The sequence below is a fragment of the Eschrichtius robustus genome, chromosome 1 (genome assembly GCF_028021215.1).
Source record: "Eschrichtius robustus isolate mEscRob2 chromosome 1, mEscRob2.pri, whole genome shotgun sequence".
NCBI lineage: Eukaryota > Metazoa > Chordata > Mammalia > Artiodactyla > Eschrichtiidae > Eschrichtius > Eschrichtius robustus.
Genome location: NC_090824.1, coordinates 47,478,860 through 47,623,038, shown reverse-complemented (window position 1 = coordinate 47,623,038; position 144,179 = coordinate 47,478,860). Strand labels below are relative to the sequence as shown.

Genomic DNA, 144,179 nt, shown 5'->3' with positions numbered 1-144,179 from the left:
AATGAGCTAGATTTACACAGGAGCTAAGAACTCTTGCAGATGCTGTGACAGATTCATTTTAAAAGTTTGATCCTGTATTATAGAGACTATTAAAATTCTAATACATTTACTCAGGCAACTTTTGCTAATATAAAATTTATCAACTTGATATTTTGCTGAAGACTAAAGATTGCTTGTTAACCTAGGGAAAATGTATAAAAGTATTTCTTTTTACCTCTAGGTGGTGCTGTGTATTGTTTTATGTTAGGCACAACACTGCCTACTTTTGAAATGGAAAGATTCTCAAAGATTATGCATCTTGTTTTACAGATGAACACATGAGACTCATTGAAATTTGGCCTGTTTAAGATAAAAATTCTGGTTTGAGGCAGAGCTAGGACTAAAGCCTCTTTTTTTGCAAAATGTTTTAACGTATGATTTATTTGAGGAAAAATTAGTCATTCCATAATTATTTCATACAGTATTATGTATACTGTTGTGACAGGTTTAAGAGTTTATTTCACTTTATTGATCCATGAAGTTTTCTTTAGGAAGTTCTAAAAGAAAATAAGTTGCCCAATTAATGTGAAAATAGATTGTAAGGAAAGATAATGGGATATTATTTTATATATATATATATATATATATATATATATATATATATAATGTCTAAATTACTTTACCAAAGAAGAACTCTCAATGGTTGAAGGATCCAAAGAGGAATATAGATTGCTAGTAATTATGTGAAAATATATTACAACGCACTAACAATCAAATCAAAACTGAAGAGCAGTGTAGCGCCTCTAAAGTCTGTAACCCTCATCCTCAGAGATACGAAGGCAGTGGTAAGACGGGCACCTCATTGCTGGCAGAGGGAGTGTAAATCGGTACAACTCTTCTGGAAGTTAATTTGACAAATGTTAAAAAGAAACTTAAATTGTTCAAACTGACCTAGTAGTTCAGATTCTAGGCTCCTCTCTGTAGGAGTAATCAGGAATGTGGACAAGGGTTTACGTACAAAGATATTGATAACAGCATTATTTGTAGTATTTATAAATAAGAAAATCATTATATAAATTAGGGTGGGCTTATGATATAAGGCAGCCATTTACAAACTACTTGCAAAATAATTTTAAATGACAAAAGAAAATGTTCATAGTACTTTACTGAATTAAAGAGGTTAAAAATCTATAAACATGGGTTATCTCATATAAAATATTACTGCATTTGGAGAAAAATAATGAAAAACATAGGCAAGCATTAATAGAGGTTACCTGGATGTGCCTGGAGATGAGTGCTTTTCTTTTTATTTTCTCTCTGTTTTTCAAGTTTTCTACAAAGTATACTTTCTACAGAAGTATAAGAAGTATGCTTATAGACAGAAAAAATGTTATTTTTTCAAAGAAAGAAGTAGCATTTTAAATGATTTTGAAACCTGTCACTCTGTGGATCGTCTGAGGCTGGCAGCTTTTCTGCCTTCCTATTTTGTCCCCTTGTACTGATTGTCAGAGGGAGGAAACCCTACTGCATTTTTTCCCAGAGCCAGAATTACTGTGTCTGACTCGCTTTCCCTTTTATCTCTTTGATTAAGAGTGACAGAATTCTAAACCCCAAAGTCTGAAGTTCATTTTGGACAGTGGTAAACAATCACCACGTCTAAACAAACCTCCCTCAAAATATGTTGTCCACTTTTCTTCTTCAAGATTTTCCTTCTCCCTTCTTCATTTTATTCTGTGGTTTTTACTGACTCAATTTTGGGGATCTATTTTTGTGCCTTAAAATGCATGTTAAGTTTTCTAACTAATATAAAGTTCACACATTTAGATATTTTGCTAGCTGTTCCTTAGTTCGTTCTTGAACTGGTTACTGAAAGGTACTCAGTTTAATTGAAACTTAAGCTTGTTAAATTCCCAATCCCCAACTTAAAACCCTTCATTCTTGTCATAGGAGGAAATGTTGGCTCATCTGAACTTTCCTTTTTAAATTCAGATTGTCTCGTAATGATGCAACTCATAAAAAACATATTCAGTGTTATATAGTGAGGAAAGGCTAGAACTGAATTGCAAGAGACCTTGACATTTGTCCCGGGGATTGCTTAGAAGGACAGTGAGGAATGAACAGTTGAGCATATCCATCTGGCACTAATTACTTGTGTGATCTTTGGCAAATTATTTATCCTCAGTTTCTTTGCCTATAAAATTAAGGTGGTGGCCCAGATGACCTATGACTCATGATCTGACAGAGGAGCAGAATATTTGAAATTGTGCTTGCAGTGAAAAATCTGGGTCACAAGTCTCCCATAGGTTTAAGATTCCTTCTGATTCTGAAATGCTTTTCTGGTCACAGTGTCCCTTTGAAACCACACAACTCAGACTGGGACTTGAACCCACTGGTTGGGACTCAAACCCAGCCAAAACTCAGACAGACTTGAACCCACTGTCTTTTCATTGATTGCACACCTGGCCTCAGGACTTGCTGAAGTCTCAGCGCAGAAGGAATTCAGCGAGAGGCATGGTGATAGGTAAGAAGTAAATTTATTGAGAGAGAGACACACTCCGTAGACAAAGTGTGGGCCATCTCAGAAGGCAAAAGGCCCTGAAATACGGGGTGGTTAGTTTTTATGGGCTGGGTAATTTCATAGGCTAATGAGTGGGAAGATTATTCCAGCTATTTCGGGGGAAGGGATGGGGATTTCCAGGAATTGGGCCACTGGCCACTTTTTGGCCTTTTACGGTCAGCCTCTTGGAACTGTCATGGCACCTGTGGGTGTGTCATTTAGCATATGCTAATGTATTACAATGTGCGTATAATGAGGCTCAAGGTCTACTGGAAGTCGAATCTTCCGCCATCTTGGACCTAATTGGTTCTAACCAGTTTATGTTGTATTCTCAACAGCTATTTCATTCTTTTAAAGGTTGTGCCCTGCCCTCTTCCCTCCTGTTTCACCTTCATAACAGTATCTACAGCAGGAGCCTCCTGGGTCCTTGTCTTTCAAGTTTGCTCCCAGATCCCATAGTTTAGAGGCCACTGCTTCTATTTTCTTAGTTATTCAGAGAAGGAAGTACTGCAGCTTTGGAGCCGGTGGCATAGGAGCTGCTACTGAACTCCTAAAATAATGTATCAGCTGCAGCCATGAATACATCTGGAAGGGTACAGCAGCATATGCACGAATGTTCCTTTATTTTTACAGGGATGTGTTAGCAGAAACTCTGACGTGTAACAATTCCCTCATTCTCTCTATCCAGGGCCTGCCTTCAAGTGGACAGAATACATAGCTGGCATGATTTGAGGGGACACCAGACAGGGTGCTTCATTCAGAAATACTCTACTGCCTGTTAGTCCAACATTATTAAATAGATTAACTTTGGCTCTTGAAAGCTACCACAAATGCTTTAAAAACACATCTTTCAAAAACTGGAAAGAAATCTAATCTTAGAAGAACAGGAACATTCATAGAATACAGTAGGTCAAGTTCAAACTAAAACTTTGGTGAGGCTTCAGTGAGACGTTAAGAAAGATATTTCAGTGTATATATCCTCTGACAGGAGGCCAAGGACATCTACTTCTAACCCCACAAACAAGTACATCAGCATCTTCACATCTCACATTTCTCGCTATTCGTCCCGCGGTTATCAAGTGTACCATGCTTTAATGCTAAGTCACAAAGTCTTCTCTCAGGTTGCCTGTTTGTGTGTGAGTTGCTGTTGAAAAATAGATTTCAGGTTAAGACTTACTTTGTGCCTGTTTTTAGAAGTATTTATTTGATCTGAGTCATGTTCCATTTTTGGCCATCAATGTGTTTATAGGCAAACTTCTTACACTTATTTCTGGGTGCTTTGTTTTGACTACCTTTAAAGGCATTGATAATGAAATAAACGTTTAAACAAGAGATTGTGAAAATGTATTAAATATAGGGGAAATTTTTATGCCTTGGCGTTGTAAATTGTAAACAATGAACAGCTTTATTTTCTGTCAAAGTTCTTAGAGTTATTTATAGTTTATAAACATAGTGATGTTATATAAGCTTATAACATAAACTTATACTTTTAAACTTAGCTTATATTAATTAGTGATGAAGACAAAAGTAGATTCTGAGAAAACAGAATTGTGAGCATCCCAGATGAATAGTAGTGTGACCTTGTTTGGCCAGAGCTTGCCTGTGAGATTTATGATGTGCTTGACCCATTTTGTTGATTTTTCTGTGATTCTTCTTCCTCCTGTACATTAAAAATATTCTCTGAAGCTTTAGACACCTATCCATTGGTTCAACAAATTATCTCTTATTCACCCACTGTGTTCTGGGCACTATGCTTGTGCTCCCTGTCAGTGTGAGTGGGTGACAAAGACAATGACAACGTGATGATACACAAACAGAAATAGGTTTGAGGTTCCAAGAGCTCTCCTGGGAAGGAGCTCCTTGTTCCGCTGGAAATGTAAGGGGAGACCTACCTGAGGGAACAGCTACCTGAGGAACACACACCCGCCATCACGAGCTAGAACAGGAGGAGGCAGGTGTATGTGGTGCGCGCTTGGCTGAGGGAGCCCTGGGAGGCTGGCCAGGTGCACCTCGCCCCGCCTGAGAGGTTCTGGGGAGGTGCTTGGAGAAGGACCCACTAAGGGTTGGAGGAAAAATATGGAATAAGGGAGTCTTCCAGTAAGGCAGAGTGGAGGGCCAGGGCATGAAGGTGTTTGCTAACTTATTCAAACAGCTCAGAAAGGCTGGGAGACAGGATTTGTGAGGGGAGTTGATGAGGGAGTGGGTGGTGGCATATAGACCTGGGAAAGATAGCAGTAACTAGTACTTACTGAGTTCTTACCATGTGCCATGCACCATTCTAAACCCTGACGTGTCTTAGCTCATTTAATCCTCATGTAACTTGATGAAGTTACTATTATTATCTCCATTTTGCAGAGGAGGACATTATGATGGTATTAAAATATGTCCACAAATTCTTTGAGAGGCTTCCCTGTAAGTATACCCTAATTCTTCTCCCCTTGGGTGTGAGCTGGCTAATGACCTGCTTCCAACTAATAAAATATAGCAGAAGTGATGATTTGTGGCTTCTGAAACTAGGTCATAAAAGGCATTATGGCCTCCTGCTTGTTTTCTCATTCACTCTGGAGGAAGCCAGCTGCCGTATGATGAGGCCACTTAAGCAGCCTTACGGAGAGGCCCACATGGCAAGAAACAGAGCCCTCCGGCCAAGAGCCTCCTGCCATCTGCCATGTGAGGGAGCTGTTTCGGAAAGAAGATCTAGCCTCAGTCAAGCCTTCAAATGACTGCAGCCCCAGCCTTGACCGCAACCTTATGAGAAAGCATGAGCCAGCACTACCTAGCTCAGCTTCTCCCAAACTCCTGATCCCCCCTCCCCAAAGCCTCTGGGATAATAAGTGTTTGTTGTTTTAAGCTACTAAGTCTTGAGGTAATTTGTTACGCAGCACTAGATAACTAATACAGACACTGAGGCATCACATATTAAGTAACTTTTCCAAGGTCACATAACTCATAAATTATGAACTTGAAATTTGAACTCAGGCATTCAAACTCCAGACTCTATTCACCTCAGCTGTACTGTTCTGCCTTGAAAAGTAGGTGGGGCCTGTCTCTGGAGAGCCAGTGCTTATATTACACTTACACACACACAGACATACACATACACTCTCCCTCTCTCCCTCCCTCTTTATTTTTTTAGGACTTAATCTTGATAGTTGTAGGGAACCACTGAAAGCAGTTACATGTTGGAAAGATCCTTTGGCGTAGAGGCTTGACTGTAAGGGGCTCTAACCAGAATTAGGGAGAACAGTGTCAGGTAATGGAAGTCATCCAGACAGCGAACGTGAGGTCCTGAACTAAGGCATGGCATAGAAAGGATTAGACAGGTTCGAGAAGTATTTAGTGGGTAGACTTGAAGGACCCTTACATGGCTGACTAGGTATTTGTGGTGCTGGGCTGTGAGGGGGCGAGAAGAGTCACTGGGTAGATCTGGTGCCATGGTAGGTGGGTGGGTGGGTGGGAAGGGGATGTTGGCAGCTGGTAGAGGAGTAGGGGAGGGTCGTGATGAGTTCTGCCTTGGCCGTGGTGCATTTGAGACATTTAAGAGATACCTGAGGGACTTCCCTGGTGGTCCAGTGGTTAAGACTCTGCACTCCCAGTGCAGGGGGCACAGGTACAATCCCTGGTTGGGGAACTAAAATCTCCGCATGCCGCATGGTGTGGCCAAAAACTAAATAAATAAAAAAAACCAGTGGCTATGTAAATCAACCATACTTCAATAAAATAAAATTTAAAAAAGGAGAGAGAGAAATACCTGAGAGGTGGGATCCCAGCACCCCTGGACTGGCGTTGCTAAGGAGAGGTCTGAGCTGAGGTGGGGACTTGGAAGTCATCAGCCCGCCTCTAGAGGATGCTGCAGTGATGGCACGGGTGACTGCACCCTGGGAGAATGTGTGGAATGAGAGGAGGAGAGTCTCTACGAGGAGGCCTGGCCTAACCTTGACAGGGGGTGGGCAGAGAGAGGAGCCAGAGAAAAGAGAACCAGGGAAAATGGCATCAGAAAACTTAGGGAGAGAGAATTTTGGAAAAGAGAGTATTTTACAGTGGCAAATGCAGCCTCAGTATCTGACAGGTGCCACTTTCTGAGTCTGTGAAACCTGACCACTGTGACTTCTAGGCCGACCCCTTGAAAGAGCACCCCGCCATGGGGATCTTTCCATTCCACCCTCTGAGGCATCCGTGAAGGTTCCCCGCGGAGCTTCGTATGGTCACCTGGTCTCGGCGGATCTACTTAACTTCATTCATTTCAGTTCAACAAACATTTATGTAAACTTTAGCACCTAGTAGGCACATAATAAATGATTATTGGATGACCAAATACTTATTAAAAATATATGCAAGGCACTGGGTAGGGCAAGGCTTGACTCTCTGCACATGCAAAAGTAATATAAGACTTCTCCATGAGTCCATTGACTTATTAAGTAGCTGCAGATTTTAGTGAGGGTTTGATGTCTCCTATAGAGTCATAAAATTTTGTTTCTGTTGTGGAAGAGCTATTTGTGTTAATAACAACAGAAAAAGGAGTCAAAGGCCACTCTGAAATTTTTCCTGGTATTTTACGACTGCATTTGCGAAGGTATTCTGGAAAGTTAACATGGCTTATTAAGCTGAAATTTTAAAAAGGGTTTCTTTAATGACATAAGCTTCTTTCAACTCCAGCTGTTCTAATGGCAGCTTCCTGTCTGAGAGTCATTATTTTTAAAAGTCGTATTTAAGGTAACTGAAATAAAACTCTTTTAATAATTAGATATAGTGATTAGATTCTCTTTTAAAATTATGCTTGGATTTTCTATTAGGAAAACCATGGCAAAGTCATAAAATAATAGATCCATAATAAAGTTTCAAAGGTCTGAAAACTTTTATGGACTAAAATATACTGAATTTTCAAAATTGAATTCTGTGGTTTTCATATTAAAGGCAAGCAGAATCTTCCCACATCTTTAAATAATTAAGACAATTAGAAAACTGTAAACCAAACTTTGAATTCTATAGCCCTTCAGAGTATGAAAGCTCAGTTGTAAATCTGCTGGATTTATTAACTGGGGGTGCTCATTGAGTAGGGCATAAGCCATATCACATAATGCTACCTACTGAGGGCTTGTTTTGTTCCTTTGTTTAAACACTTCCCCAAAGTAAAAAGACTGGGAAGAGAAAAGAGTTAATTGAGTTCATCTGGAAGAACCTCCCTCCCCATCCCCCAGTCAAAAGCTTCTCACCCTTAAATCCGACCTCCTTTGACTCTGAGCCCTGCCCCTTTCCAGGCTCTTCTCACCTGCTTTGAATCCCTGTACTCTGTACCTTGGCATGGAGCCTTTCATTCTATCACTTTTTAATTATTCTACAGTGATTTCTGGGGTACTTAGTACAGGTTTGTCCCTACAGTTTACTATTCTTAAAGACAGGGTCCACTCTATGCTTTGTCTCCATTTTCCCACAGGAGTTTAACCTGTGCTGATCACTGAACTCTCTGTTTCCAGAACTGTGATGGTTTATTTCATGTCAGCTTGGCTAGGCTGTGGTGGCCAGTCGTTTGGTCAAACACTGGTCAAGATGTTTCTGTGAAGAAATTTTTTTTAGACGTGATTAACTCTTAAATCAGTGGACATTGAGTAAAGCAGATTGCTCTCCACAGTGTGAATGGGCCTCATCTAATTAGTTGAAGGCCTTAAGTGCAAAGACTGAAGCTCCCTGAAATAGAACGCATTCTTCTCAAGACTGCAGCGTAGAAACCCTGCCTGAATTTCCAGCCCACTGCCCTATGGATCACACTCCAGATGCAATATTCGCTCTCCCCTGAATTTAGACTTCACACTTGCCAGCCCCTGCAGTCACATGAGCCAATTCCTTAAAATCTCATTCTCTCCTAGTGGTTCCGCTTCTCCGGAGAACCCTGACTGACACAAGAATTAAAAACCTACATTAAACAGTAGATACAATTATAAGAGATTTCAGTGGGCTGTATCATTTTTATAGTAATCCTCTGAAGAAAGTACCTTCTGGCTATCAGTTTGCAAAAGTGATACGTCTTGAAGGAGCCTTAAAAACTTAGCCAGTCAACATTGTCCCTGTCCCCAGATCATGCTACACTCATGCCTCATTGATGTTTTTTAACTTTTTATTTGGAAATAATTTCAAATTTACAGAAGTGTTGCAAGAGTAGGAGTAGTGCAAAGGAAACTCATATTTACTCTCCCCGACTTCATCTAGTTTACCCATTTACTTTATCACTGTGCATGCACTATCTTTCCCCCATGCGTGTGCACGCACACACATTTGAGTGTAAGTTATATATAACATAACTCTTTACTTCTAAAGGGTTCAGTGTGTGTTTCCTAAGAAGAGGGACACTCTTACTAACCCAGTACAGTTATCAACTAAGAGAAATTTATTACTGATATAATACTTATATCTATTCCATTATCTGTATTCCAGTTGTATCCATTGGTCTGACATTGTCCTTTAAAGCATTTTTAAATTCTTTCCCATTATAGAGTATTACAAGATATTGAATATAATTCCCTGTGCTATACAGTAGGACCTTGTTGTTTATCTATTTTATATACAGTAGCTTGCATCTGCCAATCCCAAACTACTCATTTATCCCTCCTCTCCCCCAACGTTCTGCTTTGGTATCCATAAGTTTGCTTTCTATGTCCGTGAGTCTGTTTTCGTGTTGTAAATAGGTTCATTTGTATCATATTTTAGACTCCACATATAAGTGATGTCGTATGATAGTTGTCTTCCTCTATCTGACTTCATGTAGTATGATAATCTCTAGGTCCGTCCATGTTGCTGCAAATGGCATTATTTCATTCTTTTTATGGCTGAGTAATATTCCATTATATATATATATATATATATATATATATATATACTGCATCTTCTTTATCCATTCATCCGTCGAAGGACACCTAGGTTGCTTTCATGTCTTGGCTATTGTAAATAGCACTGCTGTGAACATTGAGGTGCATGTTTCTTTTCAAATTAGAGTTTCGCCCAGATATATGCCCAGAAGTGGGATTGCTAGATCATATCGTAACTCTAGTTTTTTAAGGAACCTCCATACTGTTTTCCATAGTGGCGGCACCAATTTACATTCCCACTAACAGTGTAGGAGGGTTCCCTTTTCTCCACACCCTCTGCAGCATTTATTATTTGTAGACTTTTTGATAATGGCCATTCTGACTGGTGTGAGGTGGTACTTCATTGTAGTTTTGATTTGCATTTCTCCAATAATTAGCAAAGTTGAGCATCTTTTCATGTGCTTATTGGCCCTCTGTATGTCTTCTTTGGAGAATGTCTATTTAGTTCTTCTGCCCATTTTTGATTGGGTTGTTTTTTTGTTTGTTTGATATTGAGTTGTATGAGCTGTTTGTATATTTTGGAAATGAAGCCCTTGCCAGTTGCATTGTTTGCAAATATTTTCCTCCATTCTGTGGGTTGTCTTTTTGTTTTGTTTATGGTTTCCTTTGCTGTGCAAAAGCTTAAAGCATTTTTTTTCTTTACTATAGGATCGAGTCTCTCTAATCTGGAACATTTCCGCAGCCTTTCTTTGTCTCGTATGACATAGGCGCCATCAATTTTGATGCAAAATTTCCAGGGAAATTGATTGTTTAGCTAATGCTAGTTTTAGCAAAACTCAGAGTCAGAGATAAATGAATTTAAGATGTAATTTTCCTCCTCGGAGTTCATAAGGATCACACAGAATTCTGGATATGAAACACATACCCTAGTAATGCCTGACTAAATCACTTGATGTCCCATTGCTCTCTATTACACTTTCCTAACCTCGGTTTTCCTCTGCCCTGGGCACAGTCAGTGGGTAAGGCAGACTTTGTGTCTGAAGTCCTATGACTAAAAGCTTATTCTAATTAGAGCTGGGTTTGCAAATTAGAACCAGATCTGGTTTTCAGTTAATTAATTCATAAGAGAAAACTAAGGGCTTGAGATAAAAAAAAAAATTAATGAGAAAACATTGAAGTCACCGGGAATAGGCTTTTCCAAAATATGCTCCCTTCAGCTTTATTTAATATATTTTATAAACAAACTAATATAATTAAGCTAGATTTAGCCCATAACAAGCTCTGGCTTCTTTCTTTCTTTCTTTTTAAACAGAGGGGAACATTTGATTAAATTACTATTCATCTGAAAATATTATTCGATGGGAAAAAACCCATTAGATGTATAAAGACAGATAACATTAAACAGTTAATTGTGAATAAAGAATCACATGATGTAACATAATGACTGAGAAAAAAGAGTTCTTGGTTTTGAAATACATTTTTATGCAATGTCATATAGTTAAAATCACTGTCATGCTACCTTCTGGTCCAAAAATGGAAGTCATACAGTACATCTTGTAACATCCTCATTTTGGCTGACTCGCTGTCTTGGCATGGTTTTTGCTGCAGATGAGTATAGAGACGGTTCTTGTCATACTTTAGAAAAATGTCATTGTTTAATAGAGTAGAAACACAAGTGAGTAAACTTCCAAATTATTAGATTTTTTAAAATAGAGAATTTAAAGATATATTCTTATGACCAGTGAGAACTATTGTTTTTAAACAGGAAAAATATTAAATTAGAATTTGATGGGGGGAGTGGGGCAGAGTGGAGAGGGTCGTGCATGTTTAGGTGGTTAACAGCTAGCTGACTATCAGTCAAAAATCCCCCCCCCAGAGTAGATATTACTTTTGTGAAGAAAGCTTTTTTTGTTTGTTTTACTTGTAGAACTTGATGAATAAGATGATGGCCATTAATAAAATACTGAGTACCATTCTCATTTAGAGACCAGCTAATTGTGGGACCTATAACCAAGGTCAGGAAGCTAGTAATAAAGTTTATTAAGACAGATGGCTCAGTTACCTAATTTAGTCAACACCCCTTGCTCTGGAAACCAGAATGGCCTTGGGCCTAAGGAAGATCTTCCCATACTAAGTATAAAGCATCTCTGATGAAGCAAAGGTTTCCAGACGCATTTCTACAACATTTTCCATTATTTACCACACAGGAGGTTAGGTGTGATGCAAATGAAAGGTAGTTATTTTCTGTTTGTGAGAGCCACCCACGCTTCCCTGGGACACCTTGACAAAGGACAAAGACACTGCTTTCTCATCATGTAAAGGGAATAAGTTGTTTTGCTCTGAATGGGTCTGTACCCATCTGGCTCAGTGCAGAAGCAGTCCTGTGCCCAGGGGTGAGTTCTGGCCTTTGCCTTCCAGCTTCTTCAAGTGGTTTTCCACCCCTTAATGTACCTAAATGGAATACAGAGAGGCTACTCCCCACTCCCTCCCAGAGAGACAGGTCCTCCAGTGAGTCATGCAGACAGACACGCTCCGGCATCCTGGGCGTTTTCTCTCTAAGCAGACTGGCTTGCGTCGCATCAGCATCCCGCGTTGCCCACAGCGTCAGCTGTTTCCCAGACAAGACTGCCAACTCTGCCGAATGCCATCACCCTGAGAAACCAAGGCCTGGGTCTAAGGATCCTACAGAGTGGGAGGGAAAGGGGGTAACTGATGCCCATTTCACAGGAGCAGCAAGGGTATGTGTTGGGGGATGGGTAGAAGTGTGCTGGGTCTGGGCTGAGGCGGACTGATGGACACAGTAAATGGGTCCGGACTTTGGAGTGCCTGCAACAGTGTTTCAAGACCTAGACACTGCTCTTTAAATCACCGTGAATAATTTTTTTTCCATTCTCCCAAGAGAGCTCAGATGTGAGCATTAAATTTTCTCACTTTTAGAAGATTATGAACCTCTGCGCTCAACCACTGTTGGGTTTTATTTACCAGAACACAATTAGATGATTGAATAAATTATTCGTTACTTTGCCAGTAACTATGACCCCCATGGGATTATTGCTTTTGAAATGCTAAAATTTTTTTAAACTTCCAAGATTCCTGCTGATATGTGTTAAAGAAAAAATTATTCTGATACTTGTTAAAACAGTAAGGAAAACTTTTCCAGGACTCTTGTAAGTCAGAGCATTGCAGTAGGGGAGAGAGATGAGGCTCAACTCCAAATACAATAGACAGCCGGGGATTGCGGCCAAAGAGCAGAGGGAGCGGGGCCAGTGGATGGAAAACTACCACGAGGATCAAGGGTAGGGAGATTCGCTAAACCTACTTAACAGGATTCTTGCTGAAGGCAGGTCAAGGACACGTACCTCAAATGTGAGGGATGAGGAACTTGATCCCAGCAAGGATGAGGGCCGAGGTCGAGGCCTGGTAGACCGTAGTCTGACTCAAGTTTAGTCAAGGAGAGTGTCTTTGGGATGTGTACTGAATCAGGGTTTCCACTGCAGAGAGGGGAGGAGGGGCTCTGGTGCAGTTGACCTGAGAGGGGAAAGGCCCTTCTCAGACTTGTGCTTGGCAGGTAATACACACAGGGTTGCTCTGCCCAACACTTCCCTTCTGGGCCAGTTGGGCCGATGGTTCTCAGGGCCAGACAGAGCTTCCAGGCCGCTGCCGCCTGTGCCCCATCCCCACCCAGTCCAGCCAAGCAATCTACTGTTAAACTGGGTCCAGGGACACTTGGAAGTTTTTATTGTGCTATGTTCCGCAGTCAAAATGGAAGAATCAGATCACCTTTTATTAAGTTTATGTATTAAAAATATTGGAAACACAATTTTATTTATTTATTTATTTTAAATTTATTTATTTTATTTATTTTTATTTTTGGCTGCATTGGGTCTTCGTTGCTGCACATGGGCTTTCTCTAGTTGTGTCGAGCGGGGCTACTCTTTGTGGCGGTGCATAGGCTTCTCATTGCGGTGGCTTCTCTTGTTGTGGAGCACGGGCTCTAGGCACGCGGGCTTCAGTAGTTGTGGCACACAGGCTCAGTAGTTGTGGCTCGCGGGCTTAGTTGCTCCGCGGCATGTGGGATCTTCCCGGACCAGGGCTCGAACCCATGTCCCCTGCATTGGCAGGCGGATTCTCAACCACTGCACCACCAGGGAAGCTCTGGAAACACAATTTTAGATTATAAACTTGACCTTGTCAAGTACAGTTTATTCAGTTTTTTTAAGTTGGGGTAAAATAGACAGAATAAAATTTACCATTTTAACCCTTTTTAAGTGTACAGTTCAGTGGCATTAAAGTATGTTCACATTCATCGCTATCCATTTCCAGAAGTTTTCCATTATCCCAAACTGAAACTCTATCCCCATTAAACACTAATTCCCCGTCCCCTCCCTCCCCTTAGTCCTGGGCAAACATTGTTCTACTTTTTGTGTCTATGAGTTTCTGTCCTCTGTGAGTGCCTCTAGGTACCTCATGTAAGTGAAATCATACAATATTTGTCCTTTTGTGACTAGCTTATTTCTTATTTCACTTAGCATAATGTCTTCAAGTTTCCTCCATGTTGTAGCATACGTCAGAATTTCCTTCCTTTTTAAGGCTGAATAATATTCCATTGTGTGTATATACCACATTTTGTTTATCCATGTATCTGTCAATGGACACGTGGGTTGCTTCCAACTTTTGGCTACTGTGAGTAATGCTGCTATGAACATGGGTGTACAAATATCTGTCTGAGTCCCTGCTTTCAATTCTTTTGGGTATATGCTAGATCATTTGGTAAATCCATTTTTAATTTTTTGAGGAACCATCATACTGTTTTCCACAGTGGCTATACCATTTTACATTCCCACCAGCAATGCACAAGAATTCTGAATTCTCCATATCCTCGCCAACATTTATCTTCTGTTTTCTTTTATAGTAGCCATCCTAATGGGTATGAAGTGGTATTTCATTGTGGTTTTGATTTGCATTTCCCTCGTAATTGATGATATAAAGCATCTTTTCATGTGACTATGGCCATTTGTTTATCTTCTTTGGAGAAATGTCTATTCAAATCCTTTGCCTATTTTTAAATTGGATCATTTGTTGTTTTGTTGTTGAGTTGTTAAGAGTTCTTTATATATTCTGGATATTAATCGCTTATCAGATATATGATTTGTAAATATTTTCTCCCATTCTGTAGGTTGCCTTTTCACTCTGTTAATAGTGTCCTTTGATACAGAAAAGTTTTGAATTTTGACAAGGTCCAATTTATTTATTTTTCTTCTGTGGTCTGTGTTTTGGTGTCATACCTAAGAATTCATTGCCAAATCCAGTGTCATGAAGCTTTTCTCCTATGTTTTCTTCTAAGAGTTTTATAGTTTTTAGCTCTCACATTTAGGTCTTTGACCCATTTGGAGTTAATTTTTATGTGTGGTGTAAGGCATGGGTCCAGTTTCATTCTTTTGCATGTGGTTATTCAGTTTGCAAGCACCATTTGTTGAAAAGACTGTCCTTTCCCCATTGAATGGTCTTGGCACCCTTGTTGATCATTCACTTTTATTTTACATTGAGAAGAGGAAACTGTTAGAATTACATTTCATCTTTTAGATTTACATTTCACTTTTTGATAGGTTTTCAAAATCTATCCATCTGCCACAGTTTTTTACCAGCCCTTTTCTCGAGAGTCAATGGGGGTAGTGACTTTACCTCTATTAGGGATGACAAAACTCTGCCAGGCTGATGGCACTTGGATGGTTTGGGGAATCCAGACTGCTCCACATTTTCTCTGTTGGGTATCCTACAGATTGAGCTCTCCTCCTAAGGAACATATTAACAAACTTCTGGAATGCCAGTGCACATGGGAGGAATAAAAAAATATTAGTCACTCACATGCAAGTGTGAATTCATTTACATTACTTGCCTCCCAGTTGATTACCGAGAAGAAGGCAATTTTAACTTTAACTTGATTAGAGGGTTGGGGCGAAGTAGAAGGAGAGGGAGAAACACTATTTTAAGGACAAGGCAACATTTCAAGAAGGGCAGGCCCAGGTGTGGTGCTACCCCAGACAACATGAGGCATCGAGCACTGTGGATGGACCCACAGAGAGGACCATGGCCCAGACAGGGAAGTAGGAGAATCTAAAGATAAATTTTGCGTACTCCACAGCTGTGCCAGGGAGGGGCTGTGGCGGTGAGCATGAGTAACCCAGAGATGTGCAGAGCCAAGGCCCGGCCCTTTCATGGTTATTTTAAAGCAGTAGCCCATATTTCTCTAGGCCTGGAGACATTTCTTTTAGGTATTGTCTGTCTAATCCTTCTTTTAAGGGAAAAATGAAAAGAGCGCAGAGCTGAAGAACATCTTACTGGGGGAGTGGGAGCTCTCAGACAGCTAATGTTTCTGTGACCCTCGCCTCCACCTCCAAAACACACATGCACACACACACACACACCCCTCTCGGGAATTTGTCCTCATTTTGTAATGATTTTAATTTGAGTTGATTGCACATATTTACATAACAGATATTTAAAATGTAGACTACATTGTTGATGTTGATGCTGGTGTACCTCTGGTGAGTACTGGGTATTTTAAAAGTTCCATTCATACGTTTCGAGAATTAGGATGATTTGTAAATTATTAAAGATCGACATTTTGTCCTGGAAGCTCCTGTTCCTAGTCAAAATCGTCCCTACTACACAGTAGAGAAAAGTAGTTCTACAATTTGGTTCGGCTATTTTTTTTTTTAATTTTATTTATTTATTTATGGCTGTGTTGGGTCTTCGTTTCTGTGTGAGGGCTTTCTCTAGTTGCGGCAAGCGGGGGCCACTCCTCATCGCGGTGCACGGGCCTCTCACTGTCACGGCCTCTCCCGTTGCGGAGCACAGGCTCCAGGCGCACAGGCTCAGTAGTTGTGGCTCACGGGCCTAGTTGCTCCGCGGCATGTGGGATCTTCCCAGACCAGGGCTCGAACCCGTGTCCCCCGCATTGGCAGGCAGATTCTCAACCACTGTGCCACCAGGGAAGCCCTGGTTCGGTTATCTTTAAAGCATCTTTTATTCACAAAGGGAAAGATGTATCCTAGATCACATTCAAAATTTCACTAATGCCTCATTGATCTAATTAATTTGGCCACATAAGACTTGACCATTGCTGGGTGTTAGTCCCATAGAAAAGTATCACAGAGGCCACACCCTTAGCCGGGAGCTAAGGGTTTTCCCTTTTCTATTACAGAACTACTTATCTCTCACTTCTCGATCTTTGTACTGTTACAAGAGGGTTGACTTGTGACACTAGAGTGCAGGATATCACAAAGCACTCCAGCCAATGCTTTTTCTCTTTAACAAATCACACTTGACCATTAAGTTAACAAGAGAGGCTATCTTATGCTATCATTAGGAAGCTGGGGCTTCCACTTTCCATCATCTTTCCATCAGCATCTACTTCCTTTTTTTTTTTTTTTCTACTTATGTTGTCCAACACTTCAGGCCCTCAAATTGTGTGACTAATTTCCCCTACTTTCAGGTAGACTATGTGACCATCCCCTTAGCTGCAAATATATATATACATCAAACAAACAAAAATATATTTTAACACAGTAGTAGACATCTTGCTTGATTAGCTCTTATATATTTCCTTTATTTACATTTTGGGGGAACACATTTTTTTCCTATTTGGAATTATTACTATTATTTGAGGTAATCTCTGACTAAAATAGCTAGAAAGTTTTTGAATAGGGAAGAATAGAATAGAAAGCACCTTTAACCTTGGAATAAGATTTTTCTGATAACAATTTTTTCTTTTAAAGATTCCAGTGTGGGGACTTCCCTGGTGACGCAGTGGTTAAGAATCCGCCTGCCAATGCAGGGGACACGGGTTTGAGCCCTGGTCCGGGAAGATCCCACGTGCCGCGGAGCAACTAAGCCCGTGTGGCACAACTACTGAGCCTGCACTCTAGAGCACATGAGCCACAACTACTGAGCCTGCGCTCTAGAGCCCAGGAGCCACAACTACTGAGCCTGTGCTCTAGAGCCCAGGAGCCACAACTACTGAGCCCATGTGCCATAACTACTGAAGCCCACGCGCCTAGAGCCCATGCTCCGCAACAAGAGAAGCCACCGCAGTGAGAAGCCCGCGCACTGCAATGAAGAGTAGCCCTCGCTCGCTGCAACTAGAGAAAGCCCGCGTGCAGCAATGAAGACCCAACACAGCCAAAAGTAAATAAATAAACAGCTAGGTAAATAAATAAATATTTTTTAAAATAAATAAATAAAAATAAAGATTCCAATGTGGTATCATGGGTGTATGCATATGTCCAAACTCATCAAATTGCAACATTAAATATGTGCAGGGGTTTTTGTGTATCAGTTATGTCTCAATTAAGCTGCTTTAAAAAAAATAGCTTTGTTTCTGTCAGGTAAATAGAGACTCAGTCTTGCCAAAAAAAAAAAAATTCCAATAAATGGAAAGAGATACCATATTCATTGATTGGAAGACTCAATATTGTTAAAATGTCAGTTCTCTCCAAAGTAGTGTAAAGATTCAATGTAACCTCAGCAGACTTTTTAATGTGTTAGAAATTAAGATAATTGTAAAATCTATATGGAAATGCAAAGGACCTAGACTTGTCAAAACAATCTTTAAGAAGAATAAAGCTAGGAAATAAAGAGGAAAGTATGGGGTAAGGACAGAACAGAAAGTCCAGAAATAGATCCTCACTTACGTGGTCAGCTGATTTTTGTCAAAGGGTCAAGGTAATTCAATCCAGGAAACAATAGTGTTTTCAACAAATGGTGCAGGAATAACTGGACAACCGCATGCATAAAAATGAACCTCAACCAGTACCTCACAGCATATACAAAACTTAAGATGGATCCTAGACATAAATATAAAAGCTAAAACTATAAAGCGCTAGAAAGATAACATAAGAGAAAACATTCATGAAGTGGGGGTAGGCAACTATTCAGACAGGACTCAGAAAGCAATAACCATAAAAGAAAAAATTTATAAATTAGATTTCTTCAAAATTAAGTATTTGTTTATTAGAAACACTATTAAGAAAATAAGCAATCCATGGCCTGGAAGAAGACAGTGGCAAAGGTATATCTAATAAAGGAGTTGTATCCAGAAGATATAAGGAACTCCACAATTCAATAATAAAGACAACCCACTTCTTCTTTTAACCTCATCAACGTTTATTGAATTGTGAACCGTTGCAAATACTGCTGAAATCTCAGACTCACTCACTCCAATCCCTCTCTCAGTTTCCGCTTGAAAAGGAAACCTAGAGAAGGACCACCCCATACACACACACACACAGGCAAAGACCAGGGTAGAAGGGAGCCATGGGGGAATGCAGGGAGATGGGACATAGTGGGAAGAGGAAGGAAGGAGCAGGACCAGCATGCATGGTTAGCCTCATGGGACACACACACACACACACACACACACACACACACACACACACACACACACACACACACAGGCAAAGACCAGGGGTGTCCATCTCTGCCCCACCCGGTGGCCGTGAGGACATCAGGGAAGGACCAGGCATCCATGAGACATTTCAGTCCTTCCTGTCATGAAGCGAAAGCCCACTTTTTAAAAAATGGACAGAAATCTTAAACCCACACTTCACAAAGGAAGATACATGAATGGTCAGCAAACACATGGAAAGATTCTCAACATAATTAGTCATCAGAGAAATGCAAATTCAAACGACAATGAACTAAGACTACACACCCATTAAAATGGCTAAAATTAAAAAGACTGAGAACATCAAATGTTGGTGAGGCTGTAAGCAACTCCTGTACAATGCTAGTAGAAATATAAAAGAGTATATCCACTTTGGGAAAAGGTTTAGCAGTTTCAGATAAAAATCAAACACACACCTACGCTTTGACTTGGAAATTCCACTCCCAGAGAGAAATGAAACACATGTTCACAAAAAGGCTTGTACAAGAATGTTCACAGGCGCTTTATTCATAATAGCTCGAGAATGGGAACATCCCACACGTGCCTCAGTAGGAGAACGGATAGACAAATTTTGGTGTATTCATACAAAGAATGAACTACTGATACATCCAACAACATTGGATAAATCTCAAAAACACATGGAGCAAAGGAAGCCAGACACAAGAGGACATGCTGTGTGATTCCATTTATAGAAATTCTAGGAGAGGCAAACTAAGGTGGGAAAAACAACAACAGCAAAGCAGTGGTTGCCTCTGAGAATGGGGAGGAACTGGGAAGACATAGAGGCACTTTCTGGGGAGACGGAATGTTCTGAATCGAATGAGGAGTGTGGATTACAGGTGTGTATCCTTTTGTCAAGTTGTACAGCTGAGATTTGTGCATGTCAGTGGATGTAATTTTTACCTCAAAAAAACTGCAAAAACATAATAATTGAGTGAGGAGTAGGAAGACATAAAGGTGATGCAAGAATGTCAGGATATTGGTAATTGTTAAACGTGTGTGATGGATACGTGGAGGTTCATTATATAGGTTCATATGAAGGTTCTCTTTATATGTGTTTTAATTTTTCCATAATAAAAAGTTTTGAAAGTGTGTATGAAATTAAAAAGTGAATTGATGGATGGATCATGGGTTGCTCTGGTTGCCATACTTTTCTGGGCAATGTTCAATTATCCATATTAATGGGGGAGAGCAGTGGTTGAAGATTACAAGCTTTGGAACCATTTACTAGCTCCATGGCTTTGAGAAAACGCCTTGATTTCTCCATAGTTCAGGTCCGCCATAGGGCTTTGTGAGGTTTAAATGAGACGAAATACATGTAAAGTGCTTTGCCAAGTTCTTGCTCAATAAATGTTAGCTATTACGATTAGCGGAGGGAAGATGTGGCAGAGATCACTTTAAAAATTTATTTTTACTTGGCTTTGAAAAAATCCTTTTCTGTGTAATTTGAGTGTGACTGTTTCTGATATTTGAGGAGTCAATATGATGGGATCCCACTGGGGAAGGTTTGGCTGAGAAGAAATTAGAAAAGCGCTGCTGCCCTTGCAGTGAACTTGGAAATTAACACCTAAAGTTTATCTCCATGAGGTTGTCTTCAAATTCCTAACATGAAACGATGATGTGGACAATCCCAAAATCTTTTTTTCTTATTTGTTCGCTTTTCGAATTTGAACTTTTTCTTTTCTTTTGATAGCACCTGTCTCTGGGATGTTTTGCTTGGGCCAGTATTTAAATTGGCTGTTTTGTAACTTCAAAACAGCTAGTGGTAGGGAGAGAAGGCTAAGATGTTGGGACCTAAAAATAGCAAAATAAATAATCCCCAGCTGGCTAATGAAAAACCAAGTATATAACCATATTCACTCTCAGGCCTGGAGAACACTTGACTCTGAGCGTCTTTTGTTAGCAGCTTCTAACTCCAAGCCTTCCCATTGTTATAGGAAATCTTTTCCTTTATGGCTGGAATTCGTAACCTCATTCATTCAGGGAAAACGTTTTGAGCACCTTGTTTATCCCGGCCGTCAGGCGCTGGGGAGGCGAGGCCGAGCACGGCCCGCGGCTCTAAGGCTGGGACACACTCAGTAAATAAGGATGATCTCATGGGGACACAGGAAGGGTTGTCAGGGAAGGTCTCTCCGAGATTCATGGGTGCACGTCCTGTCGGATGAGAAGGGCTCCGTTGGTCTCTTTTTCTTGCTTTACATACTGTTGGGTTTTGGTGTCATTTTTCTTTAAAGGACCTAAATGGAATTTGCCAGACAGAGCTGGCTTTGAAGACTGATTTGTGGTGACAGTCTTCCCACTTCCCATTAGTTTCTCTGAGCACCACACATATTTCGTTGTAGAAAAGCAGATTTCGGCCCATCTGCTCAGGGTCAAAGTTCTCCACACACCCTCACGTGTAGCAGAGAGGTTCCCACGCTTGGGCTCTGGGGGCCGGCCTGTGATTCCCTCCTTCCCTCGCCCCTAAGGATGCTCACACGCTCCGATCTGTTTCCGCCCTCTCCCTCCTCATCCTGAAATGTAAGGAGAGTCTTTTCAAATGGAAGTGGCCTTCCCAGGAGTCTTCTCCAGGACATCTTGTTTTGGAAGCTTCAGTGTGTTATCCCCCTTTATCTTGCATTTTTATAAAACCTCTTTTGTTGTTGCTTTTTCATCTTTTTTCCTCCGCTTTTTAAAAATAGAGGCATTTATGCTAATTAAGGTTATAGCTGCTGCTTTACGTGTGTGTATTATTTTCCACGTTTCTTCAGGATGATTTTGAAGGGCTTGTCTCCCTCACATTCTGGTTTCCCCAACTGTACTTCTAAAATAATTGGCTAAATTTAGCTTCATTTGAATAACTCAAACACATATCACATTACTCCACACGATTTCTCTGAGTATTTTAATCAGTTGGGTTTTTTTAAATCCCTCTTTTAGGTTTTCACAAATATTTATTGAGCACCTACCATTTCCTCCTGTCAGGACTGGGATTTTCTCAGTAACCTGGACCCTTGCTTCTCACCCTCCTGCCTTCAGGCACCGCCCCCCCCAGCCCACACACACACACACTTCTCTCCGTGTCCTTCCAGGCCTTGCCGCTCCGGTGTCCCCGTGGTCAGGCGGTGCTCCGGGGCTGCTCTGGCCCACGGCCTTCTCTGCCTCGTGAGCGCTTATCACCTCCACCACTGGCTTGGCAGTTAGTCATAAACAGCCATGTGACATGTACCAAACTTCTCCTGTACTGTCTTCCACGATTACTAGAGTCTTTTCATCTCTGGGCCCTACATCACTCTCTTCCTCCTGAGTGTTCAAAATATTAGATTTTTTTAAAAAAGATTAATAGCTCCTTGCCTTCTACTTCTCCAGCTTTAGCTTCAGGCACCTACTTTGGTTTTCAGATGACCAAGAAAAGTTTCTCCCTTTCTCAAAAGAATAGTCAACCAGGCAGCTTTACCTGCGTCACAGAGGAACTCATCTGAATTTATAGATGTGTTGGAACAAAATGAGCTGACTGGCCTCCAGTGATTTGTGACCTCTTACTTAGAGACAGAACTCAATTAGGTATTACACCACCAACAACCCCCCTTTAAATAGTTGCCTAACAGATTGCAAAAGACTGTGCCCCAGGCTTTTATGGAGCACAGCTTCTTAGTGCAGTTTCTCAGAATATAAATCAAGGGCAAGGTTTATAATCAAATCTCATAGGCTTAAGAATCATTTTTGCTTAGAAATCAACATAATTTGATCTCAAACAGTTCTTGGGACTAGAGGAAATATTTTAAATTCATTTTGTTTGCCTAAAAAACAAAAATCAAAAGACAAAAACCCTCTAGAATTTCTACATTCCACAGATTTGTCTTAACCAGTGAAGATGAAAGAAAACATCTGTCCAGTCCCCTCTTTAAAGATCTTCATAGGAGGAATTCTGGGCATGTGAAAGGAGTCAAGGTCACAGTATAGGCTTCCATCTACAGTACAGCCAGGTCTGGATAGGGCGTTGCAAGGAACTCAGTTCTGGCTTCCTGCTAAGGATAAGTAGAAGGCATTTACTCTTCATTATGTGGTTGCTTTCAACAAAATTTATGAGAAAGCAAAAGGAAGTTTCGAAACTACTGCCATATGGCAAGTACTTGGAGCACTGAAATGAGACTAAAACCCAATCAGAAAGAAGCATAACCTATTTAGGACAAGACATCCAGGCCTCTTTTGAAACTGAAGCATTTCCAGACCTTCTGTAAAGACATATAGGCTGATTTTACAAAGTTATTTCTTGAGTATAACATTTAGAAATAAAAGTCAAACCTGAGTGACAAAGATGACCTCAAAATAGTCTCCTATTTGCTATCTGTTCTTTACTCTTGTTAAGTAAGTTTCTTCCCTGTTAAAGCTACTTTTGAAGCTTCTTTTTCCCCATCTTTTGTACAGAACAACTGGTATCATCACCCCCTGGTACAAATGATGGCTTTTCAAAATATACCCTTGTAAGAACACTTGATATGTATCTTGTTTAGTCCATGATTCTATGTGTCTTTTTCCATTCTCACTGAAGCCATGCTGAACTAGTCTTACTAATCCATTATTTTTAACCTTCTGACAGTTTTACTTACTTGCATCACTCCTTATTCTGGTACTTTCTGTATGAACAGGGACATTTTTAAAACAAACAAATCAAAATAGATTCCAGCTATTTTCAAGATCGCCCTGCTATGTAAGCAGTGGCTTTTATCTATCATTCCTATCCTGTTGACTTTCTGTTCATATATTTATAAAGCACTTTCAAATCATGAAAGCCTAATTTCTTGAGAGTCAACATTTTGTTCAGAATTCCTCTCTTATAAAGTCAGCATCTGTAGAAGGCTGGATCTGAAGGACACATTTTAATACTAAGGTGGGCAGCAAGGGAAGGTGCCAAGTAAGTTCCCTGACTCCTCTGCTATGACCTGGATGGTTTAATAAGATCTGGGTTGACATCCTCACAAAGGCTTATAAGTAACAATGCTGTGATTTGTATATTGACCGGAGCCTTGAGCTTTATTTTTTTTAATTTATTTATTTAATTTATTTATTTTTGTCTGTGTTGGGTCTTCGTTGCTGCACGTGGACTTTCTCAAGTTGTGGTGAGCAGGGGCTACTCTTCGTTGTGCTGGCTTCTCTTGTTGCGGAGCACAGACTCTAGGTGTGCGGGCTCAGTAGTTGTGGCGCACGGGCTTAGTTGCCCCGCGGCATGTGGGATCTTCCCAGACCAGGGCTCAAACCCATGTCCCATGCGTTGGCAGGCGGATTCTTAACCACTGCGCCACCAGGGAAGCCCCGAGCCTTGATTTTTAAGTTGATTTTCTGATTGAGCTTATAGATCTTTTCTTATCCAGTCCCTCATGTGACTAAGCCTGCATGTTCACAGAATGGTGGTGCCGCCCGTGAGCATGAAACAGAGCAAAACCAACTGGACCGCAAGGGGAATGAACCCCTGACCCTGGGCTCATTAGCTCCATTCGTAAACCAGGGCAGCCCAACAGTCAGCCAATTAGTGATTCACTTGGCAGGATGGGCCGGACCCATGTGCTCATCCAGTCCAGATCCAGGAAAGTCTATCAGAAAAATAGAGTGGCAGCTGTCAAGAGCAAGGCTCGCTTACTTCCATTTTTAATGTTGAAAAAATCTTGTACATTTTAAAACTTGAATCATACTATGTGTTCTGCAAGCTAGATTTTTGATTCAACAGTAGGTTGAGATACATCTATGTTGTTTTGGAATTTATTCACTATTTTGATTGCATTTTATGACTATTATATTTGATCCATTCTACCGTGATGAACACTTGATTTCCGGTTTTTTGCTATTATAAGTAGTTCTGCTGTGCATGTTCACGTTTGTGTCTTCTGGATTGCATGTGCAAGAGTTTCTCCAGGTTCTATACATACCTAGGAGTGGAATTGCTGGCCTATAGGATACATCTTTAATTTTACCAGATGATATCAAAGTGTTTGTGCAGGGCTCTGTTCCAGTTTATATTCCCACCAACAAGTATTCCAGTGATTACACATCCTGGCCAATACTTGATATTGTCAGACTTTAAACATTTTACCAATGTGGCATGTGTGAAGCTGTATTTTAATTGTATTTAAAATTCGTTTTTTCCTCCATTTTCTAGAATACTAGTAGAGTTGTACAGTTTTTTGTAGATTTACTGGCCATTCAGCCTTCCTTTTTTGTGAAGTACCCATTCCAGTCTTCTGTCCATTTTTCTTTTGTCTTCATCAGTGAGCATGTGTACTTACATTCCAGATGGTAATGCTCTGTCAATTATGTGTTGCAAATATCTCTCCCAGTTTGATTTGCCTTTTTACACTTTATAATATCTTTATAGTTCTCATTTTGATGTAACTGGTTTGTACTTTTTGTCTTATTAATACACAAGCTCTTTCCCCACTGTCATATAAATGCTCTCTTATGTTATCTTTTAAAAGTTTTATTCTTTCCCTATTTAAGTATTTAATCCATCTGGAGTTGACCTGGACTACTACATTCATAGATGGGGTTAGTGGTCTAAATTCCTTCCATAAAGATAACCACCAGCACCGTTTGGTGGAAGTCCTTGTGTTTCGTGCTGATCTGCAAGGCTGGCTTTTGGAAATCAAGTTTCCCTATGTGGGCATGTTTGCTTCTGGGGTCTGTTTGGGATCTTCGATTATTGTATTTATCTCTGTGCCAACACCACACTTTCCGTCTAGTGTTATACGACTTCTTGCTGTCTGGTAAGGCCTCACCTGTTGTTCTCTAAGAACATCTTAGCTATTCTTGGCCCTCTGTGCTCCTGGAATAGAAGAAATGCTGTTTTCTAAATGTTCCTTCTAAGAGCTAACTGAATTTGCAGTTAGGCAAGGAAGATAGAAACAAGGTTTAGATGTTCTGAACAGTAAATATCAGAGTAAATGTGTTTACTTGAATTTTACTTGGTCATAAAAATTAAGTTCATGAAATTTAGATTTGAGATGAGAATTTATGTTCAGAAAAAGTGTTTTCTTAAAAAAATTGTCCAATATCTACAAACCATATTAATACAGATATGTTAAACCTGTCTGGTTGGTCGTGCTGTTTTTATCACAAATTTAATTAACATTGAACTTGGACCACTTCCCTGAGCAGTAATGTACATAATGCTTGGCCAGTGAAGCCACATGAGACTATAACTAGAGCTCATGAAATAATGGTCTCAAATTATTTTGAGTGCTTGTAATTTTTAGTAATATGCAGGCCCAGGTACAGATATCAAAAGGGAGACTCAACTAGGGGTGTGTGTGTGTGGGTGTGTGTGTGTGTGTGCGCGCTCTGGTAACTGCTCACTAAAGGAATAAACAGAGAATTTTAATGTACACATTCAGCCTGGGAAACTTTGTATTGTTTATTAAATAAAGCAGAGAAAGCAAGAGAGGAGTCAGCACAGCGGGAAATAAGGTCACCAGATAAGGCTTCTTTGCTACCCTGTTTCCTGTTCTGGATGGCTCTGCTGTCCACTCGGAGTTTCATTCCTCTTACCCAGCTTGACAATTTCCCATTTCCTGTCACTCTCTCTGCCACCTCCCCCATTCTTGAGCTGCCAAACCAAAGCAGTTCAAACAGATAAAGACACAGTTAACTTGCTGAAGAGCACAGAGCTTTCAGTAAACACCTTCTTCCTGCATAGTACTGTGTAGAGATGACAGGAGCTTTATCAGCAGAATGAGAACTGGATCAACTTCTTACTGTACATGTCTATTAATTAGGTCTACACCCAGATAGCAAGTCAGCTCACCTCTGCCTTTCTTTGCAACTATATAGCTGCAAAAAGAGGGAATGGCTACAGTAGCCACAAAAACGTTTTGGAAGGGGGTGGCAGGATTTTTTGGAATCAGTGTCTGCATTTTTAGAATAAAGCAGAGCATAGACGACAGCTGTGCAGGGTCATGTGTGGAGGAGAGGCATTCAGGAAGTATCAGTGATGATACTCTGTCACAAAGGGATGTATTTCAGAAAGCCCTGTTCTTATTTTCTGAATTATCAAAGTGGTGAAGACATTACCATGTTTTGATTGATGGTCTAAGAACAGCAGCAGCCCTTGTCAAACTTAATTATAGGGGGTAGAAAGAATTATGAAAGGTACAGGATAACGATGCATTCCAGAGAATCAAAAAAGTTTTGAGTTTAAGACAACCTAACATTTTACTAATAAACTACTACATTCAGTGTAGGTACAGTTAACTCTGTGTGGTCTTTCCTACATAAATTAAGGGTCAGGAACCTAGGTTGGTCTGATCCCACTACATCACTAACTGATAACTAAAGCACCTTAATTAAGACTTTTAACATAAAAAAACAAAACAAAACTATGGAATACAAAATGAAATAAGCACTATCTGCTACACTGTTGCTTTTTGGCCTGTGTAAGAGCAAGTCAAGAACTGCCAATTGGCTTTCCTTCTACAAAGTTCATGTCTCTGGGGTTATAGCTGTGTTAATTAGCTAGGTGGTGGGAATCCTTTCATAGTGTGTACCTCCATCAAATCACAATGTACACTTTAAATATCTTACAGTTTGGTCAATTATACCTCAGTAATACCGGGGAAAAATAAGTTCACATCTCTAGGTACCTGACTTGAAGTTCAAGGTTTTGTAAAAAATAATTTGTACCAAGTGAAGATTACTGATTAACTACATCAGGGGCTTCCAGCTGGTCTCTAACCTCCTGATTTAAGAGAAGGAGTCAGAAGGGTGCTTAGTCTCCCATCCCCCGAGCCTTCCCATACACTTAAAGCTGAGTCACTGAGCAGAAACCAGAAACTATGTTGCTGCAGGCCCTGCCAGTGTTCTTTTCACGGACTGGTATCATCTCTGTAGAGAGATCACCACCAATAGGGTTCCCCAGCATTCTTGAAGGCTTTGTTTTTAATACCACTGGACAGGGAGATGGGAACCAGGGTTCCACTTCTAGCTCTGCCTTGGCACTTGTCAGTTATAGCTGTGTGACTTCAAACAGGTCACTTGGCCTCTCTGAGCTTCACCTATAAAATGAGGTTGAATTGCACGAATCTTTAGATAATGTATGTGAAAGCACTTAGCATGCCTCTTAGTGCACAGTTGGTGTGCCAAAAATGTTTCCTCCGTATTAAACTATGCTGAGGCTGAAAAATTCTAAGTTGTAATAATTCCTTGATTTCCAAGATGGCCATCACTATATTCAATAAACAAACGTATGTTAACTGATCCTAGGTAGAAACCATGAGGCTCAGATCCAGTCCTCAAGGAAGTAATAATTTATTAGGGGCAATAGGATATACTCAATAAAGATGATTGCTCTTAAGTTCCAAAAAGGACCAAATTCAATGGCAGTTCAGAGTAAGAGAAAATTTTTGGCTACAAGGAAACTTGGAAGTATTCATGGAAGAAAGAACACTTGAGCTCTTTCTAAAATTTGTAAAATGCTATAGAAAGTTGAGATTTGGACAGGTGGAGACTAGAAGGTTTGGGGATGAAGACATCGCAGGTTTGGGGAATGACATGGAGATGGGCAAGTGCAAAGTGTGTCTGCAGCCGCCCAGTTTGAGTGAAGTATGCAGAAGACTGTTGGGAGATGAGGGTGAAAAAATGTGACCTGGGAAACAGGCCACAGAAGACCTCTGAGCACTTAACTGGGGACTTTTAGCTTTTATGCTGTAAGCAACCAAGAGTTATTAGAGCATAGCCTGTTGCTGTGCTGGGGCTAAATTAATCTTGAAATCACTGGGAGGGCAATGGGGCAACCAGAGGCAGGGAAGTCAGCACAGAGGCTACTCTCTCCCTTGTGGGGAGGCCATGGGACCATCAACGGCTCGGGCACGCCACAGACTAAATATATTTTAGGGCTTTTAGCAAGTGACTGTACAAGTTGGTGATCTGTACTTAAGGGAACATATTATTACCTTTTTTTTTTTTTTTTTTTTTTAATGGGAAGGAGCTCTTAAATTTATGTTATGACCTGGCCTTAGAGTACAAAGAAAAGCCATGGAGAATGTGACACAGACCAAAGAAACCCCTGAATTCAGGGGATGGTGAGAGCAGTGACAAATGAAAGACACTGGGCTGCATGAGGGAAATATCAACAGGGCTTGGCCTGATTAACTGCAAGGGGTAAAGGAGAAAGTCCAGAACTGAAGTTCTGAGTCTGAATGATGATGGGATAGCAGTAACAATACAGAGGAGTAAATTCATAAAAATTGTGTTTTTTGAAACTGAGTCGGTCGTTTTACTGTTTAAAACCAGTTCTGCCCAAGTCAACCAGTGCGGTTCATCTGTCATATTTCTGTTTATAGCTATATTTCTAACATATAAATATTTTACAGTTCATTCCTAAGTAGCAGGAAAAATGAGGGGTTTCTATTTAAGTGGAAGACTCCATCTTAGAGATTAAGTATGTCTGTCCGGTGACACTCCAGAATACTAAGCAAGCTGTTCTTACAAGCTGCAGGTAAGCGCTTCCAAAAGGCAAAAGATCATTTCTACAAAGTTAATGCCACGTAAACAGTAAAAACAAGAAGTACAAAGAAACGTTAAATAAAAGATTTTGCTTTTATTTAAAATAAAATGCATTTATACAGTCTTTAAACCATGGATTATTGAACAATACTGGTAATCTACCCCTCCCTGGCACCCTTCTGGGCTACGTGAGCTAGGAATTTTCTGACTAGCACCAATGCAGATTGTAACAGTGCAACAGACCAGAACACAGCCAGTCCAGGCATTCGAGTTAAGGACACTGTGGCAAATCATGACTATAATGAAGTCATCCTTAATTTAGCAGATATTAAAACTGCACATTAATTATATTTTAAAGAGCATTTAATTAATGGAAAGAAGCAACATCCAAGCCATTTGCTAGTTGTGAGTAGTTTTTTAAAAAACTGTACAATTTTATAAAATTTGTGTTTGTACATTAGTTACATAAAATGCATACTTCATAGACCTTTACTTCATATTGTAATGCAAAAGTTGCATATTTTAGGCAGACAGTGAATATGCTGGTGAATACTAAAAGTGTTGTAATACAATATGGTGTAAAAATAAAAACACAAGACAACAATATACATACATGCTTATTCAAGGACAAAAACAAACCAGGCATGACGACTAACAGCATTTTCCTTCAAGATCAAACAACAACAGTATTAAATATCAGGCACCTTCTGCAGGCCTGATTTACTTGGGGGGGGGGGGGTTGGGGGCGGACGGATGACAAATGGCGACCAGAAGTAGGCTGTTTGAAAAATACAGGTCAAATTAAACATACATTAAAACACATGCATTAAACATGATAAATAGACTTCATATAGTTTAAGCCCTGGATAGCTTTAAAGTAGATGGCTTGAGTTTCTTACATACAGTTTGGCTAGCTTGAATCAGTGATGTTTTGTTTCTGACTTGCCCACTACTTCAGTTTTCAATTCATGGCCCTAAGGAACGTGTGCCATATTCAAGTCCATATATTGTATCATGATAGCGATTAATAGTCGTGCTTGTTAGTGCACATATTAACTGGTCTGGTAAGGCAAAAATGTTTTCATGATAAAATAATAAATTTCAAGCTTACTTTATTAAGCAGCATATAACAAACAACAGCTTTTAAACTTAAATAACTGTTATGGCCATGGAGCTTCGTTACACAGCGTTTCTGTTCACACCCAACCACTGGTAAGTTTGTAGAACATCTCTTCATCTAAACTCTCATTTTGGTCTTTTGCACGTGTTGAGAGAAATATGTAGCCACCAATGAATTCATGAACCACTTTGCAATCTACTTCAGTACAAATGAAGGACAATCGTACTTCATCTGCAAACTCTACAGTGACCTAGAACAAAGACAGAGAACGATCAGTCCCTGCAAAACTCCAGATGGTTGGGTCCAAGTGAAGCTACTGTGCTTAAGGTCTGTCCTTATCACAAAATACTTGCTGGTCCTCAAATATTTTTTTAGTCCTAAACTAATAATGCCTTTAAGTCCAAAAGCATAAGTAAAGTTTACTAGCCCCTCCCCTCCTCCTTTTTAGTTTTCTTGTTCTGAAAAGGAAGACTGAATGCAAGGGGGCTTTAGGTCATTAGGTTCCCAAATGGTCTCTGGTGATTCAATTAATGAGAATGTCTCTCTTGAAGTCCTGGGAGAAAACCTACTTCCTGTGTTTAATATCTGCTTTAGATATTTAGCCTTTAGGTTTCATGTTTGAACATTTCAGAAATACAAGATTCTATGAAGTAACTGAAATCGATACAACAAACCCAGCGACCCTAAAACAGATGACTTATTAGTAAAACATTCTGTTTATTTTACATGATAATCATGTACTCTAAGGCTAGGGGTAGCATGATGTGCCAGGCTTTAGAGCCCTAAGTATCCCAGTTGGAATCCTGATTCTGTTACTAAGTGTGTGGTCACGGACAGTGACGGCCCTCAGTCCTCTAAATTCTAGTGTCCTCATTTGTAAAGTGGGGATAACCCATCAACCTTACAGGGCTGAGGTGAGGTTTAGAAATACGGTACAAATGTAAAACATCTAGTATCATGCCTGGCACAGGCATTCAATAAAGAGTAGCTGCTATTTGTGAGTGGAAAGGATTTATCCGTTGTAGAAAGATAACCTTAAAGATGAGGCAATATTGTCAAATATTATGTTCTTAGAATTTAATACCTAGGCTAGTTATGAAATAGGCAAGTTTATGGAGGAAATGAATAGAATAACCAACCATGTTTTACACTTTAAGAGGTAATGGTACAAATAATCTGCAGAATTTATAGGCCTTTTTCTTCTGAATTCATTCATTTTTAGCAGACGGACTACATACGCATTTCAAGTAGCATAGTTACAGCTTACCATTTTTATTTCCCAGTTTACATTCCACTGTTTCATGTTACTGAAACGCCAGGTTTTAATTGCATCTCCTGTGCTGGCGTCCATCCTAATCAGTCTGTTGTATGCAATTCCAATAAGTTCTTCTTTTTTGCCCCCTTGGAATCTACAGCATTAAAAACATAAATAAATGTTTTAAAACATGTTGGGGGTGGGAGGGGGACATGTTGGTCTGTTTTTCTTCAAGACACGTGTGTTTTAATTCTAAAAAAAAGTGCTATTCTTGCACAAAACAGAAATGCAATCATTTTGAATTTTTGATGAAACAATTTTAAGTATAGAAAATACCATTCCAACAGTCTTTAAATTTTACTGTGTAACAGGTTAATGGGTCTCAGGAGGTAGCTTTAAATGTTTAATTTCTAATTAGATGAAGTAGATTAAGTAAAAAGGCACAGATTAAGGTTTACACATAGGTGCTTAGTAGAACCACTGACCTTGCAATAAAGTGTGTGATGCCGAATTCTGGTAATGACTGCCAAGCTTGAATAAATCTCATCTTGGCTTCAATAAGACTCATCTGAGCTACATTCTGATGGGCCTCCAAGATTCTTGCTGTTATCTAAACATGATTAAACATCATCTTTACCATTAGATATTATTCTTTCATGGTAGAATCAAGACAAAAAAAGATTAAAACATTGAATTATGTGCCCCACCCAAAACTATGTATTGCAAGAGTTGGAATTAGAAAATATCTGAAGCTACATTTGGGAATTTTAGTAAAATAATGACTTTCCAAAATAAACCTCAATATATATTTTTTCTTAATTTTAGTTTCCATATGTCAAGAAACAGTGAACTATTAGGAGTGCATAACTGCCATTCTTGAGACATATTCAAGCACACATACATATGATACTGCATTATAAAACTGTATTTTGTAATCCTCATATACATGACGGGTTTTAAATTCAGCACCAAGATATATGATCAGAATGAGTACCTGGCATACAAGTTTCTAGCAGGAATAATATATATTTTAGCAGCTTTAAAGTACTTGAAATCACTGTAATAACTTTAAAATGTTTCTAAAGCAATCATTAGAAAGGTTAATTTTTTAATTTAAATTATACTCACTTTGGGATGACTATTCCCTCAAAGAGTAGAAGGAAATTAATCCATGAGGGGAGATTGTAGCTAGGGCTTTAAATATTTTTAATTATTTCTTTTCTTTTTCTTTTTTTTTTTTTTTTTTGTAAATATGGAGAACTTACCAAATCTCTTATATAGCCTGGCTGTAGATGGCAATGCGAGGAAAAGAAAAAGGAAGCAGAAAGAAAAAAAGGCAATCAGAAAAAATGGCAATGAAGCAAAGAAAAAGTTGCGGTAACCTGCAAACCAAAATTCCAGCCAAAAACCATGCAAAAAATTACTTTAGATGGAAACCAAGCAAAGTAAACGCAAGCATGAAAATGAAAATGAGAAAGCAGCAATTACTTTCCATTTAGAATACTGAGAAACACTCCACATTATTTTAGATTGTTAAGTGTTACTAAAATTAAGGGTAGAAATTTGTAGGGAGAAAATTAAGAGCAAATAACCTTTCCCCCCTCATGTACCAGTTCTTACTGGTTAGGGTAAAGCTAATTATTTTAGTAGCAAAATAAAAATTAATATTCAAAAGCCTTTAATGTTGTCTCATATTGAGTCAGATAATATATCCATGCACCGCTTTTCAGAAATAAGTTGAAGGCATAAAATAAGTGCAGTGACCATACTGTTTTTTTTTATTTACACAAGAAAAGCAAACCCCTCAATTACCATCTGTTTTTTGCATCCTTTTTCCTGGAAGGGAAAATAAAAATATGCCATACACTACAGTAGGAGTGGTGGCTATAAACATATTGGTCCATTTCAATTTGGATTAACATGGATAAGAACAATTCTTATCCTTTAAAACGTAGAACAATTCTTTCCTTTAAAATGTTAAAATCCAGTTTGGGAGTCATCTATGTAAAAAATATCCATAGCAAATTTAATTAATATACAGTTTTTGGGAATTAAAGTAGATTAACTATAACAAAGGCTATATTGATGGACCCAAAGACTTTATGCCCTGGTAGGGCTGAATGACCCCATGGCCTGCACATCTTAGACCTACCTGACTCCGGAGTGCCACTGGATCATACAGTTTAACAAACAATTACTGAGCAATATATCCAACGACTACTACAGCACCTGACACAACTAAACTAAACGAAACTCCTGCTTCTCAGCACTTACTAGGTGTCAGGGCAATAATATGACTCAACCTCCGAGTCTAGTTAGGGAAAGAAGAACTCAAAAAGAATGTGCATTTGATAAGATGCCAATGTGGAAGACAGGGCTAGAAAGATCCTTAATCTCAGACCACACACATACTGCCATCCTGCCAGTTAAAGACAGTCACACATTCTCTGTTCTCAAGAGAATTTTTAGCTGACATCTATTCAAGAACTCACCAACAGAAAAGTACCTTTTTAAAGCAAAAACTATCATTTTAAAGGCTTCTGAGAAAACAATACCTGTCTGACAACTAAACCAACATTTGGCAGTCTTAACAATTAATACTTTAAGATCTTTTTTTCCTAATACCTGATAGTGAAATGAGACTGCTAAAGATCTGAAACTATTCATTGACTTTGAAGGCAAATGAATCCACTTTTAGAAACAAGTCTCTTTATAAATAATTTTTAAATGAATTAACTAAGAATAAAAAATGAAATTAGAACTCGATTCACTTTCCCTTTTTAACTTACAATCTACATTCCACAAAGCTCCCCAGGGCAGCATTTCCTCCATTCCTCACTACACTCCCACATCATATGACCGTGGGATAGACCATTTCCATACAGTTTACACAACCTCTGCAACTTAAAGACAAATACTTGGTGATTAAAACTTCTGAACATTTCTAGCTAAGTGATTTCAGATCCATATGATAAAGACTGTATTTAAAGTTAAGAATTAGTAAGTCTTCTGGATATATCACTGGGCCTTTCCAGTAATGTTTTAAAATTACTCCTTAACAAAAATAAAAATGAAACTAGATAAAAATGAAATATTTATTTCAAAGTTCTTCTTCCCTCCCCTCCTAAACTGGAGCCTTTTCCTTTTATGGCATGATGCTGGGTGTAGAGAATACTGGGGGCTATCCCAAGTGAAACTCCCCTGGCAAAGAACCTTCTTTGTTGTACCAAAGAACCTTTTTCCTAAATAGCAATCCTCTTATGGTATTAGTTTCCAGGAAAGGAATTCTAAACAGAGGGAACAAAAGCAGTGAATTTCAATGAAAATTTACCAAACTTTGTCACATTATGCAAATGTTGCTTAGGTCTTGACTGTTAATGTTAAGAAAAGACAATGTTCAACGTGGACTATATCTACCCTCGTAAAGTTTATTTCCAAAGCTGAAAAAGTCAATTTTGACAGCAAGAAGAGTCATCACAGATTTGGTTGGGAAATGCTGGCTGTGCTTTATATCAGACTTACAGAACATCCTGTTAGCAGAGTGATTTCCTCAGGTTGTTTAGAATAAATATGCTCCCAATATTCCACCTCATTATCTTTCATATTAAAATAATAAGGCTTTTCTTAAACGACCAACTTAAACTGACTGAAAGCTATTTATTTCTTATTTTATATTTTAACCACCTGATATGAAATTAAGACTACCAATTAAAATGAAAAAGTTGTGTTTAAGAGGGGGAAACTAAAGTATATGTAGAAAATTATAAAACAAATCAGCAGAAAATAGCAGATGAAGTAAAATGAATCAAGTACCTGCTTGTTCTTGTACTTTTTTAGATAGCGAGGGGACACCAAACATTCAGGATTTATATCAGTTGTGATCTGCTCTGGTATTAACTGAGGATCTGGATTTAAATGCTGCATCTTCAGAAAGGAAAGAATATTTTGAACTTCTAAGTTATAAGAACTGTCCGCCATGGTCTTGCCTTTGGAGGCCAATCTGCAGGCTGCCATCCAGTGTGCATACTGTTTTTCCTGTTGAAAAGAAATACTGAGGTTTGAAATCTATCACATGATGGGTCCTTTGAGTATAAAATATAAGAATGAATGGTCAACTCACTAAGTAAGGAAGCAAAGAAAATTGAGGTTTACTTTTAATCAGAAAACTTACATTGTCACAACGAAGCCAGATTTCATTCATGCCCTCTGCAACTGGAATGAGGAGTTTAATGTTAAATTTTTGGCCTGAAATGTTCACATCTGGGGTAACTTCACATCCTGTAGTAAAAAAATTATTAAAATGATCAAATTTACTCTTAAGAAATCCCAAGCCAATATAGGCAGCCCTCATTTTATGGCATCTTAACATGTTGAATTTGCTGTCGTGGAATCTAAGTCAGGGAATAAATTCTTTATGCGCAGTAATTTTGTCCGGGGGTGGAGCAAAGAATCAGATCTATATAATATACAAGAGATTTAACTGCACAGAGTTTGTGGCCCTTGATTGAGAAGAGAAGGAAAGAGTCCTATTAAAAGGATATTTTACCAAAAACACTTGCACTCCATCCCACAAGTTTTATATGTATTGTTTTAATATCATTCAGTTCTTTGAATCTTAAGTTATTTGGGATTTTTTTCCCTAAGTTTCTAAATGTACAGGGATTTTTAAATATCTTTCTATAATTAAATTCTAACTTAATTGTGTTTGGGTCAGAATAAATGACCTTTATGATGCTTTTTAAAAAAGGCATGTTTCGGGTGGATTACCCAGTTTGAGCTGGAGTCCTATATAAGGGCCTCCTTAGGACCCCACTGCTCCCTAACTCAACTGCTCTCCTCTCCTATTCCTGTGTGGAAGCAAGAAGCTTAATGGCACAGGGGAGGGGAAGCACAGGATCTCCTGATTCAACTAAATGCTCCTGGGCACAGGCCTCCTTCCAAAACTCCAGGGTGTTGGAATACTTAACAAGCAGTTCGATTCAGAGGGTGATCATTTGAACAAAAATAGTTTCTTAGTCATTTCTTTGTACATATGAAAAATTAACTGTAAGCACAATATATTAGAAGTCCATCTGGTATAGAAGGTAACATAAACTTATATACATGGGAAGTCAGTATGAAAATAAGTGGCATGCAGAATTTCACTCTACTGGCAGGTTTTCAGGAATACATACATTTATGGATTATAAAAATCCATGTAATCAACTCTGTTAACCATTAGCTGGTGGCTTTACAGAAGAGAACACAGATTTATTGAATGTATATACCCAGTTAGATAATGCGACAATGGTCAGAATAAATTAGTAACCAGTATAATATAGTGAAGAAGAGCTCTGCAAGCAGACAGATTTGGGTTCCAGACCCTTCTCAACCACTTCATAATCATGTCCAATTTATTTATGCCCAAATATCCTGACCTTAAACTCTACCTCACAGGGATGCTGTAAGGACCAATAAGATAATGAACACGTCAAAGCTCCCTAAAGAGTATTCCAACTGTTAGTACTTAGTTCATGTCACCCTCAATACGTGTTAAGACCATCCAGTAGGCTCTATGAGGAAGAATGTAAACTGTTAGCAGGGCCTGCTGTTGCCTTTCTCCTTGTACTGGATCAACTTCTCCCGGCACAGAGAGTACAAGGAACAAGATAATAAACCTCTATGTATCTATCACACAAAAAGAACATATGTTTAAATTGTCATTTTGTCCCCCATCACATAAATGTTTTAAGTATCATATAAAAGAAACAGAACATGTTAGATAAAGGAGAGATCCTCTCCTCTCCAGAATTAACTTCAATCATTCATTTGATGGACCTTCTCCCCTCTTTGCTTTCTTTTTAGAACATTTACTCCACATAAATAGCTACCACATTAACTCCTATACAATCATTAGAAACAATTAGGAAGTTGTGTGGCAATGTGTTTAACCTTCAAAGTTAAAACAAAGAGATGTTTGAAGATACACAATCTTTTCCACAAATTTCATTAATCATGCAAGTAGATTTAAAGTACCCAAGCCCATAAAAATTAGACCTCTTTTTAAAGTAAAATACCAAAAAAACTAAAAAGGGAGAGAGAGACCAAGCAAGTGTTAACTCAGGCACTAGTGTAAGCACAGAGGCACTCAGTAGCCACATTTCAGACAGTATTCACCCCATGCCTGCTCCAAGCACAGGCTACCTGCTTCCATGGTAACATGCTGGACCTCACTGTAACCCAATTACTAGTCCTCTGAAGCATTAAATGCAAACAGCCCACTCTGATCACAATCTGCCATCCTAAATCTCCTCAAGTTCTTTGAGAGACCCAATCCTGTGACCCCATCACTTTCTCCCCATCATGTTTCCACCTCTTCCTTCTCTGCAGTCCAGCCTGGACCCCGCTGCACCAGCTGTCACCTCCAACTCCCCAGACTCACTGTCTTTCCATTATACACACTCAGCAAAACCTTAACCCTAGCTCAACCCAGCCATCTACCACTTACTTGCCTGTGCTCTGGCTGCTGAGCACTCTACGAGGGAAAGGGGGAGAGAAAAAGAAATCACAAAACTGAGCGGATAAGTTTCACCAGAAATTCGTAAATTCCCAACCTTAGCCTGCCCCTTGACACTGGCAAGCCTTCTGTGTTAACAGACCTTCTCAACAATGTTTATTTCACATCTTCTCAGGCCTCCTATGCCACTCACTCTCAGGGGACAACCTCACACATTACTTTCCCAAGAAGACGAAAGCCATCGAAAGTGAGGTGCCCTAACTTCCTGCCACCAAAGCAGATAAACCTGGCTGCCCTTGCTTCCACACAGTGGAAGAGGTGTCTCTCCTCCCAAGGCTCTTCTGTCCGAGGGGGCTGAATTTTCTACCACCGTCAGGAACCTTGCTTCATCACAGAGATCTTCTCCTCCCACCTCCCTTCCTTTCTTTCTACTGTGATGTTTCCATCAGCATTTAACTTCCTTGAGTCTCTCATCTTAAACCATAAAACGCCTCTCTCCTCTACCTTATACCTCTCTCTTCTATTACTGCCCTCTTTCCTCCTTCTCTGTCACAGATAAGGTGCATCAAAAAGCTATCTTTGTTTCCTATGTACCTCTCAATGACTGTACTTTGGCTCCCATACTTAAAAGCCCACTGAAATCTGCTGAATCTGTTCTTAATCAAGGTTACTAACCACCTCCATGTAGCTAAATCCTGTGGAGGCTTAATCTTACTTTTCTGTAGCATGTGACACTATTGACTACACTGTCCTTTTCGAAACAACTTTTACCTTAACTTCCATCATGCCTCATTTCCATGGTCTTCCTATATATTATTTTTTGTGGTTTATTTCCCTTGCGAGTTCCTCCTCCTCTAATCTGCCCTGTCCCTTAAACATGGGTGTCCTGCACGGTTCTGCTCCTAGCCTTTTCATATTGTAGACAACTATTCCAATGGCTACGTCTACCATTAATACTAACTGCTACCGCATCGCTATCTGCAGCATGGATCTCGCCCGTGCTCCAAACAGATACCCAACCGGCACCTCAAATTTAAAATAACCCAATTAAATTAAGCTCATCTTCCTCCCCAAACTCATCTCTTCTATATTCTCAATCTCAGTATCACCCTATCCACCCAGCTATACAAGCCAGAATCAAGTCCCTCCCCGAGCCTCTCCCAGGTCAATCACCCAGTCTGTTGATCGAACTTCCTCAGAATCTAATGAAGTTGCGCCCTTTTCTCCACCCATATTGATAAACGTAATTTGGATCACTATCACTGCTCTAAAATTACTCCTCTACACTGTAGCCAATATAAATATGATGGATCCCGTCATTTTCATAATAATCTTCCAGTGTCACTTCACTGCTGCCAGTTTAAAAAACTTAACAATTTTATCCTCTAATTCCTGCCAATTTCTTCTGCCATTACCGCTCATAGTTAGCAGGAATGGATCAACAGCTCTGAAGGAAGGGTTCATCCTCCCCCCTTAAACTCCACAGTCCGGAAGCACAACCCGCCCTGTGACTGCTGATGCTTCTCTCCACACATGTGCACACCAGTCTCTTTTACCAACTCTCCTCCTTCCTTCCACAGATCACAATTTTCTCTTTTGGATCTTAACTGTGACATTATTTCCCCCACGAAATCTCTCCTAATTCTCTCCAACGTCACTGAAGACTAACTGATACAGCACCCTTACCTCTTCGCTCCTCTGATCTATTGCTTACTTTTTAAAGTACTATTTATTGCCCGAACTGTAGCTGTTTATCTCCTGACGTGCTCTAAACATCTTGAAGGATGCGACTATAATCTGTTCTTGCTCCTGTCTCTAGTACCTGGCACAGTTCATGGCAGGAGATCAATCAGCATCTGCTGAACTGCACTTTTTAGAACTGTGCATTTTAGATATCTTAGGGGCCTTAGAGAGCATCCAGTCCAACACTCTCATTACTCAGAGGAAGATACTAAGGTCCAGATAGGCTACCTTTCCAAAATCACAGAGCAGAACAGAATCTAGGCCATTTGATTTAGTTTAGTGGCAGAGCAGAATCTAGGCCGTTTGATTCTTAGTCTAGTGTTACCTTCACCAGTGTGATGTGCTAGAAAAGTGCTCCTTTGAGAGGACTTGGGAGAAGTGGGATTAGGACACCCTGTAGGCTGTTCTCCATACCAGGACTTAACTTCTCAGTTATAGAAGGAGAAGACTAAGGATGTAATAGGGACAGAGAAGACAGGGGACAGAGAAGACAGGGGCCAGAAGACAGATTAAGTCTCTAAATAAAGAGTGGATAATTGCAGCTGGTCCTGAGCAGCTTAGAAGGGAAGCAAGAGGACAGCTGCAATAGATTTTGAGAGTAACAAATAATGGTAAAGACTCAAAAGTTAAACTCGTGACTTAGAGAAAAAGACAGTGAGTCTAACTAGAAGCTGTAGGAAAATTACAGAATTTCAACCCATAGGCACAGCAATCATCCACCCAGGGCAGAGGTCTTTCTATTTATTAAAATGTGTGTAACAATACAGCAATAGTTCAGATGGCTACTGGGCAGAGTAGAGATAGGGTAGAGATTTGGACATCTTGTTGAAATATACTAAAAATATACTAATGCACAATTTACTAAGAAAAATTAAGAATACAGATCTACAGATGTAACTCCAGAGCCCGGAAGCACCTAACTCCTTTCTTAACTGCCTCTCCAACCCCTTAACTCAGGAATTCAAGTCTCACAAGAATGCATCTGACTGGAATCTAAATCTCACTGGAAATGAGTCTGGAAAACGTATTTTAGTCTTCCAGCTTTTGCTGTAAGGGAAGGCACAGTAAAAGGAGTGTGGAACAGTGAGGAGCCCATCTGCTGCATCCTCCACCAAGTATGCTGGGTGCCACGGGGGCAGTGAGTGCTGTGGGAGCCTGTGGGAGAGCAGGCTTCCTGGAGGAAGTGGTATCTAAACTGGAAGTGAGCTGGCAGTTTTAAGTAACATCACCGCAAGTGAGAGGCTCATGAACAATCTGCAAGACCAGATAAAGGCTGCAGAGAATCACAGAAAGAGGCAGCAGGATGTCTTCCAGCCATAGAAGAACCAGACCAACCTGGAGAGGGAACTCTCCTACCACCTGAACCAGTGCATCCAACAGATGAGAGTGGTGAAGGAGCAGTGTGAAGAACCAACAGAACTCACTAAAACCAAGATGAAGCTGTAACTCCACAGACCTGAACAGAAAAAAAAAGACCAAAACCAGCAGCTCTGAGCCCTCGGCCAGGCTCAGTCTGGGCCACAGGAAGCAAGCCCGCCACAGCTGCCACAGGACCGTGGAAACAGGTCCAGCAATGTGTGCCTCAAATACCAGCCCCTGTTTTGAGACAGCTTTGGATCTGAAGAAATAAGAGGAAACCAATGAGATTCAGGTCGTCAGCTAGGAGGAGCTTCAGAGGGGTATCCTGGAGCTGCCCCAGGAGCCAGGACGAGAGCAGTGTTGAAGATGACGAAAATGTGCAGGGAAGAGGTGTTGGGAAAGGGGAAGAACTCAGCCAAACCCTGCAGGTGGCTAACCCACTGGTGAGCCAGAAAACCAAGAGACTGGGGACCTGAGCGGGACCAGCTTGTTACCAGTGAAGGTCAGGAAGAGGAGCAGGATGCTGATGAGGAAGGGAGAAACCAGCAAAAACTGGGAGGAGATGACTACAGCGCAGATGAGAATGAGGCAGAATCCGAAAATTCAGTGGGCAGCTCCTGCAGGATGAGGAAAACCTAAATGTCCTAATACTGAAGAACAGAAAAGAGACATCAATAAATTTACTTGGGATAAAAGTAGAATCACACACTTCAAGTGAGGACTGCACAGAGATTACAACAAAATATTCATGTGAAATTGAATACTAAACATAAAAAAGTACCTAAAGGAGTTAAGAAACTAAAAAACTAAAAAACTTTATCCCCCAGCAAAACAAAGTTTATTGAATATTAGCTAACAGATATTCCACCATCAATACTGGTCATTCCAAGGCTTCCTCACCTCTTAGGTTCATCTGATGAGCTGGTGTGCCACTGGATTCTTCTTTGCTCTTATAGCAAGAAATAGATGTGTCTTTAAAGGTGCACCAATACTGCTTGTAACCTTTTAGAGTCAGTTTTTTTGGCCTATGTGTCAAACAGAATTAGAAGAAACAAAAAAAACACTTTTGAAATAACTTTATCAATGCTATGTTTTAGCAGCAAAGTTTCACAATGTTAAAAGTCTGAGACCAAGTTTTACATATGCTGAATTCAGTTCCCTTTTGGCCAGTGTGTTACATTCAATGTTGCTGTTACTGGATTTGCCCCTCCTTTCTCAATCTACTCAGGAAGATCTTACAGTGAGTGGGCAGAGGAAGACAGTAAGGCAAACATTCCAGTATTTCTGTCAGTTGTAGCTGTCCCTATCACTAGCAGATCACATGGGAAGCACAGGAAAATACAGGTGAAGTAAATGTCAATAATTGGAAGGTTCCTAGGTCCTGTAATTACCTGCAAGTTCGTGATGTCCATAGGGCTGCCTTTGGAGACTCTCTAAACAAGCAAGTTTACCTGGCAAGACTAAAGTGAGGGAAGTGCTTCTCTCTCAGGCATGTATTTCAGTGGTGGCTTTAACTTGTCACTCCAATGTCAAACGTGAAGCATGAGGAAGAGAGGATAAGGAAAAGTGCAGGTAGATAAAAAAGGTGCGTAAAGGGAAAACAAAGTAGGGGTAGGGAGCAGCATTTGAAATTGTGCCATTAGCTCAGAAATGTTACATATGTGGAGCTGTTGTATGTTCACCTACAGTAAATGGTTTATTCCAAAATGGCTTTATGTATCTTATATTCCACATCACCTCCTTTCCTCTTTCTGCCTTAATGCCTAGCGCTCTTGATTCTGTGGAGTATGACTAGATTGACTGTTCAAAAGTCTAGATAAGATACACTGGAACCTTGTTATAAAATGTCCCATCCACAAATGAACAGAATTCAATAGATTCTGGGGCTCTAAACAAGGAAACAGCCACTGACAATAGCAGTTCATTATGTACCGCTTTCACCCAGACAGGATGCTTTATACTGATATGCCACTGTATGTTTCAGAATCTGCATGATGCAATCCATCTAGGTTTACACAATCTCCTCCCCCACCTTAAGGAAAATGTTTATCAGATAAAACAATAAGTACTGCAATTTTAATTTGGTAAAGATGGTTATTTTCCCTCATTTGCCAGTCAGAGTAAATTTCAAAAATGTGAACATGGCTATAAAACTGACATTTATTCATTAATATTTGGAATTCCTCCTCTTTTGTACTTACTTGAAAACTTTAATATAGTCAGCAAGTTCAGGAATGGAAGTGATGTCACCCTAGGAGAAGAATTAAATCATTTTTTTCTCATTAAAAAAAAATTGAAACTCTAATGTTTAGTATCTGATATCAAGAACCAGCTTATTCAGTAAACAAGGAAAATTACATAAAACACAGATTATAAAGATTTTAAAGGTACAGTCATATTATATGGTCACATAGTACAATGGAATTTTCAAATGGCATAAAAATCTATTAAAAATTTGATCAAAATAGCAATTTATACAACCCACAAGAATATAGTGTTGATTTTAATATAGCTAAAACTGCTTATAGCTGCATATGGAACTTTTGTAACTCACAACAGTCCTTAAAATAGTGTTTCTTCTGTAATAACTAACACCTAAGCATTTAAAAATTTTCCTGAGATCTATTTTTCTCTTCTTTTTGTAATATTTCAAATTTGGAGATCACTAAATGGATTTTACCATGACGAGATTAATTTTTCCTCTGAAGAAATATTCTCCCACTACTTGTAAGAGAATGTGCAGACTGTCAAGATCTATCTTTACTGTGTTGGAAGCACTAGACACTAGAACAATATTAATGTTAAAAATTTCCCTGAAAGTTTCTGGAAAATTGATGTCTGTATTTTCTAAAGCGCTAAATATTTCTCTGTATCCCCCAAACGCTGCGTGAAAACCTAATTCCACAGAAAGGTATAAACATCAGTTCAAACTAAATTAGTAGGTAAAAGATTCACCCTACCAAAATTGTTGATGTTTTACCCCCTTCCAAAGTAATCTCCAGGTCTGAAAGGGCAGCATCAACTTCATCCACTTCTTTGTCACTGTTGTTCAAATGATTCTCTGATGTCATGATCGACAGCTTATTGATATGATACTGAAACCAGAAGTGATATTTTACTTAAATGATTGTTCTAACTATAAATTTTAAAATGAGATTATTATCTGTATCTATACTGAATATCTTTCATCACCTAATCTGAAAAGCTAAACGTCTCTAAGAATTAGAAGGATAGGAAAATAATGGGCATGGCACCTGAAATCAATGTCCTAAACCTGCTAATAAATGTTTACTCAAAAAAGTAGGGTCCCTGGACAAATACAAATGAATTCAGTTTGGGTGTCCCTAGGATTTAGAGAGTTAACACCTCTCCCACTGAACTCTACATGAGCAGAGACTTTTTTTTTTTTTAAATAAATTTATTTATTTTTGGCTGCACTGGGTCTTCGTTGCTGTGCACGGGCTTTCTCTAGTTGTGGCGAGTGGGGGCTACTCTCCGTTGCGGTGCGCGGGCTTCTCGTTGCAGTGGCTTTTCTTGTTGCGCAGCACGGGCTCTAGGCACGCGGGCTTCAGTAGTTGTGGCTCACGGGCTCTAGAGCGCAGGCTCAGTAGTTGTGGTACACAGGCTTAGTTGCTCTGTGGCATGTGGGATCTTCCCGGACTAGGGCTCAAACCTGTGTCCCCTGCACCGGCAGGTGGATTCGTAACCACTGCGCCACCAGGGAAGTCCACAAGCAGAGACTTTTAACTGTCTTTTTTCCCCACTGCAGTATTCCACGTCTAAAACGCAGGCTAGAACCAACAAGTATGGGATGAATGAACAGAATATGCATAAGGTCTTCTGTAGAAATGGATTAACATTGGTTACCTTATATTACTACTATTATCCAGCAGAGGAAATTTAGTTATCACTATTATGTTGAAAACTATAGTTCCACTTTCCCCCATCCTCAATTCAATGCTGAAAACCTGATCAGAGAGAGATGACACTTACCTTCTCATTCATACGTTAGAATAAGGTAGAATACGTTTATATGTGAATACATATACCACCACTGACACACACGAATACTCCCATATACATATATGTATATATATAATGAGTAGTGATAACTCCTCCTATATGTAGATAGAAAAATCTTTGGGTATAGAACTAGTCATGATTTTAAATACACTTAGGTAAGTGGTTTAGAACAAATATTAATGATTAGATTTTGATGCTAAACTTTAGAGAGGTTTTATACAAAGTTAAGCAGAACTTTTAAATCATTTAATCAGTTACCTTTCAAAGCACTAAGTAGCAATCTGTATTTCTGAAGGATTCATTCACTGAATACAATCTATTCATGGGAACATTTAATGAACTAATCCTGAGCCCAAATATCAACGTTCCTCTGTATTTTAAGATTTAGTGAATTGGTAATGACTACTCTCTGGCTGTATCTTCAGTTGTGCTGAAATGAGATCCTTATAGTGGTAGAAATTTTCATATTCACAAATCATGAAGAAAAAGGCAGGGTGAGGCCCCCAGGCAGTGGCCGCAAATAGCAGAGCATATTAAGAAGCATATGGAGAGCTGGTTAAAAATATAGATGCTTAGGTTCGTTCACCCCCAGAGATTCTGATTCAGCAAATATGGGGTCCAGCCTGGAATCTGCATTTTTACTAAGTACCTTAGATGATTCTGATGCAAAAGGTCCTTCTGAGTTACACTGGAGAAATCCTGGATGTGAATGGGACGGTCATAAAATCCAGTTTTGCTTTCAAAGGGGCATGGGGTATCTGTTAAATGTTATAATACATGACTGGACCTAAATACTTGAAAAACAGTGTTACTAGCTTACCTAATTTTTTTTATCCACAGCTTCTTACTTTGAATTATTTTGTTTCTTTTTACTATTCTAGATTTATTTTACACAAGGAACCAGAAGCTCTAAGGAGAGAATAGTTCAGATTGTAACCTATGTCTAAAATAAAAAATCCTAGGCGTCTCCTTGCCATACTTTCAGAGTTTCCCCCTTCTTGTACTGGATGGCTTCCAAGAGGCTTTGGGTCAGTCTCTTGGAAGGCTTCTAACAACTCAGGGGATTTGTAGTCCAAAATTCTCTCAATGAATCTAGATTCTAAAATGGTCCAGGAAAGCTATGCTTTGGGGCATTCAGTCTCCATGAATTAAAATCCATGGTTCTGAGGTGTTTTTCACTGAATCGAAATGGAATATCTAATGTTTATTGGGTTGGGGTGGGAGTTGGGCAAAGCTGAAGAATAATCCCATTTCTATGACAGCACGACTGTGTGTATAATCATTCAACAAATATTTTTTGAACACCTATGTGCTGGGATATATCTGTTGGCTTTTTTAAAAAATGCATTATTTTTATAATAAAAAGATAAGAAATACTATATAAGAAAACCTGTGGTTTTCCCCACATACATTTTACATGTATTATTATTCTGTCATTAGCAAAACTTTCTTTCACTAGAAAATTATGAGCCCATACTCTAAGTGAGAAAGATGTAGTGAGAACGCTATATAACCAAGTGAGACACTTTGAATAAAATTGCTCCAGAATTTAATTAAAGAAATTCTTCAGGTAGTCTGAATCACCCAGAAACACAATAGAAGAGTCTTAACTGATTAAGCAAGTCTCTAGAAAATAACTAAACTAATTCATCTGTCATTACCAATTTTCCCTGTCTGAGCTTCATTTTGATTCCCTTCTTTCAGTGTGTAAACTAAGGAGAAATGAGCTGCTCTTCCTCTCTAAAGGACAACTTTTTTGAGTCTTAACTGAGAAACTCTTCTGGGTACATAAAAACATTTGGAAGATTGAGAGCATTTTTATTTGTGTTCTAAGGAAATAATTAAATCATTGTGATAGTGAAAGATATTCATAACTGAATGTCAACCTTGCTTCCAGTACTTAAATAGAATTCCACCATAATCTGAGAACACTCACCAAAGCCTCACTCAGATATCTGAAATTATTAATCTAGAAAAATTAATCTAGTGGTCAGTCAGACCTCAGTGTCTCCAAGAATGATTTGTGGATGCCACCTTAGTATTACTTTACCAGAGGGGACAGCAGTAATGAAGTGGGCAATTAATTTTTTAATAAGCCCTACTGTAATTCTGAAACAGGTGGTAAGCAAGAACCACATTTGGAAAAATACTAGTTTAACGTTAGCTACCTACTTCTTAAGGATTACCATTCTAAAAACTTTTCTATGTTTAGTTTCACTAGTCTCTTAAAATTTTATCATCTTAAAAGGTATTAATTTCTGCCATAGCCCATTTTACAAATATTACCATCCCCAGTTATTTATGAAGTTATGCAAAGCTTCATTTCAGAAATCTGATTCTTAATATAGATTTTATTTCCAGGGGAAAACTGGACAGTTTTAAAGCTTATATACATCTAGGGGTGGAAGGATATTTTTCTCCTACAGGATATAGAAAAGTAACTATTAAGTATACCACTAATCTCTTATAAAAGACAAAAATTAAATTAAATTCACACATATTTTGCCTTCTAAGTGTCTATTCACTTTCTACATAGCAAAAAGTAAAACACTACCTATCAAAATGCTACTGGAATTACTATGCCACTTTACCATTTAAATAATCCCCTACCCTTTCCCCTGAAAAGTCCCATTTACCAATACTCGCCACTACCTGCAAGGCTGCAAACATCATCATTTCTTCTTCGGTGCATTCAATTTCTTCCAAGAGAATAGCCCATTTGGCCTGCTCATAAAGCTGATTAATTCTGATTGCATCATACTGCAGCAAAAGAGATACAATTCTTTTGTAATATATTACCTTTTACATTAACAATAAGGAAAAAAGCTACCTATAGGGTTACGTATACCTAAATATATCCACATCTAATTTTTCATTAAAAATGGCATTAAAATATGCCAAAAGATTTTTACATATTCAGTATTAGAAGTAGATTCTGTATGTTATTTTCCAGGGAAATAACCATTAGGTATTACAGCCCTTAATAAAAGGAATTTAACTTGAAGACATTAAAGTAAGGTAGAACTGACTGTTTTTCAGTATTGTTGTTGCAATTTACCACACTAACATGTCATAATCAGACAGTAAATTAATTATTTCGGGGAACATCTTGCTCACTGTGGAAAAGCATACCCAGACAAAGTGGCAGGTCCTTGGAAACAGTAATTATTTTAAGAATCCAAAATAGAGGGCATACACAAACATACATAAGCACACACACACATTTGTAGAAAAGATTTACTTAAATGTTATTGAATTATCCATTTAGTTATGTTAATAAAAATCAATAGTAATACTGTAACAGTACTATCTTAGAATGGTCACAAAATACATAGCCCCCTCCCACCCCATGCAAATATAACTATGTTCCCAGAACAGCTTTGGCTTTACCAAAATTAGGTATGATATAGCCTAAAAAGGGATTAAAATGATTTTTTGTAATTCTACTATATACGTTTTACTGTTGTACGAAGAATTATTTAAGCACGTAATTTAAAATGATAAATATATACATTAAAATCTAGGCTATAATCTAGACATGAAAAGGATGAGAAGCAGACAAGAGAGGTCCCCTCACCCGCAAGGATGACATGGAAAGCAAAAGACCCAAATCTCTGTGCCATGTGTTTTCTGGGGGAAAACACTCCAGATCTCTACAGCAAATTTAAATCTTATCAGAAAAGCAAAGTACTTCAGTAGCACAGACGATGCCAACCGTCTGATAGTAAAAACATATTACAATGTGTGGCTATTAAATTGAAAGAAATATAGACTTAAAAAGAATTTTTTTTTGAAGCAACATCTTCTGGGATATATAATTATGTACAGTTGAAGAGAGATGTTAAAAAAAAACACATAAACTAACTTTACCAATTCTGTAGTACCAAACTATTTCCTTTAAAATACAAATCAACCAAAAATTCAATTATTTAACAAAAAGAAAAGGGTTTAGTTATGCTTCCAACTTACTAAAACAATAGACTACTTTAAAATACAGGTGCCTTTGTCCAAAGCTTTGAGTTTTTAATATTATTCAAGACTTGCTATATGTATATCCAAACAATTCCTTACCCCACCAACTTCCAAAAAGCAAACAAAAAGGAACAAAAGACATCCCTCTAAACCCTCGGTACCTTTGGATTCAAATCAAAAAAGCTGTAATACTTGAATCGGAGCAGCAAGGCCTCATTTTCCTTCACGTCTTGTTCCATGAGAGATCTTGAGGAATCAAGCCACCTGGACAAATTAACAATAGTGGAACAGAGCAAGACAAAATTAATTCTACCTCTATGTGGATAAAGAAATTCTTAAATTGTATCTATATTTTAAAACTCACTCTTGGTTGGGCGGGATAAATTAGGAGGCTGGGATCAACATATACACACTACTATTTATAAAGTAGATAACCAACAAGGACCTACTATACAGCACAGGGAACTATATTCAATATTTTGTAATAACCTATAAGGGAAGAGAAACTGAAGAAGACTATATATACATATATACACATACACACACATATATATATAAATACACATATATGTACACATATATATACACACACATATGCTATATGTATATATAGCTGAACCGCTGTATATGTGTGTGTGTATATATATACACACACATATATATAAGTGAACCGCCGTGCCGTACAATTGAAACTAACACAATAGTGTAAATTAACTATAACTTCAGTAAAAAAAACAAAAACAAAAACAAAAAAAACTTGTAAAGTAATTGGTAAACAGCAAAAAAAACAAAACAAAAAAAACTTACCCTTGGTTGATTTTTGCTTTGTCAAGAAGGGCTTGAGGCTTGAACATTTTGGCCAAGATTTCTGGTGATGTTATTGGCTGACTGACAGCAAGTATACCAGGGTTGCCTTCTGACAAAGCACTGTCACCGAACCAAGCAGAAGTTGGTGACAAGGGGCTTCCATCATGAGCATCGTAAGTGGGGGTCATTGTTTTACTATAAAGTCCTGGGCTTGAATATATACTTCCTAATAAATAACATGAAAACAGGTAGTAAGTATGAAGTATAGTTATCTTAGTTTTCAGTAATACATGATATGATGATATAAAGCATACTGTGAAACACAAGCTTCATTCTGGAAAGAAAAGCTTTAGTACATTATTTTACCTCTTTTAAAAACAAGTGAAATTAACTTTACTTGTATAACATTAAGAACATGTATAACAATAAGGTCAAAAAATATAACTAAGTTGGAAACTCTAGGGAAAAAATCAGTTCAAGAGAGTTAGAATATAAGTTAAGGATATTGCTGAAGCAGATAGACCAACACTTTTGTTTTTTAATTGTGCCAAGGCTCACCTTTCAGAGGGCCAATGTAAAGAACATCAGTGCCTATAGAAAAGGAAAGAAAGGAATTCAGAAGGTAAAGAAAGGCAATAATAGGAGACAGAAACAAAGAATGAAAATGAAAAGAAAATGGGAAGAAGAAAATACAGATTTTTTCCTAATTGTGAATTATAAACTGAAGTAAATATTCCAAGTGTATTTAAGAGTAAAGAACCTTAGAAGCTATAATCTAAGTAAAACAAGTTTTGTCCAATTCAGAACAATGAGGTTGGGCTTCCCCGGTGGCACAGTGGTTAAGAGTCCGCCTGCCAATGCAGGGGACACGGGTTCGAGCCCTGGTTTGGGAAGATCCCACATACCACAGAGCAGCTGGGCTCGTGTGCCACAGCTACTGAGCCTGCGCTCTGGAGCCCGCGGGCCACAACTACTGAGCCCACGTGCTGCAATTACTGAAGCCCACGCACCTGGAGCCTGTGCTCCACAACGAGAGGCCACCGCAATGAGAAGCCCGTACACCGCAATGAGGAGTGGCCCCCGCTCACCGCAGCTGGAGAGAGCCTGTGCAGCAATGAAGACCCAATGCAGCCAAATAAATAAATAAATAAAAATAATTTTTTTAAAAAGTCATTAAAAAAAAAAAAGAGGTTGTGCTCTAGTCATGTGTTAGTGACAAACATGTATACATTTATCACCCTTTGAAATCACTGTACCCTGTTTTAAGACAGCTGAATGTAACTGAATAAATTCACATAAATTAAGGGAATAATTTTCTCAGTGAATAGCTGAACTGGCTCCAACAGATTTACAAATAAAGTATTCAAGCAAAGGGATATATAAATATTGCCCTAGAAAGAGCTAACAAGGTGCATTTTATAATTAAAGCCCTGAAGCTGTAGAGATACTGTCTTTTTAATCTTCTGCTTTCTCAGTGTTAAAGGGCTAGGTATGTAGTAGAGGCACATTAAAAAAAAATTGTTGAATTAGTCCACTGATGATCTATCCTCTGTCATTTAGACTATAAAAATTAAGGAGATTAAGTTAAGACTTTAAAAAAATTCAGAATGACATTAAGTAAAAGCACCCCTTCAAAGTTCTAACTCTGTTAATATATTTTATCCTGTAGTCATAATTTTTAAAAAGAAAATGTGTAAATGGGTGTCACACTGTTAATGGATGATGTTAATGGAATGGCTGTTTTCCTTACCTAATTTAGGAATATGCTTAGGAATTTCTCTCCTTTCATCTCTAATGACATACCAACCCCCAACACACAATGACAGAAACAATTACCTATGAAAAAGTGGTGGTAATGCTAGAGATTTTTGAAGTTGTCAAGACGGAGTCTAGGAAGAGAACACAAAGTGAAAAAAAAAAAAAATCTCTTAACTAGCCTCAGGGTATCTGATTTGATACCCCTAAATGTATTCTCCCAATGGATACTTAAACAACTTGTAGAATGTGAACATTGTTAAATAAGCAACAAAGAAAGCTGTGAATGCTCCTTTTCAGCCTTTAAGGAAGAACACTGGGATATTTAGTTGTACCTTTAAAGCAAGAACCTTAAACTACAAAGGCATTTTGTGAAAGAGTTACTTATTAAAAGGGCTGAAAACATTACTCCAGCTCATCTGGGCAAAGAATAATTCTGCTATAGGGAGTATACATGTAAATACTGTGTGGAAAAAAAAACATTACCTTCTAGGCAGAATCTTCTCATTGTTTATTTCAAAGATCTAGCAAACAAATCTTTTACTAAATATGTCAGAATACTGAAAATTCATTCCTGGTATGAACTATAATTACTATTCAGAACTGAGTAAAGTTAGAATTGATTTAGAAACTTCTTTATGAAGTTTTTAAAACAGAAAATATATTCCCCTACATTACACATCATTTAATAGAATCAGCCACCCAATTAATTCCCTTCCCTCTTATTTACCTATACTTTGTGTAATCTACACGTCGTATCTGATCACTTCATTTTTCCCGTTTGTTCTTTTTTGTTAGGCAATCTACAGTAATAACTCATTTAATGTTCCCAATAAACCTATTATTGTCATTTCAGAGGAGCAAACTGAGGCAAGGAGAAGTTAATATACATGTCCAATGTCAAGAGCTATTAAGTTGCAGAGCCAAACTGTAAATCAGCAGTCTGACTGCAGCTAAATACACTGCCCCCCAGGTACCGTAACGTATTAAGCCATTCCCAGTTGGTGTGCATTTATTCATTTTAGAGTTTTATTACTGATGTCACCACTGCTATTGCAAACAGTGCCTTCCGATAAACAGTTTTGCACCTATTCCCCAATTCTAGCAGCACTGCTGGGTCAGAGGGCATGTGTGTTTAAGTCCCAGTTCAGTGATAATCCCAGCCAGCCTGTATTCCTGATTGCCCAATTTAAGCCGTATTTGAAGCAGAAAACGAATACAGGGTAAGATGAAGTAGCAATAAAATATGAGTTTGCTGAACAACATGCAATGATAACTTAAAAACTATAAGGATGAGAAACAAAGACTTCAACAAGCACTACAGTCTTGGGACACCTACTATAAATATTAAAAACCCAATGTAACCTAATAGCTCCTGAGAGTATCCCTATATTTTAATACAGTAGAATCTGCCTCATAACTTAGTTATTATACTCACATATATCCTTTTTAAAAAAATACTGAAGTATTTAATACACTTAAGAAATTTTTCCATCAAAGTATCTAGCTCATACCATACTTAGAAAACACATTACAGGTGAATTAAAAATATGAATATTGATATTAGATAAATTAAAATATATAAATATGAAGTAATTATAAAAGTATTAAAAGGAAATATAGAAAATTTTCTGTAATATTTGTGAAGATTTTATTAACAGTGAAAACAGAGAACTACAAAATAAATGCCAGATTTGACTACATAAAAATGTAAGACTTCAGTATAGTAAAAAAGAGCACAGACAAACTTAAATACAGAATGCCAGTATAGGGAAAATATTTATCACATCAAAAGATTAATATCACTAAAACAAAAACATAGATAAAAGAAAATGGACAAAGTCTATAACTGAAAATTAAGAGAAGAAACAGGAATGGCTAATAAATATATGAAATATTATTCAACTATTGTTCACACTCAGTGTTTACCAGGAAAATAAAAAAGTAATTCTGAGATACCTGTCACACTGGCAAACATTTTTGTAAAGATTTACAACATTCAGTATTGGGCAGAATGTAGGAAAAGGGGCACTTTCATATACTGTTGATGGGAGTGCAAAACCGTCGCCTTCATAACTCTTTCTGGGAGTAAAGTCAACCCTTGAAGAACGTGCATCCACGTTTGAACTGCGTGCGTCCACTTACATGTGGATTTTTTTCAATCCTAAATACTACGGTACTACACGATCTGTGGTTGGTTGAGTCTGTGGATGTGGCACTTCGGGTATGGAGGGGTAACTACAGGTTATATGCAGATTTTCGATTTCAAAGAAGGTTGACCTCCCAACCCCACATTGTTCAAGGGTCAACTGTATGTCTGAATCTTGGAGAAACTTTCTGGAGTATATTTGACAGAAAAATTAGATACTAGTTAGCTAGAGAAACAGTTAAATGTAGTTCTTCTACATGGAAAAATTTGACACTATATACATAGAAGTAGGGAGACCTCTACTCTGACACACAGAAAGATCACCAAAACATACTGTTCAATGAAAAAACTCATACTGCAGAACAATATATAATATATATGTCTCTCATTAATGTTATAAAAACAAAACTAGACATGCAAGTAGATATAAAACATAGAAAAGGTACTGGCAAGTTGTACTCCAACTGTTTACAATATAGTTATACACAGTGATTAAGAAATGGCTACTTCTTGATAGGGAGTACCAAGGGAATGAACTGAAGTCAAATTTTCAGCTTTGGTTTAGTACATTTTCTATACTACGGTACTTCTATATTTTATAATGAGGCTGTACTAATGTATAACTTTTGTAATTAAAAAATGATATAAAGTCCATTAGTATGTATCACTGAGTGAAAAAAAAACACAGATTATAAATGCATGTATAACACAGTCCCACTTTCATCATTAAAAACAAAAACATAATTCTGTAATATTTGAATTTTTACTATGAGCATGCATCCCTTTTATAATTTTTTTTTTTGGCCACGTCACACAGCTTGCAAGATCTCAATTCTCCAACCAGGGATTGAACCCGAGCCACAGCAGTTAAAGCCCAGAATCCTAACCACTAGGCCACCAGGGAACTCCCATTGCTTTTATAATTAAAGAATAGTTTTTAAAAAAATTTTTTGATGTTTAAAATGGCAAATTCCAGTTAGGAAAAATGGCATCCTGCATGGTGATTTTCCTGACAGTGCCAAGCAAGTTAAGTACTGATTACTTTCTCTGTTACTTTAGGACCCAGACTTTTCCTTTGTCTAGCTGCTTTTAAGATTTCTTAGGAAAGTTTCTAATGAAGTAATTTTCTATTTCTATTTACATAATAAATCCTGAAATTGGTAGTCTGTAAGTCAGTACTATACAGTAAAGTTAATTCTTACTTGGAAAAGCTGTTTCCCCCAGACATGGGATCAGGCTACTTAAATGGTTCCCTCCTCACAGGTATTTGGAGATTAGATATTTACCTAGTTACAGCTATGAAGTGGCAAGGCACTCACGAGTGTATCACTTGAGCACAGTCTGTAAGCAAGGTATTTAAAAACTCAGAATTTTACCATAATTCTGTATAAGAGTTTGACTAAAGTCTGAGAATCATTAATTCACTCATGATCCTTTACCTCTTGAAACATTACTTTTAAAAAAAGCTTTGTTGAGGTATAACTTACACACCAATATTTTATCAAATGTTCGTATTAGAATTCATAAAATATTTACTTTAAATGTTATAATTGGAGAGATGATGTTACATAATGGTTAGAAACATGAGTGCTAGAGCCAGAGTAACCTGGATTTGAATCCTAGCTGTGTCCCTCATTAGCTTTGTGACCTTGGGCAAATTACTTAACCCTTGTAATGTTCTTTCCTTGTAAGTAAAATGGGGATAATGCTACCAGAATCATAGGTGTTCTGTGAGGATAAAATGAAAGATAATGTATGTATAAATAATAATCATCATTTATTGACTATATACACACATACACATAATTGTTAACCATGCTCACACTGAGATGCTCACAATTCAAGAAGCACGTGCGCACTAAGGGAAACTGAGCCTGTTTCCTCCTCAGTAAAATGAAAATTACACCTACTCCTTACCACACCCTGCAGTACAGGAACATCTGTGAAGCACTGAGCACAGTATCTGACACCCCGAAGATGTCATAAACTGAGACATATGGACCTGTTGCTAGTTATTATGGGCACAACATGCAAGTGATCATATTTTTCAGTATTTGGTCCAATAATTGACTAACATGACTGATAAATCATAAAGTCATGCAAACTAGATATTTAATATTTGTTTTAAAAATTAATCACATGTTGGGGCTTCCCTGGTGGCGCAGTGGTTAAGAATCTGCCTGCCAATGCAGGGGACACGGGTTCGAGCCCTGGTCCGGGAAGATCCCACATGCTGCGGAGCAACTAAGCCCATGGGCCACAACTACTGAGCCTGTGCTCTAGAGCCCGAGAGCCACAACTACTGAACCCGCGTGCCATAATTACTGAAGCCCATGCGCCTAGAGCCCGTGCCCTGCAACAAGAGAAGCCACCGCAATGAGAAGCCCACGCACAGCAACGAAGAGTAGCCCACACTTGCCACAACTAGAGAAAGCTTGCACGCAGCAACAAAGACCCAACGCAGCCAAAAATAAAATAAATTAAATAAATAAATTAAAAAAAAAATTAATCATGTTACTTTTCATGTGTATATGGGACTTCTTCTCTACAGATAATCAGTCCTCTACATGTCACTCTATCTTTGTGTACTTTCTTAGGATTTCACATCAACTCCTCAAATATTTTTTTTAATTAATTATTTAACTTTTTTTTTTTGGCTGCATTGGGTCTTCACTGCTGCGCGCAGGCTTTCTCTAGTTGCAGTGAGTGGGAGCTACTCTTCGTTGACGTGAGTGGGATTCTCATTGCAGTGGCTTCTCTTGCTGCAGAGCATGGGCTCTAGGCACGTGGGCTTCAGCAGTTGTGGCTTGCGGGCTCTAGAGCGCAGGCTCAGTAGTTGTGGCTCACAGGCCTAGTTGCTCCGCGGCATGTGGGATCTTCCCAGACCAGGCCTCGAACCCGTGTCCCCTGCATTGGCAGGCAGATTCTCAACCACTGCGCCACCAGGGAAGCCCCCAAATGTTTTTAATTAAACTGCTTGAGTGTAGAAATGTTTTTAATTAAACTGCTTGGGTGTAGACAAATAAAACCTTTTTTTTTTTTTTTAATTCTTTCACTGAGAGCACAGTCACTTCACAGACACAAGAGAGCACACATAGTGTATGATTCCATTCACATGAGGTTTAAGAACTGGTAACACTATTCTGTGCTGAGAGAGGCAAACAGTGGCTATTTGGGAAAAGGCACGCGAGAGGCCTTCTGGGGTGTTGGTATCACGCTACACGCTACATCAAGTTCTGGGTGGTTACAAGGTATATACATCTTCAAATATTCATCTGTAATTTAAAATCTGTTCATTTTACTGTATGTAACACCTCAATTTAAAACAAGAAAGAAAAGAAGCCCATAGTTACTTACTCTTAAAAGATTTGGAGCTTTCCCTTGTCTTAATTCATTATCTTTTGTCTTCAAATTGTATTTTCTTAAAGCAGCATATAAAAGCTCTCACTTGCAATTCTAAGACCAATCCTGACTGATTTCAACCACTCCAAAATCATCCCATAAATATACTTTTCTATGTAGCTCTTTGTCTTAAGAATTAAATGAGTTTCCATTTAAACTAAAAAATAATTTAAAGCAGGGACTGTGTCTACTGTCAGATGCCTTCATCTATATAGTCAAGTCTAAATCAGATTTTTTACCTTATTCTAATGACAGACACATTCTTTCATTCTCTTTCACCTCCTAATCTGTAGGCTTCTACCACTACTCTTTCCCCTCATTCCCTCCTCCTCATTTTACTGGAATTAAATTTGATATTTTCTAAAATAATGATTTGTTCATTTTGTAACATATTCAGAAACCAATGACTCTACAATGCACTAGCCTATATTCCTCAGCCTGACATTAAATACCCTCCAGTGTGATCCAGAAGTTCCTTGGAGGTCTCTCTCCCATGAATTGGCTCAAATGGTTTATTTACACATCTTGTACTTTTCTTTTGCCAGGATGTTCTTTGTTAATATCATTCTTTCTACTAGGATTGCCTTTTCTTCCCATCAAAATGCTCAGCCACTGGAATCCTAGCTAATTCACAAACTTACCTCCCCAATCCCAAAACTGAATATACCCTATTTGGAATTGCTTTGTCTTCTGAATTCTTATAACATTATTTTCTGCAACATTCATTTAACATTGATGTATTACCTCCTTAAATATAGTACCTGTAATTGTGCTTTTCAATGAGCCTATAAACTACTTAAGAGTAAGGATTGTCTTATTTCTTGGTATCTCCCAAATGTAATCAGTACATGAGTAGTGACATAAAAGTTACAAGGTATGTGACCTTAGACATTCCTACTTATCTTCATCCTTATATGTGAGTAATAACATAATCCACCTCAATGGGTTGTAGTGAGAATTAAATGAGTTTCCATGAGTAAAATGTATGAAATAGGTCTGGGCATACATAACCTCTATGTTCACTGTGTACTTTCATTACCATCATCATCACCCCAGAATTTAAAAAACCAAGAATGAACTGAATAGTAAAATTAGTTTACTTATTTGCTGCTGGGATCTTTCCTAAGAAATGGATTTGTAAATGTGTGGCCAATGGAAACATGAGAAACTAATTTCCCGGGACTAAAGAACCATGTAATCTAATTAATTAGTCATCTAGCTTCTCAAAAGACACTGCCTATGTTCCTTTTGCATGGCATATGCTGAGCTGGGTCCTGGTAACAAAAAGGTAAGAAACAGTCTCTTCATGCAGGGGCTCACGATTATTAGGGGAGAACATGTAGTATAATACCAAACACAGAAAAGTCTGGTGACTTATGACAGAAGGATAACCTAATTCAGGTCGGGGAGGTAACAGAAGGAAATCTGAGAAAGCTTCTTAAAGGAGCAACACCTTAAAGGAAAAAGAGAGGCACTAAGAGACCAGCATATGCAAAGCACAGAGACAGTTTTAAGTAACCAGATAAAAACAATAATGTCTTAACTAAATACTGGTGGTTTTCACAAACTACCCAAAAAATGGAACTAAATGCTAAAAAAAAAAAAAAAAAAACTGTCCAATTTCCACAAAGCAAAGAACTGAGGCCAGTTAAGGTACTGTCTCCTTTTGACTCTTCCTGAGCAGAGAACCAGCTTTTCTTTTTATTGACGCAACTGCTAACACCTGACATGATGATCTGCACATAACAGACTCTGATGATTTCAAGTTTGAGGGAAAAGATGCTGAGGGACAGTGTTCTTTAACTTGACCACTCTCCTGACCTACACAGTCCATTTATCCGGATCTCAAAAACACAGAGGGAGACCTACTGTATAGCACAGGGAACTATACTCAATATTTTTTAATAACCTATAAGGGAAAAGAATCTGAAAAAGAATATACATATTCTTTTTCTGATTTACACACACACACATGTATGTGTGTATAAATGAATCACTGTGCTCTACACCTGAAACTAATACTATATTGTAAATCAACTATACTTCAATTAAACACATACACACACACAGAGGCATACAGTCCATGGTTCTCACACTGAGCCCATGCTTAGTCAAAGCCTCACCAGATCCAGGAGTGATAAGAGGCCCCTCTAATTCAAGTGCCTCATCTTCAGACTGGTCATCTAGCTTTTTCTTCTTTTTCTTTGTTGGATCTCTGGGTTTTTTCAATAGAGAAAGCTCTTCAGGGTGTCTGATATCTGTTAAAATAAAAAAACATTATTTTACTAGCATAACAGAAAATTTAAACACATTACACTTGGTAAATCTATTAATCCATTCAAGAGAAGAATTTGTAATTTCCTTCTGTGTATGTGTGTGTTTGTGTTTTGCCAGATACTAATGCCACGCAAAAGATTGGAGTATGACACTTTTAAAAACAATATACCAAAGCACTCTTAATTCATAACTATCCAATAAATGTAGTTACCTCAAAGTGGAAAGATAATAATCTACTAGGGTACAGAAAGAAAATATTAGAACTCTTATTTATATATTTTTAAATCCAAAACTGTAAGAAATTAAGGTTTATATTATATGGTAGCATTCATTCATTCTGTATGCCATAAGTTAACACAAGATACGTGAAGTAAATGTAAAGAAAATATTTTCCCATCATTACCAAATCTCAAAATTTTAATCGACTCTAACTTTTCTACCTTGATATCGAATGGCTACAAGTTTTTGTGTTTATTCTATTCATTTTCATGTGCAGAACCCGATGAGAAGCAAAATGGTTACATGAAAGTAACAAAAAGAATTAAAAATGACCCAAATAAGTATAAATATTACATTACATATTATATATCATGTTTATAAATTGCAAGAATGGTTAAGAAGTCAGTTCCCCCCAAATTGAGCTAAAGATTCAATGGAATTCTCATCAAAATTCCAGCTTACTCTTTTGAACAAGTTGATTGTAGAATCGTTCTCATTTCCTTATAAATTTTATGAGTCAAAGCAATTTAAAATAAAGTTGGAAGATTTATACCACCTGATTTTAAGACATCATAAAACTACAGCAATTAAAACAGTACAATTACTGGCTAAATGATAAGACGTATAAATGAATGGAATAGAAGAGAGGACCCAGAAACAAACCCAGATACAGGCAAGTCAATTATTTTGGACAAAGGCGTCATGGCAATTCAAGGGAAAAGGGAAATCTCTCAATAAACAGTGCTAAACAAGAGATTCATGTGTTTTTCTAAAAGAACATTAGCCCTCACCTAACACAATATGCAAAAATTAATTCTAAATGTATCATAGACCTAAAAGAAAATTTAAGTAGACAAAGATTTCTTAGATAGGACACCCATACCTCCCATAAAAAAACTGCCCTTTACTACAGGAAAACAACACCACCACCACCCTGCTCCTTAAAAGACTGTTAAGAAAACAAAAGGCAAGGTGTATATTGGGACAAAATATTCACAAAATATATTATGCATATCTGACAAAGGAGTTGTATCCAAAATACATAAAGAACCCATACAACTCAATAATAAGCAGACCAGTGGGCTAAAGATCTGGACAAGCACTTCACCAAAGAATACATAAGAATAACCAAGAAGCATATGCAAAGATGCTCAACATTACTGGTCAGGGAAGTGCAAATTAAAACCACAACACACATATACACCCATCAGAGTGGCCAACATTAATAAAACTGATAATACCCAGTGTTGGTGAGGATGTGGAAGAACTGGAACTCTCATAACCAGCTGTTGGGAATGTGAAATGAGAATTTTTGAAAACACTTTGGCAGTTCCTTATAAAGTTAAACATATACAACTCAGACACTCCCCTCCTAGTTATTTACTTAAGATAATGAAAAGCATATTTGTAATAGCTTTACTCACAAAAGCCAAAACTGGAAATAACCCAGCTGGATAAACAAAATGTGATCCTTTCATATCAGTGGAATACTACTCTTACAATGTAACACAACTCATCAGTAAAAAGAAACAAACTATTAATACATGCAATAACCTGAATGTATCTCAAAATCATTATCTAAGTGGAAGAAGCCAATTAGAAAAGGGTATATACTGCATGATTCCATTCACAATATTCCAGAAAATGACAACAAATCTATAGTGACAGAGCAGAGCGATGACTGTTAGGCTAGAGTTTGAGAGCTAATGGAAATGTTCTATATCCTGACTGTGGGAGTTACAGACATGTAAACATCTGTCAAAACTCATCCAACTGTACACTTTAAATGGGTGCAGTTTATTGTACATCAATTATACCAAAATAAAGTTAATTAAAAAATAAAGAGTGTAAGGAGAGGGAGAGCAAAGAAAAAACAATAAAAGAAAAAAGCAGCAAAAAAAAAGAAGCACTAGGTCGTATCTCACAGTGTTTGGTGGCACTACCCCATATGTCACAGACAACAAAATCCAAGTCGCTGCATAACTTGTAATGATGCAGACTGCTAAGTCACTGGATCAGAATTTGACAGGGGGTAGTCTGTACCTTCAGGAACCCACAGTATTCACTAGATTCAATCCAGCATTACAAATTCAGGAAGCTTTTTATCAGTAGGGGAACTCAAACTAGGATGGACCACACCTGCTGCAGAGCTGATGCAGCACAATTTCAGGCAGAAGCACACGGCCAAACTACCTGGATCTCAGCTCCACTATTTATTAGCTGTATGACTTGGGCAAACTACTTATTAGCCTGCCAGCATCCAAGTTTCCTCAGCTGTAAAATGAGACTAATACTACCGCAGGAGGTTTTTGTGAAAATTCAATGATTAATATGGGTAAAGTTTCTTGCACAGGGCCTGACAAGTACTTTGTAAGTATTAATGGTTTTTTCCTAATTTAAAAAAATATACAATTATGGTATAAATTTGGAAATTATGAAAAAGTATAAGACATTTAAAATCTGTTCTTGAAAAATGGAATATGACTATGTGAATCAGTGATCATTTTAATAGATGTATAAAATTGTATTAATATAACATAATTTAACTATTCTTCTAATACTGTGCCCATTATAAATAACGGTTCTACAAACATCTATCCATATACATACTTTTCCACATTTTATTTCTTTAGAAATTCATTGGAATAGAATTACTGGATCAAAGGTTATAATAATTTTAAGGCAAAAATGGAGGAAGATGGGCACCTGTGTTATTTTTTTTAAAGCTTTATTTTTAAAACAGTATGTTTATCTCCTTGTTTTAATTTACATTTCTTTGATTAATACTGATGTTGTTACACTTCCTCATGGGTTTTTAGCCATTTATATTATTTCCTTCCTTTTACTCATTTTTCTATTAGATTTCTTCAAATCAAAGTTAAACTGCATATAAAGATTAACATGGTAGCAATCACTGCAAACCACACTGAACTTTCTTTTTAATTTTATTTTATATATGTCTTGTACCATATTTTAAAAAAATTCAAATAAATCTTTTACTAACTATATGGATTTTTTGTTTCTCTGTTGGTTATTTGATTTTTACTATTAGGAACACTCTGGTACACATTAGGTTTTTGTTTTGTTCTGTTTATTTTTTTTTATAAGTTGAGTCTTATTTTTTTAATATTAATTTATTTATTTAGGCTGCACCGGGTCTTAGTTGTGGCACACGGGATCTTCGTTTCAGCATGAGGGATCTTTAGTTGCAGCATGCATGTGGGATCTAGTTCCCCGACCAGGGATCGAACCCGGGCCCCGTGCATTGGGATCACGAGTCTTACTCACTGGACCACCAGGCAAGTCCCTTGTTCTGTATTTTACATGCTATTTTGGGAGGAATATTATTCTGAAACATGAAAATGGAATCAGCAGTAAAATTGTCCTGAACAAATACTTTACCAGAGAGTAGGTGAACATAACTGCTCCTTACTTATTAATAAATTAATAAATTTGGGCTAAGTACATCTTAGGTACTAAACAGCAGAAATCACATTAAAAATAAATTCTTAAATTCTGTCACTTTCTTAAAAGCTTCCAGGCATGTCTTTTTCAAGTTAAAAATAGGACAGCATATTCTTTAGCTAAACTTACAAAATTATGGGACTTCCCTGGTGGTCCAGTGGGTAAGACTCCCCGCTCCCTAGGCAGGGGGCCCGGGGTTCGATCCCTGATCTGGGAACTAGATCCTGCATGCATGCCACAACTAAGAAGTCTGCATGTCACAACTAAAGATCCCTCATGCAGCAACTAAGACTCAGCGCTTCATGCATGCATGAATAAATAAATAAATAAAGTTACAAAATTAAAAATCAAAGATTGTCTTCAGTCTTGTATATTCAAGTTGAGATAGGCTGGGACCTGGGACCCTTTACCAGAGTGCTTGCACCTGGACAAATGTCTCCTCAAGCAACAGAATACACAGAAACTATAAGGGACTAAAAATAGCTGCATGTATGTGCAGTTAGGGCAATTATGAACAATAAGATACAAAAAGGCCACAAACCAACTGCCATTTTGGAGGTGCTGGGAAGCAAAACTAGGGTACTGAGCATGATCCCTACACACAGCACCAAGGGGTGGGCAGACCATCTAAGCCACCGCTCCAGCCCCGCCCACCAACCTGCCCCTACCCTCACCCCATTTAAGGATCCAGCCCGCCCTCCTCAGAGAGAGAGCAAGGGAAACTGTTGCTTGTTTTTGCTCTCCTGTGCTATATAGCACAAGTCCTAGTAAAGCCTTGCTGAATTCCTTGTCTGGCCTTTTATTGATTTCTATTGATTAAAGAGTCCAAGGGCACAAGTCGGTAACAAAGTTAACCCATTTATCCTCAAAAGTAACTTTTGGGGTTTGAATCAGTAGTGCTAATTGCTATGATTATGTAGATTCAGAAACTCAGAAGATATTTCAAGTATGTCTTTTGAGCCATATTTATCTAATTAACAGAACTGAATCATCATTTCCTAGACTACTTTTAAAAGAAACAAGACTTAACATGCTAAGAGACCTAATGATTTACGGGTTGTACTTTCAGTTCTCAACGTACCCTCAGCTTTGCTATCACTGCCATGTGGGGAGAAAATAAAGGCTTTAGAAAATTCCTAGCTTCTGAATAATCACTTGTCCCCTCTGCTTCGGTATTAAGTGTGGGCAGGGTGGTAATCTATCTCTCCACCCATTCATTTCCCCAAAGCAAATCATAAACTGGTACAGGGTGAAAAATCTAAAAAGTATGTAAGGACATAAAACTAATCACGCCTGAGAGATATGACACGCTTCTATCACAATTTACCATTAACAAGTTTAGCGGGAGAGGGGAAAGCAAGAATGTATAATTGGAAAAAGCCTCCTAAATGTTTCTGGTATGTCGTTTCTGCTTGAGAAACACTGCACTACATGATTCATCCTTTGAGATTTTTGTTCCTAGGTCATTTCCTGTCAGCTCACAAGCCAACTATTATTAGAAGAATCAGTATTGTTAACTAGCTTTTTGGTCAGTCATAGGCAGATGAAGCAGCTCCTAACTTGTATGTGCCCATGAGAATTTCCTGTGATGTAAAAATAATTATATTAAAAATATATGCTTAGGCCACACCCCCAGATAATACTCTTAGTGACTCAGGGGTTCCAACAGCTTGTTTTATGAAAGTTCTAGTGATGGATGTTAACTAAACTTACTGTGGTGATCATGTCACAATATATACAAATACTGAATCATTATTTTGTACACCTGAAACTAATATAATGTTATATGTCAATCACATCTCTATTTTAAAGAAAGCTCTATCGGTAATTTTGATTCCAACTTTTCCTTGAGAACTAGTAGCTTAGGGAAAGGGGAGGAGGGAGAAGAACGACATCTTATTTCTCTAATGACAGGTAGTTCTATATTGGAGCAAGGTAGCCGTTGGCTACACATGAAGTATGTGAATAAGTGGTTTTCATTTCATTACAACAATAACAGAAAAAGTGAGGTAAATCCATTTAAAATACTACTTCATTGATACAGGAATTTAGGACTTCTTATTTACTGTGTCTTATATCAAGAAGAAATTAAACTAGTGAATTTAGGAATCTGAATCACATGTATAAGACTGGATTTGGTGAAGAGCATAAGTAATTAAACAAGGTTTATACTAAAATAAAATACACCTAGAGGACTATGAGTTATAAAAACTTTAAAATAGGCACACCAAAATACAATGCTATCTTTCCTTTATGCTAAATTATAGTTCAATAATAAAGATATACTAGCATTATGAGTCACTACACAAAGCAATAATCCAGGATCTATTTATAACAAAAGGATAAACTACATAGCAATAAAATTTAACATTCAAAATCAATATAATGTTATCAAGTAGAATACAAATCTAGTGGAAGACAGACTACATAAATTATCTAAATAATTATGTAATTATATATAGTACATATATATATCTCCAAAACTATGGAGCTGAGGAAGTGGGAAACTAAGGAGCAGAGAAGGGTTCTCAGGTAAAATAATAATCATTTTAGTTTAAAAATGAAATTTTCTGGAGTGTTTCCAGTTAAACATGTATGTTGAGTTTGTGCATTTACTTTCACTCCTTTCCAAAAATCATAGCAAAATGTAAAGAAATAAAACATGAACCTAAAAGGACAAAAATAATAGGAGAAAACATCAGATAAGCAACATCAGAAGAATGCTGAGACAAAAGCCAGATGGGAAAGAAGCAAATGACTTAGCAAAGTGGACAAATAGAAAATCAAGGTGTTTGCAGGAAGTACCAATGGGAAACACACTGACTCACTGTGCCAAACATCAAGCATGATCATGTACTGAAAACAGAGAGACAAGAAAAATGAATCCTGCCCCACATCGGATTACACCTACCCCTTTGATACGCACCCTTTAGAATTCCTTAGAGGAAAATCTGAAAAGCCCTAGGGAAAAGATCTTTTAGATACTGACATTTGAAAAAGTGTGCTCAATGTCTAAATACCCTGCAAAAGGGTGACAAGCTAAACCCCGTTCAACTAGAGTTTCCTATTAGGTATATGTATGAATGGACAATTAAAATGGACAATCAATGACTGACAGATCTTATAGAAAGGACTCTGAGATAGGCAGAATTCTAGAGATATCTCCTTAAAATTCCTGTCCCTGGTTATACAATCATATGCTAATCTAGGGACTGCTGTGAAGAGACTTTGCAAATGGAATTTAGGTTACTGATCAACTGATTTTAGGGAGATTATCCTGAATTCTCTCAGTGGGTCCAATGCAATCACAGCAAGCCTGCCTACCAGAAGAGAAAGGCAGAAGAGGGAAGCAGAGGAGAGGTAAGAGAGGAGAGGTCATATAGATTTGAGGAGTAAGAAGAGCTGGACTTGCTGTTGCTGGCTTTGACAAAGGAAGAGACCACAAGTCAAGGAATTCAGGAGGTCTGTGGAAGCTAACAGACAAGCCAAGGGGAGCGTCAGTCCTATAGCCACAGGGAACCCAATTCTACCATGCAAAATTCTTTCTCAGGGCCTTCAGGAAGGAACAGAGCCCTGCTGACACCTTAATTTTGGCCTTATAAAATTCTAAGCAGAGGATCCAGCTGAGCCATGCTGTGCCCAGACTTTTCACACAGAAACTGTGAGATAATAAATGTGTGTTTTAGGGTGCTAAGTGTATGGCAGCAATGGAAAACTCACAGACCTTCCAATGTGAAAGAGAGCAAATGAAATGAAAAAGAACAACTTAGGGAAACAGAAATAATGCAAAGAACAGAATAGAATAAAACAAAAACCTCTTAATTACAAATCTCAGAAAGATAAGACAATGGCATCCGTGAGAGATGAATAGGATGTTAAAAAATAACCAGAGGGACTTCCCTGGTGGCGCAGTGGTTAAGAATCCACCTGCCAATTCAGGGGACACGGGTTCAAGCCCTGGTCCGGGAGGATTCCACATGCCACGAAGCAACTAAGCCCATGAGCCACAACTACGGAGCCCAAGTGCCACAACTACTGAGCCTGCGCTCTAGAGCCCGTGCTCCACAACAAGAGAAGCCACCACAGTGAGAAGCCCACATACTGCAACAAAGAGTAGCCCCCACTCACCGCAACTAAAGCCCGCACACGCAGCAACAAAGACCCAATGCAGCCAAAAATAAAAAAAATAAAATAAAAAAATTTTTTTTAAATTAAAAATAAAAAAACAGAGATAAGAAGGGGCTCTTGGATATTAACAAGGGGGAGGAAGGGTCCTTTCCATTTTTAAAAAGAACTATTTTGTTAAGGTTTAACTTATATAAAGTCTACAACTCTTAAATGTATTCATGAATACCTGGGTAACAAAGATCCAGATAGAAATATAAAACACTGAAAAATAAAATTTGAGAGCCACAATAAAAAAGCAACAGACAAAATATAAAGTCACGTAAAAGGATCAATCCAAGAACAATATCGGACTAATTACTAGCAACAAAAAGAAGAAAAAAAAACACAGGGGAGGAATTAGGGCACATTACTATGAAATTTCAAAATGGCAGGGAAAAAAATCCTAAAACATTCCAGAGAGAAAAAGCAGTCTACAAAGAAAGGATGACAATAAAAATTAAGAACACTATCAGGACTATAAATAGCAATACTGGAAGCTAAAACAACTGAACAATGAATTCCCAATTCTGAGGGAAATTAATTTTCAACCCAACAATTCCTATCAAAGGACAAAATAAAGACATTTTCAAATATAACATCTCAAAAATTTACATCCCATCCACCTTTGATGACGGAGGATACAGTCCATCAAAATAAAAGAGCAAATCAACACAGAAAAATGCAAGGATCAAGTATGAGAGAGAAGACACTTTCCTTGGACAATGGTGGAGGGAAGTTCTGGGGCTATGACTGTACAACTTGCCCTAGAAGCCATCTACTCCAGATTGGAGCAGGAGGATGGAGGGACTTCACAGTGTGTTTAGGAAGAAAAAAAAGGAGCGAGGGAGAAGATTATTATCAGATAATGTATTTGATCATGAAAATTATAGAGAATCTAGAATGTAGAAGAATCAACAACAGAGCAGTTTGAAAACTAAGTAAATGATAAACAAAAAGGCATATAAGATAGAAAAGGTAAAAGTATACACTTTGGTTCAGCAAGTAAAAATATTTACCTTGTTAAAATAATGCAAACTGATACTGATTTAATAAAAAATTATAATAGTTATAATAAAGTACGAAAGAAAAAGTTGAGAAAAAAGAAGTGAACACATATCTAAAATGGATAAATCAAGAAATAACAGCATAAGCACATTATTTAAATTATGGAACTAAACGAAACAGTAAAAAAGTAGAAAGTGGTAGGGAATGTGCTTGGGGTTGGGGAGAAATAGGACAGAAAAGTCCTTTTATGTTATATGCTTTTTTAGCTTTAACTCTGTATCTATGGCTTTGATTAAAAAAATAATTTCAAAATCTTTCTGCTTATTGTGTAAAGAATAAATTGGAAGGAACAAGGATGGATAAAGCAGACCACTTAGGGGCTGTTGGACCAGTCCAGAAGAGAGATGGTGGTGGTGTGGCCTATGAGAGCAGTAAGGATGGTAGAGATGGAAAGATGTGAAAAGATTCAAGACATATCTTGGAGGCAAAAGTAACACTTCTGGGTGATGGATGAGATGTGTATAAGGAAGAGAGTGGTGCTAAGGATCACTCCCAAGTTTCTGACGTATACCCGGGATGGTGCTTTTACTGCTATGGAGACTTCTGAGGGGCAGAGTGGGAAGGGCGGAACACAGAGATTTGGAAAGGAATACCATGAACTCAGTTTTGAACATATTCAGTTTGAAATTTCTGTGAAAGAAATGGTTTTGTTATTATAAATAATGCTTCAATGAGCAAATGATGGCTTTCTAAAAAAGGTACATGGCTAGAAGAAAATCAAGGATGAGTTAAGAATGGTCTCAACTAAGATGGAGTAACAAGAATTTGATTTACCCTCCTGCTTTACTGAAACAATAAGAAAGGAAAAGAAACTTTTTCAGATATAGACAACAAGGAGCACAGGAGAGAAGAGAAAAAAAACAGAATGAGCTCTTTGACTGTACCAGCTTACTGCCTAGAAGTAGTTCGGGGTGGAGAGGGGGCAAACAGAGTCAGGTCTTGCTGAGTTGAGAGATCTGAGATGGAATCCAGGGAGGCCAAGATGGCTAAAATTTGTGGGTCAGAGTACCAGAGAGAAGAGAGCTCCACAGAGAGATCTGGAGAGCTGTAGTTATCCACTGGGATCTGGGTGAATACTGATCTGTGCATTTGCGAGGGGGAAGTCTTCCTAATACACAGGATATTGAGAAGAATCCCCAGAAGATTAGCCCTGGACTAATGGTGGCTCTGGACCTGCCCTAGCAGAGCTTAAAAGCAAGTGTCAGGGCTTCCCTGGTGGCGCAGTGGTTGAGAATCTGCCTGCCAATGCAGGGGACACGGGTTTATGCCCTGGTCTGGGAAGATCCCACATGCCGCGGAGCGACTAGGCCCGTGAGCCACAATTACTGAGCCTGCGCGTCTGGAGCCTGTGCTCTGCAACAAGAGAGGCCGCAACAGTGGGAGGCCCATGCACCGCGATGAAGAGTGGCTCCCGCTTGCCACAACTAGAGGAAGCCCTCGCACAGAAACGAAGACCCAACACAGCCAAAAATAAATAAATAAATTTAAAACTGGGCGATTGGGATTGACATGTATACACTGATGTGTATAAAATTGATGCCTAATAAGAACCTGCAGTATAAAAAAACAAACAAAACAACTAATACTAAACTTTCATTGGGTTATTTGTATGGAAATATGTTAATATAAATGTTTCAGACATTACATGAAATTTCTAAAAATCTTATATTTGTATTTGTATGGAAATATATATGGAAATATGTTAATATAAATGTTTTAGACATTACATGAAATTTCTAAAAAAAAAAAAAAAAAATTTAAAAAAAAACTTAAAAAAAAAAAAGCAAGTGTCAAAAGGATCCAACTGATTCCAAGTAATTTGACTGAAAAATTTGACAGAAAAAAAGCCAATGCTTTTAAAAATTAATTAATTAATTAATTTATGGCTGTGTTGGGTCTTCATTGCTGTGTGCGGGCTTTCTCTAGTTGTGGCGAGCAGGGGCTACTCTTCGCTGCAATGCGCGGGCTTCTCACTGCAGTGGCTTCTCTTGTTGTGAAGCATGGGCTCTAGGCACGCGGGCTTCAGTAGTTGTGGCAAGTGGGCTCAGTAGTTGTGGCTAGCGGGCTCTAGAGCGCAGGCTCAGTAGTTGTGGTGCACGGGCTTAGCTGCTCCGCGGCATGTGGGATCTTCCCAGACCAGGGCTCAAACCCGTGTCCCCTGCATTGGCAGGTGGATTCTTAACCACTGCGCCACCAGGAAAGTCCCAGCCAACGCTACTTTAAGGAATACAAAAAGAAATCCAGCCACCAACAATGAAAAATTAACAGACTCTAGCATTCAATCAGAAATTACCAGACATAAAAGAAGTGACCCATTACCAGGAGTAAAAGGGGGGCAAAAGTAGCAGAAGCAGAAATAACTAATGATAGAATAACTAATGATAGAATCAGTAATAACTAATCAGTAATAACTAATGATAGAATCAGTAATCAAAGATATTAAAATATCTGTTATAAGTACACTCCATATGTTTAAGAAAGGAGAGAAAAGCATAAAAATAAGGAAGAAAAAAATTAAAGATTTATGTATTTTTTAAAAGGCCAAAATCAAACTTCTAGTGATGAAAAATACATCTGAAATGAACACTGGATGGGATTAACAGCAGATCAGCAGAAGACCAATGAACTTGAAGACAACAATGGACACTATCCAAGATGAAACATAGAGAATAAAGACCGAAAAAAGGAAGAGAGCATCAGTGACCTATGGAAGAATAACAGTTGCTCTAACATATATGAAACAAGCCCAACAAAGGATAGGTGTGGGAAGGGACACCAAAAATTATTTGAAGACCTAGTAGTTGAGAATTACACGAATCTGACGAAAACCGTAAACCCACAAATCTAAGAAACACCAGGACCCTAGAACAGAATAAACCTAAAGAAAACTATGCCAGGACACATCAGAATTAAATGCTGAAAACCAGGATAAAGATAAATTCTTAAAAGGTTAACAGAGAAAACATTCAGAGGGGAACAAATAGAAGAGCCGTAACGGACTTTTCTGAAATTATGCAAACCAGAAGACAAGAGAAAATTACTGAAAAGAGGAAAAATCTAGAATTCTTCACATAGCTGCAATATCTTTCAAAGATTTTTGTAGACAAAAGTTAAAAAATAAAATTATCACCAGCAGACCTGCACTATAAAAAGGTCATATGAAGTTCCTCAGATAGAAGAAAAAGGATATCACATGGAAAGTATTCTTACAAAGAACTGTGAAAAATGATAAATGCGTGGGCAATTATAAAAGACCATTTTTCTTATTTTTTAATATTTAAAAAGACAATTATTGTTTTAGGGGAAAATAACGTTGAGTTTTAGCATATTTGAAAGTAACACATATGACAATAGCACAAAGAACAGGAAAGGGGAAATGGAACTATACTGTTTTAAGATTATTATACTATGTATGAAATGGTATACTATTTGAGCACAGAATGTGAATAAAGTTAAAGTCATACACTGTAACCCCAGAACAACCACTAAAAAGACAAAAGTGGTAATAGCTAGTAAGTCACAGGTGACAATAAACATAACTGTAACAAACCCCCCTCAACTTAAAAGAGGGAAAAGAAAAAAAATAGAACACACAGAAACCTTAAAATAAATACCATATAAAAAACAAATACCAAGGTGGCAGATTTAAACTCAGCGACACTGATAATCACATTAAAAGTAAATGGTCTATCAACTGTGTTGCATGCCAATTTGATAGTATCATTATAAAGCAATATTACACTTAGAAACCTAATTGTTTTCCCATAATCACTGAATTCTCTGATATCTTTTTTCCAGCTTCCTAGCATTTCCTCTCTGAAGTATTTAAATTAACTGTCCTGGATGAAGTTTCCTTTAAAAGGCAATGTCTGTAAAGTCCTATGGCTTCAACATATTCAATTTTGTTTTGAAAGGTAATAAAAATAGTGAATTTCTATTCCTACATCTAAACCACTGGAAAAAAATAAAATAAATAATCTAATGGAAGCAACCTAAATGTCCATTGACAGATGAATGGATAAAGAAGATGTGGGGTGTGTGAGTGTACATGTGTGTATGTAATGGAATATTACTCAGCCATAAAAAAAGAATGAAATGATGCCATTAGCAGTAACAGATAGACCTAGAGATTACCATAGGAAATGAAGTCAGACAGAGAAAGATAAATATCATATGATATCATTTATATGTGGAATCTAAAAAAATGATACAAATGAACTTTCCATTTTCTCTTAACAAGGCTCGTCATTTGTAAAGCCTGCATGTCAGAACCCACCTTACATAAAAGAACTTAGCATGCTTTGCAGTGTTTCCTTCAAAAAGGAAACGAAAATGTAACTAAAAACCTCATTTAATCATTACACAGAAGCATCTTCTTTAGAGTTATGTTATAAAAAAATCAAGATAATTTTTACCAAATAAAAAACTTAGACAGCAGTCTGCCAAAACTCACACAAGAAACAGACAATCTGAATGAGTCTATACCTATTAAAGAAATTGAATCAATAATTAATAACCTTCCAAAACAGAAAGCACTAGGGCCAGACAAGTTCACTGGTGAATTCTACCAAACATTTTTTCTAGTTTTACTGAGGTATAACTGACATAACAACACTGTGTAAGTTTAAGGTGCACAGCATAATGACTTGACTTACATAGTATTACCACAGTAAGTTTAGTTAACATCCATTATCTCATACAGATACCCCAAAAAAGTTTATTTTCCTTATGTTAAGAACTCTTATGATCTAGTCTCTTAACAACTTCCAAATAAACCATACAGTAGTGTTAACTCTAGTCATCGTGCTATATACCACATCCCCAGTACTTACTTATCTTGTAACTGGAAGTTTGTACCTTTTGACTACCTTAATGCAATTCCTCCCCTTAGGTTGTTTCCATGTCTTGGCTATTATAAATAACGCTGCTATAAACATGGGGGTGCAGCTATCTCTTCGACACAGTGCTTTCATTTCTTTTGGATATATTCCCAGAAGTAGAACTGCTGGATCATATGGTAGTTCTACTTTTAGTTTTTTGAGCAACCTCCATACAGTTTTCCATAGTGGCTACATCAATTTACAATCCCACCAACAGTGCACAAGGGTTCCCTTTTCTCTACATCCTTGCCAGCATTTATCACTTGTCTTTTTGATAACCATTCTAACAAGTGTGAGATATATCTCATTGTGGTTTCAATTTGTATCTCCCTAATGATTAGTGATGTTGAGCACATTTCCATGTACCTGTTGACCATGTGTATAACTTGTTTGGAAAAATGTCCATTCAGGTCCTTTGCCCTTTTTTTAAAAAAATTTTTTATTTATTATTTATTTATTATGTTTATTTTTGGCTGTGTTGGGTCTCCGCCTCTGTGCGAGGGCCCCCTCCAGCTGCGGCGAGCGGGGGCCACCCCCCACCACGGCGCGCGGGCCTCCCACCATCGCAGCCTCTCCTGTTGCGGAGCAGAGGCTCCAGACGCTCAGGCCCAGCAGCTGTGGCCCACGGGCCCAGCTGCTCCGCGGCATGCGGGATCCCCCCAGACCAGGGCCCAAACCCACGTCCCCCGCACCGGCAGGCAGACTCCCAACCACTGCACCACCAGGGAAGCCCTGCCCATTTTTAAAATTGGATTATTTGGGGTTTTTTTTGCTATTAAGCTATATGAGCTCTTCATATATTTTGGGTATTAACTCATCAGATATATGGATTGCAAATAATTTTTCCCATTCCACAGGCTGTTTTTCATTTTGTTGGTCATTTCTTTGGCCATGCATAAATTTTTTTGTTTGATGTAATTCTACTTGTTTATTTTTGCTTGTGCTTTAGGTGTTATATCCAAAAAGTCATTGCCAAAACCCATGTCAAGGAGCTCTTTTCTTGACATTTGAGGAAGAAATTAAACTAATTCTCTATAATCTCTTTCAGAAGATAGAAGCAGAGGAAATACTTCCTAATTCATTCTATGAAGCCAGCATTACTCTAATACTAAAATCAAACAAAGACATTGCAAGAAAAGAAAACTATAGACCAATATCTCTAATGAACATAAATGCAAAAATCTTTAATAAACTATTAGCAAATCGAATCCAACAATGTATAAATAAAATTATACACCATGACCAAGTGGGATTTATGCCAAGTATGCAAGGCTGGTTCAACATCCCCAAATCAGTATAACCCATCACATCAAAAGGCAGAAGAGGGGGCTTCCCTGGTGGCGCAGTGGTTGAGAGTCTGCCTGCCAATGCAGGGCACACGGATTCGAGCCCTGGTCTGGGAAGATCCCACATGCCGCGGGGCAACTGGGCCCGTGAGCCACAACTGCTGAGCCTGCGCGTCTGGAGCCTGTGCTCTGCAACAAGAGAGGCCGCGACAGTGAGAGGCCCGCGCAGCGCGATGAAGAGTGCCCCCCGCTTGCCGCAACTAGAGAAAGCCCTCGCACAGAAACGAAGACCCAATACAGCCATAAATAAATAAATTAATTAATTATTTAAAAAAAAAAAAAAGGCAGAAGAGGAAAAATCACATGACCATATCAATAGATGTTAAAAAAAAAAAAAAAGCATGACAAAATCCAACACTTATTCGTGATAAAACACAGTAAACTAAAATAGAGGGGAACACTTCCTCAACTTTTTTTTTTGGCTGTGCTGTGTGGCTTGTATGATCTCCCTGGTGGTCTAGTGGTTAGGATTCAACACTTTCACTGCTTCAGTCTGAGTTCAATCCGTGGTTGGGGAACACTTCCTCAACTTGATAAAGAGTATCTACAAAAAACCTTCAGCTAACAATGTACGTAATGATGAGAAACTAGAAGCTTTCCCACTAAAATCAGGAACAAGGCAAGGATGTCCTCTCATATCACTGCTTTTCAATATTGTACTGGAAGCCCTAGCTTATGCAATAAGACAAGAAAAGGAAATAAAAGGTGTATCGATTGGGAAGGAAGAAATCTGTCTTTGTTCACAGATAACATGATCATCTCTACAGAAAATCTAAAAGAACTGACAAAAACTCCTGAAACAAATAAACAATTATAGCAAGGTAAAGGACACAAGGTTAATATACAAAAGTAAATTGCTTTCCAGCAGTGAGCATGTGGAATTTGACATGTAAAACACAATACTATTTACATTAGCACCAAAAAATAAAATACTTAGATATAAATATGACAAAATATGCACAGGATCTATATAAGGAGAACTACAAAACTGTGATGAAAGAAATCAAAGAAAGAAATAAGGGGAGAGATATTCCATGTTCATGGTCAGGAAGACTTGATCTGTCAAGATGTCAGTTCTTCTCAGCTTGATCTATAGATTCAATGCAATCCCAATCAAAATCTCAGCAAGTTATTTTATGGATACTGACAAACTAATTCTAAAGTTTATATGGAAAGGCAAAAGACCCAGGATACCCAACACAATATTGAAGGAGAAGAGCAAATATGGAGGATTGATGCTACCTGACTTCAATTCTTATTGTAAAAAGCTACAGTAATCAAGACAAGGTGGCATTGGCAAAAGAATAGCAAACAGATCAATGGAAAAGAATATAGAGCCCAGCAAGAGACCTACATAAATATAGTCAACTGGTCTTTGACAAAGCAGCAAAAGCAACACAATGGAGAAAAGATAATTTTTCAATAAACAGTGCTATAACAACTGGACATCCACATGCAAAAAAAAATGAATCTAGACCCAGACCACACACCCTTCACAAAAATGAACTCAAAATGGATCACAGACCTAAATGTAAACTGTAAAAGCCTTAAAAGATAACACAGAAAAAAATCTAGATGACCTTGGGTTTGGTGATGACTTTTTAGATATGATAACAAAGGCATGATCCATGAAAGAAATAACTGATAAGCCAGACTTTATAAAAATTAAAAATTTCTGCTCTGTGAAAGAAACTGCCAAAGATAATGAAAAGATAAGCCACTGACTGGGATAAAATATTTGCAAGACATATCTGATAAAGGACTGTTACCCAAAATATACAAAGAACTATTAAAACTCAACAGTAAAAAACCAAAAAACTTGACTGAAAAATAGGCCACAGACTTTAACAGATACCTCACCAAAGAAGATGTACAGATGGCAAATGAGCATATGAAAAGATGTTCCACATCATATGTCATCACGGAAATGCAAAATTAAAACAATGATATACCACTATACATCTATAAGAATGGCCACAATCCAGAACACTGACAACACCAAATGCTGGTGAGAATTCAAAAGCAACAGGAATTCTCATTCACTGCTGAATGTGAATGCAAAATGGTATAGCTACTTTGGAAGACAATTTAGCGGTTTCCTACAAAACTAAGCATATTCTTACCATATGATCCAACAATCATACTCCTTAGCATTTACCCAAAGGAGTAAAAAACACATGTTCACAAAAAAAAACCTGTACATGAATGTTTACAGCAGCTTTATTTATAATTGCAAAACTTGGAAATAACTAAGATAACTGTCAGTAGGTGTGGAAAATAAACTATGGCACATCCAGACAATGGGATATTATTCAGCGCTTAAAAAAATGAGTTACCAAGCTATGAAAAGACATGAAGGAAACTTAAGTGTACATTACTAAGCAAAAGACACCAATCTGAAAAGCTACATATTGTATGATTCCAACTGTATGACATTCTGTAAAAGGCAAAACTATGGAGACAGTAAACAGATTAACAATTGCCAGGGGTTGGTAGGGGAGGGATGAAAAGGCAGAGTACAGATTTTCAGGGCAGTGAAACCATTCTGTATGATATTATAATGATGGATATGTCATTATACATTTGTCCAAAGCCGTAGACTGTACAACACCAAGAGTAAACGCTAATGTAAACCATGTAGTCTGGATGATAATGATGTATCAATGAAGGTTTATCATTACAACAAATGTCCCAGTCTGGTGTGAGGTCTTGATAGTGGGGAGGTTTTATGTGTGGGAATGAGGGTAAATGGGAACACTCTGTACTTTCTGCTTAATTTCGCCGTGAACCTAAAACTGCTGTAAAAAAAAGTTTATTAAAAAAACTGATAAATGATATAAACAGGCAATTCAAAAAAGAAACTGAAATGGCCAGTAAAGACATAAAAACATAGTTATCTTTATAAACTAAAATGAAATACTGTATTTTTTCACTCAGAGAAGCAAACACTAAAAACTGACAACATTCAAGTGTTAGTGACAACTGGAGGCAATGGGTTTTCACACATTGACGGTTGGAATGTAAACTGGTATAACCACTTGGGAGAGCAATTTGACGGTATCTGAAATGAATTACGTGTACACTTAAAACACAGCAATTCTACTTTCTACTTCTACACAAACACAAAAGAGAAATTCCTCCACACTCGTGCAAAATGGCATTAAGAAGATGCCTGCACAGCAACTGCAGTAACATTTTGTTTTTGGATATATACACTCATAGATGTGGATACATGTATGTATGTTTACATATTTTCAAAAGTACTGGAAAGATACATACTAACCTTATGACGGTAGTTGCTTTGTGAAGGGAGATTAGAGGAGAATATTAATCAAGAAATTTACCTATATTATTTTGACTTAAAAAATAGTTTAGCAAAATGATAAAATATCAGCTACTAATTCTAGATAATAGGATTCAGGTAAATGTTACATAATTCTTTGTATTTTTCTGTATTTTAATTTGTGTCTTAGAAATTCCATTAAACATAAAAGAACCTTGTAATTTGAGTCATTAGAACAAAACAGTAATGTCCTGTATCTCCCCAAATCTATGGTACAATGGAATTATGTACTAATGATAATGACAATGGTTCACATTTTCTCTGATGGTTGAATATTTCCTGTCATATGACAGAACTGGGTCAGCCAAAAGTAATCTACATCTCATTTCAGAAAATATAAACAGAACTGCTACAAGAGTGTTCAAATTGTAGACTGGTTAAGGACGATATCACTCATGGTCATTTCCTTAGGAGCTGTGTCAGGCCTTCAATGAAGGAACACAATCTGCCTGAATCACTAAAATCAAATATTGACTTACGTTGAAGGAAATACTACAAAAGCTACATCACTCTGAAGATAATTGCCTGTTCTCTTTTCCTTCCCATAAAAATAAAGTCATCAGAATGAGGTATTAAATAATAATATATATTTCTAATAAGGAAATACTAGACACCTCCTGTTCTACCTTAACTCAACATTTCTTTACCTTAAAGTAATATAAAAACTTTAAAGAATAAAGTAATAATTTCACAAATACACAAACACAGATAGCTTACCCCAATCCCTACTCCTTGAGATAAACTCAATGTCAGTCATCAGTCATATACATATCATGCAACTCATAATTTCATGAATTTATCTAATACTTACTAAAAGTCTTACAGATGTCAGAAACAGCTTTGAAGACTCTGTCAGAGAAATTCACTTTCACCTTCACATACTTCATGTTGGGAAGTTGCAGGCGGAGCAGCTTGTGCTGGGGGGTGAACTGAAGCTTAGCATCTGCCTGAACGCCATACTTATCCAAGGTCCAATGTGTCTTGAGGAGCCAAGTTCTCTTCTTTTCCCACCACAGAGCATGGTCAGACCAATCTTTTTTTACATCTATTAAACAAACAAACAAAACACTTCTAAAAATCAGCAAGATTACCTTGAGAGAAATCATAAGCAGAAAACTAAATTAACTGGGTATTTAATATGATCAACTAATTAAATACTAAGTGCCTGTTTTGTGATAGGTACAAAAAAATACTAAATAGCTGAGAAAACATTCTGCCCTTGAAAGCTAGTACAGAAGGGAACTGCGGCAGAATACACAGGGTAACTAGTAATGCTTAAGGTGGACGCACCAATGACGAGGAGAGTAAGTACTCTCTGTAGGCATTCCGAGAACAAAGGGAACCCTGGGGACTAGAATCAGAAGGGTTAATGATGAGGTGGAGCTGGTGGATTCTGAGCCCAGCCTCGAGGGATGGACAATATTCTGATGATAAAATAGGTGAGAAGGCTGAGGTATATGAGGCTGCAGAGGCATGCTGAGGTTAATGAGTGGTGAAAAGTAAGATGGAACCAAAGTGAACAAAACCCAATATCCTAGGTAGAGAAGAGACTGGAAAACAAAACATCCACGAGTAACACTTAATAACTTATTAAGAGAAAACAAAAACAAAAAAACTACATTCCCAACCACACACCCAAATACATTCCAAGAAAAGTAACTTATAAGTCACACTGTCCAACTTTTCTTCCCCAATATATTTCGGTACAAGAGAAAACATTAATATCTGTTATACTCTTTAACATCCTTATGCAATTAAATTAAATGAAAATAAATTTATACCAAATAAAGAGTATAATTTACACAAGATTTGGCTACCCCCGGATACAGCAGATCATAACAATAAACTTGCAAATAAAAGCCAACTTTAACTAGTTCTTAAAGTAGCAATAAAAGTAAAGCCTTTTTGGATCAATTATATGATAAACTAAGAACCAAAAAAGGGGGACAGGATATTAAAAAAAAAAAAAAACAGTATTAGCCAAACAATGCTTTCCAGGGGAAGAAAATAAAAATGAAAAATATTATCATGATTCTGATACAAAGTTCATTTTAATACAGTTTTTAAAAGAACTGGTCAATTTTAAGAAGATAAATTTAAAAGTATACACTAACCTGTAATGTTTTTTTAGCACCTGTCTACCAGAAAGCTTCAGAGTAAAAAATCAAACTACCACATTGATTATGAGCCTAGAAACACTTTCTATAATGGTGAAATTTACTTGATATAATTAACTTCTCCTCATTATGGAAGAAACACATCACAGGTGGGAAAAAGACTTTCAATTCCCCCAGACAGTAAAAGAAATATTTTAATTAGTAAGTACTTTAATGGGAGAACTGTAATTACTTGTGATTATATTGCCATTTGGAAATTTCAATATTTGTTTCGGGAAAGCCCAGTCAATTATGTTATTTGAAGTTTGGCTGCAGAAATACATATTTTACAACTACTTACTTAGTTGTTACACAATGTATATAGTACCCTGCATCTTAAATTATCTTCCAGCACAGAATTTATCAACTAAATTTTAGAAACAGCAAATCTGATCTAGCTCACAAGAAGACAACCATGGTTGGGACCTTTTCATATACTATGCGGTAAATGTCACACACGTTACAGATGGTTTACTTTTTTCTTCAGGAATAAAGAACCCAAGGCAGAAAAAGATAATTTGTAAAGAATGATAGTAACCAAGCAGGGCAAGGCTGAGCTGAACTGAATTAATTGTAGGTAGGTATCTAATACTTTCTTCCCCATATCTCAGTCCATTCACTTCCGCTGCCAATATCAACCATTAAGGAAGCTACAACATATATTCCCAGTGTGGGGGAGAAGAGAGGAAAAAGCTGTACACCGCGAATAATAATAATAGTTTTGTAAATACTGACTTAAGTCATTTGGGTTTCCTTTGACTTAAATCAAAAGACAATCCTGAAATAAGAACTTTGGCACAAGTAGCTTATTTGGGGTTGGGGGGGACCCCAGGAAGCATGCCTGAGGGGATTAGGAAAAGTGAAACAGAGGGAGAAAAGTCTATTAAGGATTCATTAACTTCTGTGGATAACTGGAGTTCAGTCCTGTGAGATACCCTCCGAGGAATCACACAGAACATGACTTAGAATTATCCCCCTAAGGAAAGAGAAAGCTGGGGTATCTATCCAATTCCTTGGTTGAGGGTTGCTCCTAGGGCCATTAAATTCCCAGCATTTCCCCAGCTGCCACGCATGGGCTGGCCTCCCTACACTCAAGCAGTTAACTCACCAAGGCTGAAATATTTACTACATGGACTTTTACAGAAAGACTTTGTAGGCCCAGATGCAATAAAATCTCAACTTTGCATCATTTAGGCTTCAAACACTGACCTTCAGAAACAGGTACTTCCCGTGATCTTCCCCTTTAAAAATTTAACCCTCCCCATCAATTCCACCTTGGTTTTTTACACCAAAGGAACGGCACCCCTGCATCCAATAAGAATAAACATTGACAAGAAGGACATATAATCCAAAGACTGTGTACTAGAAACCTATGAATAGTTTGTTTACCCACAGAAAGAGAGAAAATCTTTTACTGACTGGCAACACTGGTAAAATCAGTCTTTTTTACCCACAGAAAATAGTAGATAAGTAACAATATAGGAAAGAAAAATTACCCCAAATAAAAGCAGAAACAGGACACCAGAAAAGATCTGAAGTGTCGATAGGGCACATGCCAAGAGACAAAAACAGAGAAAAGCAGGCATTCTGACAGCAAAAGAAGTAGTTACTGCTAGAAGATGGAATGGTTGGACTACGGGAGCCTGTGACATATGTTCAAATAGTGTAATTTTTGGTAGCATTCTTGAAGACTCAAAATACCAGCAACCTAATCAGCATTAATTATAAGATAATCACTACTACAGAACAAGAACAAACAGCATCTATAAAATATTCATTAATTCCACAAATATCTGCTGAACATTTACTATGTGCCAGAAGGCACTATTCTAGTGCTAGAGATACAGTGATGAGAAGAACAAAGTTCCAGCATCTTTGAAGAAGGCCAATATGACTAGAATTGAGGAGGTGAAGCATCAGAGAGCTCGGCAGAAGCCTTGTATATTATAAAGCTGTTCAGCTTTTATTATGTGTGTGAGAGAAGCCACTAGAGCAGTGTTTTTCAGCTTGTTTGGCATTAGAATTATCTGAGCAACTTTTCAAATAGAGTAATGCCTGGACTCAGCCCAAACCACTCTGGGTGTGGGTCTAGAAATTGATTTTAAGCAGGGGAGTGATTTTTTATTTCAAAATCATCAGATAATTCTGAAGAATGCAGGGGCAGGGGTGTGCATGAGTGAAATTCAGAGGCCGTGCAAGAAGTTAACATGGGAGTGGACAGGATGAAAGTTTGAATTACAATGGTTGGGCAGCAAGGAAGGAGAAATAAGGAATACAGACAACTTTTCCTGATTATTTTGTTATAGTGGGGAGCAGAATCATAGATGGCAGATGAACGGAAAGGGGGTGGCAAATCCAAGAAGTATTTTCAGTCTTGTTTTTAAGAACGAAACCTATTTCAGCATTATTTAAATAGTGATGATCCTATAAAGCTTAAAGCACATTTCCAATTATCATTCTTTCCTTTGACTGCCCCTCCACAGAGAGTCATTGTGTCACAGTGTCATTTCAAAACTCTTTAGAGACTTGATTGAGCTCTCTTAAATATGCAAGACAATATTTTCCCACTTACTAGAAAATCTTTCTTTGGTTCTGGCTTTGTATCACACTATGTATCTTATTTTGAAACTAACAATAGCTACACATCAAGTCCCACAATTGGCTCCACTACAGATATCATAAGAATCTATTTATTCTATTCAGAAGTAGCAAAAACAATTTTACACTCTGATCAAAATCCTGAGAAAGATGATATACCAACTGAGAATCATTAACCAAGGCAAACATAAGCGCCAACTGCACATCAAAAATACTTAACTACACAAGGTGTGTGTGTGTGTGTGTGTGTGTGTGTGTGTGTGTGTGTGTAAAGCTGTATATCTTAATGCAATAGCTCCTTCATTTCAAACCAGGTAGATTGAAACAACTATTATAAATTTATGGCCAACAGGATCCAAGACAGCACCAGGCAATCCTACCATGTTTCTTCTATCCACCACTGTATTTCAAACTTGTCATCCCTCCTCACTGCCTGAGTATCCTCCTTCTCAGTAGACAACCACGGATTCTACTTTAGAAAACAGAGAAGCCATCAGATTGGAACTATTTCACCTAAGTGCCAACCAAATGTACAAACCTTCTTGCATCTGTACCTGTACGGGTCTCCTGCCTTTGTGTTATGATGAGAGGAGCGTCTCTCCTGTTTATCTGAAACCAATCCTGCTACCTATGCTCTGCTGCCCTTCCCACCTTCTAGAGACCATGCACTTCCCACTCTGACTCCTAGGTATCTCATCCATTCTCATGGCTTTACATGGTATCTATACACTTACCTTCCTAATTTTTATTTCTAGCCCAACCTTCTGCTTAGAGCACCAATTTATACATCCTACTGACTATCCCACATCTCCACCTGGATGTCTCACAGGCATCTCAAACTTAATATGTGCAAAACTTAACCCAATTTTCTCCTAGCCCTACTGTTATTAAATAGCCCTAACTGTCAACCCAAGTTGCTCATGCCAGAAATCTAGTTTATTTATTTATTTGGCTGCACCGGGTCTTAGTTGCAGCACGCGGGATCTAGTTCCCTGACCAGGGATCGAACCGGGGCCCCCTGCATTGGGAGCACGGAGTCTTAGCCACTGCACCACCAGGGAAGTCTCATGCCAGAAATCTAAAAGTAATGAATTCTTCTCCTCCCTGTAGTCCACACATTCATCAAGTCAGTTCCACTTCCCAAAATCTCCACTTCAGTCTGCACTGGCACCATCCTGTCTTTCAGGTAACCATCATCTCTTACACCGACTACTCCAACAGCCTCCTAACTGGTCTCCTTGATTCCGTCCAGCACTTTCCACACAACACCCAAAATGATCTATTTAACGCTTTCATGTCATTCCCCTGCTGAAAATCTTTTAACAGCTTCCAACTACACTGAGAATGAAATCCAAATGCCTTTGAGTCTACACAGTGCCACACAGTGTAACGCACCTACTCCTCCATGTTTATCCTGCGCTATTCCTCCTCTGCTTCAGCCACACCTGCCTTCTTTCTACTCTGAGAACTGTCAAGTAAATAAGCTCTTTCTTGCCTCAGTGGCTTTGCACATGCCATTCCACTCTTTGAATGCCTAATTCCCTCTTGTCTTTCAAACTTTAGTTTAAATTCCATGTTCTCAGAGAGGCCTTTCTTAACTACCCTATCTAAGATGAGACCTCCAATGTCCTATGTCCCTCCTTTATTCTCTATTTCAGTACACTGTAATATCACTTATCAAAATTTGCATTCATTTTGTTTGTTGTTCATGGGATGGGGAGGTATCTTTCTTCCCTACCAAACTCTGAGAAGACAAGGACAATGCCTATTTTGATCACCACTGTATTTCTAGCACATTGCACAGGTGACTGGCACACATTTGATATATGAATGAATCCTCATATTGAAAATTTTAAAGATCCTTCATTACTTCAAGAAAACATTAATCCCAACGAAGAAATTATTCTTAAACCAACAAGAAAAATTATAATAAGATTTATTAATTTAGTTGTATGTTTAAAAAAATCTGTCTTATCTTCTTCAACTTCAGAATTAAAACGTGTCTACACTAACTAAAAGTATGGCACAGATTCCGCTGGACATGGGGAATCAAACCCTATCGACTTCCTCTTCTTTCTCACATCTTCTTTTGCTCAAGACAATCCCTACTATATGAAATGATTATGTTCCAAAAGTTCTTTTAAGTCTTAGAATTTAGATTTGCCACAAAGAAACATTATAAATAGGTTCCAAATCAGACTGTTACTCAAATCTAAAATAGCCCAAAGTATACTACTAGCAATATTACACTAAACTGATATCATAAGGCTTTTGCAGAATATATGGTTGATGTTCAACTAGAGATGTAAGGAAAACTGCTAAGTGGCACCTGCAGACTGTGGGTTGGATGGAGAGGAAGAAAGACAATGTTGCTGGTAAGTTGTGAGGGAGACAAGGGCTTCCTGCTGAAGTAGGGCACCTGGCTACTCCCTCGTCATCCTTCCATAAACTCCAGGAATTAACTGGCCTCCTTCCTCTTTCCCAGCTACAATTTGTTGTCTTAGGCCAAGGGTTCTTTCCTCTACTAAAGCTCCTAAAAACAGAAGAGCTTTACCCTTCTGCTTTCCTCTCTAATTCCTGAAACATACAACTATTCTAATGTTTCTAATGAAATGTTATTGCCAATAATGTGTAAAGACAAGGCCTACAAGTAAAATTAATGCTTAAGTAAGTTTAAAAACTTATCTCTATAATGTTATCCCTAATGTTTATTGAAATGTAAAGGACATTAAATATTAATTTCACTTTTCGATCACATAATCTTCTGTTCTTAAGAACTCCTCACTCTCACTCTTTTAGGTCTCTCTCCTCCCAAACTCCTTTTAATTTCAGAGGTGAGGCAGTTGAGGATACTGCTCTCTTGTTCTTGTGTTTAATCACTCAGACCTTCAAAAAAGGAAATAGGCAAAATGGACGAAGTGCTGCTCTTCAGGTACACAACCAATAAATGAATCAACAAACATTTTTCCAAGGACCTACCATATGCCAGACACTAAGCTAGGCCATGGGAATATATAATTAGTTATGTAAGAATTCCCATCAAAGAGTCACTTACAGTCCAAGTGAGGGACACAGACAGTGGCAGGAAGATCAGAATCCTGTTCTAATAGGTATCTAACTGATATCTCAACTGAAGAGTCAGCATGAAAAAATGGGCTCAAAGACTAAATTTATGTTCACTCAGCTCTGCCCAAGGTAAACAAACTCTGTCTCCCAGGCACACAGAGACCTGGTATTTCCACTTTACTTAATAATTTCTTTACCTCCCTACAGATGTCCAATCTGTCCTCTTCCTCACTCCTAAATACCTATTTCCTGTAAGACTGCTATTTCATTAGGGTCTCAAAGAGCTACGGGGAAATAGTCACTCAAACCACTCCATTTCTCTGTTCCAATACTATCCATACTTTGGAATGTCAATTTATTTATATATAATGGACCCCAGTCCCCACCATACACCAAGAAGCTAGTCAATTCAAGATATATCCTAAGAAAGATAAGGATTACACCAGATAATTAAGGACTAGACCATGGAAACCGTGATTCAAGTGAGGGCTGGTTTCAGGAGGTCCTGCCTAGAACCGGCCAACACTACAAAGTCACTCATCAGTTCACTCTCAAAACACCAAGTGTGAAGGAATATTTATATTATGCATGTCTTTAACTGATTTAACAATGGCAGCTACAGACAATAAAACTCAAAAAGGTTATGGTTAGTAGCTGTTTTACTATTTGAAGAATGCGTATAGTACTATGTAAAATTAAACTGAGTTCAAAATAAGTGAAGAACACAAACATATCAACTGCAAAGATGCAATTTAGAAAAATAATGTAATTAACCACTCTTGATTTTACATTAGAAACTAGAATTATATTATAAAATGAATACTCTATCATCTAAAAATAATTGAAATAACTTCCAAGTCATTCCTCTCTTCCTTAAGACTGTTCCACAGAGACCAGAAGTAAATTCCTCAATTATTTTTAATCTTATTCTAGAAGAGTAACCCTCTCTTCCAGACTACGCTTCATTCTAGAGGAATAATCCCCAACAGATTCTCAGCAGTGTATTCTATACTACATTACTACAACGCTATCTATGACCGAATCAAAGTTACTATAATAGGATTATTAGTACACTAGAAAGAAGTATATTCCTGATTTTCCACAGCTATGAAAAGCAGAAACAGACTGCTTTAAAAGAAGTCCCAGAGCTAACTCAGCTGACATACTTTTGTTAATCAATAAAGTGAAAACAGGAAACACTAGCAATGAAGCATGTAAATATTCCGTAATTCAGTAACTGTCCCCCACTCACCCCATCCATTCAACAAATTAAGGGAGACTACACCAAGATCATACAAATAGAAATTATATTAACCTAATCTTTAAATCTTTAAAATTGAATATCTCTCTCCAAGGTCTAGTTTCTTCCTCAGTTTTTCTTTCTATCCAAGTACTATGGAATTTACCTCTCAAACAGCTGTTAAATTTGTCCCTTCCTTTCTTTTTATTACACTGCCTTAGTTTAAGTCCTCAGCATCTCTTGTCTGAACTACTATAATCCCATTTTTTACAAAACTATCTGAGTTATCTTTTAAAATGCAAATTTGATCATTTTACTTCTCTACATAACTTTACAGGTCCTTCTGTTGCTGAAGTGTTTTATCACCTCTTCGCAGGTTGCACAAATCTTAACCATCTGTGCCCCACACTGCTTGACTATCCCCAGGTACAGCTCATGCTCTGGCCCAGTTTGTGAAACAACTTGATGTTTTGTGCATCCTTGATTGGATACCTTTCTCTTCCCCCCCATCAGGCTGACAAAATCCTACACAAAAACCAAATATTACCATCTCCAAGCCTTCACTGACCCTCCTGTTAAAGCAGTTACGTACATCTTAGCACTCTGAATAATATACCACACTTCATTATAATTGATTTTATATACCTACCTTCTTCCACTCGATTAAGGGTCTTTGATCTTATTTATCTTGTACCTCTCAAAGGCAGAGCCCAGGGACTTTGCTGGTGGTGCAGTGGTTAAGAATCCACCTGCCAATGCAGGAGACACGGGTTCGATCCCTGGTCCAGGAAGATCCCACATGCTGCAGAGCAACTAAGCCGTGCACCACAACTACTGAGCCTGCACTCTAGAGCTCGTGTGCCACAACTACTGAGCCCTCATGCCACAACTACTGAAGCCCACGTGTGCCTAGAGCCCATGCTCTGCAACAAGAGAAGCCACTGCAATGAGAAACACGTGCACCGCAAGGAAGAGTAGCCCCCGCTCGCCGCAACTAGAGAAAAAGCCCGCGTGCAGCAATGAAGACCCAACACAGCCGAAAATAAATAAGTAAAATAAATAAATTTTTAAAAAGGCAGAGCCCAAGGCCTGGCACATGGAATTAAACCAATAAATATTTGTAATATGCAGGCAACGTGTAAACTCTTAAGTGTATACAGGCAAATGAAAAAATAAAACTGGTATTTACTGTACTGTAATTTAAAACATTAGAAATATTGAGAAGTGTTACACTTCTTTGTAAAAACTTACCAAGAGTAGTTTTATTCATTTATTTATTTATTTTTGCTGCACCAGGTCTTGCTGCATGAGGGATCTTTAGTTGCAGCATGCAGACTTCTTAGTTGCGGCATGTGGACTCTTAGTTGAGGCATGCATGTGGGATCTAGTTCCCCGACCAGGGATCGAACCCGGGCCCCCTGCATTGGGAGCGTGGAGTCTTACCCACTGGACCACCAGGGAAGTCCCCAAGAATAGTTTAAATACCACTTGTCTATGCCCTGGCAAATTATCATACTCCTTTCTAGGTTTGGATCAATTTCCAACATTTTATCCTGTGTACTTTCAATGCCATGATATATCTCCGAGAGTTCCTTTAGTATGCAGTTTTTTGCTGGTGTCACTTCCTCTGAGACATCTTTGTCTTTTTTGTCATACCACTTATCTCATTTATGTCGATAAGTTTGCCTTCACTAAATTCCTCTGGCTGTATATCTAGAGTCTCTCAAATGGCGACAGCACCCACATTCCCGTGGTGAGCTGTTTCTTCTATAACTCCATTTATGCTTGATTCAAATTTCAGTTCTGGCATCACCACTTTTTGGGTTTTTCTGATGCACATTTATCTTCGTTGGCCAATTCCCTCTTTCAGTTATCCGTTTAAAAAAAAAATCTCATGAGTTTATCAGTGGGAGAAAAAGAAGCAACACAACTACATATGCTGTCTATGCATGAACACAAATATACAGTAACCAATCATGGACAGACTGAAATACGTGATATAACTGGTCACTGATCATGATACACATGTTATTGACACAGTGAATTGTAGACTGAAGAGCGAGAAGCAAAGTTGGTACTTTATGCAATTACTCAAAGTATGGTGGTAACTAAAATGTGAACCATGTTGTTGGATAACTGGTGTTAACTAAACCATGATAACTGAAACATGTGCATACTGAAACTGTGCAAAATACTGATGGTTTCCAAAAATCTGATATGTCCTTTTCTTAAAAAAAATGTTTTTCATCTGTTAGCATAAGCAGTAAACTGCTTCAAAGTTTACATATCATTCAAATTGCCAAAATATTTCAATTAAAGTACCCCATTCAATTTTAGCTTAAGAAAATTATTGGTTTACATTAAGACTTCAATGACTGACTAAAGCAGATGCATCACCCAGTTTTCAAAAACATTTAGAAACTAAACTCCTGATTAAAAAGTGACTGATGTTTCTTTGACATAGCTAACTTGATTGAAAATTAGGAATTCACTCATCAAAACAAAACAAAATCAACTAAGTTTACAAATGGCCTTCTGAAGTTACTCACAAACCCAAAATAATGTTTATCAATTTCAATATCAATTATTTCCTATTACAAAATACACTAACTCAAAGTAGTTGAGAAGCTTTACCAGACGACATACATGCATGCAATTACAGAGTGCGCACAAATAGAAGTCATGTCAATTATTCATTTCCAGAGGGTGGGTAACTTTCTATCCAATCCAAAGGCTTACTACTAATTTGGTTCAACTTGACTTAGTTCCTAGAAGACTGGACTCAGAGTCCATGCAATGTCAACATGTAACAAATTCTAAGAGAGTTAACATCAAGGCTGAATTTATCAGTTAGTATTTGACTCACAGAAGTAATAACTGGATTTGTCTTTTAAAGTTGGTCAAAGGCACTAGCTATTCTATAGTTCAAAAAAGAAGTAACTTAAGAATATTTTATTGGCTTTGACATTTAAAATTTATCTCAGAAACAAATTCTAATATAGGACTGGAGTGCAGACTACTGAAAAAATATTTCTTGGAATCCAAGAGGCTTATTACTGCTTGTATCTTATGTTACTGACACATATGTACATGATGAACTCCTAATTTGTAAAGATCTAATGTCTCTTCCAATTTAAAATCTATTATTGGTATCTCACAGCTCTTAGTACAACACTAAGTCTTTTAAACCTGGTTTACAATGCACTTTAAGCACTTGCTTATTTCTTAAGCCTGTCAAGTCACGGGTTCCCCAGGACCATTCCTCCATCATCATTAGACTTCTTTCAGTTCCTCAAATGGCAGCCTTCCCTTGTTCCCATGCTCTCATGCTGGGACTTCTCATCTTCTCCCAACCTGTTGTTCTTTTATCCCATGCCCCCATGCTAAGATCCTCTGTCACTCTTCTGGCTAATTCCTACTCTACCATCAAACCTCGTTTTAAAAGTAATTTCCTCCAGAAACCCTTCCCCATTGACTAGGTCAGGTTCCCCAGTACATACTCTCATAACTATTTCAATTATCCTAACACTCATCACATTATAGCAATTACTTATTTAAAGACTGTCTTGGCCCCTAAGACTACAAGTTGAATGAGTGTAAGGAATAAGCTAATTTTGTTCACTTCTTGTCTCTCCCATTCATAGTATGGTATCTAGCATTCAGCAGGTTCTCATTTAAAACATTAAGTGGGTGAGTGAAGGAATAAAAGAACAGAATATCATTTCCTCACTTACTTAACTATAACTTTCCTCTCTATAATTATTATCTTCTACTTCTCTAAGCTAGTCTCCAGAACACCATAAACACTGCAATCCTCAATCCAGAATGCCTTTCTTCCTAACTTTTCACCCTGGCCCTCTTTAAATAAAGCCAGTTTCTGTTCATGCTTCTAAATCTCCACCACCTTCCTGTACCACTTATTTGGCACTTCACAACCAGACTGTCAACTCAAAGCAATCTTCTGTTTTCATTTTGGTACTAGAAAGCTGCTCACATTTTGAGTGGGGACAATGTCCCATTACCTAATATAATGGTTGGCCCTCCATAAATGTTTTGCTTGCTGCTACTACTGATGAGGTCAAGTTCACATACCTCTTTAATCCCCACAAAAGTCTCATGTTATAAACCTCTCTAACCTATTGAAAACAGAATATGAGTGTACAGACTTTAGGTAAGAATATTTACATGTGAATGTCTCCTCTTGCTCTAAAGCCCCTCTTTCCTAGTCTTAAGTTCTTTAAGGTATTTATTCCCCAAACTCATAAGGTAAGATATTTAATAGTGAGATATCCCAGAGGTCCATTAGGACCCTCAATAAAATAACACCAGTTACTCTAGCAGAACTTACTATGTGCCACTGTGTGCTTTACACATACGTATTCATTTAATCCTCACAACAACCCTATGAGGTAAGTATACCATTATCTCCATTTTACTTGTAAGGAAACTAAGTCACAGCAATACTAAATAACTTGACACAAGGTCACAAAGCTTATAGGGAGTGAAGCCAGTATTTAAACCCAAGGCAGTGTGGCTTCGGGGAATATATTCAGAGTTCAGAACCATTAAACAAAACTTACAAAAGCAAGAAAATAAGAAGGGGTTTCTGGTTAAGTACTACATAAATACAATGAAAATGAATTAGCCTACTTCAATCCACAGTTCAAATTTATGTTTTAGGTTTACATAGTATTTGAAGGACAACTGAGGATAACATTTTTTTGAGCTCTTAATATAGGCATTCTACTTATTACCAGGGATTCTGTTAATACTTTTAACACCATACTCAGTTGGTTAACTGAGTAACTCCAAGAAACAGGTAAGTAAACTAAGGTTAAGGTTAAATGAGACTAACAATCAGGATAGGTTAAAATAACATGCCAAGGTCATATATAATTCTAAGTGGCATGTCTTAGACTTAAGTCCTTAAACATTAACAAAGTTCACCTTTTAAAGAAGGTACTTGCCTAAACCAGAATATTAAATTTATTGGAAATACCCTCCATTTAAGCATAGTTTATCTATAATTTTGTACATATTGAAGCATAAAATCTACTGCTTCTAAAACATGTTATACTTTTTAAAAATATTACCCATAGTGATGCAAGTTAGCATAATAAAGTTAAAATGCATTCCTAATATGGTAGAGAATAAATCAGTACTATTTGGCTTACCTTTATAAATGACACTTTCTCAATCTTTTATAAAATATTATTTCTCTAGCTCAGTAAAAGGGAACATTTTACACAGCTACATTTCATCATCAACATAGCTACATTTACAAAGGCTATTCTAAAACACTTCATATATATTAACTAACTGAATCCTTATAATAATCCTAGGATAAAGATACTATTATTATTCCCATTTTACAGATGAGCAAGCAGAGGCACAGACAGGTAGGTCACAGAGCTGCACAGCTAGAATATGGTAAAGTCAGGGCTGTGACACAGTCAGGAGGCCCTCCCACAGTCTATGGTCCACAACAAGGGCATTCTATCACAGCAACAGATTTCATCAACACCTTGCATAAAACCTTAAAATGATACAGCAATTGTTTGCTTTCTTCAAGTTATTTTTAATTTCAAAGGTTATGAAATTCAGGAACTGCATTAAGGAACAATAAGCTGGGAGGAACTTATCCAATAGACATCTTCGTCTACAATAAATAATGCTGGCATTTTATTGGTGATTTATTCATTACCTTGAGTGTTCCATTAAGATATCAAAACCATCAATACACTGATGCTTTAACATCACAATTGATCTTTAAAATACTTAATGTAGTTTTTAGTTACAGCATAATATAAGATAGGTAAATATCTCAGAAAAGATTCACTACAGATTCCAAAGCAAATGTCACCTCCTCTGGGCTGAAGGTTATTGGCTCCATAACCTTGAAAACGGTATAAGGGTTGCCCAAGGATACACTGAAACTGGATGGTCCTTATAAAGCTAAATAGTAGATAATCGAGACTGAAAACTGAATCGTGAAAGGAAAGGAAATTGAAATGTAAACTCAACATTTCAATGATTTATTGCTTATCTTCTTCTCTTAAGTACACTGATTCACTTCGAAACAGAATTATTGAAACTGAGAGAAAATATCAGAAAATAAAATTTTCAAAACATTTTACCATGTAACTCTGAGTCACTATGAATAAATAGTGTAGTATTCTCAATGAAGGAAGGTAGACCAGGATTCGAATAATGATTCTTTATACACAACAGTACTGGTTTTAGTTTATCTTCTAGTTTAGAGAGATCACATTTGAAAAATAATTTTCAAAGAACTCTAATAACATTACAAAGTTAAGGGAACAAACATAAATGAAGGCTTATTCTGTGTTTATCTATATTGTACAAATAAGGAAACTGAGATCCTTAACGTGAAAACCCTGACTTAAAAAATTAAAAAAATCACACAGCTATTAAGTGGGATGGTCAGGATTGGAATCCAGACTTAATTCTTTCTATAACATTAAACCCTAAAACTTTTATTATTCAATGATGCTTTACTATAGATCTATTTTTATGACTAAAGTTCTAAAAAATTTAACTTTTCTAGTAGATTGATGATAAATCAGTGTTCACTGGACTATTATTTTACACCTCAGATTCTACCAAATTAAAGTTGTAATTACATTATTTTAAATTGATATGATGCAATCATTTCCTTTCTAATACATTATCACTACTGTACCTCACCTATTCCTCCTTATTAACATACAAATAGACAGAAGCTATACAACTTACAGGACAAAATCTTTGAGACCTTGACTAGGCCAATTTCCCTGCATGAGACAATTTTTTAAAAGTTCAATCCAGAAAAGAAAAAAACTTGATAAAATGAACTTCCTCAAAATTTTTAAATTTTGCTCTTTGAAAGATACTGTTAAGAAAATAAAAACACAAGCCACAGACTGGGAGGAAATACTGCAAAACACATATCTGATAAAGTACTTGTATCTAGAATAAAGAACTCTTAAAACTCAGTAAGAAAACAAACAACACAATTTAAAAAAATAGGCAAAAGCTATGAAGATTGTTCACTAAGATATACAGATGACATATAAGCATGTGAAAAGCTTCCCATCATTAGTCGTTAGGGAAATGTGAATTAAAATCATAATGAGATACCACTACATACTTTATTAGACTGACTAAACAAAAATAAAAACAAAAACACCTGACAATACCAAGTGCTAAGGGAGGACTGAGAGCAATTGGAACTCTCAAAAAATGTTTTTTTAATTCTTATGCCATGCTGATAGGCATGCAAAATGATGTGGTCACTTTGGAAAAGCTTGGCAGTTTCCTAAAAAATTTAAGCATAGGGGGATAGTGGGCGTGGTGGTGGTGGGATGAACTGGGAGATTGGGACTGACATGTATACACTGACATGCATAAAATAGACAACTAATGAGAACCTGCTGCATAAAAAATAAAATAAAATTCAAAAAATAAATTTAAGCATATACTTAGGATACTACCCACCAATCCCTCTCCTTGGTAGTTATCCAAGAGAAATGAAAATACACATTCATGGAAATGTTTACAGCAGCCCAATTCATAATCTCCCCAAACTGGAAACAACACTGGTAGACTGGAAACACTGGAAACAAGTGGCAGATGGATAAACTGTGGTACACATCCACACAATGAACTACAGCTCAACAATGACAACAAAATACTACTGATACACACAAATCTAAAATGTATTATGCTAAAAATATTTTTTAAATAAAATAAAATGTATTATACTAAGCGAAAGAAACCACCCTCAAAGCTCCATGGTTCCATTTATATGACATTCTAGAAAAGGCATTCAGTGGTTTTCAGAAGCTGGGGTTGAGGGGATGGGCTGGTTATAAAGGAACACAAAGACATTTTCTGTAGTGTTGGAAAAGTTCTATATCTTGATTGTGGTTGTTTTACATGACTGCATGGGTTTGTCAAAACTCAGCACATTATACTAAACAGTATGAATTTTACTATATGTAAATTATACCTCAGTAAGCTTGACATTAAGAAAAAATTAACAAGCAAAAAATGCAATAATTATGCAAAACTTTGTTACAAATGAATTATACTGGATGTGAATTTGTAACCACAAACCCAAGTGTAGAATGTCATTTAAAAAATTTAAACATCTCGTTTAAAAAATTATTTTATAATATTCTTTTAGAATATTTGTTTACCTCACACTGGGCATATATACCATTTTGTAATGTGGCATTACAGTGGCATCAGCATTATTAATATTTATTTCAGTAATATAATTATTCAAATAAAAATACTGAATACGTTACCTTTTTTCTTAAACCACTTTCATTAGTTTCTAAATGGGCTTAATGTTTTCATATGCCAAGACACAATTTTATATCATTCCTTTGTTATAAGTGAATAAAAAACATACTACTGAGGCCTTCGTGGTTATAAATTTTTCAAATCTCTGGAATACCATCGTCCACTTGTTGGTCCATTCCATTTCAGAAATCTCATGAAAACAGTAGTTAAATAGCTCTTTGCTACATTACAGGGGCAGGTGTGTTTGGAAGTGAGCAAAAGAGCGGAATGATAGCTATTTTCCTTGCTGTTTAGGGGGTGAGAGCACAAAGCAGTCCCAAACTAGGCTCCTCCTGAGGAGTACAGTTCTCCACGATTAAAGCTGGAACCTATTAAACAGTCTAGATTATATCTTAACTCCTTTCAAAAGGAGTCCCTCCCCCACCCCCACCCCCAGTTCAGGGTATTCAGGGACTTTCAATGCCACTCTCATTTGTATAGCACAAAGAGTCCATGTAATGCATTTTCACATGTAGTATCTCTTTTCCCACCAAGACCTATGAGAAAGTTTTCTTAAATTTGCATTTTACAGATGTCAAAACCCACTCAGCAGATTGGATTAGTTGTCCAGTGATCACACAAACCAATATGTGGCAGAGCCAGAATATTGTTTATTATTCTATGTATGCATTAACATTTACTACAGTCTAAAGACAACCAACACTATGGGAAATCTATACCCAATGATGTCTAAAACTATTATCTATACCTTATCCAATAGAAAGCTAAGAAGAAAACTGAACTTTAAAGATAAAAGTGTATGAAAAAGAACCTGTAAAAATATCATTCTGAAGTGAAATTCACACTGATAAAGAATCTTATGATTGAAAAAAGGTAAAACAATGTCTTGAAAAGACAAAGGCTAAGGAACTGTTCCATAGGGTAGCTATGAAGTCTGAAAACAGGTACAATTGCTGTACACGTATCTTAATGTAATATTAATAGGCCACATATTACATACTCTCCTATGGTTCTAAACTTGGTAGCCATTGTGTGTATTAAAGGAAACTAAGTAAAGAGGTCAATTTAGTGACAGTTAAACGTAGAATGAAATCCTGGATGGAAAAGACAAAGGCCAATACTGGAACAACTGGCAAATCTGAAATACGGATCCATGTCAGACAATTAGTATTGAACATGTTAGACATGTTAGTACTGAACCAATGTTACATTTCCTGAATTTGATAACTGTAACGTAATACCTAAGAGAAAGTCCTTGTTCTTAGGTGATACATATTTTAAGTACTTAGGGATGAAGGGTTATGATGCGTGCAACTACCTCAAATGGCTCCCAAAAAATGTGTATGTGTTTACATGTACAGAGAAATCAAATAACAAAATGTTAACTGATGGTCTAGATGAAGATTATAGTGTTCACAGTTATTATTCTTGAACTTATAAGTTTGAAATTTCAAAAAACAAAGAGTTGAAAATAAAAAGCAAAACTTTAAATTTTCTTTCAATTTTCTTCAATAGCTAATAAGACGTTTCCAGCAAGATCTTTCCTAAGAAATTGAATAAAAAAGATATATTCTTTCTAGTGCCTCTATAAATAAGTTAACTCTAGTTGGAATCAAACAGTATTTGTTGATCTTTTAAAAACTGGGTATAAAACACGGGAGCAAACAACACATAATGTATCCAAGGAATAGCTTATACTTTATTAGGTGCTATGAGAATTTCAGTAAAATTTACATACTGTCCTTTATTTTAAGGAGCTTAAGATATGCTGAGAAACATAAAATTCAATGTCCAGCTCCTGTGGATCATTAACAGTACTCTAAACACTTAATAAGACAGTACATATTTAACTAAAATTTTACTCACTCTAATATATATGATTTCACGATTAGGTGTTTCTCCCACCCCACTCCAAAAGATTTTCACATTTATTTTTATCTTAATATATTTCACTACGAATGCAGTGAGGCTGCATCATGTAGACATTTTACTTCCATGAATTCAACCATAAGCTCTCAGGGGGAAAAACTGAGGATTTCAACAGCACAGCACCATTCCACGAAATAAGCATACCTTCCCCAAGGAGCACTAAGCAGGAGTATAAGGGAGCTGTCCAGTAACATATGTGTCTCTCCCTGTGTGCATCTTGCCAAGCTCTGATCCTAGTATTCAAAGTATTTTTGTGTAACAAAACCCCTAATGCAAGCCAATTTCTTCATCTGGTGCTCAACTAAAGAAATTTATTTTTGGAGTTTCTGAAGGAAAAACTAGCTATTTTGCACTTCTGTGAGATGGAATGAATGTATCGAAACCATACTTCATGATGACTTTAAGGGATTTTTAAGGTAATTTGAACCAAAATCTTTTTTTCGGGGGGGGGGGGTCATCACGTGTGCTAAATTCACAGTTTACCTCAATCCTAATATGCAACTCCAACGCAAATGTACTCTATTTCATTATTATAGCAAGAACATGACACTTTAAAGCAAGGATGACTTCTTTCCAAAGGCTACATCCAGAAACATATTCCTCAAATTTTCTAAGTCAACTCCATGTATTTTTTTAGGTACTCCTGAGTCTGCCAATTTACATTTTTTCCTCTGGATTATCATTTAATCTGATTCAACCCAACTTCTACATTCTTCCTACTCACAGAATCAGAGTTAGAAGAAACTTAGAAATCACACAGCCTATTCCTCCCTCCAACCTCATAGAGCTGTTGGCTGGAGATTTCCATTCACTAAGTTTCATGTTACAATAAATTCCTTACTCTCTAACTACCATAAATTTTTCTAGAAAATTAAAGATCTAATTGTACACAGTTCTAAAAAGACAATTTTTATAAAGTGATACTAAAATGCAGTGAAACAAAGCATCTCTTTGGCATTTTGAATCCTCAACACTTACTAACCTCTGAATCCTATTGAGTAGAACAGTTTTAATAATTCTCAATGATCTCCAGAGGAACGTCAGGGAATCCCATAAAATTGGGCCTCTTCCTTACAACATTTATTTTGAATACAATTATTTTATAATTTTATCCTCTGATGTCTTATTTTTATAATCCTTAACCCTGATGTCTTATATTTTAACTCTTTCCTTAAAAAAAAAACAAAAAAAAAAACTAGGGACTTCCCTGGAGATCCAGTGGTTAAGATGCCGTGCTTCCACTGTAGGGGGCGCGGGTTCCATCCCAGGTCAGGGAACTAGATCCCACATGCAGCCTGGTGCGGCCCAAAAAAAAAACAACTATAAGCTTTCAAAACTGTTTTTAACAAAAAGTACAATAAGTTTTAAAAATTCTATTTAAAGCTTCTAATCTGGATTTTTTAAAAAATAAAGTGAAGTAATTTTTCATTTTCAGAATGAGGTCAAAATTATTTGTCTAGTAGCAACCTAAAGTCACAGATGCAAAAAGTTTCTGTGACATCAGGATATAATTCCCTAAAGCCCACTTTTTCACGGTACACACTCTTTATTTTCTTGTAAAAGATTAGTGCAGAATGACAAATGTGTTGTGTACTAAAATTTAAAAGGGATCGTTCAGATCTTTGAATGAAAGTCATAAATCTAAGAATCATGGTTGAATGACCTTAGCTGAAGAAGCACACAAGTTCTTTATAAAATTCTAACTAAATATAAAGATGTTGTTGACATTCTAAGGAACCATTACTTACTTTTATAACTTGCTTAATTAAAGTGCCTAAGTCTGGGATGAACACTGTACCTTCAAAATAAGGCTGACCTTCAAGGGCCAAACCTTATCATAACCCTTTTTTTGATCACAGACCTCTTTGTGAATCTAATGAAAGCTAAGAAGCCTCTTCCCAGAAAATTTCACATGTACACATAACGCAAAATTTTAACACAATGTTGAGGGAAGGAGTCATCATGGACTCTATCCATCCCAGAGAAATAATTGCTGTCACTGATTATATGGAAGACAGCCTTAAAACATAATGCTTTGGTGTTCATACACACTCTGATGAGAATAAGAAGGGTATCAAACACGCATCCCGGAGTTTGAAAACACAGGTGAAGGCGGTTCTGCGGTACCCTAAGTGTTCTGAGGCCAGAGCACCCTGGTCCTGCTAGCTGTCCATCCCTGCTCTGCAATCCCCTCCAACATGAAACCCTGCGCCTTCTCATCCCTACCATGACCTCCACCTCTTATCTAGACTCGGCAAGCTGCTTTGATCTACTTCGTTGACAAGTAACCATCCAGTCTGCCCTTTAATACCTTCAGTAACACAACTTAGGGCTTCAGAAGGCAGGCCATTCCAGTTTTAGGCAACTCTGAAGAATTATACAGTTCTTTTCTAATCTGATTAGCCTGGTTTGTAAATTTTAAATGCTGTCCTGAATTTCTCCTCTATTTATTTGCCAATAGGTAACAAAATAGCTTGCCATTCAAAGTATCTAATCCTAAAACCAGGAGCAAAAAATCATTTAGCCTTACTTTTTACCAAACAGGAGAGTCAGAATTACGCTGAAAAACACTTTCTATTTGAAAGTCAAAATCTAAGAGGATCAGTATTGGCTCAGTTCAAGAAAGATGTAAGGCTTTCACGTACACAACATCTCCTACCTTGTTGGGCTTCTTTTCACTGCATAAAATATTTAAAATGCATCAACATTAAAAGATTAAAATTATAGTCACTGCAAATTAACATCAGTTCTGTCTAAAAAGTTTATTCCCTGTATTTCTATTTATGCCTGTGATTCTGTAATAAACAGCTCTAATCAATGCAATATAAATATAGAAGTCATTATTTATTCATTAGATAAAGACTGGCTTTCAAGAACTACAGGTAATCTCAGTCACCTTCAACAGGTCCTTTTTCACAATAAGAAATATCTCTTATTGAAACCGGAGTATTAATAAGGTCATTTATCATATATAAAACAATCTCTGAAGAAAATGCTTGCTTCCTTTGAAAACAAAGGAAATACAATTATATTTGATATTTTCTTTCTTAACCGTAATCCCTCACTAGTGCTGAACAAAAAAGGTTCAGAAATATTTTGCACAGTGATTGATTAATCAGATAAGAACAATGCTAACCAACAGTTAAGTGGATAAACACACAGCAAAATCTCATTTTCAAAGGGCCACCCAGGGGGGCTCTGTGCTGGGTTATGTCTCAGAGAACCAAACAATGCACAGTCCTAAGGAGGAGGCTACCCTGCAAGGAGCTTCTTTATGGTCCTTCAATAATTAAACTTCCTAAAGGAATCCAAAGAAGGCCCACCTAAATGAATGCTGTCTTACACTGCAAATTACATTGGAGCACTATTTCGGTAAGTTTATGTGGTAGGTATACACTAATCCCTCAGTAAGAAATACATTTCCTGATAAATAACCACTTCTCTACTTGTCCAGAATGGCCAGAAGAAGGAATGCTGTGTTTTAAAAAGACACACACACACAGCCTAAAAAGATAATGCCATGCATTTCCACTTTTCAGAAACTGTATTACAAACAAATGGCACGTTAAAGCTCAGGAACAGTCCTCCAAGCACTTCTCTTGTAATAAAAGCATCTACTGAATCATTTTAGTTGATTCTTCCAGCTGAAGATGGTTTCATCCATCACAAATGTGTACTGAAAAATTTTCTTACACTTCACATTGTTGGATACCCTATTATTTAAGACTGAGTCAGTTTTAAATCAATCAACAGTTTTAAATCAATATATTTGTACCTAAGCAAATATTGTCAATCTCGAGTAAGTTCAATAATGTCTGCTTTTTAAAACAAAATTCTTCCACCAGCTTGTTATTCATATAAAATCGAACGCGGGAAATAACTTACTTAAAACACGGACTACTATAGGTAGTCAAACACTGCCCTACCCCTTGTAAGAGTGGATGACTGCAACATTTTAATATACTCCATCACGTAGTAGTACAGCTACAAAACCTTCATATCAGCGCCAGAAGTTGAACAATTTCCAGTAGAATTTATTCTTAAACAGATTCTGCATCATTCTCAATACCAAACGTCACCAACATCCAGGTACACTGAAGGTAAGTAATTGATAACCACAAACCCTGTAATATAACCCTCTCAACATTCACTTGCGCACTCTTCTCATTTCTTTTAATGTGAAATCGCTAAGTGTAAAGAATTAAGGAATCTTCTCCATTTACTACGCAGTTGAGCGTTATTAATCGGGAGGCTGGAATCACCACATTATGAAAATTTCAGAGTAGCAATACAAAACAAGATTCAAAAGGAAAAAAGGTCTATTTGCTTAAATACGGAGCTTACATTTTTTTAAAAAGTATTTGCGGGATGCCAACCAAAATTTCCAAAATCCACCCCTCCTCCCGCCTTAAGTCACCCCCCCAAACACCCGCGCCCAGTCTGGGTAGTCGTTACTTTGACGCGGCCGGGATGCTACTCACCGAGTTTTTCCACCAACTTGAGCATCACCCCTCCAATGTGCACCTCCCCGGTCACTCTTAGGGTGACATCGCGGTTCAGGTCCGTCACATGAACGCTCAGTTCCCACGTCCCATCCGCATAGCAGCCATCTGGCATCCTTATCCCGTCTAGAGCCATGGCTCCTTCCTGCAAGCACGGAGGAAATGGCTCTCGTCAGCGTCACTCCCCCAAAGGAAGGCAAATCCCACCGAACTCGCAGTGTCGGCCGCGGGGTGAGAGAAGGTGGAGAACGCGAGGGTTTCCGCACGAACCTAAGTTCGGGAGAGCGGCGGCGAGACCAGCTGCAGGCAGGATCCTGCGCTCCGCGCCCCTTCCCGGCGGCCGCCCCGCGCTCCCGCCCCGCGGCGGCCCTCGGCGGACACGGCGCCGCCCGCCCCGCGCGGCCCCAGCCTAGCGGCCCTCGCCTAGCGGACCGCGGCGGGCTTCACCTGCCCGCCTGCTGGCCGCACCCAGGCTCGGGAGACGCCGCCTGCGGGCTCCACAGTCCTCCTCCCCGCCCGCGCTCCCCTCAGTCCCCGCCGGGCCCGGCCCCTCACCTCGCGCTCCTCGCGCTCCCGGCCCGGGGCTCGCGCGGCAACAGGCGCGGGGCGAAGGCTCGCCCGGCGGCGGCGGCGGCTGCGAGTCCCCTCCTCTGCGGGTGAAACACTGCGTCCCTGCCGGAGCGACTAATGGAGTCCGGTCGTCGCGGCCCCTCGCCTCTCCCTCGGCGCTCCACCCCTCTCTCCCCGCCCCCTCAGTCCGAGTCCGGCTCCCTCCCCCTCGCCCCTCCAAGGCGCACGCAGCGGGTCCGGCCGCCTCGCCCCTCCCCCCCCGTCCCCTGCGGCCGCACTCGGGGCCGAGGCCGCGCGGACTCCCGGGCTGGGGGCGGGGCGGCGCGCGGCGGGGGAGCGAGCAGTGCGGGGGAGGCGGGGGCGCCCTCGGCGGCAGCAATCTCTGCCCCGCCGTGCCGCTGCCCTTTTATGGAAATGAAGGACCCGGCGTAGGGATTGAATCCAACATCCGGGCTCTCGGCGGCGGGACCTGAGGAGGGGGAGCCACGGGAGCGCAGCTGCCTTGCACCGGGGCGCGGGTGAGCGTCGGGCGCTGGGTTCCGCGCTCGCGTCTCTGGCTCGGCGAGGGCCCGCGACGGTGGGTGTCGGCGCTTCCAGCCGGCGGAGGGGGCTCGTCCGTGAGAAACGGCCACAGGAAATTCCCAGGGCAATGTCGTTTGCAGGGAACAAAGTCCCCCCGCCCTCTTCCCATGCCTGGAGCGAGCCCAAAAGTCTCAGGGCGGTGAGAGGGGCCGCACTCCGGGAGCTGGGAGACAGGGGATTGGGGACGTAAAAACTTTAAAAAGTAAATGCCCAGGCCAGCTCCGTGAACCTCCAACAAAAGAATGAGAAAACCCGGAGGGAGGTGAACCACAAAAATTGCTTTGCAAGCAATGTCCGGCACAATCAGCAACTCCTACTGGACTCCCAAGAGTTTGCTTGCGCTCTTAACCCATTCGGAAGCTCCAACCAGAAGTGAGTCATTGAGGTCCTACGATGCGCTTGTTAGAGGCGAAAAAAATCAGGGCAGTGAGTTTTACTCGGAAACTTTTTTTTCCAGCCTTTTCAACTCTTTGTATGTATTTGTGTATTTTTATATGCAAAGCACTAACAGCCTACTAAGGCATTTAGAAGGATATACAACCATCCTCAACCGCACCCTGAGCCACACCTTGAAGGAATTTTAATAGCTCTGGACCGGTGCCAGCAGGTACGGGAAAAACTAAAGAATGTTACCTGTGGAGACTGACCAGTGATGGAGAACGGTCCTCTTGCTTCCCACTTTACTTCCACTTCCCCCTTTTACTGGCGCGCTCTGTGGAGAGGGCTCCGGTCAGAAGCAGCTAGCCGGGGAAATTGCCTCGCTGGCAAATGCATGGCTCGACGAATTTAGGTCAGGAAGACGCATATAAGATATCCCGGATCCCACAAAAGACCCCAGTTTTAAAAGTCTCAGAGTCTTCTTGAACTGTGTCAAAAAGACGGACCTCACCACCCCCCCCCCGCAAATAACCCTGTGTTCAGCAACACAATTGGGAAACGAGGTTAGAGGCCTCAAGTAAGGGGTGGGACCCATAAAGGAGTGAAAGAAAAGCAGCGAAATTTAGTCAGATGCTAGAGGTTTGGCACCAAAAATAGGGAAAACCACTACAGTATTTTCAGCTAGTCATCATGGAGAAATTGATGCCTCGAGTCTGTAGTCTCTCCACTCTCCAATCATTTCTACTCATGGAGGGTCTAAATAGTGCACTTGGAAGCAGTATGAACTTCCTGAGAGGAGGGAATGTTTATGTAAATTATGGTGTTGGAAATATATAGGAAAATATTTTTAATAAAATAGAGAATAGCTTGTGAGGGTAAAAAAAAAAAACAAACTACAGAACTGTACATGCAGCTGTAAAATTACAAGCGTATCTAGTCCTAAATATTCAGAGAAAAAATACTGAAAGGAAATACAACCAAAATGTTAAGAAGCTCTCTGGGTGTTGAGATCAGGAGATTTTTTTTTTTTCCCCCTCTATTCTTTATTTTCTGAAAACTCCAAAGCTTTGCATTCAGGACTTGTCTGTCGCCGGCTTTAATTGCATCCAGCATCTCGATTTCTCTGGGCATGCCATTACCTTCACAATGATAGACACAACTGATAGAGCAGCTGCTGGACACCTGGACAGGACTTTCAGAGGTTTCCTTTTCTGTTTTTTAATATCCCCAAATAAAACATGAGTTCTTTGAGAGCAGGGACTTCAAATTCTTTGCGTTGCCCACAGATTCACAAATAGCTTGGCACAAAGAAAACAGAAAACATGCTGGTACCAAATCAACACAAATGTCAAGGAAACACTAGGTCTGCCCCAGGGAGAGATTTCATTTTGGGGGAAATCCTGGCTTTTAAATCTATGTGGTTTATTTCCACACCTTATCCCCCAAAGACTTATGGCAATGTATAAGATGCATAAACTATGAGATAGCATACATTATAAAAGGCACAAAACAACAGGAAAAAAGGTGGGAAGTGGAGGGTTAGAAATTTCAAATAGAGCCAGGAATGAGGCTAAGAACTGTACCTTAACAACCTTTGCAAGTGCTCCGGTAAGCTCTGAATGACTATGGCTTCTCAAACATGCCTTTATAGAACCAAAAATATCCTGTCCTTTCTGAATATTCCCTTTTCTTCAGACAAATTTGTTGAAGCCAACTGTCGTGTCTCAGAAACCCTCTTAATGCTCAGTTTCCACATTCTAGTTCTTGTTTTCTCACTCACTGGAGAGTTACTTTCTGAACAACCTCCCACCACAGTGCCCACTACTCTGACTGCTGCCCACTTCTGTGAATGATCCCTACATTAGGGACGGGGAGCTGGAAGGGGAGATGTTAATATTGCAAATACCAGCCCCATTTCTTAGCATTTGAAACAGCTTAATTATATCTTTATAAGAGACTTCACTAGCTTTAGAAAGTCAGCAGTTTGTGTTTGAGCAGTATAAAGCACAGGAAGGCAGTGACCCTCTGAAAGAACCACTGGAGGAATAGTTAGGCTGAGATGGGAGCAGCTGGTCCCTTTAGGCCTTCTTTTTGAGTATTTCAAGCTGTTGATTGCTTTGAAGATTAAAGAAGAGTCAGACTTGAATCTCTGAAACTGGGGATTTTTTTCTAGATTATCGTGTGAGACCTTCAAGTGAATTTCTTAGATGTTTACTTCTACCTAACGTTTCCCAGTGTGTTCAGATGTGGAATCTTATCTGAAATCCCCCACTAGAACCTCTAAGACAATGCAATACTTCTGGTACTTACATCATACTGAAAAGTAGCCGAGAACTCCAGTGTTTGGAAGAACAGCTCAAGCATTGAAAGCAGCAATATCCAAATAAGGTACCAAGCACTGGGCTTAGGTTTAGACCAAATGATACCTCACAGATCGGCCGTCAAATGCAGCCCTTCGGCTTGGTAATCCGCAGGTTGACTTCAGCTTTTTCTCTGAGCCTGCTTAAACTGTGCTTTATATTCTTAAAAGGTTAATACAAAATATAACCACTGAGTTTGAAAGAAAGAAAGGTTGGGGGAGAGGAGAACATAAGGGAAGGTTTGTGTGAGTGTGAATGTGTAAGGGTAGTTTAAACTGCACGTAAAAATGCCATATGAGGCCAGCAAGACGAAATGTAATGAATTATTCCTGTCAAATACCAGGTGAGCAGAATTCCTGTTTGTCTCAGGGATTACCAAAAATGGAGCCCACTGGTAAAGCTACTAAGGAGGTAGAAATCAAGGGGCATGGAGTGTGAACTAAGAATGGGAAGGAAGGTTGCAGGGGCCACTTTTTTGATAGAAGTGGATACTCATGGTAAACAACAAGAAAAGGCCTGGCAAACTGAGCAGCAAGGAAGACTTGCTTCGGAGTGGGGCTGTTCTGTCACAGACCTAAAGAAAGCCTCTCAGATAACAATGAAATCTCTACTTCAAGGGGAAAGAAACGCACTGCTTGCATTTACTGGTCTAGATTATAGAAAGCTTTTCGTAGAAAACCATGCTGGGTGATACTTAGAAAACAATTTTTGAGCACCACGTCATCTTGTGAAATGTTCTGCCTCTGACAAAAATATGAACGGTTCACACAAACACTCACACAAACAAGGCAGCTCACTGTGTGCGTAGCACAGTGCAGGGCGCTGAGACACACGTGTCGATGTATAGCACACGCCACAAGCGCTTAAGGAACATCTATCTAATACAGGAGACATATTTAAAACACCAGAAAGGATGTCCATATGCAAAAAAGAGTTAAATTAGACCACTGCCTTACACCATATACAAAAATCAACTCAAAACGGATTGTAGACCTAAATGTAAGATCTAAACTATAAAATTCTTAGAAGAAAACATAGAAGTAAATCTTTGTGACCTTGGATTAAACAATGGCTTCTTAGATAGGACATCAAAGCCAAAATGATGAAAGAAAAACTAAGTTGGATTTTATCAAAGTCAAAAATGCCTGTATTTCAAAGGACAGCATCAAAAATGTGAAAAGAAGGAGGGAATTCCCTAGCAGTCCAGTGATTAGGACTCCACACTTCCACTTCAGGGGGCCCCAGGTTTGATTCCCTGGTCGGGGAACTAAGATCCCATAAGCCAAGTAGTGCGGCCAAAAAAAAAAAAAAAAAATGTGAAAAGACCCACAGAATAGGAAAAAATATTTGCAAATCATTTATCTTTTAAGGGACTTATATCTAGACTATATAAAGAGCTATTACAACTCAACAATAAGAAGAAAAACAAGCTGATTAAAAATGGGCAAATGATCTGAATAGGCAGTTCTCCAAAGAAGATGTACAAATGGCCAATAAGCACATAATAAGATGCTCAACATCATTAGGCATCAGGGAAATGCAGATCAAAACTGCAATGAGCTAACACTTCACACCCACTAAAATGATATGACAAAAAAAAATAGATGACAGTAACAAATATTGGCTAGGATGTAGAGAAATTACAACCCTCATACATTGCTGGTGGGAATGCAAAATGGTCAGCTGTTTTCAAAAAGCAATTTGGCAGTTCCTTAGAACATTAAACAGAGTTACCATGTAACCTAGCAATCCTACTCCTAGGTATATACCCAGGAGAATTGGAAACATGTCCACACAAATACTTATATGCAAATATTAATAATAGCCAAAAGGTGGAAACAACCCAAATGTATTTCAAGTGATGAATGAAAGACATTTGGGTTATTTCCATCTTTTGACTATTATTAATATTCATATAGAGGTATTTTTTTAGTGATTCATTAAAACATCAGAAGGGAGAAAAACTCTATTACTCTTAAGGACTAAATTGTGAAGTACAGACCCACTTTGAAGATTGTGATCACCTGGCCTCTGAAAGAAAGTCATCAATGCAGTCATGGAACGTTTTATGAAGAAGATAAATCTAAGCAGATAGGAAGGAGTAGATGGGGTTTGGCCTTTCCAGGGGAGTGATATGTGAAATCATGAGGCAGAAGTGAGCATGGCATGATCAGCCAGGGAGAAGAAAGGACGAAATGTCAAGGAGATGGTCTGAGGAAGACTGAGCATGGAGTGAGGCTGACTAGGGAGGACAGAAATTTAGAGTCTGAGATAGAAAATGGGGAGTCATTAAAAAGTTGGCGCAAAGTAGTAGCATCATGAAAGCAATGTTCAAATGAGATTAATCAAGAAAAATATGCATGATGGATTGGAAGAGCAAGGGACTAGAATTCAGAAGGTAGGCTTGGAATCTGTTCATAACTTAGATGTAAGAAAAAGCCTTTGGCTGATGAGGTAAGTAACAGGGGGTGGGAGACGGAGGAAATTTCAAAAAAGTTACTATTATCAAAAGCTTTTGTGCGTTTTTGATGTTCTAAGTGCTATGCAGGACACTTTACTTGTTCCTCACAACAACCTTGAGTTTTTATTATTATCTTTATTTAATGTGTGTTAACTGATAGCCAGAGTGATTATCTGGTTGTATAACTTGTTCTAAACCACACAGTTGGTACGTGGAAGAAGTGGAATTAAAACCGAGGTCTGAAAACAGAAGGTCATAAATCTTTCAAAGTTTTCACGTTTGGGTGACCAGGAAAAACAGTGGAGTTACTGAACTGGGAAAGGGAAATTGGGAGGAGCTGATTTCAGGGACCAAGGGAAAGATGAGGCTTTTTTAAAAAAAGAAATATTGAACTTGGGGTGAAAGCTGTATATCGCAGTGGAAACATTTAGATAAATAAGCCTGGCAATCTTGTGAGAGGATCAGATCACACAGAGAAAAATCATTAACAAAGAGGTGAGCCTTCATGGATGGCTCAACCCCCCAAATGAGACTGACCCTTGGGGAACTGCTCCCCAAAGGCAGAAGCTGGAAGAGGCATCTTAAGGCAACAGAGAAGAAAGGATCAGAGGCGGGAAAACAATCAGGTAAGTACAGTGTCAGACAAGCCAAAACAAAGAAAGAAAGAAACCATTTCAAGAAGGAAAGGTGGTCAGTAGTATCAAATGATGCCGAGAAGTCCAGGAGAATAGAAGTGCTTAAGAACACGAGGCTGGTGAAAATCATTGTTCACCTTGCAGAGACCACTTTATAGCTGACCGACCAAAGACAGAGTTCAAAGAGCTAAAGAAAAGGGAAGTTTATCAATGAAAGGAAAGCAAGAAATAGGATGGTGATTTGGAGGTGCCACAGGAGCAAAGACGCTTTTTTGAAACAAAGGAGACCTAAGCATTCGTAAAGACTATGGAAGATATAAGGGGGAAATTGTTGCTTAACACTGAAACCAGGATTCCCTCCAGGATTATCTGGGATCATGCCAAAGATTCAGGGGGAATAGGAGCAGCCCTTGCCAAGACAGAAGAAAGACACACCAGGTTGCAAGGATAGAATTGGGTTATTGGAAGGCTGAAACCATCTTATAAGTGTGGAAACACACCACAGGATACAACAAATCAGCGCATAAACATATTTAAATAAATAATGTTTATATTAGGCAATAAGAGGGTGGGGCTGGCTGAGTTATTGTGCTGCTCGGATGGACACCCTCCCAGGAGGTCAGATTAGGGCCAGGATGTAAGAAAGGAAGGATGTGATTAAGAGATTATTTCAGTACAACGAGGACAGAGATTCAGAGGCTCACAAGGGAAAACCAGTGTTAACAGCACAGATGCCAACTTGCCTGGCCCGTAGGTGCTGCTGGGGATCAGCTGGCCTGGGGACAGTACAGCCATCACATGTAAGTCACTGGAAGGCCACAGGCCAATGAGGCCAACCCCCAGAGCTGCCTTCATGCAGTCAATTCCTGCAACACAGCAGAAACTCCCACTTGATTAGTGTTTCCTTGTTAATGAACACACTAGACTCCTCCCAGATTTTCAGTGTTATTTACAGTCTAGCAAGTTCCTCCCTGTTTTTCCTGGCTGGTAAACTGCTTACTCCCAGCCCTCATTCTGAGAAAGGCTCCCTATCCTTTGTGCTTTGTATCACAATGTCCTCTTCAAATGCATAAACCCTTTATTCTTCCCAAACCAGGAGTTGCAATTCCACTAAAAGAGCCAAACCAGAAAGTCACCTACAATTCCAGTTGCCCTAAGGCCAACTCAGTTCAACCTGGAAGGACAAAAGTGCCTTTCATCAGCTTGCTCCTAGGCAGGTACTCAGGTGACAGAGACTTGACCTCAGCTGAACATCACCACCTGGTGCCTGGGAGGTGTCACTGCAAATCTTTTCTCTCCCTTGAACCAAATTCAACATAAATTTCAATGTGAACTTAATAAGCAAATGGAAAAAATGCATCTATTAAAAGATAAACTCTTCATTTTGGGATCCCATCCTTTCTTTAGGACAGCGCTCTTGGAGGTATCCACCTATTCCTGCATCAGCAGTTTTTCCTGCTTCATCTAATTCTCCCCTTGCTTCTAGATCATTGCCATCACCATATAAACAGACTCTACCATCTCCCATTTAAGGAAAGAAAGAAAAATGTCTTTCTTGATGACATACATCCCTGCACTACCCGTTACTGCTATGGTCCCTTTGAACTTAAAACCACTCAAATGAAATACCTATATGCAACATCTCTACTTCCTCAAGTCTAAGTTACTTTTTAACTCACCCCCAAATTGGTCTCTGTTTCCACCACTCCACTGACACTAATGGCCTCTCTGTTGCAAAACCCACAGTGCTTTTTCCATCCTCTTCTCCCTTGACCTCTCAGCAGCATTTGATGCTGTCTGCTCTTTCTAAATGCTCGCTCCTCTTGGACTCTTTCTTCTACCTCTCTGTCTTCTTTTTTCAGTCTCCCCTGCTGGATCCTTTGCCCCTAGCCAATCTCTAAATTCAGCATGGTAGGTAGGGGACCCAGCTTGGGACCTCTTTTCTTCTCTATATGCATTCTCTCTCTAGCCTACCTCCTTCTACCTCGAGACTTTAAATACTGTCTCTATGCTGACGATTCCAAGTCTCTAGCCCAGACCTGTCCTTGGAGCTCCAGACCTGGAGATCCACGTGTAATAGATATTTCAAACTAACCTGTGCAACGTGAGACTGACTTTCCTACAATATCTATTCCCACTCCAGTGTTTTCCATCTCAGTAAATGACACCATCATGCATCCACTGGCTCAGCCTAAAAAACTGGGAGTCAGCCTTGGTTTCCCACATTCCTTCACCACCCCTCTTCCAGTGACTCAGTTCATGCTAAGTCTGTCTCTACAATAGATCCCAAATTCACCCACTTCTTTACATCTCCACCATCACCTGCCTGGTCCTGGCCACTGTCTTCTCACTTGGATTATTTATTCAATAGCCTCCTAAATTGTCTCTCCGCTCTTCCCCTCTCCAGTCCGTTTCCTACACAGTACCTACAGTGATCCTTTAAATATGTAAATCACAACATTTACTCTTTTTTTTTTTAATTTATTTATTTTTGGCTGCATTGGGTCTTTGTTGCTGTGCGCGGGCTTTCTCTAGTTGCGGTGGGCGGGGGCTACTCTTCGTTGCAGTGCGTGGGCTTCTCATTGCGGTGGCTTCTCTTGTTGCAGAGCACCGGCTCTAGGCGCCCGGGCTCAGGAGTTGTGGTGCGTGGGCTCTAGAGCGCAGGCTCAGTAGTTGTGGCGCACGGGCTTAGTTGCTCCGCGGCATGTGGGCTCTTCCTGGACCAGGGCTCGAACCCATGTCCCCTGCATTGGCAGGCAGATTCTTAACCACTGCGCCACCAGGGAAGCCCCTACTCTTCTCTTAGAAACATCAACAGCTTTTCATTGTGCTTAGAATAAAATCCAAACTTCTTACGGTGTCTTAAAAGGCTTCACCAGACCAAGACCAACCTACCTTGCTGACCTCCCACTCACTGTCTCCAGTCAGACAGGCCTCCTGGCTCTTCTGTCTTAGCGTTTGCCACTCCCCTGCCCCCAGGCTTTTCCCTGTCTCTTTCCATGACTCTGTCTTTCTCAGCCTCAATGTCATCAACTCAGAAAAGCTTTCCCTGGCCACACAATTAAAGTAGCCTTTGCCCCCACCCTCTACTGCCCAGTTACTTTCTAATCCCTCATCTGCTTTTTTTCTTCAATAAAATTTATCAAAAATTTGAAATTATTTTGTTTGTTTGCCTATTTGTCTCCTTCCCACCCAGCCTTCCCCTCTGCCATTAGAATGTAACCTCCTTGAAGGGAGGAAACTTCCAACTGCATCGCGATGCACGTGGGCACCATTCGTGCTGTAGTCTGTGGGAATGGAGGTCCCTGTGGCCACCTGCCCTCCTCTGCCTTGTGCACAGCCATAGCCCCCCAGCACCTAGCACAGTGCCTGGCACATGGCAAGTGCTCAATAAAAGGTTGTGGAACCAATGAAAGAGTGAAATGTAGTGAACCAGATGATCCCAGATGTACATCTCAGATCCAAGCCTCCAAGAAACGTACACTCTAGAAGACTATTAGAACCAAAAGTATAAACATCACATATAAATATTGATGGGTTTCTTGGAGCCACATGCATATTTAGTAGCATGGTGCCTCTGGTCTTGGAGCTATAAGCAAGTGTATCAATGTACATAGATGCTGTCCTCATCCTCACACAAGGAGAGTCCACTTGAGAAAGTCAGTTTGAATTCAAGCAATAATTTTTTTCTCCAGTGTTTAAAAAAAAGGTCATTCTCCAATCTTCTCCACTGTCCTTGAATAGTCAACACCGGCCCCTTCCGTCCCAGCCTCCCTCCTCACTCTCCCCCGTCTTCATCTCCTATCTCAGAGGGGATGTTGAAGCCATCAGGGTAGAACTGCCTTGACTTACATTACAAATCTTCCACCCTGCCTGCATCAGCACAAGGTGCCCTCTCCTCTTTTGTTGCCATTAGGCAGAAGAGACATCCATGTTCTTATCAAAAGCTAATCCACCTGTGTCCCGCATCCCACTTCCTCCTATTCTAAATTCATCAATTCTTAATTATGCCTCTCCAGGGTCTTCAAACTCTCTCCTTAAACCAGAGACTTCTCATCAGCACTTTAATACACTCAAGTCTTTCCCAACATTTGAAAGGCCGGTGGAGAACAGGTCAGGAAGCCCTCCTGGACCTCACAGTATCCCTAGTTGCTCTCCTCCCCTTCATAGAGAGCAAAACTTCTCAAAAGCATGTTGAACATTGTCTATATACTCACTGTCTTCCTTTCCTTAGTACTCTCCTACTATGGAACCCATTTCATCCTTGTTTCTACCTCCACTGAAGTGGCTCGTGTTGGGGACACAATTACCTCCAGGTCATTAAACTCAAAGGCATTTTTAACCCTCATCTTACTTGATTTCTTGGCCACTCTTTTTTTTTTTTTTAATAAATTTTTTTATTTTATTTTATCTTATTTATTTATTTTGGCAGCGTTGGGTCTTTGTTGTGGTGCGCTGGCTTCTCATTGCGGTGGCTTCTCTTGTTGTGGAGCACGGGCTCTAGGCACGTGGGCTTCAGTAGTTGTGGCACGCGGGCTCAGTAGTTGTGGCTCACGGGCTCTAGAGCTCAGGCTCAGTGGTTGTGGCGCATGGGGGGCTTAGCTGCTCCACAGCATGTGGGATCTTCCTGGACCAGGGCTCGAACCCATGTCCCCTGCATTGGCAGGCGGATTCTTAAACACTGTGCCACCAGGGAAGCCCTCTTGGCCACTCTTAACACTGGCAATCACCTTTGCCTTGCAACACTTCCCTTGCCTCCTGTCACACCATGTTTTCCTGGCCCTTCCTTGCTTCTTCTCAGACCCCTTGGCTGGTTTATGTTCCTCATCATGTTCATGATTTGTTGGAGTCCTTGAGGTTCTTTCTGAACCCCTCTCTCTTCTCATGCAAGGATCTCTTTCTGGGGTCTCACCCTGGCCCACAGCTTCAAACACCAGTTCCATGTTAATAACTCCCAAATTAAATCACCAGCCCAGAGTGCTCTCTGAGCACCAGTGTTCTATACCTAATTGCTCATTCCAGATCTCTACTTGGATGTTCCACGTGGACCTCAAACTGAACATGCACACAAGTGAAACCTGGGTCTTCTCTTGCCAGTGAGATTCATCAATTCAACTGTACAGACCAGACACTTTGGATTCATCTTTTATGCATTCTTCACCTCTTTCCTCTTCTTTTTTTTTTTTTAATTTTTAAAATTAATTTTTATTGGAGTATAGTTGTTTTACAATGTTGTGTTAGTTTCTACTGTACAGCAAAGTGAATCAGCTATACGTATACATATATCCCCTCTTTTTTTGGATTTCCTTCCCATTTAGGTCACCCCAGAGCATTGAGTTGAGTTCCCTGTGCTATACAGTAGGTTCTCATTAGTTATCTATTTTATACATAGTATCAGTAGTGTATATATGTCAATCCCAGTCTCCCAATTCATCCCACCCCTGACCTTCCCCCCTTGGTGTCCATACATTTGTTCTCTAAGCCTGTGTCTCTATTTCTGCTTTGCAAATAAGTTCATCTGTACCATCTTTCTAGATTCCACATATATGCGTTAATATACGATATTTGTTTTTCTCTTTCTGACTTACTTCACTCTGTACAACAGTCTCTAGGTCCATCCACGTCTCTACAAATGACCCAGTTTCATTCCTTTTCTCTTTCCTCTTCTTAATCCATCACCAGGTTCTGTTGACTTTTTTCTCCTACGTATTTATTAGATGCACCTACCTCTCTCCATCTTCACTGCCACCACATTAATCCAAGCCACCATCGTGTCCCATCTGGATTTGCAGTAGAAGCTTACAGGGGTCCTCACACCCACCTTTGCTCCTTCTAATGTTCTCAGCGCTGTAGCCAGAATGCAAATCTGATGGGCTCACTTCCTTGTTTAAAACCACTCGAAGCCTTTGCCTTTCTCTTAGGAAGAAGAACAAAATCCTTCCCACACCCCAGGCCCTCATCTGACCCCCGCACACTTTGCCGGCCTCATCTTGTTCTGCTCTCTCCCTTTTGCCACTACCTTCCGGTGGTCTAGCCACACAGACTCCCTCCAGCCTCAGGGTCTTTGTAGAGGGTTTTCTCTACCTGAACAACCCTAGCTTCCCTCTCACCCTTTGTCTCCTTAGCGCCCACGATCCCTTAGTTCTTAGTATGTAGCGGACACTGCTGATGCTCTGCCCCATAGCTGGTCTGGAGCAGTGGTTCTCAACGTGTAACCCCTGAACAAGCAGCATCAGCATCGCCTGGGAATTTGTTAGAAATGCACATTCTCCAGCCCCACCCCAGACCTACTGAATCAGAGGCTCTGCGGTGTGGCCCTGCAATCTGTGTTTTATTCAGTCCTCGAGGCGATTCAGATGATCTGAGAACCACTGGCTTGTAGTGTCTGTGTAAGCTTCCTATGTCCCTCTGCTTAAGGGGGTGGCTGCGAGCGCAGAGAACTGAACACCCCTGGAGTGACCCTTAACTAATGAGGAATGGGGGGGTGGGTGGATAACTGTCCCAGCCTCATACCCCTTCATGAGACGCTCTTAGGGGTGTTCCACAAAGTCTCCCAGAGGGTCACCCAGGAGAACTGAACCCTGGTTACTCATAGTGGCAACTTGCTCATTAATGGTTTTCCTTCCTTTCCTTACTCATTCACAGAGCTTTCTGGAATCAACTCTTAAATAAGTCACCTGTGCCCAAATCTTGGTCTTAGGGTCTGCTTTTGGGGAAATGCAAACTAGGATACACAGTGCAGATACCCCATGTAAGGGAAGCTTTCCTTCACTCTCAAACTAAATCAGTTCACTCTGCCACATGCTCTTTTTAAGCCCTCTTCTTTTGCATCATAGCACTTTCCACAGTTTATAATTAGATATCTGTGTGATTCTTTGCTTAATGTATGCATCCCCACCTTGAAGGAACAGTGTCTATCCCACCCTGTTTTATCCTCAACACCTGCCGGTGCCAGGCACAAAAATAGACACCCAGTAAATGTCTGTCGAATGAATGACAATGAATGGATAGTACCCTTTCATTCATAACTTGCTGAAGGGCTAGCTGAGAAATTCTCAGGTTTTCTGTCACCTACATTTCAACATATTTTTCTTTTACATTCCTTCTAGTCTCCTTCTCTCTCCTTTCATAAAATTCAATATTTTTCATCTCATGTTTAGGACAATGACGTTCTCCACATAATACTATGACTCTCCCTTAGTTTGGTCCAAGTTTACCTTTTAAAGTATTTCCTTTCCAACCAAAACAATTGTCCTCCTATTCTAACTATAGAAACAACTCCTTCTGTAATAAGATTTTAAATTTCAAATCACAATATTCCTGGGCATCCATCCTCAAAGCCCATAAAGGCTTTTCACTGAAGGCTTCCATTGGCTTTCACACTTCTACAGGAGGTGAACATATGAATACATATTAAATAATTTTTGCGTTCCTGAGAATCAGCCGTCATAAATAATTTACCTTTGTGTGTGAGAAAATGGGAAAGGACACATCCCCCTTCTCCCCACAGCTTTAGGTCTTTGCCCACCTCTGTTGCCTGCATGCCCCAAGGGAGAAGTTGTTAGTTTGTAGTTTAGATTATGAGTTGGGGCAGTTTTGTTAACAGGCAAGTTTACTGTATGTTCAAGTTGGAACCTGTATCCAGCATCTTTTGCATGGCAGGTATCCTCTACCTGGGGCAGGCTCCGTGCCTCCTCTCTTCCATTCTATATGGCTTCCAGAGACTCAGGCGCCTCCTATTTGGGAGAAAGAAATGAGACCTCACCTAGACCTTAAGCAGAAGCTACATTCTCCAATCCAGCCAGCGACTCCCTCCCTCTCTGTGGGAGTATGAAGTGCTTGCTCAGATATTAATGAAGGAGAACTTCACCTTGCATTTGGCTCTTTGTTTTCATGTGGTCGAGCCAACTGGGCATGAAGGATGCTTGGCAGTGCAGGATCTGGGCACGCCTAGGCCTCTAGACTAATACACTCAAAATAGGATTCAAACCCTACCTCCAACCACTATGAAAATGCTTGTTTTTTTCAGGAACTCTGAATAGCAATTTCAGAGCTTATGCCTGAAACTGAGCACGTGGGGTTTGCTTCTTGGCAGAACCTTTCAAATAAATAATAGAAAAGCCCCAACAAGTCTTCCAGTCTGTCTCCCCAAAACCAGAACAGGATCATTTCCTACATTAGGCCTATCTAATGTTTTATCTGATTTAATTTTTAATATTTTGGATGATGACTTTCACAATTTCCCTGAGGAGACCATTTCATAATTCAATATTTATCTCCTAGACAGGGAGTGTTTCCAGTAATCAACCCAAATTTTTAAATTTCATCTTGTTCTCATGGAGAGTATTTCCTCTCTGTGAGAAGATAAAATTTTCAAATATGGTATAAGTATACCAACAATTTCCCAGTAGGCAATCTATTCCTTCAGTCTCTTCAATGAAATTAATACCTCTAACCATTTGTTTTATGAACACCTATCATTTTTTCTATCCTTATCTATATGAACTTATTTTCTACTTGTAGTCTCATTCTTTTTTTAAAATTAACTCTTTTTAGTAGTGACTTCTTGGTGGTAAAATATACATAAGATAAAATTTACCATTTTAGCCAATTTCCAGCATACAGTTTAGTAGCATTAAGTACATACACATTGTTGTGCAACTACCACCACATCTGTCTCCAGAAATTTTTCATCTTCCCAAAGGGAAACTCTGTACTATTAAGCATTAACTTGCCATTCCCCCCAACCCCAGTCCCTAGTAACTGTTTTGCTTTCTGTCTCTATGAATTTGACTATTGCAGGCACTTCATATAAGTTCATTCTTATTTTTTAAAGGAAGTAACACCTCTAAACTCTAACAACTATGCTTTTAAGTGATGACAAAAATAACAATAACCTTATTACAGCTGTATTAATTCAAGGGTGACATTCAAAATATTTAACAACTGGCATGGCAGGGGCACTGGGCAATGAGAACAAAGCTCAGCTCAGGCAGACTGGATGACGGATGTAAAGAACAGCACAGCCTGGCCAGTTCCTACACCTGCACGGCAACTCTTTTTCTCTCATATAACTCATGCTAATGTTGCTGTTTGTATTGTATTTTTAGATATTTTCTTTTCATGTAATATAATTGTGCAGCTGATTTTATTGACTCTCTAGATTTTTTTTTTTTTTTTTTTTTTGCAGGCCTAGTGGAGTTTTAAGTCCCCTAAAGTACTTGGGGGAGAGGAATAAACTACATGTCTCAAGGAGAATGCTGTCAGTGGCAAGGCACAGAAAACTCCCTCAGAGTCATCCCATGGAGGACAGGGTTGAAGCCTTGGTGTAAAAGAGCATTCTGATCTATAAATTCTAATAAGAGAATTTATGGTGATAAGCAAAAGGAATGCATTTTTTACAAAGGATACTAGGAGATGGCAGTCTGTGGGAGGTCACAGTATAATTTTCAAAAACATGACTTTTATATAAATGTATAATAAGCATATGTCAAAAATTTATTTAACTTATTAATGAAGGAAACAGTATGATGGTGAAATTGATCCAGAGGGGATCTAGGAAGCTGATATATAGGATTGGTGAAAAAAAGAATGCTGGAATAAGATGGCAAAATTAGATACAAAACTGGTAGATGTCCTAAGGGCAGTAAAACCATAATCTTTGAGGTTATCTTATTGACTGGGCAAAAATCATTATCAATTTTCTATGGTAATATTTAACTTTACAGAGCCTAGGCTCTGATCAACAGTAAATGGTCAACCAAACAAAATTACATTTCCTAGACAATCAGCCTTGTTAGGCAGTCTCGTTAGAGATAACGCTCTAGTAGAATATTGAAAGGGCACACAGTACTTTCTGTTTTACTTGTTAAGTTTTGGGTATTTTTCTTTACAGTGATGTGCAGAGAGCAAGTCTTCTCAAATTTCCCCACTATCCTTTTACTAAAGGCATGTCTGTGTTGGTGGAAAATCCTTCCTATCCAGAATGAAGTCTGAAAGTTGGGAGAAGACCTAAGGGGGCGCTCACCAAGTTTTTTGTACTCCCCAGTCATGTCACCATGAAACTCTAGCATAATTACCTTAGATAGTTATAAAATCTGCCTTTAACAAGTCATGTCACCTAGTTCTAGCATTTGGGTTCCAGGTACAAGCTCTTATACTATGTCACCTATGCCATAGAAAAATTGCAAGAACAGTACTATGAATACGCATATATCTTTTGCTTAGTTTCACTAATTGTTAGCATCTTGTAAATTTGCTTTATCTCTTTCTCTTTCTCACACTCCCACAAATATATTTTCTGGAACCATTTGAAAGTTAACTATACATATTATGAAATTTCACTCCTAAATACTGTGGCATACAGTCTTAGAAATAAGAACTTCTTTTTTTTAATAGTAGATACTATGATGCTTTCCCCAAATGCCCCTTGAGGGATGAAGAAATTATTCCTCCCTATTTTGGGAGTGCTACTGGCAGATAGCCCTTAGCTGTCGGCCTTCCCTGGAAATTGTCTTAGCTGGGGAGACCATGTAAACCAAGGTCACACCCTCCCCAGGGCCATCTGTATTCCATGAATGATTGATGTGAGTCATAAAGGCCTGGACTCCTTCCTGAATGAGGACAACTTGGAAAGGCCATTCCAGCTTCAGCCCCCCAAGGAGACATGAGGCCTTAGCTGAGACTGCATTGCAACCCAAACTTTCTCTCTGTTCATTTCTGCTTTTTTCCCCTCTTCCTTTCTCTTCCATAGGTGTTGATTCCAAGAGCACTTCCCAGTGAAATTCCTGCACATTAATCTCTGTTTCAGAGTCAGCTTCTCAGGAACGTCAACCAGAGTGGTGCCGGAAGTGCCTTGAGAGAGCTGAAACTAATATTATCAGTGTTAGTGACTCATTCCAGAATTTTATCATCATGGCAGCTAAAAAGTACTTTCTCATGTTAGACTTAAAACTTTCCTGTTTCAATAGCCTCCAAGATATATTAATTGAAAAAAATTAAGATACAGAGTGTTGTATGTTATGAGCTTCCATTTGTGAACAAACGAGAGAATGCAAAAAAGGGAGAATACATTTACATATAGGCTTATATGTGCATAGAATATCTTTGTAAAGAAATACAAGAAATCCCTAATAGAGGTTGCCTCGGAAGAGAAGATCAGGGGTCTGGGGGCAGGTGACTTATTTTTTACTGTAAGCCCTTTGATATTATTCTAATTTCTGTCATGCACTGTATGACTTTTTTTTTTTTTAAGCCTGGAAACAAAATAAGACAAAATAGTAATGGTTACTAATTCTGGGTGGTAGGAATATGGGTTTTGTTGTAGCGGTTGTAATTTTCTGTAGTTTTAAAAATTAAAATTTCTAACACCAAAACTCATCTGTTTAAAGTGATTTCTTCTTGTGGATATAGAGACCATCCTACTTACTGAAACATTTCATTTATTTGAATGTGTTCGGTGAATGAATGAATGAATGAATGAGAGTTCATCAATTATTATATAAAGAGGGAAATACGCTATCATCGGATACAGGGCCACTGAAATTGGGCCCCCTGCCAGCGACACAAATGTGAAATGTCATGAAGCGCTTGTTAAAGCTGGCTGGATCCTCTCCCTTCTGCTTCCTGTTTGCCCAGTGTGCACATGGCAGAGCTTGATGAACTCCTCCACTGATGAGAAGGCCGGACATCAAACCACAGAAAGGGAAGAGCTAGCACAGCTTTGCACTCAGTAGATACTCAGTAAATGTTTTTGACTCACGGATGACTATTTGGACACTATCAATGTATTTGAGTCTCTGGGCAGGGCCTGAGTGTTTGCCTCCTGGGACGCATCATGAATTAGTTAAGGTCACAGTGGTGCTGCTTTGGTTGCAGCAGCTCCTGAGGACTAATACATTCCTGAAAACTGGAAAAAGGCCAACTTCATGTCTTTCTGAATGAGGGATGAAAGGGATGACCTTGAAAACTATTAAGCTTGCAGCAATACCCTGAAAAGTAGTGCAATAAATCAGCCAAATATCAATTTAGAAATGCTGAGAAGAGAACAAAGCATAAGGTATGGTTTTATAATAAATGATCCTTGTCTGACTCGTTTAATTTCCTTCTAGGCAGAGGGATAAGCCTGGTTGAAGGAAAAGAAACAGTAAATTAAACAATTTTTAACCTATCAAAAAATTTCATTTTGTCTTGTATAACAAATTTAAATGAGAAAAATATATTCTAGGCAGATATACTGGTAAGAGGATTAAACTCTAAGAAGAATCATTGTCAACCTTACAACAAATGTGTTCCAAAGGGATTTCAAAGGGATCATGTAGATACTGGCTCTACATTCATTTTAAGGAAGACATATTTATTGAACACTTACTATTTTCCAGCCTCTGTTCTAGATGCTGGGGACACAATACTGAACAAAGCAGACTAAAATTCTTGCCCCCGTGGAGCTTACATCCTAGGGGGAAAGAGAATATATACAGACACTATGTTAGATAAAGTTAAGAGTTAAAAAGAAAAAAAAAAGCAGGGATAGGAAGTGTGGGGTAAAGCCTTACAATTTTAGATAGAATAGCTATTGGAAGGCCTTATGAGAAAATGATGTTTGTATAAAGGTTTGAATAAGGTGAGAGAGAGTCATGCAGACATTTGGGAAAGAGCACTTTAGATGTGAAAATACCATGTACAAATGTCCTGAGGCAGGAGCATGCTTGGTGTTTTGTATTGAGGCTACAGCAGAGTGAATAGGGGTTGAGGTCAGAGAGGTAGCAGAGGTCAGATCAGGACAATTTACTGACCCTCAGCCCCAACCTTTGAAGTGGAAAGGACCCTCTCCCCACTTCCTGGTCAATGAGGGAGCAAACAGACTGGGCAATTGATTGTTCTTAGGACTTGGAGCCATAAGAGAAAGAATCAAAGCCTTTGGCACAGGCATGGTGGCAGTAAGAGCCCCATGGTAGCCGTGTCCACTGTGCAGTGTGTGCAGTGCCAGCAGCAGTGCCCCGCCCAGAGTGTCATGGTGGAGTCACCGTGGATATGCCTTCCACCCAGCCTTCCTTAGGTTCTGTCCGTGTTCTGAGTCTAGTTCTCCAACCTTCCTATCCTCTATGAACTAACTGGTAAACCAACAAAAATTCCCTTCTGCTAAAGCTAGCCAGAATCACTTCCTGTGCCTTGGAACTGAAAATACTGATGGACAGTCATGAAACTCAGGATTATAGTTCAAAACCTCCTTTAGAGCTGAGGTACTGATTAGTAAAAAGCAGACAGACACAGAGAGAAAACAAATAAACTAATACTAGGTTCATTACTACTGCCCACAACTATGGTTTATAGTGGATTAACAGCTAACATAAAACAGGTCTGTACAGTAGTTCATGGTTCCAAAGATGGCTGCAATGATATCACCCCTCCCACATGCTCTTTTGCATCGTGACCTTGCCATTCCCCCAACAAGAAGTGGTGTATGTTTCCTCTGTCTTTGAATCTGTGCTGGCTCTGTGAGCTATTCTGACCAATGAAATGTGACAGAAGTGATGTGTAATTCCCAAGGCTGGTCTTCCATCTTGGAAGTCAGCTGCCATGTAAGAAGTTTCCTCTCTCTGCTGGAGACCAGTGGAGAGAGGCCTGAAGATACCTTGAACACTCCAGCACTGACCAAACTCCCAGCTGAACACAGTCCCCTGAGTGAGCCCAGCCAAAGTTATATGAAGCAGGACCACCAGCTGGGTCCAGCCCAAATTCCAGATCCACAGACTCCTGAGCAAATAAAATGGCTGTTATTTTAAGCCTCTTCATCATGGGGCTGTTTGTTACACAGCAATAGATAACTGAAACATACAAATATTGTCACAATACAAAATTTTAATTAATCAATTACATGAGGGTTCAGTCAGGAAGTTTACAAAGACAGGTGTGTGTGTGTATGTTTGTGTGTGTGTGTGTGTGTGTGTGTTGGGGGGAGGTCAAGGAGATGTCTAGGAAAATTGAAGGAGGAGGAAGAAGAAAAGGGAAAGCAGTTAACAGAAGGGCTCACCTTTCAGGACCATATTTTAACTTGAGAAGCACTGGAAACCAGTTTATTAAACTGATTGTGTTCAACTATTGATCATAAAAAACCATTTATCTACCACCCCACCCTTCAGTGGAGAAATTGGTAGGGACATGATTTCACTGGTTTTGCTCACTGATGCATCCCCAGGTGACTGGAAGGGGAACTCATAAGTGCTCACTGAGGACTTGTGGCAGGAAATAAACACACATGGAAACCATAATATAATTAAAAATTCTTACCTAATAAATATCAGAAATGGAATAGAGTAGTTCATCCAATTTAGGGTTTCCAACCTGATGACTGGTGAGATGGGAAGAGGCGGAATGAGTTACTTGGAGAGAGTTCCAGAAACCTATAAAAGAGATATAATACCATTACCAGAGGCTCAGAAGAGTTAGGAAGGCTCACAGTCAAAATAAAGCCAAGGTTTGTGAAAACTATTCATAAAAAGGCTTTAAACCTATATTTTTCAGCAGTAGTTCTCTCTAATTTAGACCTCTGATTTTACCTTCATCTTTTTCTTTTGTTTCATTTTCTTAAATCAGAAAAAGACCTTCACTTTGGAAAGTATAAAATATACACGAACAGAGATAAAGGAGATGGAGCATCTCACTGCTTTAGATGAGTTTAGGTCTCTAGGCGCCAAAGTAAGGTTTGGCAGAGGGTGGCGTGGCCCCACTGAGTGTCCTCAGTTGGTTCTGTCTCAGAGGGCCTGGAGGTCCAGCCTTCTTTTTTTTTTTATTTTTTTTTTATTTTTATTTTTTTATAGAAATTCACGTTCTTTTATTTATTTATTTATTTATTTATGACTGTGTTGAGTCTTCGTTTCTGCGCGAGGGCTCTCTCTAGTTGCGGCAAGTGGGGACCACTCTTCATCGCGGTGCGCGGGCCTCTCACCATCGCGGCCTCTCTTGTTGTGGAGCACAGGCTCCAGACACGCAGGCTCAGCAATTGTGGCTCACGGGCCCAGTTTCTCCGCGGCACGTGGGATCTTCCCAGACCAGGGCTCGAACCCGTGTCCCCTGCATTGGCAGGCAGATTCTCAACCACTGCGCCACCAGGGAAGCCCGGTCCAGCCTTCTTGAAGGGAGATGCGTCTCATATTGAGGTTGGGTCTAAAGCTCAGACATCGTTTAGGCTGAGTAGCTTCATAAGACCCACAGTCCTTCTCTTTGAGGAAATGAGCTCCTACAAGCCTTTGGTAAGTTCTAGTAATACTCAATTGGCCCTTTCCAGCCCATCACTGCCCTCCAGCAGATGTAGCATGTGCCATGCCTGAGGGCTCGCCTCAGTAATCAACCCTGCCAACCAGCCACATAGGAGGGAGCCGCTGGATGGAATGCCCTGTGGCCAAGTGGGACACCAGTCTGTACAGCAGCAGGTATGTACAGGATAAACATACAGAATCCCACACATGTCTATTCCATACTGGGCAGTAGACAGGGAACCCACAACTGACCTCTCAGCCTTTGGGATGAGCATGGTTTGACACTGATGCATTATGCCTTCCTTCAAAGGCTTATGGTGCTCTGGATGGACACACTGAGTCCTTCCTCTTTTTGTAACTTCTGCTGAATACAACACATTAGCATCCCAAGTCATATTAAAATATTACTGATCATCAAAAGTACCAAAATGATTAAGATTTTTCCCAAGAGGAATCCCGGAATGCTCCTTTGTCCAAATGACCTTGGCAGAAACTGCAAAGCTTACACATGCGCTGCCTGCTCCATTGAAATGAACTCATACTCTGCTATGTCGTCCAACATTCTTATGGATGAATGCCCAGAAATGAACTCATAAAGTTAAATAACTTTTTCAGGTCATTGATTTGTGGTTTAACCTTAATGTATTCTTTAGCAAATGTCATGTATTGATTGGTCCACAGATGAAAAGTTTCTTGAAATAAAGTATAAAGTCAAAATGTTAAAAGAATTATACATTGAATAGTATAGCATCATGTCAAGATTAAATGTGCATCATTATCATAGAAAACAAACTTATGTTTACCAAAGGGAAAGCAGGGGAGGGATAAATTGGGAGTATGGGATTAACAGGTACATACTACTATATATAAAATAGATAAACAAGGATTTACTGTATAGCACAGGGAACTATATTCATTATCTTATAATAAACTATAATGAAAAAATGAAAAAGAATATAGATATATATATATATAGATATATGTATAACCGAATCACTTTGCTGTATACCTGAAACAAAAACAGGATTGTAAATCAACTATACTTCAATACAAAAAAATAAATTTAAAAAATTTGTTATGTGCATCATTATAGGTGTTACAAAAAAAGACTAGAAGCAACTCAAATGTCTAGCAATAAAGGTTTAGTTAAGTAAATTATGATGCATTCACATACTGGAATATTGTTCAGCTGTACAAAAGAATGAGGAAACAAGTTATGAACAGGTAAGGAAAGGTTTCCAAAACCTGTGAAGTAAAAAACAGAACAAAACAAAACACAGTTCAAAAAAGTATGGCATGCTTTGGCAAAGAAGTGAGAAATATAAGAATGTATATTTGAAATTTTCTTGTATTTGCACTAAACAATTCTGGAACTAAGTATATGTAAGAAATTAAGAAGAGTGGTTACATATGGAGGGTAGGAACTGGGTTAATGGAAACATGGGTTGGATGAGGGGAGACATTTCACTATATAACTTTTTATACGCTTTGGTTTTGACTCATGAGGACGTATTACCTATTCAGAAAGTTAAATTAAAAAAAAAGAAAAAAACCCTAAAAGTGTGTAACAGCAAAACTTGAGTAGCTCAGGTCCTACTCATTGGGAATTTGTGGTGAGTTGAACATGTTAAAGGCAGGGGTGGTGAGTTTTGTCCTCATTCCACGGGGAGGAGGGAAGTGCAGAGATGCTGGAAGAGAAACAGACTTTTCTCCCAAGTCTCCAGCTCTTGTAGTGGATGAATGGGGAGAGAAGAGGAACATGCCTCTATCTTGGTCCTAGCTTTATCCAGGTCCCCTACAGGAAGTCCAGTGCACATGCAAGTTTTTAACAAAAGCCTAAAACCATTGGAGACATGCATTCGACAAACATGAAGTACCTACTATGGGCATATAGACATTAATAACAGTCCACTCTAGTCCTTAAAAGAATCATGAGCCAGGAGTCAGGGGGCAGGAAAGTAAAGTGGTGTGAGACAGCGTGAGAGGAGCGTCCTCCAGCCTAGGAAGGCATGCACGCGTGCGGGTGGGGAGAGGTGTGGGTGCAGGCGTCAGGATTCCCCCAGCAGGAGAGAGGTGAGCTGAGTTTTAAAAGACTACCAGGAGTTAAGTGAAGAGGAAGATGGGAGGGGATTCAGAGAGAGGGCTTGTGATGTGCGGAATCACAGAGGAACGAAATTCTCCCAGCTCATGGTATGGGGGCAGGGGGTGAGAGGGAAGGAAATGGCGATGATAATGCTGGAGAGGAGACAGAGACCAGATTATGAAGGGCTTTGAATGCTGGGCTAAGGTTCAGATTCTGGCGTAAAGGCTAAGGGGACTGACATATTAGGTTTGGGTTGTGGAGAGAGTTCCGCTGCCACTAAAGACGGAGATGGAACACTTTGCCTGTGAATTACTGCTTGTGATGATTATTGTCCTAAAATGTACAATTGCCTCACTAGGTTCTGGTAATATGTACGGTATTTGCTACTATCATTTTTGAGAGTTAAAACAAAGCAATATGGTCTCAGTCAGAGTGCTACCAGGAAACAGATGGCACATTCAAAGGAGGATGATTCTAGGAGGGTGTATTTACAGAGGGACAACACACAGGTGTGGGCGTAGGCTAGGTGTGGGCAGGGGATGCTATGGCGACCTGGGTCTCATAGCAGCCTGGTTGACAACACATGCCTAGGCCTGTTATGGACCAAATGTTTGTGACCCCCCCGTACCCTTCTGCAGCCCCTAACCTCCCAGTGTGATGGCATCAAAGAGGTAATTAGGCCTTTGGGAGGTAATCAGGTTCAGATGAGGTTATGCAGGTGGGGTCTCCGTGATGGGATTACTGCTTTTATGAGAAGGGACCAGACAGTTTCTCTCTCTCTTTCCCCACCATGTGAGGAGGACAAGGAAAGAAGGCAGCTGTCTGCAAGCCAGGAAGTCGGCTTTCACCAGAAGCTCACCATGCTGGCACCCTGATCTCAGACTTCCCAGCTTCCAGGCTATGAGAAATAAATGTCTGTTGTTGAAGCCACCCAGTCTATGGTACTTTGTTACGGCAGCCGAAGCTGACTAAGCTGGGATGACCAGCACAAAGCCCATGTGGACAAGGGCAGGGAACTGCTACTTGAATCCGGAAGCAGTGAGACAGTCATGTGAAACAGCCAGATTGAGAGGAGTAGTGAACTTTGGTTAGGACCTCACAGGGAGCAAACCAGGGCCAGAAATATCCTGACCTCCCTACCCTCCCTCCCACTCATCTCCCAGGCACTCAGAGGGCCGAGAGGCCCAGAGATGGAAGTCAGTCTTCAGGGACTGAAAGCAGGGTACAGAAGGATGGAGCATGGGTTTAAGGGGGCAAATGACAGAGGCTCAACACAAACATTATAATTAAATTTCCCTCAACTTGTCCCTTCTTGTGTGTCTCCTCCCTCCCCAAAAAAAGTAAGAGGGAAGAATTTTGCTACGCAAGTGTATGACTTAGAAAAGGCTAACTACTGCAACAGACTGACCCTAAAATATATCATGGCTGAAATACCATAGAGTTATTTCTTGTTCACAGAACAGGACTGGGTAAACTGCATGGGTCAGTGGGGCTCCTCCTTGTGTATCATCTGGGCAGCCGAGCTGATAGAGGCTCTGCTGTCTTTAACTGGTGGCTTCCAAGGTGGTCCTGGGGGTCATCTGCATTCCAGCCAGCTGCAAGGGGCAAAGAGCAAGAAGGGTCAGCACGGGGTTTTCATGGGTCAGGGCTGGCAGTGGCACACACCAATTTAGCTCCTCCCACTGGCTGGGACTCAGTCACAGGGCTACTCCTGTCGGCAAGAGGGGAGCTGGGCCATGTGGTCTAGCCACGTACCCAAGAAGAAGAGGAGAAGCAGTTAGCTTCTCTGCCATAGCATGGAAATGATGTCCTTTTGCAAAACTTTGTACTAGGTTTGTACTAAAATATTTTTTAATTGAAAAAAATTTTTAAAAAATTTTAAATTCTAAAATCAAGACTAAACTTTTGATAGAACCACACTATTCAAAACAGTTTTATAAAGTTTCTGTCTAGCTCCTAACAGTGAGAATTTTAAAGTGTGGTACAGTTCATGGACCCAATCATTAAGGTTCTGAATTAGCCAACAATGTCAAATTTTAATTGCAAAATGTATAGCTCCTTCATTTTACTTTTCTTACAGAGAAATCTCTCTCTGCTTCCAATTTATACCTCTTGTGTAATGGTCATCATCCTCCCATGACATATGTGATTGAGCCCAGTGAAGTCTTTGAAATTTGCTAAGAGCACATCAGGAATATACACTGCCAAGAATCACAGACATTCAGTGCTCGTTTCGGCAGCACATATACTAGAATTGGAACGATACAGAGAAGATTAGCATGGCCCCTGCGCAAGGATGACACACAAATTCATGAAGCGTTAAAAAAAAAAAAAGAAAAAAAAAAAGAATCACAGACATTCATAATATAAGACAAATAAACAATTCTGTTCAGATGGCCTGGTATTACCGTTATAGTATAGTAATATAGTCCATCCTGGAGCCATTAACAAAATTAATCATCTCTATGACTTTTACTGTCTGAGGTCTCCTCTTTAAGCTCCTCGCTGGTCCCTGGCACGGCAATTCACTCCTTTCATGTGGGCTGCTGTGTGCTATTACTGTACCCATCGTAGTGAATCATGCATACTCAGCTACAAGGCTGTCAGCATCTTGAGAGCAGATTCCCTGCCTCATTACTTTTGTCCTTAGCCTCTAACACATTACAAGGCACATGCAGGCAATACATTTGAATGAAAGAAAGAAGAAATGAATATCAATGAGTGCAGTTTTATTTTGGATCTCCCAAAATGCTTACTTATTGACAGACACAATGATCGTTATCCTTAAATTTAACATTCACACATAAGCCTGTCTCAGCTCTCTCTACAGAAAAAAAAAACCCCAAAAAACAAAAAATGGCCTATGTTCTGGGGTTACTTTTCTTTTTTAAAGAGAATCCAGTGGTAACAATCATCCAGCGTGCCCTCACTTTTATGTAACCATATTGTGGAAGGTGTAAACATACCCGAACAGTCCAAAGCTACAACAAAGAAATTAAATAAGTGGAGGAAGACAAATTTGGTTTCCCAACAGATTTCAGGCAGCATCAATGTAACAAAGCACCAAAATCTCACAACTGTGTGCCAAACTGTTATTAGTAATATCAGTGTCCTTTTAAAAAATATTTTTAGGGCTTCCCTGGTGGCACAGTGGTTGAGAATCTGCCTGCTAATGCAGGGGACACGGGTTCGAGCCCTGGTCTGGGAAGATCCCACATGCCGCGGAGCAACTAGGCCCGTGAGCCACAACTACTGAGCCTGCGCGTCTGGTGCCTGTGCTCCGCAACAAGAGAGGGCGCGATAGTGAGAGGCCTGCGCACCGCAATGAAGAGTGGCCCCCGCTTGCCGCAACTGAGAAAGCCCTCGCACAGAAACGAAGACCCAACACAGCCAAAAAATTAAAAAATATAAAAATAAATAAATTAATTAAAAAAAACATTTTTTAATTGAGTATGCTCGATATACAAAAAAAGCTGTACATATTTACCTGGATGAGTTTGAAAGTAAGTATAGAGCCATGAAACTGTCACCACAATAAACACTGCCATAAACATAACTATCACCTCTAAACATCTCCTCCTCCCCTCTTTTTTGTGATAAGAACATTTAATACAAGATCTATCTTCTTAACAAGTTTTGGAATATGCAAGACAGTATTATTAACTATATGCACTATAGTGTAGAGCGGATTTTCTGGAACTTACTCATCTTGCATAACTGAAACTATGTACCCTTCGGCCAACACTTCCCGATTCTCCCTCCTCTCCACCGCCCCCCATAACCACCCTGCTTCTATCGCTGTTTTTTATGTAAACAAATGAATAGTTTGATAGTTGTTTGTTTTTGATTAAGCAATTGTTGGCTAAAAGGTACTCTTACATAACTCTGTGAAAACTACATCCTAGTTTATAGAAGCAATAGGAATACTATGCTATTTTTTTCTTAACTGCGTTTGTATGTTAAGGAAAGGAAGGTGCAAGATAAAACCTCAGGTAGCACAAAAGGGTATATACTTCAAAATGTCTCCCTCCTGCCCTTGCCCCCTTCAGTAGAGGCATCAAATGATACCATTTCTTATACATCCTGAAGTTAGAGAGAATTCTAAGCATATATAATAAGCGAGTTGTTTTTAAAAAGTTATATACGTAGTTAGCAATATGATTTTAAAGGGTTTTCATTTGGCATGTAAGTTATGAAAAATGATCTGAGTCATACATTTTTATGTAAGTCTTGGAGATGATTCTTCTTAATCACTTATAATCAGAGGCCCAAGGAAGAGGGTCTCAGAGAAGTGCTTAAATCCTGTATTAGTTTCCTAGGGTTGCCCTAACAAATGACCACAAACTGGGTGGCATTAACCAATAGCAATATATTCTCCCATGGTTCTGGAGGCTCGAGAAGTCTGCAGTCAAGGTGTTGGCAGGGCTGCACTCCCTCTGAAGGACCAAAGGGAAAATCCTGCCTTTCTCCTTCTGGCTTCTGGTGGCTTCAGGCTTTCCTTGGCTTACGGCAGCATAAATACAATCTCTGCCTCCGTCTTCACTTGGCCTTCTTCTCCCCGTGTCTTTGTGCTTCAGATCTCCCTTTCCTCTTATAAGGACACCAGCCGTTGAATTTAGGGCCCACCCTAACTCCAGGATGATCTCATCTTAAGATCTTTAACTTAATTGTATCTGGAGAGACCTTATTTTCAAATAAGGTCACATTCACAGGTAGTAGGGATTAGGACTCCGACATATCTTTCTTGGTGACATAATTTAACCTATTACAAATTCCCATGGGTAAATAAGCCACTGGTTCCTTTCTGACCTGCCATCCGGCACCTGGGATTCCTCTAGACCCAAGGGGCAGTGTCGGATGGATAGTTGACTCAAGACATGAACTGCATGTTCTGCATCTGGAAGACACTAAAGACAGGGGCCCCTTTTCTGGGATTCCCTTCTCCCCTTTCTCCTCTCTCCCTACAAGTATTTACTGAATGCTTACTATATGCCAGTCATAATTCTAGGGTACTGGGGATTTAACAGCAAGCAAAGCAAAGTTCCTACACTTATCAAGCTAATATTCTAGTGGGAAGACAAATTATAAACAAATAAAACCTAACGGGTCAGATGATAAAGACTATGAAAAAAAAAAACAGAGGAAGGGAACAGGGAATGATGCTGTTTTAGACAGGAAGGTCACAGGAAGCCTCTATGATGAGCAGAGACCTGAATGAGAGAAGGAGTCAGCATTTCAGTGACCACCCCCCTCCCCCCAGCAGATGTAATGGGTGCAAAGTTCTTGTGATGGTTACAAAAAATATGTCCATGAATGCTTGGTGCTCTTTAAGAGGTGGAGCTTGACTCCCCTCTCCTGGAGTGTATGCTGAATTTGAAATAAATAGAATATGGCAAAACGGATGGTATGTTACTTCTGAGATTAGGTTTTAAAAAGATTACAGCTTCCACTCTAGGTGCTCATTTTCTCTCAGATCACTCTCCCTGGGGAAGCAAGCTGCCAGGAGAGCTGTCCTCTGCTCTACAGAGAGGCTCACGCAGCAAGAAACTGAGGGCTGTGTCTGGCCAGCAGTCAGGGAGGAAAGGAAGCCCTCAGTCCCCAAATCCACGAGGACCTGAGGTTTGCCAACAACCTCGTGAATGAGCTTAGAAGTAGCCCCTCCCCCAGTTGAGCCTTCAGATGACACTGTAGCCACAGACAAAAGCTTGACAGCAACCTTATCAGAGACCTTGATTCAGAATCCCCCGGCTTTCTGACCCTCAAAAACTGAGAAATAATAAAGCTTTGTTATTTCAAGATGCTAAGTGTTGGGATAATTTGTTATGCAGAAAAGTATAATTCATTAAGGCCCCAAGGCTGCAGCTTGCTTGCCAACTTGGAATGTGGCTGGAACAAAGTGAACAGGAGGGAGCATGGTAGGTGATGAGGTCAGAGAGCAAACGGGGAGCCAGTTCCCATGGAGAGCAACAGTAACACTCTGGCTTCTAAGCCGAATGAGGTGAGGATCCAGAGTGCAGAGTTTTGAGTAGCTGAGTGACATGATGAAAGGACAGGCTTGACGGGACAGACTGTACGGGGGAGTGTAGAATGTGGGAGACCAACTGGAAGGCTACTGTCATAGGTGACTGCTTGGATTAGAGGAGAGGACCTGGGTTATAGAGGAAGTGGTGACAGTGCTGAGAGGGGACTGGACTCCAGATAGATTCTGATGGTGGAACCAGTCATGGAGGAAAGAATGGCGGAAACATTTCTGAAGAGGCTGCCCTCTCTGCTAGAATTAGGATAATTTTATGAAAATTTAGGGAAAAAGATGAAGTAATAAAATTGGTTTCCAAAGCATCTGGCAGCCTGTCCTTTTGGCTTCTTGCAGAGCCTCTTGTCCTCACATGTATCTTCATGTTTTTTTCCTTCCCCCTTTTACCTACTAAAATCTCTCCCAGGGAAAAATCTATGGAACCTCTCTCCAGTAAGGTATAAATAATTGATGAGACAAAAATCAATAGCATTTCTTTACACTGGCAATAATAAACTAGAAAATATATAATAGAAAAATAAGACATATTTCACAGTAGCAACAGACTATTAGAATATCTAGGAATTAACAAAGAATACACTAGAGCTCTATAAGAAAAAATTTTAAACTCTATTAAAGGACATAAAAGAAGAGCTGAATAAATGAAGAGTTATTCCACATTCATGAACAGAATGGCATAATATGAAAATGCAGATTCTCTCCAAATTAATCTATAAATTAAATTCAACCTCTGTCAAAATGGCAGGGTTGGCTTGTTTGTTTTTTGAGAAACACTGAAAATTTATCTTAAAATTTATTTGGAAACACAAGTCCATGATTTAGCTAAGTCTACTTTGAGAAAGAAAGGCAAAGAGTATTTAAGAATACTACTAAGCTATATGATTCAAACATTATGGTACTGGTTCAAGAATAGACAAAATGGACAACTGGAACAGAATGACAGAACTCAAGAGATAGAACTGTGTTTAGATTGGAACTTGGTCCCCACATATAAGTCTGGGAAAAGATGGACTGTTTACTAGATAGGAAAACTGGCTCACTATATTGAGAAAAATTAAACCAAATCCCTATCTATACATAAACAAATGTTGGCTCCAAAAGGGTTAAAGACTTATTTTCAAAGCTATCATGAAGCTAATAGAAAAAAATATATATATACTTGTGACCTATGTGTGGGAAAGGACTTCTTAAAACGCAAAATGCACAAACCATGAGTGGAAACAAGATTTGCTTGACATTGTTGAGGTGGCCCTTCCTGCTCACCGCTGCAGCTGTTGAGTGCTGGGCCTCCAGGGTCACCCATTAAGACAATTTTATCTGAGCCAACCTGACAGCTCTTCAGAGTTGTCCACTCTGCTGATGGGTAAACTCACTCCCAGAGACACAGGCGTTCCCTCAATCCCTTACCTGAGACACTGTGCAAATGGAGTCCCATCCCTGTCACTTCCTGGAAACCTGTAAAAGCTGCCCTTTGCCAGCTACCCAAGTTTGGGGAAATGCCTAGTCCTTTTTTTTATAAATTTATTTATTTATTTATTTTTATTTTTGGCTGCGTTGGGTCTTCTTTGCTGCGCGCGGGCTTTCTCTAGTCACGGTGAGCAGGGGCTACTCTTCGTTGCAGTGCACAGGCTTCTCATTGTGGTGGCTTGTTGCGGAGCATGGGCTATAGGTGTGCGGCTTCAGTAGTTGTGGCTCGCGGGCCCAGTAGTTGTGCATGGGCTCAGTAGTTGTGGCTTGCGGGCTCAGTAGTTGTGGCTCGTGGGCTCAGTAGTTGTGCACGGGCTCAGTAGTTGTGGTGCACGGGCTTAGTTGCTCCGCAGCATGTGGGATCTTCCTGGACCAGGGCTCAAACCCGTGTCCCCTGCATCGGCAGGCAGATTCTTAACCACTGCACCACCAGGGAAGCCCCGAAATGCCTAGTTCTAAGCTCAGCCTTATCCCATCCCCCTCTACACTCACTTAGATCAATCCTCCATGCTGGGCTTGAAGTACAAAAACTCTTTCCTTTTCTCTGGGAGAAGAAGAGTAGTAAGGACCACTCAGACACAATATACAACAAGTTTAGCACAAACAACACAATGAGTAATTGAGGAAGAAAAACCCTGATGTAACATTTCCTCCTGCACTCCACCATAGCTAAGGGTTTTGAAAATTCAGAGAAGTCCTTACTTATTCAGCACCTCCCCTTATATACTCAGAGTGCTATTCTGATTTCAGTGTTTATACCTGGGGCATCCTAAGGGCTTTTGGAATTACTCTGAGATTTGGAAATGAACATTGGAGTGTTTTGTGCCTGGCACTCATTCTTAAGTTGCAGGTCCTATACAAAGACATTGGACAAGAAGAACCCAATCCCTGCCTCAAGTGCCCCACACCCCCCCAGTGCAGGTGACTGGCACATAGAGAGATAAATACAGTGGGAAGTGGGAAGTCTAAGGAGGCCTGTACACGTGTAATGCTGTGGGATGCCCCCTGCTTCCCTGAGTATGACAATTACTGCAAAGCTGAGCTTCCCTTGCTGCTCTGTGTTTTGAAGCTGATCATACTTTTCGATAGTTTAAAATTCTGATTGAACTAGTAGAGTTCATGAAGGTAATTTGAACTCCTAGTTAGTTTTGAACGTCCTCAAAAGTAAGTGAAAAAGCTAAAACAATAAAAATACAAGATATATCTTTGACCAAACTAGGCAACTTCTTTAATTCTGTACTAATTAGGAAGCTTTTGACTGCAAGTAGCAGAAAGTCTGACTCAGACTGGCTTAAAAAATAGGGAAATGTATTAAGTCATATAACAGGAACTCCAAAGATATGTCAGGCTGGACAATATCATCAGTCATCCAGATTTTTTCTGACTCTTTTTGCTGTTGTCCATAGGATTCATCTGAAGGTTGGTTCCCCTTGTGTTCCTCTTGTAGCTGCCCAGAGCAATTTTGGCTACCTGATTTCTTGTTCACATCCTCTAGTTGAGAAAGCCATAAAAGTCCTGATGGGCCAACTCAGTTCACATGCCTGCCTCTGGATCAATAACTGTCACCAAAGGGATTGCCACGTGCTGTTTGGCTCAAACCTCGGTCACTGAACCAAACACAGGTGAAGGAGGGGGAAGAATTACTGAAACCGGTTTAGGCCAACCACAGCCCATTTCTTGACTGAGAATCGAGGGATGGAGCCATCTTCCCCTGAATCTCCTGGGCTGTGTGTGGGCATGTTGGATGCCTGAAAAAAGCTGGGGTTTTATTAGAAGGAGAGAAGAGGGGAATGGTACTGAATGGGCAACCAAAGTGAAGCTACAAGCCCTGATCTACAACAAAGAGGAAGTAATGCCAGATGCAGTGAGGATCAGTGAGGGCTGGTGCAGGTGCCAGGCAGAGAGGCCTTTTAGCGTGGACCCCAGACAGATTCCTCCGTGTGGCGTGCCTATGCCGCGAGGGAGAATTCCACACTCCCTTGTCAGAGAGGGACACGAACAGGCTGGCTTAGGCGGCTGCAGGAGTTCCCAGGTGGCACTGAGGAGTGGCAGGGGAGGGAGGGGTAAAAGAAGAAACACACACCCTTGCTGTATTTGCTGGAAGCAGCCTGTCAGTGAAATAAGGTAGGAAGAAAATACCTATGAATTGTGAATAGCCCCGCAGCTGTTGATCGCTACTGACTGGGGAACAGAAAGGGCTAAAGCATCACACACACGCACACACACATGCGCGCACACATACAACTTTGTGTTACAAGGAACAGGGAAGAATTTTTGCCAGCTGACAACACCGGTTCAGTTCCTCCTTCACTCAAACCTCCTATAAGTTATTCTTCCAGGAATACTCATCTTATGTCTGGCTCTGCCACTTACTACCTGCACGCCCTTGGAAAGTTACTTAACCTCTCGGTACTTCATTTTGCTCTTAGGTAAAATAAGGATAACAATAGTACTTACCCTCATCGGGCTGTTGTGAGGGTTAAGTAAGTTAATATGTGTAAAGCACTTAGAAGAGTACTTGGAATCAGTAAGCACGATGTTAGTGATAATGATGAAGGTGGTGACTAAAAGAGGAGTAATAAAAAAGAAACTATATGCATTTATAAAGAAAGGAGCAGGAAAAAACAAATGCACGAGATAGAATAATATTGCTATTGAGCTCTGGAAATTTTGAACAAACCCGAACCTGTGAGTTGCTATGGACAGTGGCTCCTTTGCACACCCCAGTTTTCTCCCTTTTTGAATGGGACTGGCTCTGGCTGTCATCCTCTGCCATCCCACCTCTGTATGTCGGGTATGTGGGCAGATGACTTGTCTCATTAGTCTCACAGGTTCACAGGCAGAGGAATTGTGCTCTGGGGGGCTGGACTTAATGAACCACACCTGAGGAGCCTCAGCCCCACCTGGGACTGATTTAGATGTTGAGATTCTGGACCTCAAAGTGATGCTGTAATGGGATGAGACTTCTGGAGAACTTTAGAGGTGGGTGCATTTTGCATGTGGGAGGGACACCAATCATTGGGGCCCAGAAGCAGACACACTCTAGGATGGCACCCAATCAATCCCTTGTGTAATCCGCTCCCCTTGCATGTGAGTGGGGCCTGTGGCTTTCTTCTGACCAACAGGTTACGGCATGGCTGATGGAATGTGGCTTCTCTATATTGTACGTCCACCTCGCTAGTAGACTCTGCTGACTCTGCCCCTTGCTGGCGTTGATGAAGCTTCCTGCCATAGGAGAGGCCCACGTGGCAAGAAACTTAGAGTGGCCTCCTCCAGCCAGCCAGCAAGAAGCTGAGGCCCTCAATCTGACATCCCCTCAAGGAACTGAATCCTGCCAACAGCCACGTGAGCTTGGAAGCAAATCCTTCCTCAGGCCAGCCTCAGATAAGACCCCAGCCCTGGCTGACACTTTGCAGCTTTGTGAGAGACCCTGAAGCAGAAGACCCAGGTAAACGTGTGCCTGGATTTCTGACCCACAGAAACTGTGTGGTAATAAATGTGTGTTATTTTGTTCCTAAATTTCTCGTGATTTTTTATGTAGCAATAAAAAACGACTGCACAAATTTATATAGAAACTTAGTTTCTGATAGAGGTAGCATGGGTGAGGATTGGATTATTCAGTAAATGGTGTTGGAACAACTGGATAGGCACCTGAGGAAGATGTAGATGGAGCCCTACTTATCCTGCCACTACAATAAATCCTGGCTGGATCAGATTAAAATGCTAAACATAGAATAACAAATCTTCAAGGAAATGATATGGGGGGAAATTCTGTCATTTCAGGGGACGTACAATCTAAATGCTAAACTTTCTGGATGCCAAGAATAAAAAGATAACTTCAACAACATAAAACTAAAGAGAGTTCAGTATGAAATAAACAATGTAAGTACAAAGGGAAGAGAAAAATCAAGTGGAAAAAATTGTCCTGTATATACATTGGCAAAGGACTATTTTCCTTAACATACAGAGTTCAGTGAATCAGAACAAACAATGCCATAGAGAATGGGCAGAGAACATAGTTCACAGAACAGAAAATGCCAGCAGCTCTCAAACATAGGTAAAGATGCTCAGCCTCATTTGTTAAAGAAGAAACTAAATTAAATTACAACGAGATACCAATTTTTAACTTATCAGTTGGCAAAGGTAAAAAAGTTGAATAGGGGAAACTCTCATGGATGTGCGTATACATTTGTATAATCTCTATGGAGGGAAATTTGACAAAATATCTATCAAAATGTCAAAATGCAACCTCCCACCTCTAGAAATCTGACCTACATGTATACCTGCACATGATATATGTTCAAAGATATTCACTGAAGCACAGTTTGGAATAGGGAAAGACTGAAAATAACCAACATGTATATTAACAGGCTATTGTTTAAATATCTAGTTAAAAATCAACAAATAAACAGGGGAGTTCTTTTTGTACTGATATGAAACAGTTTTCTAAGTTTATTAAAAACAAAGACTGGAACATTGTGTAACATATACTCTTTGTACAAAAATTTACATATACCAGACATGCTTGTACATGCAAAAAACACTTCTGGAAAAATATGTAAGAAACAAATAACAGTGCTTGCTTCCAGGATGGAGAACTAAGTGACTGGGGTGAGCCCAAGTGAGAGGGGCACTTACTTCTTATTTTACAGTTTTTCAAATATTTTGCATGGATATTACGAATATATTCTCTATTCATAGTTATCAATAAAAACACTTAACAGAGGGTAGTGTTTTGACACCAAAGGCTCTCTCCAGGACTTAAAAGGGAGGAGTGCTTTCAGGCAGGAAGAAAAAGACAGTGAATGCCCCCTCTGTTGGCATAAAAGGAGAGAACGCCTACTGCATTTTTAAAGAGCTTCTTAAAATAGTGTACTGCACAGCTCAGTGGGCTCAGCCCTTTCTGGTTGCTGGTTAGAGGACCGTCAGGATCATTTTCCTCCAGCTAACTTGCAGTTCATCTAGATTTCAGGTTGTTTTTCCTGTGAAAATGTCTGGGGCTTAGAGGATGTGTCTATAAGAGCCCACAGCTCCACGCAGAGCAGGCGGGGGTGCTTCAGAGGAGTGGTCCCTACACAGCTTTTCCCTGGTTGTTTTCTTTCCTCATTTCAGCCAGTGCTGACGCTCCTCTTTCCCGGTCTAGCCTTTGACACAAGCTCTGCAGTTGCTGCCACCGACCCCTCCTCCCTCGTTCCCTCTCTCAGTCTGGAACAACCCTTGCTGGCACCTCTGCAGCTGTGACTCATTGCAAATGTTTTGCATTCCGGGATGTTCTGCAGGGTTTTGGGTCTCCCCTGTGGCTCGAAGCACTAGGCAAGTTGAAAGGGAGGAGCAAAAGAGGTCCCGCAGCTGCCAAAACATTGCAAGGATGAGGGGAAAAATTGTTAGGGAAACTGAAAACGTTTTGTGAGAGTAGGACCCTGGCCAGCCGCTCCCTGTCGTGGGCCTGCTGGTAATTTGATCAGGGCTGGGGGAAGCCATAGAGGCCGACTTGTAGGGAGTGGTTGTCTAAGACCAGGTGAGGCCCAATCACCCATGCAAAGGCACCACAGGCCATCTGGAGACCACCTCCATCTGCCCAGGAAGGACCTGGGTTGAAGCCACTCTGGAAAGCGGAAGTGTGTGTCTCATCCAGAAATGTCTGCTTCAAATATGTTTACCTTTAATTCACTGGAATTACTTTGTTAGCTTCTTTCTCCTACCCACCACCTACAACTGTACACAATTTATGTTTATATTCACGTCAACTGATATCTACTTTTAAAACAGTTGTGTTCCTTTTTTTTCTTCCTTAAAGCTGTGGAACCCTGTGCTGAAGTCTTTGTATAAAAGAAAGAAATTCTAAACTGCCCAGGTTAATTAAACAGACATGGGTGGGAGCTGGGGGAGGGGAAAGCCCTCCCCAGTGACCTTTACCTTCATTTCTTCCCTGGTCCTCTATGCAGGCTCCAATAGGGCATAATTTAAACAAATCTTTTAAATAAACTTCATCAAGGTAAATTTGCATACAATAGAATACACCCATTTTAAGTGTACAGTTCGATAAGTTTTGGCAAATTGTATATACCCATGTAAGGTATAATTTGAAACCATTGGCTTAGTAGATATGAAAACAATGAAATAAATGTACATTTTTTAAAGGGGAGATAAACTGTATTTAATATTCATCTGTACTGTCCTAACCCCATGGGTGTAACGTCATCTCATGTTAAGTCTCCTTTACTATCAAACAAATAATAGTATTTGATTTAGTTTCACTTGGATTTCATAGATGAAAACAACTTGGATTTCTTAGAAAACAAAATTTAAGTGCAAAGAATTGCTAAATTTCCAATAACTTTTTCTTCTTTATAAGAAATATTAGCTCCTAAAAGATCTCTTTAAGATTAAGAAGAGAGGGACTTACCCGGCAGTCCAGTGGTTGAGACTCTGCCTTCCAATGCAGGAGGCGCGGGTTCAATCCCTGGTCGGGGAACTAAGATCCCACATGCCATGGGGTGCAGCCAAAAAAAACTAAAAAAAAAAAAAAAAAAAAGATTAAGAAGAGATTTTCGAAGTCACTAAGCGTATTTGAGTCACGTGTTTCAAATTCATATAATAGTTGACCCTTTCTATGAAAGATGGGAATAACATGCTCACATGGTCCCCCATCTTCACACCCTCTCTCCCCAACTTTTATAGTACTATCTTTATATGTTTGCAACAGTAATGTTCTCTTCAGTGGCAGTGCAACAGTTTGTACTGGTCTATATTTAAATAGATTTGGTGTTCACCGAAAGCCCTTTATATGTTTTCTCTGTTCCTTTTTTTCTTAAATTTGTCTCTTAAATCCCGGGATATCACCAAGTAGTTTTTTTGAGAGGCTCATGGGTGCTGTGTTTCCTGATTTTTTGCATGTTTAGGAAAGTCCATTTTGCCTCTGTACTGGAATGGCAATTTATTTGGATAAGACACTCTTGGTTATGTTACTTTAGTCATTGTTCCTGTTTTCTGACATTAAATTCTGAGGTCAGTTCGTCCCCTGCAGATAATTTGATACTGTTTGTCTGAATGCCCAAAGAATTCTTTCTTACTTTTGAGTTTCAATAGGTAAGTCATGATATGTCTCAGTATTGAATGTTCCATGTTGAAGTTTTCTGAAACACAATGTATTTTTTAATTCTGCAGATTCACTTTCCTTTGTTTCAGGGGTGGTCTCTTGAATATTTTTTGTTTAATTTGATGGGTTTACTATATGAGGGACATCATTTGTGATTATATTAGATAATCTTTAATCGCCATTACCTTCCTTCTTTCTACTTACTTCAGTCTTGGGTTTTTTGGGTTTTTTTAATCTGTATTTACTGTGATTACTTCGAACTTTTGCTTAGTAAATCAAGTTTTAGCTATTTCTACTGTGTTCCTTGTTGTTTTACTTTTATTAGTTTAATAATTATGTTGTTTTGTCCTTATTTTCTTTCAGCTCATTCTGCTTTTCTCTTTTTTCATCACAGGGTATGTGAGCTCTTGTTTTATTTAATGCATGCTCTTAAAATGTTTTGTGGTGGAAAGCATTTGTAGGAAATTCCCTTGTTTCTAGGGCTTTTCTAAATTGTGTCCTTTATCTACCATGTTTATGTTCTTTTCTTTCTGTGAATTGTTGGAAAAGCAAGTATGTTTATAAAATTGGTTTGCAATTTTTTTTTTCATTTTGCTCACATTCTATCTAGATTTTCTACTTTCTATTTGCTTTGAATCAGGATTCTTTTTCCTCTGTAAACTTCTGAAACCAGTTTGCTGCACTTTGTTTCCCTCTCTATACCTCTCTATATGGTTTGAGGGCTGGAAATTTTGTGTCTTCACACTGTGCTGTCTGTGACTTGAGGTGATGGTAGTGGTTAGAGGAGATGATAGACATCAACTGAGGCAATTCTCAGTCTTAGAATATGTGAGCTCTGTTTTTCTGAAATGTTGTTAAATATCCTGTACCAGCTTTCTTTCACCCAGCTGGAGGTTGCATTTTCTTCTTGGGGGTGTGGGGAGGAATACTTTTGAGTTTAGGTTTGGATAACTATTTCCTGAAGATATACATGTGGTCCTCAAACCAGAGGGAAGCCTGGTCACAATGCTTACTTTTGACCCTATCCTGTGCAATCCTTTGACTGAGTCTGGAGAAACACAAAAGACTAGCTTAGAAAATGGGTAGCAGCAGAAACCTGGTCATGAAAACTAATTAACTGGATGATAGCACCATTACTTGAAAGATATTAGTTTTAAGTTTGAACCCAAATTAACAAAATGCAAATTTATATACCCAGCAAGGCTCTCATTCAGATTTGGGGAAATCAAAAGCTTCACAGAGAAGCAAAAGTTAAAAGAATTCAGCACCACCAGACCAGCATTGCAACAAATGCTAAAGGAACTTCTCTAGGTGGATAAGAAAAGGCCACAACTAGAAACAAGAAAATTACTAATGGAAAAGCTCACTGGTAAAGGCAAACATAGAGTAAAGGTAGGAAGTCATCCACACACAAATATGATATCAAAACCAGCAGTTGTGAGAAGAGGAGAGTACAAATGCAGGATATTGGAAATGCATTTGAAATTAAAAGGCCAGCACTTAAAACAATCTTGTTTATATACAGACTGCTATAGCAAAACCTCATGGTAACTACAAACCAAAAATCTACAATAGATATACACACACACAAAAGAAAAAGGAATCCAAACACAACACTAAAGTTAGTTATCAAATCACAAGAGAAGAGAACAAAACAGGAAGGGGAGAAAAAACACTTACAAAAACAAATCTAAAATGATTAACAAAATGGCAATAAGAATATACATATCAATAATTACCTTAAATATAAACAGATTAAATGTTTCAACCAAAAGACATACACTGGCTGAATGGATAACAAAAACTCTTAGAGGAAAACATAGGCGAAACACTCTTTGACATAAATTGTATCAGTATCTTTTTCAAGCTGTAGGGTAATGGAAATAAAACAAAAATAAACAAATGGGACCTAATTAAACTCAAAAGCTTTTGCACTTCAAAAGAAACCATAAACAGAACGAAAAGACAACCCACAGAATGGGAGAAAACATTTGGAAACGATGTGACCAACAAGGGATTAATCTCCAAAATTTATAAACAGCTCATGTAGCTCAATATCAAAAAAAACAAACAACCCAATCAAAAAATGGGCAGAAGATCTAAATAGACATTTCTCCAAAGAAGACATATTGATGCCAAGATGCTCAACATCGCTAATTATTAGAGAAATGTAAATCTAAACTACAATGAGGTATCACCTCACACCTGTCAGAATGGCCATCATCAAAAAGTCTACAAACAATAAATGCTGGAGACAGTGTGGAGTAAGGGAACCCTCCTACACTGCTGCTGGGAATGTAAATTGGTACAGGCACTATGGAGAACAGTATGGAAGTTCCTTAAAAAACTAAATATGATCCAGCAATCCCACTCCTGGGCATATATCCGGAGAAAACCATGGTTCAAAAGAATACCTGCACCCCAATGTTCATTGCAGTGCTGTTTACAATAGCCAAGACATGGAAGCAACCTAAATGTCCATAAAGAGACGAATGGATAAAGAAGAGGTGGTACATATATACAATGGGATATTACTCAGCCATTAAAAAAAATGAAATAATGCCATTTGCAGCAACATGGCTGGACCTGGAGATTATCATACTAAGTGAAGTAAGTCAGACAAAGACAAATATCATATGATATTGCTTATATGTGGAATCTAACAAAAATGATACAAATGAACTTATTTCCAAAACAGAAACAGATTCACAGACTTAGAAAACAAACTTATAGTTACCAAAGGGGAAAGGTGGGGGAAAGGGATAAATTGGGAGTTTGGGACTGACATATACACACTACTATATTTATTTGTTTGTTTATTTATTATTATTATTTTTGGTTTGGTATTTTTTTGGTATTATTTTTTTGGTTGTGTCATGTGGCTTTTTTTAGTTCCCCAACGAGGAATTGAACCTGGGCCCACGGCAGTGAAAGCCCATGTCCTAACCACTGGACAGCCAGGGATTCCCCACACTACCATATTTAAAATAGATAACCAACAAGGATCTACTGTATAGCACAGGAAACTCTACTCAATATTCTGTAATAACCTAAATGGGAAAGAATTTGAAAAAGAAGAGTTACATGTATATATATAACTGAATCACTTTGCTATACACCTGACACAACATTGTAAATCAACTATACTCCAATATGAAATAAAAATTAAAGAAAAAAAGATAATGTGTATATAGTAGATATTCATCATATTGGTTGCCCAGTGTCCAAAAGCTTTACCTATCTGGGAGGAACCCTAAGATAATAATAGGGAAGCAGCCCCCCTCCACTATGGAGGGCAAAAAGGCTGTTATCCCCCTGGGAGTATGAGCAAGGACAAGACCTAAGCACAGCCAATCAA

The 144,179-nt window shown here is 39.1% G+C and overlaps 1 protein-coding gene and 1 non-coding gene across 2 annotated transcripts; one reads left to right on the top strand and one right to left on the bottom strand.

Annotated features, from left to right (window-relative positions):
- Positions 1–29,325: 29,325 nt before the first annotated feature.
- Positions 29,326–102,625, bottom strand: FERMT2 (FERM domain containing kindlin 2). Its single transcript, XM_068545408.1, has 15 exons — positions 102,451–102,625; positions 101,875–102,040; positions 78,906–79,139; positions 59,456–59,590; positions 50,027–50,252; positions 49,381–49,483; positions 47,900–48,007; positions 44,185–44,319; positions 43,426–43,475; positions 42,125–42,249; positions 35,798–35,904; positions 35,440–35,661; positions 32,112–32,236; positions 31,639–31,780; positions 29,326–30,621 (listed from the first exon to the last, which is right to left on the bottom strand). The coding sequence occupies exons 2-15, from the start codon at positions 102,029–102,031 to the stop codon at positions 30,448–30,450; spliced, it is 2,043 nt and encodes a 680-aa protein (XP_068401509.1). The 5' UTR covers positions 102,032–102,040; positions 102,451–102,625; the 3' UTR covers positions 29,326–30,447.
- Positions 102,626–128,445: 25,820 nt separating this feature from the next.
- Positions 128,446–128,552, top strand: LOC137776964 (U6 spliceosomal RNA). Its single transcript, XR_011076368.1, has one exon. It is a non-coding gene; the product is annotated as a U6 spliceosomal RNA (small nuclear RNA).
- The last annotated feature ends 15,627 nt before the right edge of the window (positions 128,553–144,179 follow it).

Coding starts and splice junctions, on each gene's coding strand:
- FERMT2 (XM_068545408.1), bottom strand. CDS start 102,031: ATGGCTCTAGACGGGATAAGGATGCCAGATGGCTGCTATGCGGATGGG. Junction 79,140..101,874: donor CAAGTTGGTGGAAAAACTCG/GTGAGTAGCATC, acceptor TTTGTTTAATAG/ATGTAAAAAAAGATTGGTCT. Junction 32,237..35,439: donor AAAAGTACAAGAACAAGCAG/GTACTTGATTCA, acceptor AATCATGTTTAG/ATAACAGCAAGAATCTTGGA.